General features: G+C 40.3%; 6 protein-coding genes across 15 annotated transcripts; 5 read left to right on the forward strand and 1 right to left on the reverse strand.

Annotated features, from left to right (window-relative positions):
- The first annotated feature begins 1,078 nt into the window (after nt 1-1,078).
- On the forward strand, nt 1,079-42,133 carry atosa (atos homolog A). Its single transcript, XM_082538461.1, has 12 exons — nt 1,079-2,885; nt 29,240-29,424; nt 32,717-32,913; nt 33,992-34,117; nt 34,354-36,235; nt 36,458-36,583; nt 37,138-37,226; nt 39,414-39,504; nt 39,799-39,957; nt 40,078-40,146; nt 40,544-40,743; nt 40,874-42,133. The coding sequence occupies exons 1-12, from the start codon at nt 2,855-2,857 to the stop codon at nt 41,025-41,027; spliced, it is 3,309 nt and encodes a 1,102-aa protein (XP_082394587.1). The 5' UTR covers nt 1,079-2,854; the 3' UTR covers nt 41,028-42,133.
- LOC309708788 (piggyBac transposable element-derived protein 4-like) lies at nt 23,163-26,655 on the reverse strand. 2 transcript variants are annotated; one of them, XM_082537076.1, is made up of 4 exons: nt 26,129-26,655; nt 25,042-25,210; nt 23,912-24,849; nt 23,163-23,822 (listed from the first exon to the last, which is right to left on the reverse strand). In XM_082537076.1, exons 1-4 carry the CDS (start codon nt 26,255-26,257, stop codon nt 23,274-23,276), a joined length of 1,785 nt encoding a protein of 594 aa, XP_082393202.1. In that variant the 5' UTR covers nt 26,258-26,655; the 3' UTR covers nt 23,163-23,273. The 2 variants fall into 2 exon arrangements, with proteins under 2 accessions (XP_082393202.1, XP_082393203.1); XM_082537077.1 differs by having other exon boundaries at nt 25,042-25,233.
- A 2,023-nt stretch (nt 42,134-44,156) lies between the features above and the next one.
- Nucleotides 44,157-49,454, forward strand: arpp19a (cAMP-regulated phosphoprotein 19a). Its single transcript, XM_082534102.1, has 3 exons — nt 44,157-44,389; nt 45,084-45,206; nt 48,009-49,454. The coding sequence occupies exons 1-3, from the start codon at nt 44,333-44,335 to the stop codon at nt 48,177-48,179; spliced, it is 351 nt and encodes a 116-aa protein (XP_082390228.1). The 5' UTR covers nt 44,157-44,332; the 3' UTR covers nt 48,180-49,454.
- Nucleotides 49,455-53,324: 3,870 nt separating this feature from the next.
- On the forward strand, nt 53,325-117,151 carry myo5aa (myosin VAa). Of its 9 annotated transcripts, none has more exons than XM_082526971.1 (42): nt 53,325-53,615; nt 69,626-69,736; nt 72,145-72,316; nt 72,739-72,883; nt 74,412-74,568; nt 77,532-77,675; nt 79,315-79,396; nt 83,934-84,041; nt 84,136-84,242; nt 84,890-85,155; nt 85,330-85,411; nt 85,696-85,836; nt 87,115-87,240; nt 89,109-89,192; nt 93,821-93,976; nt 94,310-94,407; nt 94,581-94,667; nt 95,283-95,391; nt 95,514-95,725; nt 95,810-95,966; nt 96,125-96,364; nt 96,471-96,719; nt 97,754-97,847; nt 97,947-98,095; nt 98,338-98,451; nt 98,670-98,804; nt 99,072-99,107; nt 99,241-99,468; nt 102,683-102,780; nt 102,931-102,987; nt 106,702-106,782; nt 108,301-108,499; nt 109,127-109,192; nt 109,645-109,738; nt 109,834-109,983; nt 110,145-110,299; nt 110,454-110,543; nt 110,865-111,015; nt 111,573-111,855; nt 111,930-112,104; nt 112,196-112,276; nt 113,309-117,151. In XM_082526971.1, the coding sequence occupies exons 1-42, from the start codon at nt 53,586-53,588 to the stop codon at nt 113,459-113,461; spliced, it is 5,652 nt and encodes a 1,883-aa protein (XP_082383097.1). In that variant the 5' UTR covers nt 53,325-53,585; the 3' UTR covers nt 113,462-117,151. The 9 variants fall into 9 exon arrangements, with proteins under 9 accessions (XP_082383097.1, XP_082383103.1, XP_082383104.1 ...); XM_082526970.1 differs by lacking the exon at nt 53,325-53,615 and adding an exon at nt 60,150-60,304; XM_082526973.1 differs by lacking the exons at nt 53,325-53,615; nt 109,127-109,192 and adding an exon at nt 60,150-60,304.
- Nucleotides 117,152-118,247: 1,096 nt separating this feature from the next.
- Nucleotides 118,248-132,674, forward strand: gnb5b (guanine nucleotide binding protein (G protein), beta 5b). Its single transcript, XM_082532318.1, has 13 exons — nt 118,248-118,353; nt 119,102-119,251; nt 122,578-122,689; nt 123,670-123,806; nt 123,976-124,017; nt 124,916-124,992; nt 125,098-125,230; nt 127,942-128,085; nt 128,296-128,387; nt 128,922-128,970; nt 130,605-130,701; nt 130,920-131,086; nt 132,165-132,674. The coding sequence occupies exons 2-13, from the start codon at nt 119,126-119,128 to the stop codon at nt 132,174-132,176; spliced, it is 1,188 nt and encodes a 395-aa protein (XP_082388444.1). The 5' UTR covers nt 118,248-118,353; nt 119,102-119,125; the 3' UTR covers nt 132,177-132,674.
- Nucleotides 132,675-137,120: 4,446 nt separating this feature from the next.
- Nucleotides 137,121-141,694, forward strand: bcl2l10 (BCL2 like 10). The gene is made up of 3 exons (XM_082523230.1): nt 137,121-137,249; nt 138,568-139,026; nt 140,903-141,694. Exons 1-3 carry the CDS (start codon nt 137,136-137,138, stop codon nt 141,023-141,025), a joined length of 696 nt encoding a protein of 231 aa, XP_082379356.1. The 5' UTR covers nt 137,121-137,135; the 3' UTR covers nt 141,026-141,694.
- Nucleotides 141,695-143,790: the final 2,096 nt, after the last annotated feature.

A 143,790-nucleotide genomic window follows, 5' to 3' on the forward strand; every position in this document is an offset into this window, starting at 1 on the left:
GTGAGGTAGTCCAAAATCCAGGTAGTGAGGTGATGGTCCACTCCAGAGTTCTCCAGCTTGTCCTTCAGAACCGAGGGAAGAATAGTGTTGAAGGCACTGGAGAAATCAAAGAACATGATTCTCACAGTGCTTCCAGCGGTCTCCAGGTGAGCGAGGGAACGATGTAGGAGGTGAATGACGGCATCATCCGCGCCAATGCCAGGCTGGTAGGCAAACTGAAGTGGGTCCAGTGATGAGCTTGTTAGGCGCCGAAGCTGAGCCAGGACCAACCGCTCCAGGGTCTTCATCAGGTGGGATGTCAGAGCCACCGGCCTGTAGCTGTTGAGGTCCTTGGGGCGTGAAGTCTTTGGCACTGGTACAACACAGGAGGTTTTCCAGAGCTGTGGGACTCTTCCCAACCTCAGGCTCAGGTTGAAGAGGTGCTCCATCACCCCACACAGTTGGTCCGCGCAGGACCTGACGACCCTCGAGCTGATGCCATCTGGGCCCGCTGCCTTCTTGCCATTAATCCTCCTCAGTTCCCTCCTAACCTGGGTGGTTGAGAGAGACAAGCTGGAGCCTTGTGTTGAGTGTGTATTGGATGCTGTTGTTGGGGGTGGGGGGGAGTGAGCAGGGTGAATAGAGGAGGTGTGAAGTGTCTGAGGTGTCAGAGGTGGAACAGCAGCAGTGGGGGTGGGTGAGTCTGCAGCCGATGTTGTAGACTGTCTCATGGTTGAATCAAATCTGTTGAAGAAATGATTCAGTTCATTTGCCCACCTCACATCCCTCCCAGGCAGAGAGTTCTGCTGTTTGTGGCCTGAGATGGTTCTGAGGCCTCTCCAGACTTCACCAACGTTGTTTTGCTGAAGCTGGTTCTCCATCTTCTGCCTGTAGCTCTCCTTCCCATTCCTTATCAGTCCCCTCAACTCTCTCTGCACCCTTTTCAACTCCTCTTTGTCTTTGGATTTGAAGGCCCTCCTCTTCTGCTTGAGGACAGCTTTAATTTCTGGGGTAATCCAAGGTTTGTTGTTGGAGAAACACCGTACAGTCCTGGTAGGTACGGTGTTATCCACACAGAAATTAATATATATTAAAGTCACCTCTCATTACCAGCATCTGACTGTGGGGAATCTTCAAGTGTCATCCATGCCTTATAAAATGTTTCGCTTTTAACCTTGAAACTCTCAACCTATAGCTTAAACATTTCGAGCTATTTAAACAAAAAAAAATCAAGTTCTATTAACCATCGCCTTTGTTAAAAAACACCGCAGGGGAGTTTCTACGGAGGAAAAAGACGTAGTGAGCCAAGGGTTACTGTTTTCCAGAAACTTCTGAGTGAGTTTAGATGACTGTCATCCAGTTTGTAGCCAACTAACATATAACAGCATCTCCAAAAATAATCTTGGCCGTGTTTAGGTTGAAGCCAGAACAAAATGTCCACAACGGAAAAAAAGACGAACCCTCACGCGCGCACGTGAACGCGCACCGAATTCCTCTGACCAATCAGCATTGGGAGAGAAGCCCATCTCTTGTGCGTCCTCGTCTCCGCTCGGACTTTTTAATCGCTGTTTGTCTTTCGGAAGTGAAAAGGCACGCTGCTGGGCTTGTGTTTTATTTTTAAATCTACATTTTTTAGCCACACATGGCGCGACTTCCTCAGAAGTTTTGGTACCACTTCTAAGTTGGCGGTTGCTATGGCTGCGAGTTCATGCGAGGCTGGTAGAGAGGGAAGTGACGAGAGGCACTGTTGTTGGGACACGTGACTAGAGCTGCACTGATCTGTTTTGACAAGCAGCGGGGAGGGAAGTGAGGCAGACTGTAAGGCATCACGACTAGGAGGACTCACTGTTCCTTTCATCTGCATTTCGCCTGAATAATATCAGTACCGACCTAGTCCTCTAGTTTTAGTAGTCAGCTGGTGTCAGCGCCCTGACAACAACGGTTGCTCCTTAAAAATAGAAAAAAAGCTTGTGGGAAACGTCGCCGTCGTCCCCGAAGCGTTCGGTCGGAGTCGGACTATTTGTTGTCGGTTTGAAAAGTTTTAATGAGGATCACAAAGGAAGTCTGTACAGGTGGCGTTTCTAACGCAAAGTAGATGGCGACGATTCGAGCTTTGTTGACGGGCAGAAAGTGCACTATGTCCGTGTGATTATCGCTGGTTATCGTTTCGCGAGAGGAATGATAACGCTGAAAATGTTCTCGTCTTAGCAGAGAAAAATACCGAGACCGCCCGTCATCGGTATTAGCAGCTGAGCCGTGGCTACCTGTGCTACATTACTGGGGGGTTGGGGATGTTTGCGAGGTCGTCGTCACTAGCACCAGCTTAACAATACAGAAACAGTAGGGGTTATATAGTTGGTTGAGTTTGCTTTCTGAATAGCAGTGCTGAGTTAGCAAATCCCCCGCGTCTTGGTAGTTAGGAGCCAGCCTTACACAAACGGGGACACCGAAATGAACCACGACTTAACTACGGTTCAGGTGGTGGAATTTGAGACTAGCTGCAAGAGTAGCCGGCTTGCTAGTTAAATTATTTGCAGTCAGAACGGCTAGGCGCAACCAAGCAGACTGACAATCCTTACGCTCACTGTAAGTGGCACACGCTATCTGTTATCTTTGTGTTTGACAATACAGCGCGACTGGATGGGAGCAGACAGTAGCATGCTAACAAAGCAATGCTTTGTTGTTGGATAGGGGGCAGTTGGCACCAACACGCAGGCTTCACAGCTGATATTATTGCTTAGGTAACGCAGCAGCTCTCAGTCACAGAGAGGGGTTTAAGGGGGGCAGACGCCCGTTGTGTGTGCTGTCCAGGCTAGGTGTGTTAGGAAAAAAGAAGACTGGGAAGATCTCTGCAGGAGCACCTGAAGGCAACCTGATGACACTGGACAACATGAAGCCCGAGCGAGGTATGTGTGCCACCAGAAAAACACGCATACACAGACATATATTTATAATGTATCTCCCTGGGGTGGTCAGTGTTTGGGTAAGTTGTGCATTTCCGGCTTTTTTTTAATTTCCTCATTTTTTGCATCAGCATATAACCTGCAGCTCTTGTTTTGGTAGTCTCTTGCACTGGGCTGCTGCAAAATATTCTTGACACCCACCCTGTTGTGGAAATAAAGCTCCTGCCTTATGCTCTGCAACCTGTTTACAGCTCACTGTATCTGCAGCAAGAGGTAAAACAGGGACGGAGGGGGACATCCTTGTTTCTTTCAGTGTGATTATGCTAATTATACCATTGCATCAATTTGCAAAGGGTAACTCGGTGCCTAAATCTCTGCCCTCAGACTGTTAACAATAGGTTTTGTGTAAGCTCCTTTATTATGTTAGTTGAATTATTCACTAACTAAATGATTCATTTGGTGACTGAGTGGTTGTTTGTGACCCAGAGTTGTGGTTGCTTGAATTTGTGGAAATTCCAAAATAGCACCATACTTGGGAGCAGTGAAGGCTGACTGTTTTCAGCCAGTTATAGTCTTTGTGTTTACATATGTTGTGAAACTGCAGACAGGCTGCTGACTGGTTTGAGTGGGCTCTTACTTAAGCACGATATGCAGATAATAGGACCCTTACACCGCACAGTAAACATGTGCCCCACAAGGGCATAGGCTTTTAATCCCAGCCTTACCTTTCCTTGCCTGTAGGATCCTTTATATAGAAACACAGAGCCAAACATTTGTGGGATGTGCTTTGCCAGAGTAAAGGGCACACTGGTTGACATAGTACAGTGTAATTATAGCCTAATAATGCAGCACAGCATACTAGGTCAACTAAACAGCCAAAAACAAACCTGCTGGTGCAATTGATTTACAAATAATCTGTATGCGTCTTCCTGCCTTGTGCAGGCCAGTAGATTGAGAGCTGTTGGCCTAAAACACATTTCTACAGTGCGTCTGTTCTTTACCCTTCATGGATTATCGCTGTCATGTTCTAATTATGAAACCCTGTGCCAGTAGAAGCTGCACCACAGCAGCAGCTCACCGTTTGACTGGCAGATACCGTGGTGCTATTGTTATTTTGAACATACTGTGCTGTTCTTGTGGTGGAGATGCCAGATTGCTTATAGGCTAGATGCCTTCTTTTTCTTGCTTCATTTCTCAGAGAAGGGACTGCAGTGGAGAAGAGAGGAGCTGTTTACTCAAGCAGCGTTTTCACACCTGAACTCTGGACACTGTCAGAGTAATTAGGACAGTCACTATCCACAAAGCTGCCCTTTATCACATGAAGGAGACAGCATGAGATAGTCTCTGGACATTTACCTTGGGGATGTTGTCACATGGGCTCAGAGTTTCATCAGGAAAGCTGCTTATTGGGATTGGGATTTATTTTCTTAAATGCACATCAAATGTCTAAAAAATAAAAGTTCAGTGATATAGCCCATATTGGCTTTAAAGATGATCTACTAACAATAAAGAGAGTAGCACAAATTAGTCAACTTGATGAAGGAGCAAGTAATCTACTGTCCAAAATAATGCATGCTAGCACAGGTTTTATGCATTACCTCGGTTACTGTGCATAATACCTGCATTGTTCTGGATTTTATTTTTGTTTTTAACCTGAATACCTTGGGAGGCAGAATCAGACATTAATCTGAAACACATAAATAAGTTCATTTGCGATGTCGCAGAGCTGTGTGTGCATGTGCACTCCTGAGAAAAACCACACAAAGCATTGTGTGAGCTCTGGAGTTCTCATGAAGGACTCATCTCTGCATGGCTGAAAACCTGAAACTCAGTGACAAGCTACAGGGAAGCTTTGGCACCACATTTACATCATTAAGCCATTCACTCATGCCAGTACAAACTCATTCTGATAACATTTCTAAATGATTTACTCTGAGCATCATCTATCACAGCCACATCAGGAGAAAAAATAAGACAGTGTCACAAACCTTATTAAACAACATTTGTGTGGTACATTTAAATAATTTCTTAGCAAAATTTTGCACTGTGAAAGTCAAACTGTTACAAATACACGGGCAATAAGGCAAGCAGGAAAATCAACCATGTCCCTGCTTTCAGTAACAAAATTTATACTGCACCTATTCAGTAAATGCTGACACTAGCTTTTTACTGGTAAAAGAGGGCTTTGCACTGCTGCTGATTGTCAGTAAATCTGACCCCTTGTGTGGGCAAAGACCTTCAGGCTATTGAAGGGCACCAAGGTCAGACTGAGAGTTCCTAGGAGTGCCTTGCTTTGTAAGTCCAAAAGAAAAAACTGAACAAGTCCAGACACATCTATTTCACACTGTCTCAAGTAGGGCTGCTCGATTATGGCAAAAATGGTAATCACGATTATTTTCACTGAAATTGAGATCTCGATTATTTGACGATATTTATTTAACCCTTTAAGACCTACCATTGAACCAAGTCCACCAGAGCTTACCGTATATTATTTTTTTACATGTTGTAGTGCCATTTGTGGGAGCATTTCAAGTTGCTATACATCAATACAACTGTTATAGCCCATATTTTAATAATATGTATGCATTAAGTCCATAGTAACTACATTAATTGCAAAAAAGTGCAATAAGCTACAAAAAAATTGAAAATCGTTTTTGTTTTGTTTTTTACATATATTTCTACTTGGAGAAATTTAAGAGGTTTGTCCCTCAAAACTTTAAATACAAAAAAGTTGCAAACAATAGTTTACAACAACAGGAACTTTATTTTGAGTGTCTTCATAGTTTTATTTTGGAGATACAGCAATTTTTATATACTGCAGGAAAAACAAAAAAACAATCCTATGATGCAAATTTGCAAAGAAAACAGCAGGTGCATCAAAACAAACTATTTCCAGCTGTGCAATTCGAGTTCTAAGCATCCCAGAAACTATTCAGAAAAGTCAAACATGACTTATAAAAACACCAGTATAGGCTTTTAAGGCCTACAAGTAAAAAACGACATTTTCCGCGAATATGGCGTCACTTCTGGTTTTGGACGAACAGCTGATCGGCTCGGCAAAGCGTGTTTCTGGAATATTATGTTTTTGTTCCTGCAAGCGCTTTTTATGCAATTTTTTGCAAAGCTTTATGTGGAAGGAAACCGTGACTGAGGACAAGCTGATGGTATAAGATGTAAGTTTCATATGCAAAAAAAATTATTGCGCTAGCTTACATGGTTCAGGTTCTACAGGGATTTAAAAATAGTTACACAAAACGGAGCGTGCTGCTCTGACCGGCTTTAAAGGGTTAACAATAACAATGTATTGAATAATGACTTTAAAAAATAATATAAAATAGTGTCCAAATACTGATAACAGTGCAAATGTTTGCAATATAAGAAATAAATGAAAAATATAAACATCTATGTTTAGTGAACTTTGCAGTGTTGCTCTGTGGTGCAGCTACTACACCGTAGCAAAGTTTACACACTGTGTCTACTTGATCCACGTCTGACTCCGCGAACCCATAATGTTTCCACACCACTGAAGTTTTTGGGGTTTTTTTACCTCTCTTTTCAACCAACGGCAGTCACTCTCCTCTCCAAATAACTTCTGCTTAGCTTTCCGAGCTTCCCTTGGGTCCTCTTAATTGTTGTGACACGTGTTCGAAATGCAGAGAGGTGCGCTCGATTTGCCACACGGAGCAGCGCGAGAGTAAAGCTTGAGGGAGGTGCTAATAATCGGCTCAGTCATTTTTAATGATCGTTGAAAGCCCAGATCGTAATCGTGATTAAAATTCGATTAATTGAGCAGCCCTAGCCTTAAGTTGTACTGCCTCTGACCTCCTGATCAGCTTGGCGGAAAAAGTCATACCTTCTGGGGAAATGATAAGATGAAAAAGAAGTACTCTGCCACATCTTGCTCCTTGCTTCACCATTAACCCTTTTGAGATAGAATTAGTGGACTTAACAATGGTCAAATTCAACATATCAGACTAGTCTTTGTGCTGAGCAGACCTATCAGATCCCATGTAAGTTGGATGAAAATGCTCCAAATTTTGCGTTTTCTTATCCCTTCATGAGCTTAATGAATTCATACACGCAGGAGTGCATGTTTTAAATTTAAAACCACAAAAGAGCACTAATGTCAGACCCTTTCTCAGGTATCAGTTTATCAGATCTGATATTTAGGGGAAAGAAGCAAAATCAGTCTTGGTCTTCAAAGAGCCCAGCTCCCAGATAATTTGGACATCCAAGAAAAAGAAAAAAAACTTTTCTTAAAGTTCAGCATCTCTTTGGGGCCTTAGTGAAGTGTGTGTTTGTTATTTATGAAAAAAGGAGCACTTATATTCTGCTCCGGGGCCTAACCAGAGTCATCTGACCCCCTTGTTTTTCTGTGAGTTGAGCTATGAGTCAGGACACCATGTGTGTGAGTGTATTTGGGTGTGAGAACAGAGTGAGTGTGGCACAGTATTCAACAGATTGCTGTCTGCCCTAATAAGCGCTGTACCGTTGAACCATGTGGCTCAACTGACAGCTTTTACAGGTGCCATAAAGAACAGCTTTGGAAAACTCCAGAACCATTTACACTAGTCGGGGGGGAAATGGCTTTTTGTATTGTTCCAAACTGTTGCTGCTTAAGTGTGGTAAAGCTGGGTTTTAAAAAGACATAAGTTTTCTTTGTGTAGCAGAGGAAAGCACGATTCAAAACCACTTTGGAATTGTTTATGGTATAAAATCCTCCGTTTTGCTCAGCTGTGGCCTTTTTCACTCTTAGATGAGTGGAGGCTCATTACAAATAAAAGCTGATTTGCATTAGATGTTGACTAGGGATCATATAGATGAGTAATGAGCAAGTTTCCTTATGCCCTCAACCACAGCTCTCATTGTCCACTTTTCAAACAGTATAGTCTGAGATGATCTCAGAGCTAGTCATGTCGGACTTAGTCAGCTGGCAAGCCTCAGTTCTGCATTTGTGCTCTCTATAATGCTACTTGGTGTGTTTGTACACCAGTGCTTCCAGTTGAAAGAGGAGTCGAGTACAAGTCCACCTTCCCCCACCCTCCAGGCTTGTACCACTGCCTGCCTTCTGCCATACGTTCAGCCAGATTACAGCTGCCTCGAGATGTCCCCAACACTTGCCAGCGGATCAGCGTCTACACTCTCACTGATGAGAGACCTAGATAACGCCGAGCGACATGCACTGTTGTCCCGTATAGCACCTGTCTAGTCTCGTGCTGTCTTTGCATCCTCCTCAGCTGTGATTTACCTCCACAGCAGGAGGCTGACACAACAGGTGCTCTCTTCTGTTTTACTCCTCTCACACAGTTGGAGCCATCATTGTCTTTTTTAATTTATTTACTCATTTATCTACCGAGCTTCTGTTCTCAACATGTTTTAGCTTCAGTGAAGTCCAAAGTTATTTGGACAGAGTTTCTGTAATTTTTTTTCTCTAAACACCATCACAATAGATTTGAAATAAAGCAATTATGATGAGATTGTGTGGAGAAGTGTAGATGTCTGGCTTTAATTCAAAGGGTTTAATAAAACGATTAACCATTTAATTTCATTAAATCAAATTCAGTTTTATTTGTATAGCACTGAATCACAGCAATAGTCATCTCACTTTATATAGTAAAGTAAAAAAAAAAATCTGGCCATTTATGCATTATCCCTCCTGATTGTAAGGCACCTGAAAACTAAAAATATGAATATATTCAATACAAAACTACTTTATTGTTTTTTTTATTTTAAGGAATGTTTGTTCTCTTTGTCTGTTTTTTTTTTTTGTTTGTTTGTTTGTTTGTTTTTTAACCTGGGGATATTTCTTCTGTCAAAGTCTTGCAGCTGGAATTAATTTTATCTTCTAAGTGCTTTTCCATATTGCCTTTTCAATACAACAAAACAGCCATTTGCTGACCCAGCTGCAATGAACATGGATATTGGACTGCCCATTGTACACCCAGCTTTAGAGCTGCCTTTCGCAACGAATACCATTCAGCTGTGAGTTACTATCCTGGCCCCTGGTGTAATCAGCCTAAATCAATGCTGTTGTGACAGGTTTCACTGTAAGTAGCCTAGCCTTGCGGTCGTATGGGATTGGGCACCCACTCCTCCCAGACCAGTAATGCTCTTACATAATGCTTGAGCATTTTATTAAGAACACCAAACCTTTATCTGGACTTAAATGCAAGTGTGCTCTTACCTTGTATGTACATTCTGTGTGTGCATATATAGACGTGAAGTTTAAGATTACTACTTTAAAGAGCTTTATCCTCACGCAGACATAAAAGCAGGAACACTTAGCCCAGCCACTTTGTTAACCCGCACTGTTAACACGCTTTTTGGACAATCAAAAATACAGAGTCCACAATTGGCCCTGGACTGGCTGAAGCAGTAAGTAGCAGCATGGGTCATATTTCTACTGCCAGTGAGTGATGTCATTGCTTGTTTGTTCGTCACATCCTCCCGCCCCTGTGGCTCCTCATAGCCAACCAGCAGCCAGCTCTGCAGGAACAGGAAGAGCCATCTGGGCCTGGTGATTTTTCTTGGTGGGGGTGGTGTTGTGGTGATGGTGGTGATGTCTGTGTCTCTTTGTCTCTGTGCATTTAGTTTCTTTGTTTTTAGTTCTATCTGTCACTGATTACTGATCTGTTTAGTTTGTCTCCCTTTTATACTTTTAGGGTTTAAAAAAAAAAGAAAAGAAAACTAGATGAATTCACTAAAATCTAAATTTACCCTTTAGTATAAGCTTTTGAATTGATGGAGACAAGCTAAACAGCATTAATGCAGTAAACAAACCATGTTTCTATGTATAGGAACTTAATCTCCATGAAAAATCAAATCTGGGTGGTGCATCCTTCCTTCCACTTCAAGTTTTAATCCCTGATGTGACATAACAACCTCGCTGTTACACTATAAGCTCTGCGGGATGAGCCCTGTTAGCTTGAAAAGCACAAAAATACAAGGCACTCATGCTTGTTAGAAATATTTAGAGTATCCATTCATTGGTTTCTGAGTTATTTCTGGAACTGAGAAACCAAAATGACAGCTTCTTGTTAATCTCAGCGGTGTTTGGAGACAGTATGTTAAGGGATGTGTGATTATCACTCTTCTGCCAGGTCTGAGAGGAGGGAAAACCTCCTGGCAATTACTTTTCTTTCTGACTTCCTTGCTCCACTGGTTTTCTTTTACTTCTCCTATCTCCCTTTTCTCTCCTCCCCATTTTCTCTCCACTCCTCTGTATCATATCACATATAGACCTCAGCGTTTAACACCCCCACCTCCACTATCTGCTGATAATATTGAGAGAAAAAACATATTGACAGAAATAGGGCTACCTTGACTTACTATTTTATACACAAGAACTAAATACCTGACAGTGTACCATGTATCTTTACAGGCTTCTCAAAGAAGGCATTATGCAAATATTTGTATGTGTAATAATGCAGGGAGTTCAGGAAAAAGTCATCCTATTGACTGGCAGTCAGAGTGACTGTGTCATAAAGCAAATGCAAATTAAATTTGCATTTCATGCTGATATGACCAGAAAGTCAAGAGTGGCCAATGAGTCCAAATCTAAATTTTATCTTTATGAGAGCTTCTGTGTGTAAATTACATTGTTCGTATTCCAGGCATTGCATATAAAAACATTTTCTCGACTGTGTTTCATTTAAAGGTGTGCTGGTCAAGATAATTCCCATTTGTGATACAGTGCAAACCTGGGGCTTGGGTGTCTGCTCACAATCCAATGCCAGTATTGCATTTGATAGCTGTTTTCCTCATAAGAGACAGGGAATCTTTTATATGTTTTAAGGCAAAATCAGGATCAACCTCAACAGCGCTGTTTTATCTTAATGAAATAAAATGAGGAATGAACAGATTTCAAAGTTTGTTCAGAGAATGTATTTATTTGTAAGTAAAATAATAAATGACAGCAGGTCCATGATAAATGCAGTGGAGAAAAAAAGGGTGATATTCGCATAATTGATTAACGCAGTCTGATTAGGCTTCTAACACACATGTACAAAACGTGGAAATGATGGGAAACATCTTATGTGAAATAATGTTTAATCGAATCCCAGCATGAGCTGCAGTGATCCAGTGTCCTTCTTGCCTCTACTTTATGTAACTTCTCTCAGACCAAACATAACAAGTGGAAATGAAAATTAGTAGAACTAGTAGTAGTAAGTTAAAAAAATATGCAAAAATACAAGTGAAATGCCTCCAAACTGCTATGCTGTTAGTTCTCCTGATAGCTCCTGCTGCCACATTGCAAAGTAAACACAAAACAACACAGAGCACTGAATAGTTCAGCCCAACACGTCGTCACCAATACCTGATCCAGCTAAGATCCAATCCAAATCTTATAGCAGTATAAATATTCCATTCTCTAACCAGTGTTTATAAAATCAAAACCTCTACTGTCAGTTGCCATCATTTTTGTTTTGTTTTGTTTTTCGACTGGTTGATGTTTAATATAGCCTCAACAGTCCAGAGTGAATCAGAAGGCTTTTGAATCCTCTTGAAGGGTTTAATTTCTGTTACCAGACACCACATATCTTTGGTTGCAAAGAGTCTTACATAAGCACCACTTTAATCAAGTTCACACACCACACACCTCACTGGCTTCTCTGTTCCCATGCTCACTGTGTGCTGTTGTGGTCAATTACTAAAAGACCAAAGTAGGTGACTCAGAAATGAAATGTCAGATGACACTATTAAGACACAAAATACAAATAAATAAAATAAAATAAATGCATTGTTTTCTGTGACTGTGATTCTGTCGACTTATCAAATTATTAGATGCAACTTTTTTTTTCTTTCTTTTGTAAATTTAATTGGGTTCTTCTCTCTCATGTGACCTCTTCTTTTAGAGTAATGAAATAATGGGTACACATACACAAACACACAGACTCCCGGTGTCTGTTAATGGAGAACACCTTCGGGGCTCTTTGTGGAGGCGTTAAGCACATTGTTTATTAACCACAGTGTTAGGTTGAGTTAATTTGAAACTCATCACAACTACCCCCTCTCCTTAACTCTATTGTCTCATCTCAGTTCTTTCAGGCCAACAACCAGGCTATCTAATGAGTCAGGTGATTCCTTATCACTCCAAACATTGCTTCATCCTCCCAGCAAACCAGCTGACAGTCACTCTTTCCTGCTCAACTGCGTTATTGTTCTTTTCACCTTTGCTCGACAGGCTTTAGTCGTTAGATTTTTTTTTTTCATACAGGTATATGCTTTTAATGAATGCTGTTGAAATTTGCTGTCAGGAGCTGTAACCTTGCCCTTTCCTACCAGATTAATCATTCTGTATAACCCTGCCAGCAGTAAGGCAAAGGTTTAAAGCAACTGTGTCAGCTTTAGCCTTTTGATTCTTTGTCCACAGCAGCTATTTCCAGTCTCCAACCAAATCAGTCTGGCCCACTTTTTACACAGCCTTTGGAGCTACACTGCTCGGGTTGCTTAATTCAGACTCCCCTTTCTAGAAATTGACACTAGCAGCACAGGAGGGGTCAAAGGCCTGTGCATTTGCGTTAGACAGGGTAGCTCTGATTACAGAGAGAGGCTGGGTTGTCCCACTGCCCTAGTGTCCTGTCACTGCCAGCATTCAGCTTGCTGAAATTTAATAGTGGTCTTATGTGGAGTGAATATAACCGTAAAAATTACCAGGATTTTGTTTTGTATTTTAAATTTATCATAAAAATGATAATGTTTTCATCTTCATTCCAGCACATCTAGTATACTATCAGGCTGCGTGTTTGTAGTGTTCGGGAAGTAATGCAAGATAAGAATCCGAGTAGATGTAAAGTAGACTCTATAGTGTACATTTAAAGGCTACGTTAGAGAGGTCTACTTAACTGTTGGCCCCACTGGAGCTTAGCAATTCTCACTTTGACCACTGCCCACCTTGTCCACTATTGCTGTACTTACTCCACTCCAGTTCAGGTTAGATAACAGATATTAGTTAGACAGTGAGGTTGAAAAGAACCACTCTTGCTTGAATAACAGAGGCTTTGTGCCTCACAGCTCCAGTGTGTGCAAATAAGGTCAAATAGGATACTGCAAAGAGTTGAGGTCAAAAAGGGCACCGTGGAAGGGTACACCGGACCTTTAAAGATACTGTTATGGATATTTCAGGTGAAATCGGGGGGTATTTGGAGACCTCCAGGAAGAGGTGATTAATTATTATTACTAAATGTCACAAATGCCTGTCTTTTGTTAAATCTCATGAAATTTTACTGTACTTTTCATTCTGCTTAACTGTTGTTCATTCTGCTGCATTTACACCAGGAAGCTGCCCAGTGTAACCAGTCTTATACAGTTAGCTGCCAAGCAACTCATTTGAATAATAAGGGGTTTAAGTACCTTACTTAAGGACTTCAGTTGCTATAGTTGTCAAAGATGAAGGGAACATACTGCATCTCATTTTTAACCCTGGATGTCTGTACAGGATTTGAATTTACACATTTGTATTCACTGGCTAGCCAAGAGTGTGCAGATTTACAGTTCAGAAAGGCTGTAGAAGCTGAATTTGCCAGTCGGTATAGTTATAGCTGCGTTAATTACTGTGGAGGTTCAGTGAAATCCTGCAGACTCATTACACTCCATCAATTGCAGTTACCTAACCACAATAACCTGCCATTGTTACTGGTTCTTTCATCATCCAGTATTGACCTAATACTGTAAGAAAGCTGAACAGATTTGTGTGTATGAACAGAAGTTTTCTTGGTTTTGAACTCGGTGACATACAGTTTTGTTCTCATTAGCCAAATGAGAAATATCCACCTGTAAGTTGGACATGGAGATGAGGATATGTAAAGTAGTAAAGTCGAATAGTAGCAGTTTAGACAAGATGCATAGCTCTTTATAGCTCTTTTATAAAATAAAAAAGCCTGAAGTTAACCTTTTGCACCTCAGCTCAGATTAGGTTTGTTTGTTTAGTCCTTCGGAGTCCAGTTAAGCTTCACAATGGTGATTTTTTTTTTTTTTCCCATGAGCTCAGAGGTTGTTTATCATGTAACATCAGTAGTATGTTACTCAGCTACTAAACAACAGCTCTTGTTTTATGTCTGACAATAATGGGTGTGATAGAGAGGACAAGGTGGGGTGCCAGTCTGGGTTGTGCATGTGTTTGTGTGTCTGTGTGTCATTTGTCTGTTGGCAGTTGGAGAATAAAAGCTGAGTTCACAAAGAAGGGTTCTCCTCAGCTGTAGTGGGACTAAAGTCCCTTAGCCAATCAGAACTTGTTGCTATGTCTCATGTGAATCTGCCCCTTTGTGTTGTTAGTGGGAGAGGGACACACACACATTACAGAGTCCATAGTTTAAAGGAAAGTGGGAGCATTTTCAGAAAGGCAGAGGAAAATCCCAATATAGTCTTTGTAAAACTAGTAGTTGTCAACAGAGTCCAAGGTTTAGTGGTGAGATACATTGGCAGCCAGCTTATTGATGAAATTTAAAATACCAGGGTCTCTCACTCTGTTAGTAAAAAACTAAAACAACTGAGATTTGTTTTGTTTTTAAAATTGAAGCTGGAGTTCTTTCTTTATGAGAGATCTTTACCATTATTTACAGCCGCTGGCAAAAACATGCCGGTTTCTTGGCAGACTTCACCACTTCCAGTGTTTTGTAATCTTGTAACACAAGGCAGACAAAAGCAGGAAAGGTGAGCTGGCAGTGATGTGTGATTCATGTTTTAAAACGCTATGGAAACACAGCTGACCCTGTTTATTACAAGTGAAGTTAAGCAAAGCAACAGTCCTCTGCTGTTTTACCGCAGAGATGGAGAGTAAAAGCTCTGTCTGTATAGCGATTCACATTAGAGTACCATAAACGCTGAGGATAACATGCACAGCGACCTAGAGAGGGCTCAGCACTCACAAAGCGAGCATGATCACATAAACAGCTTAACTGTCATAACAGAAACTCATAATGTGCAAAGCAAGGCCGTGGCATAGAGCACCTCACTGCACCCTTACAGAGCACAGCTGAAGCGTTAACTGTCACTTGCGAAGACACATATTGGCGCAGATCATTGCTACACAGAGACACTCTTCAATCACCGTGACGGGAATCTTTAACACAATTTTCCTGTTGCCTTGGTAACACGTGTCCCACCCACCTTTCTTCCCTGGTCAGCAGTTATGATCATTGATCACAGTCTTCTTCCATTCCCAGGTCAGTCAGCCAGGAGGAAAATGACTAAGACCATATCTGTTTTTCTTCCGTTTGTGTTGGAAGTTGTTTTTGTTTGTTTTTAATAAGAAAAGCGGAGGTTATTTATTGCTACAGAGCCTGTGTGGTTATTGCTGGTTCTTCTTTTACAGGAAATTTAGCAAGATTGAAGCTTTTAGATTTCTTACATGGGTGCACTGTGTTCGGGAGCACTTTTAAAACTGGCAGATGTTGAGAAATAGATATAGTAAAGCTTCTTATTTTTCACTGGTGAACCTCTTTAAAAATTTTGTCATCTGTATCTGATAAATGTTGTTAATTCAGTTGTCTGAAACCATGTGCATCACAGTGTTGTTTCCTTAGAATTTCCCACGATGTTACAGTTTTTGGTGATACTCTAAGCTTCTTGTTAGCTCGTGATATGTGGTACATGGCATGGGGGTGGTTTTTTGGACCAGCTTGTGAAGTTATACAAGACTGTTCCCTCTATCCAGATGTTTGACTTTTTTTGTTTTTGTTTTTTGGCTTTAACTTGTAACCCGGTCCTGTGGTTGTGTGTTACTGTCCCAGTGTGAGTAATGGTAATTTTAGATGAAAGCTGTAAACCAATATGCTGTCCCAGTCAAAAAGTGATAAAGTTTTTGATCTACAGTAACTAAAATTAAAGGTTATTATTTTGTTTCATGGGCTCGTTGGGATTTAGTGGTAGTACTTTTTGACTGTGTTGTGTTGACTGGCAACAAAGTGTCAAAGTATTTGGGTCAACCAAAACTGTTTTAAATCCAAACTCCTGTTTTTGTTCAGCACAAGTATTTTTTTTTTTATAACCAAATTCACGCATCAGCATTACAGGATATATCATAGTTTCGCAACACTTCACCAATATAATGTCTTTAATGCAGAGGAATAGAAACAGTCATTGGTACTGTGGATTTTTGATGAGTTTTCTGACAGTTTACTGGAGAAAACCTTTTAAAAAAAAAAAAAAGTGCAAGGGTGACATCACCATGTGGAATAAATGCCTGGTCCAAACAGCCTATATTATATGAAAGGTCTCCTTTTTACCTACATCTTGATACCCAGCTCATTTCTAGCTGTGATATTCACTATACTTTTCTAATGTAGTTATTTTTAACGCACAGAAACTTGTGTTATTGCTGTGAAATGGAGAAACAACATTGTTGTTCATATATATATATATATTATAGTTTGGAAGTATTGCATATTGGTCAAACAATATTAAGACCTAAGGCAGTTTTTCCAAATCCTTGGGAGTTTGAGAATACAGAAAGGCCTCGTTCACAGAGGATCTCCGGATTTCCCTTTGCAATTTGTTGCCTGTTCAGCTTGTGTCAGTTTTCTTTTGGCATAAACTAGTAGGTCCCTCTTAATCTCTTACAAAGCTTTAAAGTGGAACATCTGTATGCCATGACAGTTGTGTTCAGTGCTTTGTTCTCATTTTCTAACTCATACATGAATTATTCCTTTACTTGGAGACAGTTGGTCGTTCACATTGTGGAGATCATCTAACTCTAAGACAACACTGACGTTTCTAACATGAGAGCTTCATGACTCATGTAATGAAAAGTCGGAGCTGACTACAAAAACAGACACTTGCTTTGTGACTTCTTGTTTGGGAAGAATAGTGAAGGTCTGTTTTGGTTCTTTTTTGTTTTTTATATTAGATTTCGGGACAGATAGTCGTGATCCTTCAGATGTAAAGCGAAATAGATATAATTAATTTGGTCTTGTAAAAACCACCTGGTCTCCAAATATAATCAGTCACATTGCAGAATTATGGAACAAAAGGGGGGGGGGCAGCCTTGTGAACAATTCCCATAGTGGTAGAAATGCATTCGCAAGAGCTGCTGACATTTCAAAACTGCCACCTGCTTTGCCACCAGTGCATTTGTATACTTTAAGGCTGAAAAGCATGCCTTCATTTTTTTTGAGGTAGTTGCACAGTGGACATCAGGCTGCTTGCATAAGCATAGCTTTGTGGTGGACTTCATGGGAGTCCCTGTAGAAATAGTCCACAAAGTTGTCTGTACTGTGATACTTGTACAGAGTTAGCTCAGCATAACAGTTATAATATGTAGAAATCAAAAGGAACAGAGAACTGCATGGATGTCAGCATTTTAACAAGTAACTTGTGGCTGTTAGAACTTTTCTCACACTTTTGAAATACTGATGATTATTCTTATCTTTTAATAGCACATGACTTCAGGCACTCTCTACTTTAGCAGTTTCTAATATGGGTTTTCATAGCAGACACCATTACAAAGTCATCAAATAGTTGGTTGTGGGAACCTTCACTTTGAAATAAGAGTGAGAAAAAAACAGAAAAGGAGTGCTTACCAAGTTGTGTCTATATTTATCACACTGGGGGCTGCAGTAAAGGCATTTAGCATAGAAGAACTGTCTTGTAAAAATGCAGCTGTGAGTGTGTCTTTATATCTCTATCGGGACTGCAAAATTCTTGATTTCAAAAGAGAGCCTTGGTGTTTTTTACCATTCAAAATCCAGAGGACAGTTGTGTCCAGATAATGAAAATTTTCATTTTGTAATGTCTTTTGAGCATTGTTGGGTTTGTTGAGAAGCAATGATGGTGCTTTGTTAGATGAAGGTTATGCTGTGCACCAGTAGTGCATAATGTCACATGTTGTGGTGCTGCTTCCTTTGGTTGTTGGTGTTGATTGCTCTTGCAAAGATGACAAAGAAGATGTGATGTATGCTGCTTTTTTTAATCTCTCATTTCAATGAAACTGCATTCAGCACAGTAGATTCTCACTCGTATTTTATGAGTGAAACAGAAACGAGTGTTAGATTTGTGTTTATTTATTTATTTTTCCTCTACTGATGCACAGTTAAAAGTCATGTGACACGAAACCAATGTTTTGTTTTATTTTAATCCTTTCAGTAATGCATACTGTACATGATAGAAGTTTAGTTTTTCTGAGAAAAGCTTTGGCTTAAAAATACAACTGCGTATATATTGCAGCCCTTGAGCTTTTGGCACTATCTGCTGTGTCCAGTCCATGCATGATTGAAGGTGAGCTCATTACTGCATCACATTTTTAATTTATATTTCCTGCAGTGATGACTAAGAGGTGTAAGTGCAGCCAAAAAAACCCCAAAAACCCTTTACTTTGAACTGTTCAAGAATCAAGGACATCCACTGCTGTACCCGATCATAATAAGAAATTTTGCGATAGGAAAGACTGAACCTTCTATGTTTGGCTCCATTCAGAAGGAGTTAGATATCATTGTGTGTTAAGCTGACACACCTCAGTGAGCCCAGCAGACTGCTGCTGCACTGAAGCTGCCTGGAAATTGCCTTAATGCAATGCCTCCCGGCTGGCTGGTTATCTGAAGTCTGCAGACCCAAAAAAATCAAATGTCTTACACTTATCAATTTAAAACCTCAAAAGATTTTAAACATCAGGACTAAGACTGGGCATTTGAACTTTTGTAAGTTGCAAATACCCACTTGTGTCTTTGTTTCCTTGATTTGTCTCCAGAAATGGGTCCACTTGTACAGATCTTTGTTCAGAGTTTTATTGCATATTCATCTTGAGAAAATTGTCTCAGCCTGTAAGAGCAGTCAGAGCTGTAGTATCTTGTGTGGATGAAAATCAATTATTACTATGAGATACTTATTATTTTTACAGCATACTTGTGCTCTTAAACAAAGCAAGTGTGTGTTTACTGTTCCTTTTTCTCTTGCTTCTAAGTTTATTCTAATATTAGACGTGGATGTTTTATACAAAGGCAAGTGGAACACCCACTGATAGATCTTTGTTGTTATGTAAATGTTGAATCATGTTTGGGGGGGTTTTCTGGTTTTTTGTTTGTTTTTTCCCTATATTGCAAAATAAGTGTTACACTCACTTAATTTAATTAATTAATTAAAATAAAATTAAGGAAATCCCCACTGTAAAAATTGGACTCTCACAGTGCATAGGGTATATGTTGAAATGTGTTGATGTGCTGTTCTCATCTATAAGAGCTGCTTCATCTCCAGAGTCTTTTATTTATTCTTTTCTGTCCCTGTGAGTATTCTTTGAGAGGAACTCTGCTGAGATAAATGTCACATAATTTGCTTTATTTTTAAGAAATTTTTTCCAAGGTTCAAACATTTGAATGAAATTCACTTGACAGACAGTTAACTGAAAACATGGTTAAAATGACTTCCTGTCTCCCCTTTGAACTAACTGTGTAGGTTTCCGCTTTCCCCTTCAGTCATCTGTCTCCTTCAGTATCTCTACAGACCTTCTGTCTTTCTCTTTGTGAGCTCTGGCTGCTGCCCTGCAGTATGTTATCCCCCCTCTTTTTTGAGTGAGATATATCCTTTCCTTGATAATCAGTACCCCAGCTTTAGGTAGGTGAACTCTGCATTGTTGAATTCCCACTGTAACTTTGATCTGTGACTGATCTTGCACCAGCTTTTGTCTCCAGTTACCTCCATCTCACTTTTGGTAATGCAGCGAATATTTTAGTTAGTTGTTGCTGTTTTTTTTTCTTTTTTCTTTTAAACACAAACGCAAAATAGAGAGAGTAAACCAAACTTCTGTGCATCAGATTTTTGAAGATGCCTCTTTGGTGTGGGAACTGTTTTTCTGGCATTTCATTAAAACTGGATTCTAGAAAAAATTGTTCATTGGTCAGTAATGAAAATAATTATTAGTTAAAGAAAACAGAGCTTTGCATATTTCACAAATCAAAATAATACAAATCTAGCTTAGTTATTTAATCCTCTGTCTAAAACGAACTGTTTTGCTTGCTTCTTTTTTTTAACCCATCTTTCTTCTGATTGGCTGCCCCTCATAGTTGGAACAGTGGGATGGGTGGGGCTTCTGTGCTCAAAGGTGGAGCTGTGTACCTGAGATGACTATGTTAGAGATAGCCCTTCTGATTAACATCATACAGAACAAAGCCTGAATGATTTGAATTGACTGTTAAAAGCATATGCTGACCTAATTTATTTAAAAAAAACCCACCATTGTAACTGTTTATATATCGCAGGTCTCTTTTAACCATGCTACTCTGGAAGAGGCACAAACCGGGTAAAGTAATGGCCGTACAGAGGAGGATGAGAATGGTGGACATATGGGTACTTACTCAGCATTCTAATTAGCTGTGAGTGTATGTGTTTGAATGTTTGTATGTGTAGAGAGCAGAGAAAGAGGCACAACTATGCAGTGATTGTGTGGCCATGGTGCGCGGATTAATGGGTCATCTTATCTAAATGTGTGTCTCTTACATTCTGTCTTTCGCTCCCTCTTTCATGCCATCTGTTTGTGTTTTTAAAAAGCTACTGGGTACACAGTGTAAATGCTCTACTAGACTAAATGCATTTACATTGTATAATTTATAAAGACAGAAACAAGTGTAAGAATCTGTTGCAACACATGCAACAAAAAAAAGGCACACTGAACAGGTTGCTAAGGCACTTTACTGTGACGACAATGTTGGCTATCGAAAATGACCCCTATGCTCTTGTCCTGGAGGCCTTTTTCCATCCCACATGACTCTATACTGATCTTTTGGCTCGAGGAGATGGACACAGCTGAGAGGTGTGTATGTGATTGTGTGCATGTGTGTGTGTGCTGAACCAGGCGATCTGTAGGCGGATTCAGGCTGCTCTTGGTGGCAGGCGGTCATAGGTCTAATAATAAGACGCCCGAATCTTAATCCGACCTGTTACATAATTCACATCACACATGATCAGGAGACAGATGAGAGATCACATGCACATGGAAAAGAGGAAAATAACATTTTCCATCATGTGTACATGTATTACTGTTTGGGTTTGCTTAGTGCAGCATTTATCAGTGAAGTGTCACTGGACCTAAACACACAATTGTTTTCTGTTTGCATTTCTCAAGCACTGTTAGTAGTTGCTTATGGTACTTCTTTCAAACAATTTAAGAGGTCTAATGTAAACTGAAGAACATAATTTACACACATAGATGACCCAAAAACAAATTGAAGGAAGAAAGGAATAATGTATCTCAGACAAACATTAATTTAAAGTGTATGCATACAAACATATCAGCTAATGAGAGACAAAACTGACCGTTTGAAAAGATGGAGAGGCAGGAATTAATCAGTCATGGTCCAGTGGGTAAACGGAAGATGAGGGGAAGGAAAAGGCAGGATTGAACGTTGAACTTGTAGGCTTAATGACAAGTAAACAACTGTTACATAAATTTTAAAGTGACATTAACTATTTGTAGGTATGATTTAAAACATTGTTACATGCCTCTAGCTTTAGGAAATAATTTTAATATATATTTATTAGCTTAAAACGATATATGAAAAAAAAAAGCCCTGAAGTTTTCAGGTTTCTAAAGGTCACATGTGCGTGTGAGAGCTAGTCAACTAGATGTTGAAGCTCTGCTGCCTTCGTTGTCCACAACAATAATACTATTCAGTCAAACTAATTATTCAGATTTTATAAATGGAATTTGGATTAATGCAATGATCAGACACTGCCCAGTCTTTAACCTGCCAACTCTTGTGTATTATGTGCACACACTACTCAGACAGCTCCCTCGCTGTAAGCAAAATTTATTGTGCATCATTTATGTCTTTTGCGTAGGATTTCGAGTATACAACCTACACAGACATGCTTGTGTGCTGTAGTGCAAAAAGCCAGCACATAGTCTGGCATTTCTGATAGTTTAAAAAGTTGGTTTGATAAGTAAAGGGAAAGACAGCCAAGTTTTCCAAGAAAAGGAAGGAGTTATGAAACCATTAAACACGAAGAAGGTAGATGTGAAAAGCACTGAAATAGGCTGCACTGTACAGTTTTCATTGTTTGGGGGTTTTGTTTTGTTTTTGTTTTGTTTTTTTTACACTTGTTTTCACTTCAAATACATTATTTGTCTATGAAGATCTAATTTGGTCTTCTCCACAGCAGGGGCTAAGCTAAAGGACCAACAACAGCGCATCACAAGCAGAAGTAGACTACAGACCTGCTGTTTCACATAATCTTGACACTGCCCATTGTTGACAGTACACAGCTACAACATGTAGACTTAAGTCTGGAAAACTTGGTCTCAGGTCACCACCCAATGATGCTGGCCCCTTAACACTTACACCCCCGGAGAGCAGTCATTTCGGGGTAGTACCTTAGACCCCCGCGGAGTCATCATTTTGCGTTTCTACCTTTAAAAGCCGGAGAGCAGTCAAATGCTGGAAGTGGAAGCTAAATTGGCTAGTCATTCATATGTATATTGGGTCGTTACCTAGGAATTCTGGAGGGAGGGGATTGGGGGAGAAATCAACACACATGAGTCTAGGTCCTTTGTTGCTGACATTTATTGATAAAAACAGTAGTTTCATTTCATGTTATTTCCTTTTTCATTTCAAGCAAGGAAGTGGATGTAGTTAGTAAGTAAGATATTTCAGACATTATTCTGACACAGAGGAGGAGATACTGGAATTATAATTAGTATCTATGCATGCATTTGTGATTTTGTTTGACCTTCCCATTGCTCACAATTTGAATTTGTTCACACTGCAGATGAGTGTCTCAGTCCCCAAACAAGCTCTCTTTTTCGGTGGAGAAGCAGTCTCCTCATCCGCAGTGAGTGTGGAGAAATCAACACACATGAGTCTAGGTCCTTTGTTGCTGACATTTATTGATAAAAACAGTAGTTTCATTTCATGTTATTTCCTTTTTCATTTCAAGCAAGGAAGTGGATGTAGTTAGTAAGTAAGATATTTCAGACATTATTCTGACACAGAGGAGGAGATACTGGAATTATAATTAGTATCTATGCATGCATTTGTGATTTTGTTTGACCTTCCCATTGCTTACAGTACAAAAAACCAACCATTTGTACACATATGTACTAATAATAATAAAAAGTGAGTGCAACACTGCAACCCGTCACCCCGTCGTTCAGTGGTCGTTGATCAGTGGTCCATTGTGGCACCATTCAGAGCACTGGTACAATAGTACCAGCAAGATATGGGAAGACATTGCAAATGTACTTGGATTTTAGGTTGCAAGCCACCCAAAACTTGATCCCAAACTTGTCAGGTTTACTTGCAAACACTTGGAGTGTTTCAGTATGCCATCTTAGGGAGAACTCAACACACATGTAGGTCCTTTGTTGCTGACATTTATTGATGAAAATAGAAAAAAAACCAACCGTTTGTACACATGTTTACAAATAATAACAAAAATTGAGTGAGTACATTACAACATTTTCAGCAATCACTCACAATCCTGGCACTGCCACGGTATCTGTCGCCTGCATTTACCACATGTGTACCTGTAGCAGTGAACACATCGCACAGTGGCCTGATTTTTTTTGCATCTGTGTTTGACCTGACACGTGGCCCTTTTTCCAGGGCTCGGTGTGGAGGGTTGTGTCCGAAGCAACTGTTCTTTTCTTTCCTTCTTCGCAGCTACATGAGAGTGAGCCAATTCGGTTGCAAGGGCTACCAGGAAGTCCACCCGTCTTTCCTTCGTCCCGGTGCATTCTTGATACAGCACATGTGCATTCAGTGCTGCCATGTCAATCATGTTATAAAACACGGCAACTGGCCAGCGCCGTGTTCCTTTGCGGACAGTGTACTCCCGAACCATCTGGTCCATCACATCCACGCCACACTTTGTCTTGTTGTAAAGGGTGACAGTGTTTGGCTTCCTTTTGGTAGTGTTTTCGGTCTGAACCACGCTGTGCATGCTGCTAAGAATATATACTGTCTTCTTCCGTTTGGCCGCATACGCCGTCAGCGTGGCAGCAGAGGTTGAAAACACCTAAGAAATAAGATAAATTGTTAATTCCATAGCCCTTTTACACACAATGAAACACATAAACATAGAACCACAAAAGACCTGCAACATACCTGAGTGGTGAATTCATTGCGATCTGTCTGTCTAGTGGATTGAGGAATTTCCCTGCGAATCTTGTTGACTGTGCCGAGGATGGTGGTTTTCCGTCTAAGAAGTTTTTGCGCAAGTGAAAGCGATGTGAAAAAATTGTCAGTGGTAACATTTCTGCCCTTGTCCAGGAATGGTTCCATCAGCCTCATAACTACATTTTCGGAAAGTCTCTTCCCAGTGGGACGATTGGGGTCCTTGCCAAGATATGGGAAGACATTGCAAATGTACTTGGATTTTAGGTCGCAAGCCACCCAAAACTTGATCCCAAACTTGTCCGGTTTACTGGCAATATACTGCAGGAAACTGCACCGAGTTTTTGATGGGAAAAGCTGTTCATCAACGGTGATATGTAGACCAGGGTTGTAGCACGTGATGCAGTTGGTGACAAATGATCCCCACACACTGGAAATTGCTGCGAACTTATCAGTCTTTGCTCGATCACAGCGGGTGGACTTGTCATCAAAGCGTAGGTGTTGCATGATGTCTTGGAAGCGGTTTCGTGCCATAGTTCCAATTATCTGTGGGTTTCCCAGGTTTGCTGACCAGCAGTCATTTACAGATGGAACCCTGTAAACCCCCCGCAAGATGACAATAGCAATAAATGCCATTAGTTCAGGGAGGTCCATGAACCAACAAACATGCTCCGTTTGCTGTGCATGTTGAATAGTCCATTCTTGAATGCTACGAAGCATGTCAAGAGTGATGAAACACAGGAAGCTCTGAAGGCGACTCAAGATACTTCTCCTGGCCTTAGCCGTTGGCTCTCCATCTGCAGCGTACGGTTCTATAGGGGTGAAAGGGAGACGGGTCCCCACATGTTCTTCACGCCACACTGTGCCATCTTTCGCTGTCTCAGTCCCCAAACAAGCTCTCTTTTTCGGTGGAGAAGCAGTCTCCTCATCTGCAGTGTGAACAAATTCAAATTGTGAGCAATGGGAAGGTCAAACAAAATCACAAATGCATGCATAGATACTAATTATAATTCCAGTATCTCCTCCTCTGTGTCAGAATAATGTCTGAAATATCTTACTTACTAACTACATCCACTTCCTTGCTTGAAATGAAAAAGGAAATAACATGAAATGAAACTAACCGGAAGACTGATCAGACAGCTCTGAGTCCGAATCCGGCTGAACTTCTAGGTCTTCTCCATCCGAGTCACAAGGGTCGACTTCCGCCAGGATCATTTCCAACGCCTGCTGGGTGGTGAGTCTTCTCTGCATTTTCTTTCCTTGGAGAGGAGGTCCGTACACCACAGGATTCTTCAGGGCAATGAAGGGTTAGGCTAAGTGCAGTGAGATTGTATCATATATATACCCTTGATCACAATTGATCAGTGGGGTCAGGTCACACTGATCAGCGGGGTCACACCCCCGTCGTTCAGTGGTCGTTGATCAGTGGTGCCACAATGGACCACAGAACGACGGGGTGACGGGTTTCCTGCAGTATATTGCAAGTAAACCTGACAAGTTTGGGATCAAGTTTTGGGTGGCTTGCAACCTAAAATCCAAGTACATTTGCAATGTCTTCCCATATCTTGCTGGTACTATTGTACCAGTGCTCTGAATGGTGCCACAATGGACCACTGATCAACGACGGGGGTGTGACCACATAACAATGCAACCCGTCACCCCGTCGTTCAGTGGTCGTTGATCAGTGGTGCCACAATGGACCACAGAACGACGGGGTGACGGGTTTCCTGCAGTATATTGCAAGTAAACCTGACAAGTTTGGGATCAAGTTTTGGGTGGCTTGCAACCTAAAATCCAAGTACATTTGCAATGTCTTCCCATATCTTGCTGGTACTATTGTACCAGTGCTCTGAATGGTGCCACAATGGACCACTGATCAACGACCACTGAACGACGGGGTGATGGGTTGCAGTGTTGCACTCACTTTTTATTATTATTAGTACATATGTGTACAAATGGTTGGTTTTTTGTACTGTAAGCAATGGGAAGGTCAAACAAAATCACAAATGCATGCATAGATACTAATTATAATTCCAGTATCTCCTCCTCTGTGTCAGAATAATGTCTGAAATATCTTACTTACTAACTACATCCACTTCCTTGCTTGAAATGAAAAAGGAAATAACATGAAATGAAACTACTGTTTTTATCAATAAATGTCAGCAACAAAGGACCTAGACTCATGTGTGTTGATTTCTCCACACTCACTGCGGATGAGGAGACTGCTTCTCCACCGAAAAAGAGAGCTTGTTTGGGGACTGAGACACTCATCTGCAGTGTGAACAAATTCAAATTGTGAGCAATGGGAAGGTCAAACAAAATCACAAATGCATGCATAGATACTAATTATAATTCCAGTATCTCCTCCTCTGTGTCAGAATAATGTCTGAAATATCTTACTTACTAACTACATCCACTTCCTTGCTTGAAATGAAAAAGGAAATAACATGAAATGAAACTACTGTTTTTATCAATAAATGTCAGCAACAAAGGACCTAGACTCATGTGTGTTGATTTCTCCCCCAATCCCCTCCCTCCAGAATTCCTAGGTAACGACCCAATATACATATGAATGACTAGCCAATTTAGCTTCCACTTCCAGCATTTGACTGCTCTCCGGCTTTTAAAGGTAGAAACGCAAAATGATGACTCCGCGGGGGTCTCAGGTAGAAGCCTTCTTGACTTGACTGCTCTCCGGCTTTTAAAGGTAGAACGGTAGAAGCTGGGAATTCCAGTGTTAAAACACACAGTGTATTTTCTGTAGTGTGAATGCCTTTAAAACATTCACGGTGCAGAGAGCAGGGCTTTTTCCTGCCACATGCTACATGTGAGAAGGGAAAATATACCAACCTGTTTCTCCAGAAACAGGAGAGGGTTGAAAATAATTATTTTTCTTAAGATACTGCATTACTTCCATCAGTCATTGAGTTGAGCTTTCTGGGTGAGAGTTTTTCCCATGTAGAAGGATCAGTCTCTGTACCAGCAAGATGAGAAAAATGCCTTACTCTGACTTTTGTTCTGCTTTTAATCATTTCAAGTAGCAGAAATCGGACACAAATGGGATTCTTTCTGAACACTTCATCTGTCCAAAGGTTTTCTTCGCCTTAGCCTCTTTTGTCTTATTCTGTATCTTGATTATCTCCTAACTTTGATTCAAGTTGTGTCTCTTTGTGTGTGTGTGTGTGTGTGTGTGTGTGTGTGTGTGTGTGTGTGTGTGTGTGTGTAGGCTTCATAGGAATGCTCTATTCAGGCGCAGTCCTTTAATGAATGACAGCTCTCATCTACACATACAGAGCCTGGGCCCCTTAACCAGAGCCTCCACCACTGGTCCTTTGTGTGCATGTTGTGTGTCATGTTGTCCTTGTTTGTTAGCGTTCATGTGTGTTTTTGCAATATGTGCTTTAGGGGTGTATGCGTTCCCGAGTCTAGCTTTCCCTAGAGCGAAGTAATCTGACACCCACTGTGCACATATGAATTGGGAGCTGTGTGTGTGTGTGTGTGTCTGCTTTTGGGGGTTAGCAAACCATTTCTCAGAGGCTGTTTTTTCCCTCTGCTCACTTAAGCGCTGCCCCCCCCCCCCCCCCCCCCCACGCCAATTCATCAGCCCATGCTTCATTTTGTTCCCGAGTGTCACCTTTAGCCCAGATCCCAGTAGTACCAGGAGCCTCTTTGACCAACTGGGAACATCAAACCTTGGTTGGAAATCAGCAAGCCAGAACCCACCATACCCAGTGTGTGCAACCAGCCCTCATGTAAATACGAGAGACGGTGTCCTTGAATGCTGACCTTTGTCATACATTACCCCATTGCTCCTGTCTCTTCTCTCTTGTTCTAGCTCACTGTTGGTCTCCTACTCCCTTTGTTCACACAGTTCTGATTCAGCCCATAAAGAAAAGGAGATTGTCTGTGAATATAGCCTCCCTCTCCATCTCCTTTACCCTGCTTTTATTCAGCCTACAGCTGGCTAACAGACCCCCTCTTCCCCTCCCTCCCTCCTCATGTTTTGTATTGGACTGCGTCTCTCTCCACGTGCAGCACCAGCTCAAAGGCATGTAGGAGGAGTTCCCTGAGTGGAATGTGTGCGACTGGCTGGCTATGATATGCATGCACTCACACATATATACAGCAGCAGCTCATAGCTCACACTTCTGCATAGCCAGCTGAGAGGGACTCTATTCTACCCAGCCCCGCTGTGGTGGGAGGAGGACAGGGTGTGTTTATGTGCTTCTGTACTTGTGTTCTTGTGAGGACCAGCACAGTCATAGTTTCAAAGAAGAGAGAGAGAGTGAGAGCAGTGTTTTCACCTAAATTTGACTTGAGTTTGGTTTGCTGCTGGCTCACTTATTTAGACCTGCAGAGGTTATATGTACAGGCAACTCCTGTGAGTCAGAAGAAAGAAAGCTATGATTCTTTGTGCTGCTGTGCATCAGCTGACCTCCTGCGGGATTCTGGGAGTTTTCTCTGGAGAAGAGCAGGAGATGGAGAACTAAGACAGGCTCTTCAGCTGTTTGCTAAAAATACCCTCCTTAAGGTCTAAGCTCATTTATAACACAAACAGCAGGATTTGTTTAATTTTGTTGTGGCAGGAGACACGCGAGCTAGTTGACTATCATCTTACTGACCCAGCTGCACCTTTTTGTAGTTGAGAATCAAATACATTTAATGAAATCAAATACTTAGCATAAGCTGTAATTTTACTGTGACATCTAGTTCTCCTTTGTGCTCTTGTATAGCTGTTAGTCAGAGGGGAATAGCGCCGTTAAAGGTCCTGCTCTCTCGTGCCAGCCCCACCCACAGCCCCTGGCCAAACTGGTGGAGCATGCACTCTTATGATTTCTCTTGAGTGATTTCCTCGTGTAACTGGTTGATCTTTTGTTTGCAAATGTTTTTCCAATGAATATTAATGATGTCATCGTCAGTGCGGCTGATGTTTATGTGCACGCCACATAGAGAAGAAACAATCAGTGTGGCTTCACCCAACAACTCAGCTGACATGGATGATCTAAATATATTCCTTTGAAGTGGCCAAACTGGAAAACTTGTGTCATTCACTGCATTGCCCCACACCCCTTCTCTAAGCAAGTCTTTTCAGCCCAAGTTAAATGGCCATTTTCAAGCATGCAACACTGAACAGGCAGAACAGGTGGCTTTCTGCCGTGGGTACATTACATTTTGTTTTTGTTTTTTTTAATTGATACTTTTTTCCAGCTGATTTCCCCCCCCCCCCCCCCTTTTTTTTTAAATTATTATTATTTGTTTGTTTGAATGTGCACTGGTCATATAGCTACTGCTGACCCTTTGTTTCTTTGTCTTGTCCAGATGCAACAGAGGAGTTTTTTGAGTACGATGCGGAGGAGTTCCTGGTGTTCCTGACCTTACTCATCACAGAGGGAAGGACACCAGAGTATTCTGTGAAAGGCAGGACTGAGGGGCTACATTGTCCGCCAGCCCAGTCAGCCATGCCTCCTCTTCACAAGCATGAATGCAGCGACAAACTACCCCAGGTAAGATTTATTTCATACATCCAGGCAAGGCATAAAGTTATCTGGTACTGTACCCTACATTTAAAGGCTTGTGTTTTTTAAACTGTTCCACATTAAGAATATGGCTGCATGTACATATTGAAAGGAGCCCTATGTTTTGTATTCGTAAAATAGGCCTAATTTGGTTCGCTGTGGGTCAGCAGTTAGTGGTAGTTACGTGGCCTCGAGGGCTGTTTGATGTCATATCACCTGCACTGATAGCGCTACAGATTTTTACATGATTAAAAATTCCATGTGGAGATATTATTACTATAGTCATGCTATGGACACAATTATCAAACAAGCCCGGGCATGTCTGAGAGCTGTGCGTCACCCTCAGATGATGATTTAGTACCTAAAAAGAGAACTACTTCAACCAACCGCAATGCTTTGCAAAATGTACAAGAAAACTGTTCCCACTAAGCGTGGAAACAACAAACCATTAAGTACAACTGGTGATATGCTACCCAAATGTAAACAAGTGACTCTACTGAGAGCTGCAGTACACGGCAGTTAGAGTCCATCTGACCGGAAATGCAAAGGGTGGATGGAAATTAGTGCTGTGGTTACACGGTCGAAGAGCGTTGCTTTAAACAACTGGTTAAAAAGCTTGACCTACAATATAAAATTCCAGTTAGAAAATCTGTGTTAAAAGTATATATATATATATATATATTTATTTATTTATTTATTTTTTAAGGTCTAAAAAATATACATTATAATTTAATTTAATGTTTCTGAGTGAGTAGAGTGTGACTTCATGCATTTATCTGCAGTTTGGATCAACCTTACATGTAAACATAAGGGGGATCACATTTAATACAATTATATTGCGTTCTTGTCTTTCTGAAATGGTTAACAGGTCGATACAGAGCCAATCTCCATGTTACGTGTAGCCAAATGATAGATCCACCTCAATTTTAACAACCTGCACCATCCATCACTTTAGTAAACATTTTATCAGGAATTGAGGTGTAAAAGGCACAAAACGCTGATAACCTTCTGTGGGATGACCTTCCAGTCCCCCTTCAGGCACAGAATTTTTCCTTGCTTTAAGCAATGTCAATGTACACAGTTACTCATGCAGTCTTTGTTATGTAAACTAAAAGTTGACTTTCCTGAGGCTGGGCGGTATACCAGTTCATCCAGTTTATCTGGTGTACTGCCCTGAATTCCTTTTAAATTTTGTCATACCAATCCACAGCTGACGTTTTGAGCGCTTCAGGTATAGATTGTCGTATCCATTAGTTGCGCATTAATCTTATAGTTTTAACATCTCAACATAATAACCCAAGACAGACAAACAAACAAAGATAAATTGGAAAGTGGAGATGTGCGGGAACTGAGTCTGCTGTCTCAAAAGTTGTGTTTAAAACATAAATAAATAATAATGTTTTTTGCAGTGTTGTGGGTTTAAGCTCAATGACAGAGGAGCACCCAATAATGTAAAGAATGCGGTATGCTGACTTCATTCAAAAACACCAACAATAAAAAGATATACACATAATTTCAAAGCATAACAGGTGACCTGTTAAGAATTAACTGTCAGCTGAATTTATTCTTTTATTTTTGCATTTATAAAAACCAAAACAATAATATTTAAACACATTCAGTTATTGTTGTATGTTGTTAACTCCTGACAGTTGAAAAGTAACGTATTACGTAAGACTAGGTAACAGCCCTTGTGCAATAAAAGCAAAAGAAAACTGCTATCATAAAAAATTACATATTCAGAATGAAGTGTAACATGTTAACAGGATGTTTCAGTGAGTGGTACCTAAGCTGCTCTGATTTGATGGTATACACACTGTACTGATGCATTAGTAAAGATAATGAAGCTCTGTAATAAATTTTTATTTCTACTTTGGCAACAGAGTTGTAACTTTGTAACGAACCGCTGTGTTAGGCTGTTAGCTAATAAATTGAGTCTAGTATATCCCTCTGTCACTGGACTGCCGTGCAGGATAAAAATATCTTCTTCTTTTTTTTTAACTCAGAGGTTAATAGCAATATTTACTCTCTACCTGCTGTGCCCCTAACTTTGGTGTTGACATTCACTAATGAACACTAGGGGTGGGTTTTTATAATCGATTCATCGATTAAAATCGATTCTGGCTTGGATAACGTAAAATCGATTCATTAAAATCCTGAATCGATTTTTTTAATATAAATTTATTTTGCCCGAAATGCCAGAATCTCTGGTGACATCTCACAAAATTTCAAGAACCACCAAACAGTTAAGACAGTAAATGAGAGCAGGAACACGGATTCTGCACATAGACTTAAACACACAGCGCGACCCGCGGATCAGAATCAGTGAGATGTCGCCTTTCTCACCCGACGGCAAGGACACGGTCGGGGCTGAAAGCCGACAGCTTGCTGATTCTGATGTGTCGGCGGGTCCAAGCTTTGTGTTCACGCCCTTTATGCGCCGATTCTAAAGCTGTTAGTTTGATCTCTCTCCAAACAATATTGACCGAACCAGCAGCAAAAGAAGATTCACATAAACATCGTCATGTATTCACTCTGACTTTTACTGTTTTGCTTCCACCGCGATGCACAGCTCTCTCTCTCTCTCTCTCTCTCTCCCTCCCTCTCTCTCTCTCACTCTATCTCTGTACTTCAAGAACAGTTTCGCTTTCTTCATTATTCGCTTGCTTGTTACGCACAAGTCTACTGTTGTTTACAGCGCTGTCAGCCGCTGTTTTTTTCCCTTTTACATTCTTCCGAAAAGAAAACCTAATTTCTGCTGTTCAATACTGAACAAATTTAAACTTTTTAATATTATTCAAAATGCAAAACGCTTAACCATGTCTCTAATAAAACCGCTGTAACTTCAGAGGTAATGTTCATATGTTGATTAATGGTTTTCTTTCGTTTTTGATGTACTGCAGAATATTTTTATAAAATCCCAGGCCAGGAAAATCACCTTCATGTTTTTCTGTGTTTTATCTTCAGCTACTTTGACACAAAGGTATCTGCTGTGACGCTCACACCTTTGATAAAGTCTTGCGTGTGTCAGCTTCCTTTTTATTGATACAAAAATATGTAAATGTACTGATCTGAATTATAATATTTCTGACTGTCAAAATATCCCAGATTTAAATCGAATCGAATCGAATTAAATCGAATTAAATCGAATCGATTCGGGACCTTGTGAATCGGAATTGAATCGATTCTAGAAATCAGTGACGATACCCAGCCCTAATGAACACTAACCGCTCACCTTTGTCCACGGATGTGTGTGTGTGTGTGTGTGTGTGTGCGTGCCTAGTGTCGGCAGGCGAGGCGTACCCGTTCTGAGGTGATCCTACTTTGGAGGAACAACATACCCATTATGATCGAGGTCATGCTCCTTCCAGACTGTTGCTATGGCGATGAGTGCCCCCCAAGTGATCTCATCAGTGACCCGGTCATCAAACAAGATGCTCTGCTGTTGGAGAGATGGACCTTGCAGGCTGTTCCTAGACAGTATGACACACACACACACACACACACACCATTTTAAAGATGGGGAATGCAAGTAAATGTCTATTTTGTTATTTTTCGTAACGTACACTGTCCTCTTTTACTATACAAGAAGCATTATCTCTCTGCTTACTTTAATGTTCGGTTTTGCTGATGAAGAATCATCTTAAGCACAAAGAAGTTGTTGTGCAGGCAGGTTTTTCTAAAAAAAAAAAATAGATTTGACAGTGTTCAAGACACTATTTGCTCAGGCTACTAGAATAGTCAGATTTTTCAAAGAAGAAAAACAACACAAACATAACTTGTTTACTGGCTCTCAGCCCTGTTTGATCTTGTTGAGACTAGCTGAAAAAGCACTTGATTTATGGAATACAAAATTGTTATTACTGTCAGAGCTATTCATGCCTTAATGATAGGGAAATGATATCAATAATCTTGCTACAAACGTTTTTTAACTTGACTGTACAGAGCCTCACGCTTACAGTCTGATGATAAAACTGACATCACTCTGAGCCAAATGGACAACAGCAGAAACTTATAACACGTCTGTAAGGGTCACTGCAGCTGCTAAACTTGAAAGGATGTACATGGTATGTTGGGTCTCTAAGTATAATTAACATGTGCTTGTTTACCAGCAGACTTGTTGCACATGGACCAAACATGGGGCATAACAGTCCTCTTAGTATGACATCATGTGTTTTACAAAACTGCTGCATAAAAACGGCATTTTATTTTATATTTGGGGGACAAGGAAAACCTTCACCAACAACAACAAAAATTTGAAAAATCGTTAGTTAAAAAACAAAAAAAACCCAAAAGGACAGAAAAACAAAGCACAGTTAAAAGCTTTAAAAGAACTAGAAAATAAAACAATGGTCAAAAATCCAAAAAATTAATAATAAAAAATATATATAATTGGTGCGGTACTCAGGGAGTTAATTCGTCTGACATATTGGCCTACTTTCCTTCTCACATGTGTAGGAACAAGGAACACTGTGAAAGATTAAAAAAATACACATCGTTTTCTCATTAACCTGACATACTGGCACACTTCCACCATTTTTTTTCTCTTTTTTTCTAGAAGCGGCGACCGTTTCATTGAAGAGAAGACCCTGCTGTTGGCTGTTCGTTCTTACGTCTTCTTCTCCCAGCTCAGCGCCTGGCTCAGCGCCTCACATGGCATCGTCCCCAGAAACATCCTGTACAGGTCAGATGTAACACTCACTGAAGACTTTAACAGTGATGAGCTGAAGACTGTTCAGTCAAGCTTCCACACTAGTGCTAGTTCCACACTAAAGCGAAAGTTATGTTAGTTGCACATTTATATACACATGTGTAAGGTTTGTGTGCATAGCTAAAATGTTATTACAGCCCAGAACGTTCTTTTAAACTTAACAGTTAACGGGACCCTGTTTATTGAATCAGGATTTTTCCATCCAATAGGATCAGTGCTGCTGATGAAGAGTTGGTGTGGCAGTTTTCCCAACCACCTTCAGAGCACATATTCCCAGTCCCCAATGTTTCCCAGAGTGTTGCACTGCAGGTCCGTGTCCAGTCGCTCCCCAGACAGCCCACCTATCCCACCCTAGCCTGCAGCATCCATACCGGCCTTCCTCCGCTTTACAGTAAGACTCCCAGCCTCAACCCAAACCTTAACAGCCATGGTGGCCTGCCCACCCTCAAAAAGAACCAGGACCCCAGTAAGGACAACCTCCTCAACAACTCTAATACGTACAGCAAGAGCTCCAACTCAATGTCCAGCCTTCTCCTCAATGGTTTACCCATTCCCAATCTCCCCATCAACAACATCCCCATTAACAGCCTTCCTCACACATCTGTGCCACATCCATACAGCAAGAAGAGCCAAGAGCCTGGTGAAAATCACTCGTATCAGAACGGAGAGCTCCCACAGGGCAACGCCCCCCAACGTCAGGGCTCCCCACTCTTCCACAGGCCCTCTCACTCCCCCACGCCATCCCGCTCCCACTCCCCCTCCCCACTTCCTACAAGTAAAGCAGGGAAGTGGCTGTACTCAGCTCTCAATGGTTCATCTGAACCCACACAGGTAGAAGACTATGGTTCTTGTACCAGCAACAACAACGAGAGGTCAAAGAGTGCACTCCCCGAGCCTCTGAGAGCTTTTAAGAATTTTTCCATGGCCGAGCCACCCCGCTGCCCCTCCCCGAGGCCTGCTGCACCTGAGACAAACCCACTGATTGGTTCCCTGCTGCAGGAGAGACAGGAAGTTATTGCCCGTATTGCACAGAGGCTCAACTTTTGTGACCCCACAGCACCCCCACTCCCTCCCGGCCTTTTTGCTTCTGACAACCCTCCCAAAGCCATGTGGGGCAGTAACCATGATGATATAACTGCCAGTAAGACCAAAGAGCTTGAGGTACCGCCCTATGAGTCTGTGGGACATGTGTGGCCCACCCCGTTTAACACACCTGTGACTGACACTTCTTTCGGGAAATGGGAAAGCTCCTCCCCTAAACCTGCAGCCTGCAGGAGGCTAAAAATGACTGAGACAAGAGACAGAGAAGAGGAGAGGAACGGGGAGAAGGAGTCAGACAGAGAGAAGGAGAAAGACAGGGAGAGGGATACAGACAGCTCTCTGATTGCCCAAGCAGTTCAAGACATTACTAGGCTCATCCAGGAGAGACTGTCTGTCCCCTCTCTGTCCCCCCGGCACAGCAGAAGCGGCAGCCCTCTGCACCATACTCACACAACAACAGTGACACACACAGTCCGCACATACTCGCACACCACACACATCCCACATGCCCCACACACTGCCACCAACGGCTACACCAACGGCCACATACCTAGCCACGAACCTCACAGAGGCAGCACGCACACCGCTGCCACACACACGCCTGTTTGCACAGACAAGCCCCGAGTTGATCGGGGTTCCGAATGCCATTCTCCCCGGGCCCAAAATGGTGCTCAGTCTACACTTGAAGAACCCTCATTCAGAGGCCAGTCCCATGCACAGGCTGGTCAGCGTTTACGAACTCCTCCAAAGGAAAAGCTCAGAGTCAGGACACCCAGCAGCCATGAATCCCCCCCTGCCTCCCCCCTCATTGAAAACCGCTCCTGGCAAGCCCAGATTTCGAACTGGACTTGCGACTACGCCAGCCCAAACATGAACTGTAACAGAAGCCACGACCACAGCAAGCCTCAAGCTCAATCCCAGATGCAAATGCAGATGCAAAACTGCAAACCTGCCCAGGCCCCGACCCTCCAGGATGAGAACCAGGCACCCTCAGATTCTGGATGCTCCAGCACATCAAGTCTAGATATGACTCCACCTTCTACTGTTCTCGTAAGACAATTCTTTCTCTAATGAGCATTGTCCAGTATGTGTGATACCCTTTTTAGTCATCAATAATGTATCACACCTGTGCTCATCACAGTTTTATATGTAAGACAAAAAAAAGGTAACAGAGTAACATGCTTTATTCTAAGTTCAGCTGGGGTAGGAAGATGATGTAAGTTCACTTGTCCACTTGCAAGCTGTTTTAATGTATTCTCTCTATACTCCCAGCGTACTCAGAGTCCCTCCCCTCTGCGTCCCTGCAACAGCTGGAAGAAACAGAATCGCCACTCATTAGACGCTACAGCAACCAAGGCCTTCCACCCCTGCACTGGCCTGCCTCTGCTCTCCAGCCCTGTAAGTAACACACAAGCACACACACATTCATGTACAGTAGCTTCATGTCTTCTAACTGAAACAGTTCTCAGCTTCAAAATTGAACATCTGCGGAAAAGACACTTGAGTCAGATGCAGGCTTACCTAATGTTTTAGCTATGCTTTAATAGTCACTGTCAGAGTCCATGCAAGTCTTTGTCATAACACCATGCTCACCACCTCTTGTTGAAGCATTACTCACAGTGCTTCACCAATGAATATACTACAGTACTTTAAATGTTGATGATTAGGATAGCTTTTTTTTTGGGCTGCTGGGCTACTGAGTAGTTTTTCAGCGTTGATGTGCACACGTGGCGATACGTAAGCTAAATGACTCATCAGCATCTCACCAGTCACAAGTTTCATCATCACAGTTTCTTCTGATCACTTTTACACATACTGTAAACACACACACACACACACACACTTAAGTCTCACCAGCAGCAAGCTGACACATGCAGGTCATGACACTCTCTCTATAAAAAATATAAATAAATAAAAATATGTGTTGATGGTGTCCTGTGTGTCTGCTACAGGTTCCTCAGAGGAAAAGTCAAACAGGATACTTTGACCTGGACACCTCTGTGGCTGGCTGTAAGGGTTTGCCTTGGGCCTCTGGGAAAAGGTATACATTTTCTCACCTGGGATCTGTGTTACTATAGTTACTAGTTTCCAACTCGTTTTGTACAAGAAACTAAGTTTTGGGCGCTTTGACTAGTTACAATGCAGTCTTTTGTCTTACAGTTACCTCCCACATTATCTGATGATTACAGTACCATCTGGATCTAGTTACTCATACTTTTCATCATGATTTTTAAAACCTACATGTTTCGCTCACTTTCCAGGCTCACAGCTTTTATTATATGTAACAAATATCGAGAAAAACTTGAAGATGGAGGTATTTTGTTTATTATACAGCTTATATTGTAAAGTACAGAAAATTCAGATCCTAATCACACCTGAACCCTTGGATACAAAAGCCTCAGATAAACAGTTGCATAAATCAGGCTGTGTGAGAAAAGATGAGACCATAGCAGCTTCACAGAGGGCTAAAGCTGGGTCAGCCCCGTTCTGCTGACTTTTCCTCTCACAGTGCCACCTGCTGAAGCTCTGCTGTACTGTGACTGCATCTAGAAATGCACACACGCAGCTCAAAATGGCAGACAGCACTGAACTGGCTTTATATACACAGAGATTCATGGCTCTGCCTACACACAGCAAATGTGGGTGGAAGCTCAGTGCTGCTTTTTTGTACAGCAGATGTTTGAAGAGTTTGGTATTCGGGGGTGAAAGGTCATTTTAGCTGTTTAAAAGAGCTGTTTTGCTCTGGTTGGTAAAAGGCACTATATGATATTATTTGTTTATATTTCGCCAAAAACATATGGTTGATTGAAAGAGTCATATGTAAAGTTTCTATGTTGTGACCTGTGGGCCTGAACACTTTATTTGCACTTCAAATGAATTAGGATTTCAGAGTAACCAACATTTCAAGTTGCCACTCGTGTTTATACACAGATGGAAGCCGGTTTGAGATCATTTTAGCTCACCTGAGACGCATATCTATTAAGGCACACTAGAAATGTGTGCCATGTAAATACCTTTAGGCATTTACATTAGGGCTGCTCGATTATGGCAAAAATGATAATCACGATTATTTTCACTGAAATTGAGATCACGATTATTTGACGATATTTATTTAACCCTTTAAGACCTACTATAGAACCAAGTCCACCAGAGCTTTTTTTTTTTTTTTTTTACATGCTGTAGTGCCATTTGTGGGAGCATTTCAAGTTGCTATACATCAATACAACTGTTATAGCCCATATTTTAATAATATGTATGCATTAAGTCCATAGTAATTACATAAATTGCAAAAAAGTGCAATAAACTACAAAAAAAATTGAAAATCGCTTTTGTTTTGTTTACATATATTTCTACTTGGAGAAATTTAAGAGGTTTATCCCTCGAAACTTTAAATACAATAAAGTTGCAAAAAATAGTTTCCCACCACAGGAAATTTATTTTGAGTGTCTTCATAGTTTTATTTTGGAGATACAGCAATTTTTATATACTGCAGGAAAAACAAAAAACAATCCTATGATGCAAATTTGCAAAGAAAACAGCAGGTGCATCATTTCACTGTGGGAAGTGTTACGAACAGCTGATAGGAACGGCAAAGCGTGTTTCTGGAATATTATGTTTTTGTTCCTGCAAGCGCTTTTTATGCAATTTTTGCAAAGCTATATGTGGAACGAAACCGTGACCGAGGACAAGCTGATGGCATAAGATGTAAGTACAACTCCTCCGGTTTCATATGCAAAACAAATTATTGCGCTAGCTTACACGGTTCAGGTTCTACAGGGATTTAAAAATAGTTACGCAAAACGGAGCGTGCTGCTCTGACCGGCTTTAAAGGGTTAACAATGACTTTAAAAAAATAATATAAAATAGTGTGCAACACCACTGAAGTTTTTTTTTTTTTTTAAACTCTCTTTTCAACCAACAGCAGTCAGTCTCCTCTCCAAATAACTTCTGCTTAGCTTTCCGAGCTTCCCTCGGGTCCTCTTAATCAGCGGTCTCCAACCTTTTTTGCGCCACGGACCGGTTTATGCCCGACAATATTTTCACGGACCGGCCTTTAAGGTGTCGCGGATAAATGAGGGAGGGGCTAATAATCGGCTCAGTCATTTTTAATGATCGTTGAAAGCCCAGATCGTAATTAAAATGATTAAAATTCGATTAATTGAGCAGCCCTAATTTACATAACGCATTTAAAAACGTGTTGATCCAGCATGTGTTTTTTTTACTACAGGGTGTGTCTAAAGAGAGAGGGGTACACTGATGAGTCACAGCAGCTGTTCAGTGCTAGTGCTCCACCTGCCAGTCTGCTGGGAAACTTTGAGGTATAGCACACAAACACAGAATCATCTGTTCTCTTCAGCTATCGTTTTTGACATTAGCTCAAGTCCGATTCTCCTTTTTGGATCCCTAAACTGTCACATTCTCAAAGGGATTTAACCTCGAGCAACCACCATACTGCAGGTTTTACTTTTTTTTTTTAAAGAAAAATGAAAACATAGCTGTGAAACATGGTCTAACAAGTCCTGATTTTAAAACTTTCAAGTGAAAACCAAAACTGTGTCAACCTGTAGAAAAGTAAGAGTGACATTTTTAAAGCTGAACTTATGTCCCATTAGGAGTGTGTGCTGAACTACCGCCTGGAGCCTTTAGGGACAGTGGAGGGTTTCACAGCAGAGGTCGGCGCCAGCGGATCCTTCTGCCCCAGTCACCTTACCTTACCTGCAGATGTGTCATTCTATAGTGTCTCTGATGACAACGCTCCCTCACCATATATGGTAAAATTTCTTTTTCTATAAAGTAATAATAAAGCCCCCTAAGCCTAGAGATAAAACCATATTAGCACATGTGTGTTACTTCTGTTTGCCTGTTTTTGATTGCCATGTGTTTTCTGGCAGGGTGTGATAAACCTGGAGTCCCTGGGAAAAAGGGGCTATCGTGTACCTCCATCAGGAACCATTCAAGTGGTGAGGATTTTCTTTCACAGTTGACAGTAGACATGTTTTCAAAATATAGCTACATCACAGCGTGGCTGATAACAAAGAGCAGATTACAGGAAGTAACAAAAGTGAATGGAGACTCCTTGTGGATGTAGAGGAAACTGCATCATTAAACATACAGGGACCTGTTCAAGGCTGTTTTGTTTCATTTATAGTGCAGAAAGCTCTTATCTCCTTAATACTCGGATTACATTGTTGGGATTGTAGGTATAGAGGAATAGTCATATTATGTATCTTGATCACAGCATGTAAAGTGTAAAAAAATATTTGCTATAGTTAAATGAAAGACAGTGTTAAAACTTATTACAAAGCCTGACTTTAAAATGGTTTTAACCCTGCCATGCTCTCCGGTTAAACCCCTCAGACCTTATTCAACCCTAACAAGACAGTGGTAAAGATGTTTGTTGTGATGTACGACCTACGAGCCATGCCAGCTGGACACCAGACCTTCTTACGCCAGAGGACCTTCTCTGTTCCCGTCCGTCGTGACACAAACAATCAGACCAGCAGGAAACCCCTCGCCCTGGGCCAGGGACGAACCTTGCGCTACCTCATTCACCTGAGGTGAGATGGCTGTTATTTTTGTCTGAACACTCAAAGTGGAGCATATCCAGCAGCACCCATGTTTATACTCCCATTTTCATGCTTTTGGCCTGTCATTTCATGCTTTTCTCCCTCTCCCAACCTCTACCAGGTTCCAGAGCTCTAAGTCTGGGAAGATCTACCTCCATAGGGACATCCGTCTGCTGTTTTCCAGGAAGTCCATGGAGGTGGACAGCGGTGCTGCCTACGAGCTCCAGTCCTTCACAGAGTCCCCTGTTGACCCGCCGTACTCTTCCCGCTGCTGAGGCCTGAAGCCCTCCCTCCTCCACCCGGCAGGCCACTACTGAAACATTAGTCACAACTTGATGCCAGCGACAGACTCAGACCGTTAGTCCATTTGAAAAGAGACGAGGTTTAAGGACCAGAGTCAAAAGCCTCTCATGGTCTGTCTCCACAAACTTATGTTTCATCCCCTGTCATCCAAAACTGGCAAAGGGGGCAGCAAGCTGAGATCCTAGGAGACTCATCAGAAATAAAAGCTTGTTCTCTGTTAAGCTTACAGCTTTGGAGCAGAGTGGCTGAGTCAAAAGTTTCGGTTTTAGGATGTATTTCTAATGTTGTACTCCTGGTCAATATGTGTTTAACAGATTTCATGGGTAACATGCTTACCTTCTATTGTGTGTATCCCCTCCAGCGTCTTGCAGGAGAGTAGACACACATAAAGTTAGACAAAAAATTTATTTGAAAAGAGTCGAGGCGTTAAATCGAAATGTTAATTGGACCTATTGAGTGTGAAATAAGAAATAATTTGTTTCTAATTGAATGTGATGGCCTTTTAATAATAAACGATTCCGATTTTAAATTTTTCAAGATTAGATTGACCCAGCTGAACGTGTACTCAGTTTTCTCTCTGTGATTCCTGAGCTCGGAGCAGAGGTTGTGCATATAGATGAAGAACCCTATGGCAAACTGCGATGCAACATATACCATGGACCACTGAAAGAAAAAAAACAAAACAGCAACAACAAAAAAAAACAGTCGAACGAGCAATCAAGATAGACTTACGTGAAAGCATCACAGCAGAACATCAGAAGTGCACTGTGGATTTTTTTTTCTCAATGTAACTGGAAATGAAACAGAAAATAGAAATATTCTAATACTTTTGTACTGTTACAAAACCACTTTATTGGAAGTGTTGCAATAGAAAGAATAACCTTAGTTTAGTGTTTACACATTCACTTTCAGTTTACTTACCATCGGTTTATTTAATATTTAAATATTTCAGTTATTACTTGTGACGTCTGCCATGCTAAGATGATGTAGTGCAAACTGTATATCATAGTATGTATTTTTGACATTAATATTCAAATCTGAAAAAATATATCTATATATCTTCTAAAGCAATTTGGAATCTGCTGTGTCTCTTTGTGGTTTTAATTCTCACACTATGTTTCCTGTTCTGCCTTTTGATGTGTCTTGATGCTCACCTCCGTCTTTATGTGCAAACAGTAACTGGTTTTCTGCTAAATGCAAGATAAAAGGTGCATAAGAGAACGTGGGAATGGCAAGAATGATGTGTGGGGTGTGATAGCTGATTTTCAGCTGTCACACCCCCACACATTTTTTTTTTTTTTAAACATTGGCCAGTAGTCACTGACTCATCCTGGTGCAAAACAACACTATAAATACATGTGTTGAGATCTGTTACTGACAGCCCTTGTTTTTAGTACATTGTTGATGTTTTTCAAACACAGACAGCATAGCGCACTCTTTGGGATGAGTCACAAGCATTCCTTGTATATTAGGCTGTAATCAGTAAAAGTATATGCACATGAACCATTTTAATCACAATGAGAGTAAAAACGGTATATCTGAGGTGTAAGTGAAAGTTTAAACACAAGTTAAATTGCTTTATGTAATTACAGAAATTTGTTTCGTTTTGTTTTTCTCCGGTTCAAAACAGTGAGTCTTTGTTACCATACACCCCAAATGCATTTCAGATATTTCAGTTATTTTTTTTTATCAGTCTCTCAATTTGTAAAACTGAGAATAGGCTAAACTTAACCAAATTTATAAAATAAATAACTGCGATGTTTTTGAAAATCGTACATTTCTGATGAAAACTAACTTTTTCTTTTCTGAAAAAGTTAAATTTTAGAGAATCCTGATCAACTTTTATACTGTTTCCAGGGCTTTTATTTTGAAAATCAAACCAACTGAATAGTTTCCTATATTGGAGGACTTTATTTAGAAAATTACATAATTTTTCATATTTTTTATTAAGAAACTGGGGGCTTGTATTGTATCTGACACACACCTGTTGGGCACTGTCAGGGTCTAGGCCTGTGGTCTGTTGTCCTTCAGTGTGTGTCTGAGAAAGAGGAAAGGAAATTGTGAATGGCATCTGTGAAAACTTGATGTTAAGAGCAATGTTGCCTATAAGCTGCGTGCGTGCAGCTTATAGGGACATATATAGATATCTATATATCTATCTATAGATAGATATAGAGCCAAATAATAAATGGATTGCACCAAATTCTTTTAATTAACTTGTTGAAAGAATGACTTGACATGACTTCCAGCTTACATAACCACCGGATCCACCATGCAAGGTATTTCCAGGTATTTTGCCTTTAAAATGATAGATTTCTGGAATCTGAGGTATCATAACAAAGATTAAATGACTGGTCGTTTACAGCTTGAAGGATCCTCTTTGTTGTCAATACAATGATTGGAGATGACTAGAAAAGTTTTACTTTTGATACAATAAGATCCTTTTGAAGGGGTAGTGTGAATATCATTGATTTTAAGTAAAAGGGTTTAAGAAGTAATGCAAGTACACTTGTTCAAGTAGACTAGTTTAAACTTGTTTCTTGGCACACTGTGGGGGCCCTTAGCATGATCTGAGCTAAATCCCACATCCAACGTGTTGATTGCTGCTGATCGTGTCATCCCTTTATGGCCAGTGTACTCATATTCTAATGGCGGCTTCCAGCAGCATAACGCATCATGTCACAAAAGCTCAAATCATTTCAAACTGGTTCATTAAACATGTCAATACATTTCTAAAAAATGACAAATGGGTTCTGAAACATTATTCGTTTACGCTGCACGTGCTCATATTTGGCTCTTTTTTTCTTCTTTTTTTTTAAATCAGAAGGAAAAACAAATTACTCTGGGGGTGGGTATAAAAAGAAAACACTTTATTTTGTATAGCTGTATTCCTCTTGGTTTTGTGCAATGAGATGTAGTGAGGAAACGGAAAATAAATCGGCCAGCATTAAGCGGTGCCGAGCTCTCCATCCTCCAGATCTGCGGATTATTTTCTGAGATCTGGATTTGTGACACAGCACATGGACCCAGCAGCTGATCTTTGTGTCATTATGCAACCTAAATCTGAACTCCGTACCCGGTGCGTGTGCATGGCGGGAGCGCGCGTGGTGTCTCCGCATGTGACGTAGTATTGTGTGCGGGAGTGAGCGCTCGGCAGCTCTCGGTTGGGTTCGGTGAGTCAGAGTCGAATCGGGCGAGCAACACGCGAGCGGGGGATTTGTGGAACACTTGTTCGGCTGGTGAGCGGTCTCCTGACAAAAATCACAACTGTTTAAACATGTCGGGGGATAACGAAGAGACTCAGACAGCTGAGGAGACGCCGGTGGAAGAGAAGGTAAACGCGGGCTTTTCCTCACGAGCCCCGGGGACGGTTGCTTCGTGGTAACCTAACACTGTAGCTTAGCTTCTCCTCTTCCTCTATTTCGTTGTTGACATATAAATCACAACTAGCTACCGAGACCCAGGTAGATTAATATTGTTCGTCGGGTATCCTAACGATCTTCTATTACGTAGTAATTCGCGCTTTGTCTTTCAGCTGGAAGTGTTTTGACGCTAGCTGACGTGACATTCAAAGCGTCTATTAGCTTAGCTGCTAAAAAAAATTAGCTTAGCTCATTCAGCACAGTGACAGTTCTCTTTAAACTAGAAGTGCTAAATCAGGGCCTGTCTAATTAACTGTCTTGCCAGCCTGGCTATTGATAGCGTGATTTTTATTTTATTTTTTTAAAACAGAAACGAGTATCCCAACCGGTGGTCCAACCTACACATTACTAGCTAGTAGGATATGCTAATGCTTCTGTCTAGCTTGTTTAGCGGGAGCGGTGAATTTAAACGCTTTTCCATGGAGGACCACCCTTTGCCACCAACGTATTCAGTAAAGTTGTTCAATAAGCAGCCTTCAAACGTCATTAGATAGGTTTTATTCATAGTTTTACGGGCTTAAACGTCTGTGTAAGTGTGGTGCTGTCTGGAGCTATCAGCTGACCGAGAGCTGATTAATCTAATCTTATGCTTCTGTTTGTTTACAGGAGGTTCAGGAAAAGACGATCAGCCCCGAGAAGGCAGAAGAGGCTAAACTGAAAGCAAGATATCCAAATTTGGGAAATAAACCCGGAGGGTCGGATTTACTTCGGAAACGCCTTCAGAAAGGGGTGAGTAATCTCATGTGTTTGTCTTCAAAACATAAAGGGTTCACTTTAGGATTGTCCTTGAAGCTTTTGCTATTTTATATAGGTGCGCTACACGGTCCTGACTAGCAAGTTATTGGTGTTGGACATAGTTAATAGAGAAATATGTCCAGCCCAGTTTATCAGGAAATTAAACTGAGAAACTGACACATATTGGGGGGTTTCTGTTTTATTTTTCTTTGGTTTTTTTAACTTATAAAATGAGTATATTTCCAGAATTGTCTTCCATAGAAAACAGTTCAGTCTCGGTAAAATCAACTTTGATTGTGGATGCAATTTAAGGATTTTCTGCTTCTGTCATGTTGTAAAATCTGGGACAGCAGAGAATCGAAAATAGGTTTAGGTTTAAATAACTTGCGATTGGCACCGTAATAATTACTTGACTTTTTAAAAGTAATCACCTGTCAGTAGAAGACCATCTAATATCTGCTGAAGGGCTTAATAATATATCACAGCATGATTTAACCTGTGTGGTCAGCTTCCAGGAAATTTTCCATTCTCTTTTAGAACATTTTAGTAATCATGTTTGTTGTGATAATAATACACTAACCAAGATTAATTTTCTTTGAATAAATAAATATTTTTCTTGTACTTCTCACAAGAAATTACCTGCTGCAGTAATTTCTTTTTGAAAAACTGATGTTCCCTAAAATTATTATTCGCAAGTGATGCTAGTTTCAGTCATTGTGCAGAAGTACTGTTTATAAGGGTGGGGAAACCTGCAGTCAGCTGAAACTGAAGAAGTCACTTGGATGAGTGATGAAACTTTTCTCCCACTTAAAGCGCTATGTCCAGATGAACAGAATCAACTTTTTGGGATTTCCTTACCTGGGTGACACTAGTTTTTTCTTTTTCTAGTTTTTGCATTTAATTTGCTGATCAAGATTGTTACTGAGTGTATGTGTTCTAATGTTATACTGTGTGTATTTCTCATAGTGGATGTTTTTCTTTCAGTGTTTGCATGGTCCTCTCTGAGGAAAGTTTGTCTTGGCAATTTGGCATTTATATTTCCTGTGTGATACCCTGAGAGACCACAGAAAGCCTCCACCAGTTGTCAATAAGAAAAAAGAAAGACCTGGTTAAAATTCCTTAATAAAATCTCAGGAGTGTACCTTTTTGATCTACAGGGTGGGCCATTTATATAGATACACCGTAATAAAATGGGAATGGTTGGTGATATTAAAGTCCTGTTTGTGGCACATTAGTATATGTGAGGGGGCAAACTCCTCAAGATGGGTGGTGACCATGGTGGCCATTTAGAAGTCGGCCATCTTGGATACAACTTTTGTCTTTTCAATAGGAAGAGGGCCATGTGACACATCAAACTTACTGGTAATGTGACAAGAATAACAATGGTGTGCTTGGTTTCAATGTAACTTTATTCTTTCATGAGTTATTTACAAGTTTCTGACCACTTATAAAATGTGTTCAATTTGCTGCCCATTGTGTTGGATTGTCAATGCAACCCTCTTCTCCCACTCTTCACACACTGATAGCAACACCGCAGGAGAAATGCCAGCACAGGCATCCAATATCCGTAGTTTCAGGTGCTGCACATCTCGTATCTTCACACCATAGACAATTGCCTACAGATGACCCCAAAGATAAAAGTCTAAGGGGGTCAGATCGGGAGACCTTGGGGGCCATTCAACTGGCCCACGACGACCAATCCACTTTCCAGGAAACTGTTCATCTAGGAATGCCTAGCACCCATAATGTCGTGGTGCACCATCTTACTGGAAAAACTCAGGGAACGTGCCAGCTTCAGTGCATAAAGAGGGAAACACATCATCATGTAGCAATTTCAAATATCCAGTGGCCTTGAGGTTTCCATTGATGAAGAATGGACCCACTATCATTGTACCCCATATACTGAGACTTTTCAAAATAAACAATCACGTGAAAGAGCAGATTATTTACAGATGAGAAGTAAAAAAAGAGCCGCCAGGTGCTAAAAAATAAACCTTAGACTCAAACTCATTGAGATGCTGCAGTAGCTGGAGTTGTTAAGGGTGCCATTTGTGAGTAGCTAATATCCGCCGAAGAGATGTTCGACTAATGCCACTCTCCAGCGACATGCGGCGAGTGCTACGCTGTGGGCTGTTGCTGAATGAAGCTAGGACAGCCACTGATGTTTCTTCATTAGTGACAGTTTTCTTGCAACCACATTTTGGCAAATCCAACACTGAACCAGTTTCACGAAACTTAGCAAGCAGTTTGCTAACTGTAGCATGTGAGATTGGTGGTCTCGCAGGGTGTCTTGCATTGAAATCTGCTGCAATGACCCGGTTACTGCGTTCACCAGATATCGACACAATTTCAATCCGCTCCTCACGTGTTAACCTCTTCGACATGTCAATGGCTGTGAACAAAGAGAAACTTGTAAATAACTCATGAAAGAATAAAGTTACGTTGAAACCAAGCACACCATTGTTTTTCTTGTGACATTACCAGTAAGTTTGATGTGTCACATGGCCCTCTTCCTATTGAAAAAACAAAAGTTGTATCTAAGATGGCCGACTTTCAAATGGCCACCATGGTCACCACCCATCTTGAGGAGTTTGCCCCCTCACATATACTAATGTGCCACAAACAGGACTTTAATATCACCAACCATTCCCATTTTATTACGGTGTAAATGGCCCACCCTGTAGATCGCAGTTTGTGGGATTTACTCTGACATTTAAAAAATTAGACATTTTTAAATTGGTGTCTATTTTCATTGGTGCCACTTTTGTTTAATTTGAATCTTCTGTTTTTCTGCAGCAAAAGTACTTTGACTCTGGTGACTACAACATGGCAAAAGCGAAGATAAAGAACAAACAGCTGCCAACAGCTGCACCAGAGAAGACCGAGATCACAGGGGACCACATCCCCACCCCCCAGGACCTGCCCCAGAGGAAACCCTCTCTTGTGGCCAGTAAACTGGCAGGCTGATGTACACGCAGCCTCAGATGGCCCCCTCAGCACCTCCCAGCCCCTAATCCTCTCCACTTAAGTCTCAGAGATTTAATATTACCTCTCCTATGTCTCACTTTATCACTCCACCCTCTCCACACTGGCCTGGGCCCCACCCAACTGGATTCCACACCTCCAGGTCAACCATGTCAAATCCTCTTTTTTGTTTCAACCCACCCTTTGGCTTTTTCTCTACTGCCACCACATCCTTTCCTCTGTTATTGTCCTCCTACATTTCCTTCATGTCTTGTCTTTACCTCCATGTTTGTCCATGTACACTGAAGAAACGGTCTGTGATGCCTCTGAACAATGGATGGACAGCAGATATGACTGTTTACGAGCTGAAGTGAGGGGCGAGCAGCAGAAGCTTGCATCTTGTGAGGTTTGGGCGCGGGGGGGATTTAGTGTGGTGTTCAGTCTGGAGATTATGATTGTGTGTGTGTGTGTGTATGTATCTGATATATATTTGTCTGGCACAGGGGCAGAATGTTTTACATCAGATTTGTATTATTCACTGTATGACCTTACTCTAAATTATGCTGTCAATATGCTTGAATGATTGAATATAGTAATTCAGAGGCCAAGTTCCGTTTTATTAACACTATGATTGTGTCTGCATTAAAGGACCTTGCAGTAAAGGCTGGGGTGTCACTTTGAACTGCATGTGTGATGCTGGGCTCCCGAAGGTGAAGCTTCACATACTGCATTTTTATTCATCAAGGTGCACTGAGCAGATGTTTAAAAGAGATGCTAAAAAGCTTGGGTGCAGCTCAAATGCTGGTAGCAGGTAGTTCCTTCAAGAAGTGTCAGAAATAGATCCTCTTCTTAAAAGAGCAAAATGCAGTGTTTTTAAGTTTACACTGTGTGCTGCTCCATTTTATATGCCGACACAGTCCTCTCCTAAGGATGGAGTCATCATGAATGAATCAGGTTTTAAAGGGTTAGAGGGGATACAGGACCTGAAGGGTAAAATCCTTCAGAGGGACCAGTCTTTATGCTGTATACATTGGTGGACAAAAACAAGGAACAAATAGTGTAAGTTTTGGGGAAATAATCTTGTGTAATCATGACTTCAAGTAGTTTTATCTTTAGCCCTGCATAGTGCTTTTCCAGAAGTTTTTACTGGCCAGATGCAATTTACTTGTGGTGTGATAAATCAAAGCTAGGACATCTGTCCAAGTTGTGCATGTACATGGCTGCCCTGCTGTCACATTGTGCCATTTTGTTTTGTAAATAAAGTAGTTTTGCACAATACTTTTGTGTAATCTTTAAAGACCTACGATGTATTTAAGGTGCTTTCAGATTGCTAATGTTTACATGGTAAATCTAATGTTTACATAGTAAGATTTAAAATAGTTTATTTTCTAGAAGTTAGAATATTTCTGTGTTCCAGGAGCCAGAATTTAAGTACAGCTTTAAATAAGAATAAATATTCAAGCATCCATTTTCTTCTGCTTACCTTGGAATATGGTCACACAAGCAGAGGAGCCTAAATGTTTAGGCACGCCAGATTTGTCCAACTCGCCACTAGGTGGTGATAAGTTGACAGCTCAGTTCCTCTCTTCACTCAAGTGTCCAGAAGATATACTTGCAGATCTGATGATACTGTTACAAAATCCACCCTCGACATGCAACCAGGGTGTCCTGGTGTCATGTGCACTTAGGGGCACCCTTCTGTTCGAACATGGTGTTCGAACAGAACATTAGGCAGACCGTTCCTCCCAGTCACGCCCCACCAGGTCTCAGTGTCGTTTCCCCTGTAAGCATTCAAGTCCACCAGTAGGATGACAAAGTCACTAAATGGAGGACACTCAAGAGCCACACCCCGTCACTCCCAGAAGGCTGTGTTCTCTAAAATATCATTCGGTCCATAGGCACAAACCCAGTCACTGGCACAGGTAAGCAACCCCCTCATCCATGGGCGAAACCCCCCAGGGTGCATACAGCAAGCAATAGGGATACAAGGATACCCACCCTTGCCCACCGCCTCTCATTAAGGGCAATTCCAGGTGGCCTACATGGGTTAAGGCCTAAGTGCTCTCCCTTAAGCTCCCTCCCATTCCTGACTCCAGGGCGAGGCCTAGGTAGCCCTATCCCAGTCAGGGTAAGCTGGTCCCTTGTTCTCTTTTCCATTTCCTCACTCAGGACTAATTTGCCTTGGGAGACCTAACCAGGGCCAAAAACTCCAAACAAAATGGAGCCTGGGCTGTCATTAAAATACAACAGAATGAATACATCAATGGGGTGAAGAATACAAGAACAGCTTGGTAGAACAAAAAGGAGCTAAATACTTAAAACTAATTACAATACAATGTCATGTGAAGATGAATATGAATTATACACTGGTTCAACTCTTCGGTAAGGCAAATATTTAATCAATCACATGGCAGAAACTCATTGCATTTGGGTATTAAGACATGGTAAAGACAGCCTGCTGGATTTCAAACATCGGAATGAGGGGGGGAAAGGTGATTTAATGGACTTATGACAGTTAGATGGTCTCATCTGACTATTTCAGAAAATGCGGATGTAGTGAGATTTTTCCATACAACCATCTCTAGAGTTAACCGAGAATTGTCTGAAAAAAATAAAGAAAATATTCAGTGAACAGCAGTTCTCTGGGTGAAAGTGGCTTGTTGATGCCAGTGATCAGAGGAGAATGGCCAGACTGCTTGGAACTAATAGGAAAGTAACAGAAGCTAAAATAATCACTCATTACAACCAAGGTATGCAGAAGAGCATCTCTGGACACAACATGTCGAATCTTTGAAGCAGATTAGCTACAGCAGCAAAAAAAGTACACCAGGTGCCACTCATGGGTGGTTTTAAACAACACAGCCTACCTGAGTATTGTTGCTGACCATGTCTGTGGATACACACAGTGTACAGCAGGATAACACACATTGTCGCAAAGATCAAATCATCTCAAGCCAGTTTCTTGAGCCTTCAGTTTGTGCCAACTCTGGGGACAAATGTGTAAAATATTATAACAGCCAAGAGAGCATTTGTGGTTTTCATGCATTTATGATGATGATAAGGAGGAAGGAAGCACACACATGCATGCATAAGTGTTAATATTAGTATATTATTAATATTAACACAGTTTTCAATGTGAATTTTAAATATTAGATTCTGATCTAACAGATGTCTAAACTCATCTGTTGTTAAATTTCAGCCCCACTTTTCATATTTGTTGTCATTCCAGTTGTGCCCTGGCAGAATTTGTGATTTTTGGCCATTTTTCAGAGAATATGAATGACAATACAAAAACGTTTCTTTTACTCGTGGTCAGTCGTTGTGTTTGCCCTTTTCAAATCAGAATGACACTGATCAGAAATTTACATACCCTACCAAAAGTTGACATACCCTAGTTCCAGCACCGGATCCCCGCAGAGCTGCATTCCCAGCCCCCTACTGTACACCCTGTACACCTATAACTGCACACCAACCCAACCTAGCAGTGGCTGCACTTCCTCGATGCCCTAAGGAAGAATAAACTGGACCGGATAAACTGGACCTGCTGCTGACCTTCTAGCGCTCCTCAGTGGACAGCGGGCTCTCCGATTGGCTGGGTGTTTGGTACAGGGGCCACTACTAAGAACAGGAAGGCTGTGCAGCGGGTACCCCTCTGAGACCATCACCACATACTCTTATCTCAGAAAAACCAGGGCCATCACAGGTGACCCCTTGTACCCCTCTCACCACCTGTTTGGCCCACTGGCCTCTGGTCAATCAGGTCCCACACCTCCAGACTTACAAATAGCTTCTTCACACGCAGACTCAGACCAAGTCTTTTCTTTGCATTACTTCTAAGCACTTTGCAACCATTTTGTTCTCTGATTTTTTATACACGCACGCACGCACGCACACACACACACACACACACACACACTACAAGTAAACAGATCACAGGTGAGGAGGGTTACCTTTAGTAGTCATTTAAACCTCTTTGTGTCAACTTGTGTGTGTGTGTTATCATGCCAAAACTTCGAGGGTATGTAAACTTTTGATCAGTGTCATTTGGGTAGTTTGTGTCGTTATTTTGATTTAAAAAGGGCAAACACAACCACTGGCCACGAGTGAAAGAAAAGTTTTTGTAATATAATTCCTATTCTTTGAAAAATGGCCAAAAATCACAAATTCTTCCAGGGTATGTAAACTTATGAGCACAACTGTACATCAAACTTAGTATTCACCTCACCCTTACAGGGTGTGCACAGCGGGTTTTATCACATCAACAGAGTGAGTGGCACAACAGCCACCTTGTGTGGTTAGCATTATACATCACAGTCACTGCAGAAAATGTATTTTACTGACAGAGAATGTTTTTTTAATCATCATTATGATCAAAATTATTTTAATAGGGACAATGCAATTTAACAATGACACAATACAGACCTTGACAGTGACGTGCTGTAAAGATACAACTATTTTTAATTTCCAGTCCTTGTCCCCTAGGTGGGTTTTTACATCGACAATTCACAAATAATATATGACTCACTTAGTTAACCAGAATATGTCACCTAAGGTTTTTGCTATATGTATATACAATTATGAAAATGAAACACAAATATATACCATTAAGGAGGCATTGTCACCAAGTGTATGAAAACTCAAAGAGGTGCCTGCATTGCTGGATGCAATAAATGCACTGAACATGAGTAGGTTTTATATCTGCCTAACCAATTGCATCAATGCCATTATATTATATATATCCCTGATGTTGGCTGCTGGGTGTGTGGAGAGATCACTTACTGTTTCCTTACTTGTCTTCTTAGGCACTGATTTTTCTGACTCACGCTAGGGTAGTACACACTACATGTAGATTATTTATCAGTTATCTGTCCTATATAAGTCGTGATTCTGACTGGATATTATTGCCATTGGTCTTGTGAACTATCACAGGTGATTTAACGTGGCTCTGTCCTGTGTTTCATTGTCTGATGAAGAGCTGGTGTGCTCAAAACGTCATACACCACGAGATGCAATAAAAAACATTATTTTAAAAAAGAAACTGGAGTTCTGCATTGTGCAAATTATTCGAGTGTTTCCTTTCCTTTTCTTTCCTGCGTTCCTTTATGTGTAGTATAAAGCCTTGACCATTAGGGGGCGCCGTTTCCCACGCGGCAGCAGTTTTCCTCCGTTTGGCTGAATCATTTTATCCATCATCATACCCAGAATGCAAAGTGAGAGACAGCGAAACCTCGGCAGCCTGGAGCCTGTTGGGTTATCATGGCGATAAGAGGCACGTCTTCCCCCTGAGTCTCCGTGGCAACAAACGCTTTGCTTTCCCGCTACATGAAAACACACGCTGAGCCCCGAGCAGCGCGGAGACCTGCCGGACTTTCAGCCCAGATTGGAGGAAGGACATAGCGAGTGACCGTCATGGCAGCGTCGGAGGAGCTGTACACAAAGGTAACGCGAGTGTGTAGCTTTGTGTAGGTGCCTGCTTTTTGTAGCCGGTCCGCTAAATAAATGTCCGAATCGTGGCTTCACCCTCTAGGAAAAATAGCTTTATAGCGTTTTGTTCGCCCGACGAACAAAACGCTGAAAGTTTGATTTTTGCACCTCGGGGAATGTGCAGGCTCTGTGTCCGCGGCTGCAAATGAATGAAAACGGGGTTGAAACCGCTTAAATCTCGTGTTTAGGTGTTTACATGTAACCTTGGATGAACAGCTGAAATGGGTGCAGCTGACAGATGCAGCACAGAGTCGTTTCCTCGCCTCTTCCTCCTCCCTTCATAGTCCTCCTTTGCGTGCAGAAACATCTTCCAAAAGATTTACTTTGCCATTGGATCTCCAAAGAGAAAAACACATATATTATTTTTTACGTTCATATTTTAATTTTACTCTCTGGAAGCCAGGGGGCTAGGATGATGCAAAGGCGGTGCCAGCCAACATGGAGGCTCTGCTTTTTCGGCTTTAAACCCTGTTATTTAAGCTTTAGCTCAAACCTTTGCATCGACATATTTTAATGTCAGAGATTATTTTGGATTTAGCTTCTTGGCTCAGTTGTATGAGCCCTTTCTTTATGTACTCTTGGCTCATGCACATAAAGACCGCCGCATCCGGACACTTTAGCATCCTTCCCCTCAGCATCCAGGATGCTCAAAGGCCCTGAAGCCTCGGTGTGGCTGTGCAGACCCAAATAGTCCCTGAAGACACCATGATACTGCTGCTGCTAGAAAGAGGCCTGTGTTGCACTTTTAACTCTCAAGGTCATGCTGTTGTTTTGCTTTTACGTGTTGGTGGTTGTAAATGTGAGGCAGAGATGCAAGAAAGTGGTGTGTGTGCTTGTGTGAGGGAGAGGGAGGGGAGATGAGTCACCCATCCCCCTACTTTGACAGCTGGTGTCTTTAGTGTGAATAACGTTTGTGGTACAAAGACGGTGCAATGATTTCAAACCTGGACTAAACTCTTCTTTTAAGTGAATCTCTGGACCTTTTTGCAGTCTCTGTTACCTAAACAAAGCTCCAAGGAGGAGACAGTTTTAAACCTTTGGTCACCAAAAGGACACTGAAGTATCCTCAGGGCTGTTTTTCTAGAATCAGTTAAAAAGGCATGTGTTAATTGCTGCATGTAGAGCTAAAGCACTGATGGGAAATCATCTGGAAAGAATGACACTTCTCTGCATTGATTAGATCCTATTTAATGTCAACTTTTGCTGGTTAGACTTGATCATGTTTGAATTTTGTGCACCTATTGTTCCTTATCGTAGACTTGGATTGTATTAGAGTAGCTTTGCATGATTTAAAATAATCCCCATTGATCTTGTAGTGAGCCTTTGTTCAGCCCTTCAGTTCATCCAGTGTCAGAATTAACTTTTTTAGCTCCCTTCATTTTTTCCTTTAAGCCATCTTTCTTCTAATTGGCTGCCCCTCACAAACAGAAGGTTTGAATGGCAGGTGGGTGGAGCTTCTGTGCTTTTAGCTTAGAGCTATGTGCCTGAATTCGCTTACTGACATCCGACAGAGCAAAGAATAGAAAAAAACTGTCTGAAACCTGAGCTTTGGGCTCATAGAAACAACTTTTAGGAAGAGCACCACCATTCAAAAGTATCAATACATAGAAGAAAATAAGGAAGAGCAAAATACGTCTTTGCAGACATCCTTCAGAATTGTCACAATTTACTGCATTTTCTTGAGATTGTGAATTAACATGATCAGGCTTTTGCAAAAGGGAAAGAGTGTTAAAGGATGTCCACACAGGAAAAGATGAGCAGCGATATGGCGACCAGAAACCAGGAATGTAAATGAATTTTAGCAGCTTGAAATAACCATCGTTGATTCAGAAGGGATGGATCTAAACTTTAAACTCTAATTTTTTTCCATCTTTTAAGTGAGAAACTCAGGAAACCACTTTGAATTTCTGTCATTTAGCACTTTCCTAGAGGTCATGAGGATTTCAGGTTGCTAGAGATTTCTTGAACAATCTCTAGAGTGTGTCTGCGGCTTTAGAGGGCTACCTATAAAGCCTGGAATGTTCCCAATGACAACCAGTGGGCTAAAAGTCATATGCAAAAAGCGAATCACTTTATATCTGGACAGGGATTAAAGATGTCACCTTTCCTTTTCTAATTTTGTTTTTTAAACAATAAAGTGATTAACAGAGAAATTGACTGGCAGATTATTAATTAAGGGTTCTGCTGGGATAGAAAAAAATACACATTAAGATGCATGGATTCTGCTTAAATAGCACTTAGGTGTTCGATTACAACCAGCTACCAATAGATGCTGCTGAGTTTGCTTCCTCTGCCAGCAGGATATGGCTTATAGCCATGCATCGACTGAGCTGCCTGTTTCCATAAAAATCTGTTAAAGCGGTGAAATGGCTTTAAATGCAGGTGAGTGTTTGGTCGTATGTGCTTGCATGGCTGCTGACAAGAGTTCGTTTCAGCTTTGAATGGCACAGTGTATTTTAGGAGGACTCTCTATGTGATTTGCTTTTCCAGCACAGGGGCGGGAAACAGTCTGCCCTCTGTGCACACGAGTCAGCCTTATAGGCGCTTACTGTGCATATGTTATCACAAACATCCACACTCACACACACACACACACCAGCAATCTGTGTTTGTCTCCTGCGTGACCTGACTGCCTGTTTAAAGAGAGGTGACTCAGGGGTGAAGTTCTTTGCTTTAAGACTCTAGTCTGTGTTTTGTTTTGTTTGGGTTTTGTTTGTAACTCGGACCAACAATATAAAACGGATCAAGATCAAAACTAGTAAGAGGGAAAGAGAAGCAAAGAGAGGGCGCTCTCGTGGAGAGGAAAGCAAGCTGGACCTTAAAAAGATGACTCAGAGCTGAAAAGGCCTTTTACCGCACAACTGAAGCTTCAAAAATACACTTGAGTGTCATACAGCTGAGTGTTTGCTGCACTATAACAGGCACATGTGCTGTGTTTTTAAAATAGCTAGACTCAACATTGATTTGTAAAACTAAACTCAGAACTAGGGCTACCCCGCATAGCTTTTTTTTTTTTTTTTTTTTTTTTTTTGAGCTGAGGTGACCAAGAGTGAGCAGTTGAGCAAGAAGGGGGCGTCTGAGAATATCATAAAGAAAGTTAAAAATATCAGCTCTGCTACGATTACTCAGAAAGTTACAAGCAGTGTACCTATACAGCCACTGGACTTTACAGGAGGAGGTGTGGCTCTTTCCCAGCTAAAGCAAGAGTGCCATAGATTTTTTTTTTTGCAAAGTTGCTAAGTTTGCAACAGTGAAGTGAACTGAAGATTGAAGTTCTCTGCTGAGAGCAAGAAGGGTGTCATGCACTTTGAGCTGAGATGCTGGGTAGTTTTCATATTTAAACAAACAAACCAACAAACCAGTGAAGATCAGAATTGAAAAGAAAACGAACGTGTTCCAGCCGCACTGAAACAGCTTCATGATTCGCCGTGTTAGAGAGCTGAACATGGTTAGACTTTTCTTACCATGCATTGTTGCATATAATGCAATAAGAAGCTCAATAAGCAAAATTTAAAAAAAAGCACTCAGTAAGGAACAATCTAAATAAAATACAAAAGAAAGTCATGTAAAAAGGTCAGTGTAATACAACACAAAGTCTTTCTAAGTTGTGTTTATATGGGCTCGTTGAATGATCCAGCGTAAGATCCAGTTTTTCCTTTAATAGTAAAACATAGTAAAGGTTAAGTTGCAAAAACGGAGGAAAAGATAGGCATGCTAATAGTAGGTTAGGTCATTACTGCTATTATTTCTTGGTTGATTATGGTATCTCACACAGGCACTAAAATATGTGATTATACTATGAGGCGGTTACAAAAAGATCTCTCTGTAGCTGATTAGAAAATTATTCCCACATGAGGTTTTCACAACGCTCAAATTAGTCTGCATATTGTATATTAATTACAGCACAGTATTTATTTATGCTTTTGTTCTTTTCTAAGATAATTTTTTTGGATAGTGAAGCAATGACAATATGAAAGTGGGGGAAGACGTACAGCAAAGGGCTGCGGGTTCATAATTCAAGTGTCAGTTAAAATGTAAATGTTTTCTACTGTAGGAACTTGCAGCGAGCTTTAAGGTAGTGTGTCAAACTGCAGGAACTGCCCGTTCTTCAGGGACATATCAGAACACAGTACTTGTTTCGCAGTAGGTATATCTGATCGGCCCTGAAAAGCTGCTGTGTGGGGCTTGACGCTGATTGGTTAAACCTATGCTAAAAGCAAAATGATCAACAATGTAAACAACAAGAATGAACAATAATGTCTCAGTTCCAGCAGTTGGTATAATTTTTTTTCATTTGTCAAAATAGTTGCAGAATTGTTACATTTAAATCACTGTTAAGGATTTATGTCATTTAAAAAGAAAATCAATTTCCCAATTTTTACATTTTTAGATTACTTATTATAGATTTTTAATCTTAACTGTTGAGTCACACTTAATTATATTGTTGTTGTTGAACTCAAGACTTGTAGTGGCTGGTTTTTAAATTTTATATTGATATTTTAATTGTAATTTATCCTTCGAGTCTGAAATATTGTTTACACTGAATGTTTTTGTAAGGGTTTTTGGAAGGCTGGCTTTAAAAAGGATATTTAACATAAATATTCTTCTTATTTCTATTATAATATTTATTATAGGGCACGTCAGACCTACCCAGCATTGCTGCAGTGGAAAGGTACTTAAAAAATGTCATATTTTTATTCTCTGTATTGTTTTTGTGATTGTCCAGCTTGTCTCACCTCTAAAAATTCTCACTGTCTCAATTGACATGGGTCCTAAGCTCAAAGAGCTGCAGGTTGTTTCAGCGAAAATGAGAGCTGTATGATACGAGATAACCTGTTGAGCAAGCTGCACATATGGCCACGTGCTAGTTAGTGAAGTCACACAGTGAGAGTAGTCAGGAGCAGATGATGGAAGGGAAAACACCTGCTGTTACATCACTGGTTGGGGTGTTGCCAGCATGTCTGACCTTTTCAACCCATTGACAGCCGTGCATTGTTGCACTTCTGCCATAACTGAATGATCATTTTGTCTCATTTATTCTGGTATCAAGACGCAGACTACCTAAGAGACCTAAAATGTGGACAAACCTTTTTTGAAAATATTATTTTATGACCTCAAGTCTAAGAATTAATTAATTTAGTGGAAAGAAAACCATTAGTTTGCATATTGTAGCTTGATATGCTGATATCCCTAACCCTTATGGCATTAGCCTGAACTGACCTAAACTTGGTATCAAAGTCTTTATTTCTTACATATGTTTATTACATTTTTGTCAATCTATGGAGAATTATAACTAGCAAACACGCTGCAGATGTTAGTTCGACAGAATATCGGTACCTTCATTTTGCTCTAGCCTGTTTCAGTGGTCTGAACATGGCAAGTCAGTGATTGTACAGGATATTAGAAAAAAAAAAAAGTTCACCTGTTTAAAACACTAATTTCTTGCATAGAGTTGCCTGCAAATAAAAACAACAATAACAACAAAACAAGACAGCGCCACAACCTTTAGTTTTGGCTGCTTTTTTGTGCAGCTGTGTATTAGCCACCATGTTAGCTTGCAGTTTAGTGTGTTTGTCATTATGCACACTTTAGCTGCAAACAGGTGGCCCACAGTTTACTGAGAACCTAAAGTGATATGTTGGACTCCAGTTTAACATTGATGCAGATGACTTTCTGTTTCAGTTATTCACAGTACTGCAATACCATTGTGATACTATAGTGGTAGTATTGTATCGCAGTCTGTCGTGAGTTAGTGTAATTGCCACCCCTATTAAATGTGACATTTTTAATGATACGTTAGCATGCTCGTGTTACGAAACCCAGTTTGATTTAAAAAAACTTCACGAATAGTCAGATCTGTAGGTGTTTTTCCAACTCGTCAGGTGGCAGGTTTTATATTATTCAACGTCATGGGTTTATTTTTTCCCCTTTATCTGTAATTGAGAGCATGTGCATTCAGTTACTGCCATGACCTGGTTAAAGTAATTGCGCAATCATGTTGTACTCGTTCATGCATGAGGTCATTGCAATCCAAACCAAGATACATGGAAGTATTCTATGGCTGAATGTTCGTGAGTAAAATAGCGAGTCCTTTTAATGTGACTGTGTTGATGTATCATCTGATTTTGACCAGAAAGCATAAATAATGACCAGAATTCAATGGTAAAAGAAATAAATAATTACAGAATTTCAATATTGCTTTACGGGAAGATATTACGTTCCTTGAATAGGCTAGCTCCCTTCATGTATCATCCAGGTTCAGTTTTCATCTTTGCAGCTCCCGGCCTGCAGTTGTTTTTCAGAGCGGCTTGTGAGACGGTCCTGTTTACTCGCCGTCTGCCTCGTAGATCATGTGATCAATGAAGGAAGCTGAGATTTTTGTTGACAGACAGCTGGGAAGGCCAGTCGTCTGCCACGAGGCAAGGAAGTTTGGGGAACGTCGTTGAACGCCGCTTGTGTCTGCAGACACAATGGGAAGATTTCATCTGCCAGCGAGCTTTGGAGCTCACTGCTCGATCAGTTAGTGTCTGGTCTTGTGGCGCGTGTGGCTGGAGGCATCCACAAAACCATCAGAGTCACAGCATGAGCTAGAAGCTCGCTCAACAGTCAAAATGAACCGGGAGTTGGAGTATATGTTTCTGAAAGTAAGTTTTTGCTCCTTTTTAAGCTTTAAAGAAATTCCTCCCCTCTTGATTAAATAGTTGTGTCATTATTTTTTAAGGAGATGGATGCTTTTAATGATAAACTGGTGTTTCTCTTTATGTCATATAAAGAACCTTTCTATGCTGTGATTTTGAATTTGGTTTTATTACATTGCCTCTGTAATGGTGGCTGTGGAGCCCCAATCCTGACACGCCCTTTGAAATGGTTATGTCACTGAAATCAGAAGGACAGTAATAACTTCCACTTAGCAACAAATCAGATTTTAGCCTGTGCTGAGTTTTGTTATCAGAGTAACAGCAACATCTTTGTTATGGTTTGACGAAATTGAATCAGTGGAAGTAGCTTGTAGTTTTTCCTGCCTGTTTTGGATGCACATCTGGCTTTGCAGGCTTCAGTACAACTTTGTTGGTTGGATGGACCAGCAATATGTTCTTCTGGATAACTTATCTAGCACTGTCATTGCTATCACATAGATTTATTTGCTTTTTATTGACTATTTTAAATAACAGCTGGAACTGTCTTCCACTTACTCTGTTGGTGTGTTATGGTGTTGTAAATATAAGAGAGGACAATTGTGGGTCCCATTCTCTGCTCTTATATAGTGCAAAGAGGCAAACAACACTACTCCTACACTATGCCAAGAGTCAGCACTGGCCAAACTAATGTGATTAGATGCTGATCAGCGTCACAGCCTCTTAGTAAGAGATCTTGGGCAGTCAGTAGACGATTGGCACGCTAGTTGTGCCAATGGTCTAGTTGGGAGCGCAGACAATCAAGGTTCCTTCCTACCAAGCTCTCCAACAGCGCTGAAATCTCTCTAAATCTTGGCGTCATGCTGTGTCTGCCCAGCTGAGCAGAAAAACAGCAGATTCTCACATGAGTGGTATCATGTGATGAGGTTTCTGCAGTCTCCATTGACTGCTTTACTGAGAATATGTGAGCAAAACACTTTTTCGCATACCGCTGCGGCTGTCTGGAAGGTCGCCTTTGCCAGTCTGTGCTACAAAATATATTAAGGTTTTCATCCATTTCCGCTTGACTTACTTTTATGAGGTGCAGTGTACTTGTCTAAATTCCTTTTGCTCCTCTGTTCGGTCAAAAGAACAACCTTGTCTCAGTCACTAGACCGAGGAATAGATATTTTATTTGAAGACAGTTTAGCTGCGTGTTTGATGTTTCAGGTTGTTCAGCCATAATCCTTCTGAAATGAAAATTATGAGAATCTGAAATATAGTTTTGAAGTTTTTTGCTCTTTTTGTAGCAGGTAGATTACACCCAAAAACCAAATACCCAGAGAAATACAGTCATTTGGAAAATTGTAAATATCACAAAAATCAATAGATTTTCAGTTACATTTGCATGGGAAAAAAGTATAAATCATGAAGGGATTTTTCCTGGCTCCAAATAGGCAGTTAGGGGTGAACCTCTCATGATAAGCATGATTGATCCATAGATAGATAAAGAAGTAGGCTTGTGTTACCTTAGCAAGTCTATGGCTCCTTAATATTTCTGCCTGCAACTGCAGTATGCAGTAAATGTATCACTTTACTGAAGAGGACAAACCCAGCCATGCAGGCTCTCACTTTATGAGAAGGTGAGTTATAAGTGGGGAAAAGAGACTTGCAGTAGGCCAAAAGGTGCCCACTTCTAGAGCGAAAGCTCAGAGCTCTGTATTTGCATCTCTTTAATCTGTTGTTGACTCTGAGCAGAGAGTAAACACTTCTGATGGATGCCCCGCCCCATCGCCACATCCTTGCAACCCCAAAACGTTGCGCTTTACACACTCCCAGCTTCCTGATCTCTGTGACATTGAAAACCTCCAGTACACCTCCAGTTTCTGCATTAGCAGAAATTATTTAATACAGAGAGGCGTTGCAGTCGAATACGGAAGAGTTAAAGCTGAAATGACTTTCAGGACGTCTGCAGGTCTTCTGTGATAACATCAGTTCTGTCATATTCAAAAGGTACCACAATGGCTCCACAGTGTTTGGTGGAAGAGGTTTAATCTTCATCTCAGTAGTTTCTTACTTCTTTCATTTGTTGATTTTTAGATGCTAAGAGCACAAACTTTGGCCGTCATGTAAAGAAGTTGCGGTGTAATTGAGTGAAATACGATTAGCTGGTGTTAAGCCAGAGGTAGCCTAATCAGTTCCTGATCCTTTGTCTCAATTAAACCAGGATTAGCATCAGCTCAACTTGCAACTTCAAGACCTTTCCCTTCTGTTAATTGACCTGCTGACCCCTACTGTGTACTGAAAACCTTAAGTACAGGAAGAAATCATTTTTGAGATTAAAAATGCGTTACACAAACCCAATCCCAAGATTGTGCTATTTGACCCTTAAAAAGAACTAAAATACAGGATTTCTTCTTTTAAATCATTGTCTTCTGAATGTAGCCAATATGAAACAGCTGGAGCATCTGCTATGCTCTCCCCCCCGTATATATAAAGTATATATAGTGTCAGCTAAATTGTTGGTTTATGAGCCAATCATCAATGTTTGGAGCAGGGAAGAGAGCTAAAGCAACATCTTTTAGATGGCAGACGATATAAGAAGCTGCACCAAGACATAGTATGAGATAAATATGTTACTTTCATCCATGAAGTCATGCAAAGCTGCTCTAGTAGTCCATGTGGTATTCAATGAAACCTATACTACAAATCTATTTAAAAACAAAAGTAATTAAAATAAAGTTGACCCTGAGATACTTCCAGAGAAGTGTCCTCTTCCACTTGGGGTAGCAACTCATTCCCATCTTGGAGTGGGCGCTCCACCCTGGGTGGGCTTTGCTCACTCTTAGATATAAGGCCTCAGTCATTTAGGAGGAGCTCAGAGTAGACCCTCCATAGCTCCACTTGTACTAGCTTGATTTATTATTTTCAGAGAGCGCTTAAAATGGGGAAGGTTCATTTTAGAAAAAGGTGTTATGTCTAAAAAAAGTGTTCCCTTCATATTTCATACTTACATTTGTATACATGGAAAATCTTCCTGCATGCCAAGGGTCAGGGGAATAAACCGCCAGTGGAGGTCATTTTGCTGCCTCCAAATTCACGAGAATCTATTTCACGGCAATTTGCTGCTTATTTGATTTTATTTTGATTCACTGACAGTCAAAGAATGACCGCCAGATCAGTGTATGGACGTATTATGCTCAATGGATCTGGAATCGAGCACAATATGTTCCCTTTAAACTGTTTTAATAAACAAGTCAGTGACTCTGTCTTTTCCTGAACTGTAAGAAAATAAACTGGATACGCCAGGATTAGTTTCAAATTAGAACAACAATGAGGGACAAATGGAAGTTAATGCTGCAATGTTTATGTGCTGGTTATACTGTGATATTGATAAGAGATGTTGTTTTCTCTTTAGGAGTGAACACATTTTAAATCGCCACACAGAAAACATTTCATCCTTGCTTTGCTGCGACCAAGCATGTGCTGCATGGACGTGTCTTGCATTCAGCATGTGGGGGGAAAGTAGAGACACTGTAGTCACATGATTGCTGATGTCACACATGCTCTGACGTCTTTGCTCCTTTATTGTCATGCCTCCCCTCATTGTCTGCCACCCCAGAAGACACCAGCCTAGCCTAACCAGCCTCCATCCATCCCTTCCACCATCCACCCGTGTCTCTCTGTCTGTCTTTGAGGCAGACAGTCGCTGCACCCCGACTCATCACATTTTTCTCTCCAGCATTTAGATGCTATTCTTTTCCAGCTTCTTTTTCACTGTGGACGATGATGTCCTTGAAACATGTAGATGTCTGTCAGTTTCTGTGTGTGATTGCGAGTGTGTGAGAGAGACTGCGTGGTTTCAACCTACATCTCTCCTCTATTTCCGAACCCAGGGGAATTTGTTGGACTATAAATATGATTCATTACCTCTGCAGCTGTACTACAGTGCTGTCTTTCCTTTCCCCCTCCATGTATGTCTGCTAATGTGCAAATTGGGAGCATATTTCAGTGTTAACTAATTCAGGATAATCGTGCCTCACACCTAGTGGTGTGTGAAACAAGTGCTCTGTGTGTGTGTGTGTGTGTGTGCTTTTTGTGACAATTACCAGGATCAGAAAGTGTGCAGCTTTGCCTCTGTGAGGTGTGATGATGCTCAGAACTTGCTGTTGCTATTTTTAGTCTCCATCCTCCTCCTCTTCTCCTCCTCCTTCTCGTTCTTTCTGCCTCTTTGTTGCCATGAGGCTGGCTGCTGGGATGGTCTAACACAGGGAGTGATGACATGTTGGAATGAGGAGGAAGATGGTAAAAGCCTATATTCACCTGCTTATAATTCCATCCAATCTGTCTCTCTTAATTCCTTTTAAGTAGCTTTATGTGTATAGAAATCATATATATTAACAACCACTTATGAGTGTTTTGTGTCTTATTTATCTGTGATTGCCATGCCAGTGGAAAATCCCTTCGCTCCTACTTTGAAATTTCAGTTGCTGCGAACCAAATAGACTCTGCAGAGAGTTTCTCATACTGCAGTTGAACAGGCTCCAACTCCACACTCATGGACTGCAGCTGGAAACGGTAGCCTTTGTTTGGGTCATCTGAAGATCCACTTTTACGCTGGAGGATCACTTTAACCAGAAATTTAATCAGGTGAACAACTGGTTTATGTACAGGTACGCCAAACTCACCAAGGCTGCAGAGGAGATGAGGCAGTTTGAGTCTGTTCACTGGATGAGGAACTCACTATAGAGCCAACGTATTGTTGCTCTGTTATTTGTTACCAGAGTATGCAGTGAGATATAGTTTTGCAAGTGACACAGAAAAAAAGAAATGCGTAAATTACATTCTCATTCAAATCCTGCTCATTGAATACAGCTAATTATCAAAGGACAGTGTTGGGTGGATGTTACTGAAAAACTTTGATTCTTATCTGTACCGGGGGCACTGGACTCTGTTTTTCTTGGATTAATATTTTTGATAAGAAAAAAAGACTTCAATAAGAGAAAATACAAAGGTTATGGGTTCAACAAGCCCTTGTTTATTTTCTAGAATAAAACTAGTCCATACTGAAAAACTTTTCATCATTTCCTCCTTTTTTTTAAAATATTCTGTTTGGCTGATAGAAAACTTACATACACTATCCTCCCGAGATCCAGCCTATGCAGTATGCCCTCTTTTTATTCCCACTTTTTATTCCAACAAACTTTCCTCACAAGAAAGTTACAGCTGCCAACTTTAAAGCCACAACCAAACATATCGACCATGAGTTAATGATGGTGGTCGTTATCTGGCACAAAGCAAAATCTCTCTGAAGTTGGAAGGAAAATGGTGGAAAGCTTTTTATGCGTTTACATGAGCTGAGCATGGAGGAACAGTTTCTGCTGTACGGGCTGGTAGAGTAAGGCCAGTTTTCCAGCAGCTATGCCAATAACCTGACCTGTAATATTAAGATCACAATCTTTAACATGATTGTACAGCCTGTGCTGCTTTGAGAAGACTAAACGGAGAGAAAACACCAATATAAACATGAAAAGAACCTAAACCTTCATGAGTAAAAGCTTAAAAAGGACGTTTCATTTAAATCTACCTTCTTTCTTGTTTTAGGAGTTTTGTGCCGCTCAGTCAAACATGCTGTTTGATAAGTTTTTGCCTTGCAGAGTGGTGTTTATACTTGTCTTAGGCAGATGGTTGCCTCTCCGTGAGCCAGAGGTTTCTTTTTATAGTCTTTACCTTGCAGTATAAAGGTTTTGAGGCCACTGTTGTTGTGATTGTGTAAATAAACTGGATCAAAATGTCTGGAGAAAGCTTGGTAGGGGCCATTGGCATGTCGATGAATGTTGCTCTATTTCATGCTTTCATTTAAGAAAACATGCATTTGATCATGTCTGATTTTTTTCCAGTAATGAACATTAAAAGTGGCTCATCTGAAGCGACGTAGCAGAATTTACCAGCAGCCTCTCTAAAAATGATCTCAGCAGCCATCCCAAAAGAATGTCACTTTTACTAAAATTGTTCTGTTCTCTTGTAGAGAGTTATCTATTTATTTAATTTTGAATAAAATTACTGTAAATCCACTGGAATTCAAATAACAAAGTGTCTCTTATGAGAGATAAGGCAGGATGTTTGATGCTGCAGATGATAGCGAGCATCGGTGTCAGACAGTAATGTGGTTGAATCCTGTGGTTTGATCATTTGGGTGGTGTGTGAGAGCTTCTTCCTTTTAGCTGCTGTTTCATGTGTAACTCGGCACAGACGCATAGATGTGCAGTTTCTCCGTCTCTCATTGTCTTCAAACATACTGAATACAACAAACATAACACTTATTGTGTGATACATAAATTAGCTCATATTTGTAGATTTATCAGCTAGTACTGGCTTATCTAAGACATGCTGGTATTGCTATAAAGTAGGTGCTGGTGAGTAATTGCAGTACAGAAATGCAAAAGATATCCAACTTTAAAATGTCACAACACGGGGACTATAAGGCTGTAGAAGGCTACTGTAGAAGTAGCTGTTGTGCATTTTGCAGACTTTAAATGGTCATTTGCAGGCCTTTAAAAATCCAACTTTGGATCCACTGTCACAAAAGCATTTATATACTTCTTTTCTACTAATAGATTGCTGCTGCATATCCAGGCTTGGTGCTGTTTGGAGAACCAGTCCACATGAGAACTGTAATTTCTGAGACTGTAACGAATGTTAAAAATTGATCTGTTCACTTTATTGCGGCTAATTAGTCCCGTTTTTGTTTTTTTTGTTTTTTTTGTATTTTTGTTTTTTTTTCCTCTTTCAAATGGGCTTCTTGTGAAAAACCTTTGGGACTTGTGGGTCACTCTGAGGTAACGCATAACTTCCTCTCTACCATTCAGCAAGCAGCAGCACCCAGACAGAGTTGTGCACTCCCTGTGTGACATTGTGTTGCCTCTGCCTTTCTCTCCAAGTGTAGCACATTGTCAGACAACATTGCCGTCATCAAATTTGACCCTGCTACCCCCTTAGTTGGGCAAAGCTTTAAATATTTCCTATTTATTATCATTATTAACTCAGACATTTAAAAGATGGTATTCAGGACAGCCCTAGTAATTTCCACCTGGGGGATTCTGGGCTGAATCTGCCAATCATTGGTAGGTGCCATTGGTGGTTTAACCTCGTAGGCCACCTATACAAGTTCTAACTTCATCCCAGTAATTTTGTGTCCTGCACTGGTTCCCTTTTATATGGATGCCAAAACCTGGCAGTTTGGGTAACAACACTGCTTCAATGGAAGAGTTGACTTTTAAGAGTTTTAGTTTTTAACCTCTTGGGAACACAACTCTATTCGTTTTAATGTGATAGTATCCTATTTTTACACACCTTAAATATTCCCTATTTACTGTGTTCCATGCATATCTTTTTCTTTTTTTCAAATTTTCTTCATCCTCTAACTTACAAAGATGCTCGCTCATTTCTAAGTGCCATTCTCATTTTTCTTAAGTGCCACACTATACATAGCCTAAATATACAGGTCACAGTGTTTAGTGTTTCTGCACCAAAAGAGAGAGAGATAGGAATAATGTGCATAACCTGAGGACTTGATAGAGCTTCCATCCATCATCTATCCCTTTCTGTGTCTGGGCCATGGGGCAGCATTCTCAGCAGCGATGGCAGGCTCCCTCTCCCTGGCAATCTCATTCTTTTGGTCACTACCCAAGCTTGGGACCATGGGGTATGAGGGGAGGACTTGGATCGACCGATAAACCAATAGTTTTGTTTTCACAGTCAGCTCTGTCTTTACCAAAACTTACCAGTGCACCTGAGGTGGTTTGCAGACAATTGTGACGGGGCTGGAATGAGAATCAGCACTTTTTTACAGGTGAAAAAACCCCTAATTGGTTCACAAGGCTCTAAAATATTAAGACTCAACAGTTTCTCTGCTAAAGCTGCCATTTCACCCCCACCACTCTCATGCACTATGAAGGGAGGGTTCATGAGGATTTGTGTGACTATGAGGTCATGATTCAGATGATCGGTAGTGAAGCAGCAGACAAAATTAACCACTTATTCTCCCGTTATGCTCCTCTACAGTGAGGTCTTTGTCTTTTGCTTCTGTGAAATCGTCATGAGCAGTTTACGTAATGAAGGTTAAAAAAAATCCTTTAGGCCTGAGAGCGTTCCTGAAAGTTCAACAAGGATTTTTATTGTCATGTGCTCATTAGATGCTCTGGAAAAAATTGGCACTTTTAATATTTCTGTATTAAAAGTTATTCCTGTTCATTTTTCCCCTTTTGTAATGTTAAATATGCTGCATGGTTCTCCAGCTGACTCCTGTACAGTTGGGCTTCCTTGCATAAGTGTGGGCATGCGTCACCATTTATAAGCTAGTCTCTTCAGCCATGTGACCGGCAGCGTCCATCACTGTATTCTCACATTTCTGTGATCAGCTGATTGCCTCCGGTCACATGTATGTAAGGCCTGAAACACTTTTCTGGTGATGCCTGTGTGTTTGTGGGTTTGAAGTTCTTATCATGCAAGATCCACTGCTGCTTTCTTTAGTCAGTATAAGCTAGTGTTTGTTCAGTTGTTTGTTTCTATAACTTAACTGACCATTAGGAGCTGAGTTCTCATGACTGTGAAACACAGAACCCAGTGTTTTCTCTGAGGTCACGGATATTAAAAGGATATATTGGATATATTAAAAAGGAGGCGTTTTAGTAAAACTGTCCTGTTGTCCTCCTCCATTTGAATTGAGCAGAAGGAAACCTAAGTGATTTGTGTTGGCATGGAGCATCAGGTGGAGTGGGTTTATCCAGAGATGTGAGAAAAGGGGAGATATGTCACTCAGTGAATCGGGAGTTCAAATTTATGGAAGAATTCTGCAACAGCGAAGATGGTTATATGTGTATAACTTCCAGGGAGGAGAAAAAACCTTATTTTGTAAAAAGGGCAGAAAGCATGGGTTGTTTTTGTTTGTTTGTTTCTTTTTAAATTACACATAGAAATGGCCCATAGGTATGAATGTGAGTGTAAATAGTTGTCTGTCTCTCTGTGTTAGCCCTGTGACAGACAGGCCACCTGTCCAGGGTGTACCCCACCTCTTGCCCTACAATAGCTGGGATAGGCTCCAGCACCCCCCGGCGACCCTGTGATAGATGGATGGATGGATAATTTCATTTAAAAATCATGGCTGGGAAAACGATAGAAATTTGGATGTCCATAGAAACGGTCCTGTGTTTAATACTATAAACGCAGCAGCATCTCTGCAGTTTTTATGCAAGTATTAAAGCACTTTATTGTGTACCTGATGTGAAATAACATGTCTGGTTTCTAACTTTATCTGTTTTTGTTTTTTGTGTGTGTTTTTCTGTGTCTCAGTGTGCTCGGGTTTGGATACCTGATGTAGAGGAGGTGTGGAAGTCTGCTGAGCTCACCAAGGACTACAAAAGTGGAGATGTCTCCCTGCAGCTCATGCTGGAAGATGGAAAGGTGAGGATGATAAGAAGAGGAGCAGGGTGGGGGAAGAAACAGCCTCTTCCTCTTTGTTTTTCCCCCCCTCTTCTTTCTCTTGGTTTTTCTGTCTCTCTGCAGGATTCCTTTATGGAGAGCACTAATGATAAAACCAATAACCACTAATGAGATGTAGCAGAAGCAAAGATGCCCCGTGGAGCATTTTTAATGTATCTCAGTACATTTAATTTGTTGGCTTAGAATAAAAACAGCTACCAGCATGAAGCTATTCCTTACCACGAGGCACTCATTTAAATGAATGCCTGATAGTGGCTGAACCATTTACTATATTGCCCGTAGTGATTTAAGATTTATGCAGTCATATTTAAAAACACAGACTATTAACAAATCGAAAGAAACACCAACATAAAGTGTCTCGAGTGTGTTGAGCCTCTGCTTCCTATCAGAACAGCTTCAACACATCTTAGTATCGATTCTCCAAGTCTGTGGAGATGAAGCATCATTCATCCAAAAGATGCTCCAAAATTTGTTGTTTTTATGATGGGCATGAAGAATAGGATAAAGGTTTTGTTCTGTTTAGCTTCTCAGCTGCTTAATATCGCTAAAACTTCAAACATTTAAAATTTAATTTGTTGAAAAGTGCCAAAGAACAATCAACAGATTTTGGGTGTCAGTAAAGGTCAGATGGAGGGAGGTTCATGAGGTTTTTTCCTTTTTGTTCAAGCTAAATGTCACAAACTACCTATCCCTGGGCTTTACGCTGCCATAAAAGTAGTAACAATCCAGGTTAGCCAAGGTTACTATAGCTGAGTAAAAATAAATTAAAAATGAAAATAGGTGCAAAAACCTCTTTCAGTAAAATGAAATAACTCAATTCAAAACCAGACTTAGAAAAAATATAAAAATAAGATAAATGTATAGAAGACGTCTTCTGTCTGATGAGGCAGATGTTGTTGTTTTTGAGTCACCTACCCTCCGTATACCCTCCAAATTAACTAATTAACAAGACTAAAGTCGACACTAAAACAAAGCATTTTCAAAAAAAACCCCAAAAAATTAAATGAGCAAATCCACTCAAACCGAAACTAATTTTTTTTTTCTTCCAAAAAGCAATTAAAATATGCAAAATGATAAGAATTCTGATTTTGATTAAATTGAATAGTTATACAGCTTTGGTGCAATATGCTCATGTGTGTTAGATGACCTCTGCTGATCATAATAACTCAATTATTCTGTGAAAGATGTAGCTAATCTGTCTCAATCTTGATATTGTTTTCCTGAAGATTTCCTCTTACCGAACCAAATATCCTTATCAGACAAGTATCTGAAATACAGTACATCCATCTCACAAAGATATAAAAGGAGCGAGCAGCAGAAGCTTTCACACAGAAAGAGGGGAGCGAAAATGAAAACAACATTTATACTCTCAAGCTTTGAGCGGTGGGAAATCAGTAGCCTGTCTCATGACATTTCTGAGAACGTGGATATGAAATAGTGTTCAAATACCCTGTTAGCGTGGACCTCTGTTAGTGGTTATATAAATGATCTGATCTCTTCAGAAAGCCCCAGACAGAAAACAGCAGCATGGAAACAGTTTAAAGATAAAATCTCTGAGTGGATTTTATTGCAGGACTTAATTTAGTTTGATGTTAGCAAAGCAGATCTTTTCTCCTTTTAGCAGTGGGTTAAAAAACATGTTCTCTTCTCATCATTTGATCAGTGGGCATAGTGAGTTTAATGGTGACATTGTATTGTATAGAACCACATAATCTACTTGGCTGGTAGTTCCTTATTATGGTTAGAAACAGCACATTTAAGTGCTGTAAATCTTGTAATATAGCTTATATCGCTCGAGTCCCTTCATTTTTTTTTAGTCCTAGTCGAATATTTGTGTCTTCGTTTTTTTAACTGAACCCAGACGTCCAAATGAGGTTGTCTGGACTCAGAGTTTGGATGACAAGCTTTTGACGAGTCATTGGTGAGACAGGGTAGAGCTGACATACCTCCACATCAAAAGAAGCCAGTCGAAGTGGTTCAGGCATCTGACTAGGATTCCTCCCGGGTGAGTTGTTTGGGTCATGTCCAACCGGGAGGAGACCTCTGGGCAGACCCAGGACACACTGGAGGGATGTTGCAGCTCTGCTGGGCTGGAAACATTGCGGTATCCCTCCATAACAGGTGGAAATGGTAGCTGGAGAGAAGTAGGTTTGGGCATCACTGCCCCTGTGACCTGGACCTTGGTGACGAGTAGAAGATGGGTGAATGTTTTTCTGCAAGTTCTAACAAATCTAAAGTCTCATTTTAATATTTTAACCCAGGATTTTGTACCAATCCACCATCTTTTAATAAAACGAATACCTTGTTGTGCCATATTTTGAATAATGTGCTGTTTCTTGATTAAGTCCTGTTCTTGTGGTCGTCCTCAGAACATTGAGCACAAGCTGGACCCTAAGACAAAAAACCTGCCTTACCTGCGAAATCCTGACATTTTGGTGGGCGAGAATGACCTCACAGCGCTCAGCTACCTCCACGAGCCAGCAGTGCTGCACAACCTCAAAGTCCGCTTCATCGACTCGAAGCTTATCTACACTTACTGCGGTAAGCAGGTGCTTCGTCTATCAAAGATGCCAGACTGTATGTTTGCAAGTTTAAAATTACAGCGTTAAGTAATGGTGTCATTGAAGGGATAAATATTGAATTGTCACAGAGTTCCTTTTTAAAGCTGAAAGTAATATAAGCTTTATTTCTCAGCTTATTTTAATCACCTTAATAATGGAAGATTTATTAATTTAAATAAACAAGCTTTGTCTGCCTTCAGCATTTTAGCTACTTTATTCCATTATCCTCACTGATAAACTCAAGACATGTTTGCTATTATTGTAAGACAAATTCAGTTCACATGAGATAAAAAGATAATTAACTATATTAATCATTTATCATCATAACAGCATAATTCCTCTTTATGTGGTCTTGCTGCTGTTCAGCTCATTCTTCCGTTTTTTTTTCTCCTCGCGTCGTAGGAATCGTGCTTGTGGCCATTAACCCGTACGAGACGCTGCCCATCTATGGAACAGATATCATCAACGCCTACAGCGGTCAGAACATGGGCGACATGGACCCACATATCTTCGCTGTAGCAGAGGAAGCTTACAAGCAGATGGCCAGGTTTGTCTGAGCATGTGTGTGTTACCTGAGCAGGCTTGGTTGAAGTCTCCCTGTTGCTCAGCCCTGCCTCTCTCATTAGAGTTTGTAGGTCAAAGCGGAGCCAGAAATAGCCACACGGTGGTCTCACTGACTCTCCCTCTCTTATTTTAATCACATGCGTAGCCCACAAAGACTCTCTGCAGGAGCCAACTAGTAGATCTTTGCACTCTCCTGGTGGGGGCTCATATCATTAACACATTGAATATTGACAGGATGTTGCACTAAGTTTTCTCAGACCACAGGGCAGTGAAGGAGGGCCAGAGGCAGCAGCCACAAACATGTCCACTATCTCATGGTTGCAATCCTCTTTATATTATAATCATTAAATAATCATATGTTTATTGTAAACTAGGGTAAGTCTGTAGGTTAGTATTCTATTCAAGTTCTTATTCAAGTGAAATTTGCACAAAGCTTCAGAGTCCTAACTGATGCAATATGTTTGAGACTGATTGAAGTGAAACTAAATGTATGTAAACTCAAATCAGAGTGAAATTAAACTTCCCTTAAAGCCTGCAAAAAGGATAAACGGTGGCTGGAGGTGGAGTAGGATCTGCAACTGGAACTACAGAAGAAAGGTGATGCCTTAGGAAGTAGCAGTATGTAAGGATTATGTCTCATGCATAGAACAAGGAAAGTGACCTGCAGATACATTAAAGTGTACAGACCTGCGATGCTTGTTCTGTCAGCAGGCTGAAAAAGTATTGATGATGATAGCATGTGACACTTCCTATCTGGCTCCTGAAATTGTGTGTGTCACACTTTTAATTATGAAACTATATTTAATTTGGACTGAAAGCTGTAGCAATTTGCATCCAACTGTTTCCATTCTCTTAATTACACTGGTCTGCAAAAAAGAAATCAGCTGCATGGGATATTTTTGGTAAATTTGATGATTTTTAGGGTGCTGAATCCAAAAATGATCTCCATTTCCCTCCGTCATGTATTTTATTACAATTAACTATGCATAATTTTTCTTATAATTGAACAAAGAAGTAAAAAACCGATTCCTTTGTGATTATGTTTAACACTACATTTACTATTTTTGTCTGTGAAACCTTTTCTTCTTCTCTTCGATGCTCCTCTGAACACACTTTTGCTTCATTTCACTTGATTCTTGCTCTTAGAAATATTAAATTAATGTGAGAAATCATTATTGGATATGTTTTTTTTTGACTCAAGTATAAGATACCCGATTTCAGTTTAAAAAGGGAAATTGTATGCTTAATTAAACTAAAAATATGAGTTTTGCAAGAAAACCTGGAAAAATGGAATTTAAAAAATATTTCCTGGTTTCAGTGAGTAAAAATCTGAAACAGTCAAAAAATCCTGTGCAGTTATTTGGTTGCAGACCTGTGTTATCGTTTCATTTAGTGACATAAAAAAAACATCCATATGATCCCAACACTATATTGTAATCTACAAACTGGACTTTATCAGCATCGTTATGCATGAACTATAAAGGCTGTTTTGTTTCGTTTTTTAATTTCAGGGATGAGAGGAACCAGTCGATTATTGTAAGCGGGGAGTCTGGTGCAGGAAAGACGGTGTCAGCCAAATACGCCATGAGATACTTTGCTACGGTCAGCGGCTCAGCCAGTGAGGCCAATGTGGAGGAGAAAGTCTTGGCTTCCAACCCCATCATGGAGGTGAGGACTCGATCCTGATCGTTCACCTGTTTTCTATTTAATTAAATTCACTTTTGTTTATATAGTGGTGGTTCACAACACCAGTCATTTGACAGCATTTTACCTTGTAAGGTGAGGACTTTGTAATAGTAAGAAAATAAACACCATGATCAGATGATCCTTTGGGAGCAAGCACTTGGAGATGATGGGGAAGAAGAACTACTTAGACTTTGTTAAATAACTTAAACGTGACCTTGTCTAACCTGTATACTTAAAATTACAGATCAAAACACACGTTGTGCTTCGGCACTACAGTCTTACAAAGTTTAAGTTTATCGTTGGAAGCTAGGTTCCTTCCCCTTCATAACAAGAATTTTCCTGTTTAGATTATTCGAATCTTTGTCTCTCCAAAACTTTTTTTTTTCTCAGGGATTAAAATTTTCCTTCAGATTGTTGTTGTCTGTCTGTGTTTCTACTGCAGTGAAGACCTGTGAAGCTTAGGCGAATTAGTCCTGACAGCTGTTTTTACGCACGTAACAGCCAGGTTGTATCTCGGCTGTCTGCGTCTGTCTTTTCTTTTCAGTCTGCATCAGAGCTTCAGGGCAGTGCGATGGCCGCACTTACACACATCAAGCATTGACAGCAGACTGGAAGAAGCCTTCTCTTCATTTAGAAAAAGCACCTTCCCTTGGGTATATGTGGAGATATGAATATGGTGTATTTATTAGTGATTTGTATCTATTTTATATGAATCACAAAAATAGTGTTTTATTTCTCTTATTTACTACTTCTTATATACTGTTCATTCACTTTCTTCCTCGGTCACCCACAGCCGTTTGTTGTCCCATTCTCTTTCACTCTCTTTGAACAGTAAGTTTAAAGCTGCCATCATTTTCCAATTTCAATTTTTACTTTTCATCTGTTTGTAATTTAAATGGTTGTCTTCAGCTTTAAGCCTCACCCAAACGTTTTTCTGGGCTACTTCCCAGAGTAGGTACGTCTTTCTCCCCTGAAAAAAGTCTTAGACAGAAGTCCTGTCAGGGAGGTTTTCACTGTGGTCACGCAAAAAAGAAAAATCCTCTTGTGGAAATTGTGGTGGAAAAGGGCCTCTCCTCTTCCTTGCTTTCATTCTTACTCGTCTTTACACACTATTTTGTTCTGTTTCTTCACCAGACTGTGGCCTCAGGCTGCTCTGTGCTGTGATAACACAGGTTTTATCCTTAAGTGTGCTTGTTTGTGTATTTGTTCCCATGAACTCATAAGTCCAGGAAGGTTGCAGAGCTCTTTTCTGCCCCTTATGCCACTCCTTTAACCCACCCCTTCCCCCACCTTATCCGTTCTTTCCTACCCGTCTGCTAACATCACTCTCCTCGACCACTGCTGCTCTCCCCTTCAGCCAATCAGGAACAGGCTGACAGAATGAATAGAGAGCTTTCTTCTTTTGCTGCGGTGATGTCACTTCAGCCTGGATGCAGAGTAGATTGTTGCATCGATTTCACAGAACCTGTGTGTGTTTGTTTGTGTTCGTGACAGAGGGAGAGTGTTTGAACGAGGTGTTTGTACGTGTTGGCTGATGCAGGCAGAAATTGGAATACCTGCTCTGATAAAAGTCCCTCTGTCTGCAGTGAAAGACTGTGTTTGACCTTAATTCAACAAGAACCCACAATTTAACTACATTTAACGGAGCTGGTTCTTAACTTTGTTTTGTCTCTGGGCAGCTTCAATGGTCTATTTACATCAATATGGCTGATTGAGAGCTTGATGTACTGTTTTGGTTTTAGAGTAAGATGAACATAATACAGAAACTTTGGTCTTTATGTGCAAGTTGTACATCAGCCTTTAGGATGAGAGAACTGACGTCGCCAGCAGTCAGATAGAGCCAGCTTAGCTGTTTCCTATCAGAAGGTAACAAAACCTGCCTGCTGATTAACACCTGGTACAACTCATTGTGGCGTTATGGGGTAAAAAAAGAAAAGCAATATCAGTCAAAAGAAAAGAAGAGTTTAGATGCAAGAGCCTCTAAAAGCCGCCTCTGTGAAAACCTAGAAAATGTGTGTGCTAAATCCCACGCTGAGCCTCCTCCAAAACATGGTTTCCTGGCAGAAACCTCTCAAAGTCACTTCTGTTCATCACAAAAAAAGCTACATGTCCACAACACCACCAATCAGAAGACGCAAATCAGATCATCAACTCTGTAACATTCAGACGGATCAGTTCGCTGACACTGTCACAGTAATGTTGTTTTCCAGCTTCAGACATTACTTTGTACCTTAACTTACTTGACATGACAGCAGTTGCTTTTTTTGGAGTTATATGTGCACAACTGTAGAAAAGTGTCATTTAGCCTTTTAAGCCTAACACTATTTTTTAATGTACATATTTTCACCAGAATGTCATCTAAATGGAGTCATCTGCAGAACTGTGAGGCCAAAATGAAAACCTGAAAGAAGCTGTCAACAAGAGACACATAGGAGATGATGATGATAATAATAATACACCAGTTGTCAGCTTTTTGTGGAAATTGCTAGATAGTACCTCCTTTCCGATGATCACAAATATGTTGCAATACATAATTAATCAGGGATCAACATTCAGCCCTTACTGTACTTACTGGCCTCTTTAGTAATGATGCTGCGCTTAGGAACCATCAAAAGTGGTGGAGGATGCAGTTTTATAACAGGTATACTTTGCATCTAGTACTGGGTTCTCCAGGTTGTAAGATAAATGTGTTTTTTCCTGTTTTAACCACAGTAAAAATGACCGTTCACTCTGCTGTATATTTTCTTTTCTTGTGTTTCCTTGCTGCTCTAATATCTACCCAGTCAAACTCTGAGCACTCTTAACATGATTGGGGTTCTTCCACTATCCAAATGCACAGACTCTTTGCATTTACAGTGCGCGGACCAGTTGTGGTTATCTGCATAGCCTCTCCTAAAGACGCACTTTGTGATGATTGTTGGTTGTGTCTGTCTTCTCTTACCCAGGCCATCGGAAATGCAAAGACCACCAGAAATGACAACAGCAGTCGCTTTGGGAAATACATCGAGATCGGCTTTGACAACCGTTACCGTATCATCGGTGCCAACATGAGAACATATCTGCTGGAGAAATCGCGAGTGGTATTTCAGGTGAGTGCACAAGATAAGCCTATGCTGTGTTTGTTGTTCTGTGTACTGATTCGTTCCCTCATTACGTTTTTTTTCAGCAGTCACAAATTAATGCTCAAAAGTTAACCTTTAGACATTTTCAGTTTCTACTCTGAATTTCCTGAATGTTTTTGAGCATCACTTTTGCTTTGTTCTGCGTGAGCATCTTGTCGTTAGCTTGCTTCCTTAATATTAGGGGTGCTTTGGGGAAAAGCTTGTTGTCGGCCTTTACAGCATTATAATGAAAGCTGTTGCCCTGCTAGAGTTACAGCAACATTCTTCAGGTCATTCATAAGAAAACTGCACTGGCAGTAAAAAAGTCAGGCCCTTCAAAAAAACTCACTGGAAGGATTTTAATAATATCATCACTTGAGTAGTAAAGTCTCAATCATTGATCCTACAGCTTATGTAACATTAACCCTGCTGTAGTGATACAATGGGTAGACTGTGAAATGCTGTTACACAGGAGGATGGTACTCTTTGTAATGCAGTCACTCCTCAGCAGCTTGTGCTACGTAACGTCATTAGTGGGGATCATGAAAAACTTGCCCTGTAAGTACAGAATAGGTATGCAACAATCATTTCCTCCTTCACAAAGACAAAGGAAACCAAGTAAACCCGTCCCTTTACTGCTCATCTGTCACACTGGGTGACAGCACGGCACTCCTTTCCTCCTTTCCTATTCCTTCCATCTCTTTGTCTGGGCTGGCTGACCACTGGGTTTGGAAACTGTGGAGTCCGATCAGATGAGCAGTGACCTTGCGCACAAAAGTCAAATCAGTTTTGTGTGAAGTTGACTTTTGTTGTGTATGTAAGCTTTGTAAGTTTGATGTTCATGGCAAAATCACAGTGCACACAGTGTAAGTGGTCTGAATTAAACTTCCAGACCACTTTTCACAAAATTCAAAATAGCAGCCATACTGGAACCTGTCTCAACATACCCGAGCAGATGATCCTGGACTAGAGATTGGCCAGCTCATTTCAAATAAGGATTTCATTTCATTTTTATGGGCACATTCAGGGAAATACTTCATAATACCTCATAAAAGTTTACTGAATACTGTCTTTAAATATTCTATAAATAGAGTTTTTCTCTTATATAAGCTGTTATCTTTCTTTCTTATATATTTAGTGGGTGTGTTTTCTTACTGGAGAAACCTGTAGGGTGGCATCTAGATGATAAAAGAACAAGGACATTTATTGCCTGGAAAAAGAAACATTTTCTCTCTCTCTATCTCACTCACTCACTTTCCCTCTGTCTCACATGCACACACACACACACACACACACGCGCACACACACACACACACACACACACACACACACAGTTATTATAGACAATGCTACTGAGGAATGAGGATGTTGGCAGAGAAACGTGATTACGTTCCTCACATTTGTCAAACTGTCAAACTGTATAATTGTAAAGCAGTATGTAAAGAAACAAGCAGCTGATTTTTCTTGTCCCATGAATGTTAGCTGTAAAAAAGTAAAAAAAAAAACATATCTGAATGATGATTAACTAATTTAGTGAACATTAATATTAAACCATTTTATTCATTATTAATTAAGAAATATAATATCTTATTGATTAATCAGATATGATCTTTCTGCTTTCTTCCAGGCGGACGAGGAGAGAAATTATCATATCTTCTATCAGCTTTGTGCATCTGCACATCTGCCTGAGTTCAAGGCTCTGAAGCTAAGTAAGTCGGTCAGATACACGTTACACACACACACACACACACACGTATATGTATATACATATATGTACAGTGGGGCAAAAAAGTATTTAGTCAGCCACCGATTGTGCAAGTTCCCCCACCTAAAATGATGACAGAGGTCAGTAATTTGCACCAGAGGTACACTTCAACTGTGAGAGACAGAATGTGAAAAAAAAATCCATGAATCCACATGGTAGGATTTGTAAAGAATTTATTCGTAAATTAGGGTGGAAAATAAGTATTTGGTCAATAACAAAAATACAACTCAATACTTTGTAACATAACCTTTGTTGGCAATAACAGAGGTCAAACGTTTACTATAGGTCTTTACCAGGTTTGCACACACAGTAGCTGGTATTTTGGCCCATTCCTCCATGCAGATCTTCTTGAGAGCAGTGATGTTTTGGGGCTGTCGCCGAGCAACACGGACTTCCAACTCCCGCCACAGATTTTCTATGGGGTTGAGGTCTGGAGACTGGCTAGGCCACTCCAGGACTTTCAAATGCTTCTTACGGAGCCACTCCTTTGTTGCCCGGGCGGTGTGTTTTGGATCATTGTCATGTTGGAAGACCCAGCCTCGTTTCATCTTCAGAGTTCTCACTGATGGAAGGAGGTTTTGGCTCAAAATCTCACGATACATGGCCCCATTCATTCTGTCCTTAACACGGATCAGTCGTCCTGTCCCCTTGGCAGAAAAACAGCCCCATAGCATGATGTTTCCACCCCCATGCTTCACAGTAGGTATGGTGTTCTTGGGATGCAACTCAGTATTCTTCTTCCTCCAAACACGACGAGTTGAGTTTATACCAAAAAGTTCTACTTTGGTTTCATCTGACCACATGACATTCTCCCAATCCTCTGCTGTATCATCCATGTGCTCTCTGGCAAACTTCAGACGGGCCTGGACATGCACTGGCTTCAGCAGCGGAACACGTCTGGCACTGCGGGATTTGATTCCCTGCCGTTGTAGTGTGTTACTGATGGTGACCTTTGTTACTTTGGTCCCAGCTCTCTGCAGGTCATTCACCAGGTCCCCCCGTGTGGTTCTGGGATCTTTGCTCACCGTTCTCATGATCATTTTGACCCCACGGGATGAGATCTTGCGTGGAGCCCCAGATCGAGGGAGATAATCAGTGGCCTTGTATGTCTTCCATTTTCTGATGATTGCTCCCACAGTTGATTTTTTCACACCAAGCTGCTTGCCTATTGTAGATTCACTCTTCCCAGTCTGGTGCAGGTCTACAATACTTTACCTGGCGTCCTTCGAAAGCTCTTTGGTCTTGGCCATGGCGGAGTTTGGAGTCTGACTGTTTGAGGCTGTGGACAGGTGTCTTTTATACAGATGATGAGTTCAAACAGGTGCCATTCATACAGGTAACGAGTGGGGGACAGAAAAGCTTCTCACAGAAGACGTTACACGTCTGTGAGAGCCAGAGATTTTCCTTGTTTGAGGTGACCAAATACTTATTTTCCACCCTGATTTACGAATAAATTCTTTACAAATCCTACCATGTGGATTCATGGATTTTTTTTTCACATTCTGTCTCTCACAGTTGAAGTGTACCTCTGGTGCAAATTACTGACCTCTGTCATCATTTTAAGTGGGGGAACTTGCACAATCGGTGGCTGACTAAATACTTTTTTGCCCCACTGTATACTGACAATGGAATTAAATACAAAAGCTCTAGCTGTAGAAGTGCTAAATTCATTTGCAGCACCTGAACACACATGGCTATTAATGAAATGCTTTAGAGGTTCAGACTTTATAAAAGTTGCCATCATGGTCTCACTCATTTTGAGAGCGCCAAACCAATGACCTGTATGAAAGATGGATGTATACAGGCCAAGAAGTATAGAAAGCTGTTGGTTTGCACTATACATTTTGGAGCCTCAACATCAGCATTTAACAATGTCAGTGTTTTTAAAGCCAGAAGGTTCCTAATTTAGACAAGAGGTTAGAGTGCTAATTTGCGAGCTAATGCTAGCTAGCTTGATTAGCAAGCTCATGAGCTGCATGAACTGCATGCAGTCACATAAATATATGCAAAGTAGTGCCAAGCAATAGAGTATTAAAAAAACAAGAATTTCACCAAAATGGAAACACAAACTTCTTGGATGGTCTGTATCACAAATCAAACCGTATTATTAGACAGACTGTGCCATTAAAAGCCCCAAAAGGCACCAATAGCACAAACAGAGAAGAGAAATCCAGTCCACTGTTCAGCCAGCACAGCTGAGGCCTAGAAGACAGCCAGGGGATACAGGAGTCTTGTGTTGTACATTTGCCAATCAAAGTGGCCACACCTCTTAATTAAATATAAATAACTAAATAAATCGCTCGCTGAAGGGGGAGACTATCCATAGAGACCGCAACTGTTTTCGTACCAGGGTGTAAGCATGTTTTTAAATGCTTTAATGTGGGGCAATTTAATATGGACGTCTGTGGGGATAAACTCACTTTTTAAAGCAGCCTTGAAGTGGAGGAAGCAGAGGAAATGCAGTTTATGGCACTTCAACGCTTCAGTGCTATTTTTTTTTTTTTCCAGCCCCAGAGGTTGTTACTTGTTTAGACCTCATGAAAAAAAACATTAAGTGCCACATAAGAGTGATCTTTTTCTTTTTCACTTCAATTTTAGGTGCAAATAGATTTCACAAGCAGTCCAGACCTCTAATATGAGTCATGCTGGTGGTGGCATCGGACTCCTGTAAATATGTTACAGAACAGAAAACTAGGAGAGGCAAAAAAAACGCTCCCTGTTCTAAGCACCGATCACCAGATGAGCACGTGCCTACACAGCTGGGATTCAACCCCAGACTACTCACTTCCTCCTCTGACCCTTTCAGCACATATACTACATTCTACTCGTAATCTGATGATGCCTAAAAAAGATCTTATGTTAGACAAAGTCATCATTTAAAAACGAGGCAAGAGGAGGCAAGTGCATAATTTACAATATGCTGAAAGGTTATGGGTTTTTTTGTTTTTTGTTTTTTGTTTAAGGCTACGAAAGACCAGCTGTAACTAGAACTAACTTCCTTCCTCATTCGTCTGTTATATTTTTGTGAATGAAACTTACCCACAAATGGACCATAATGGTTAGACTTTCACTTTATGCTGTAAAGTGAAAGCATTTCATTAAAATGACTTAACAGACAGGGGGAATTTCCTTTCCCAAGTGTATTTATTTTTTCGGCTTGTGAGTCACTCTTGCTGTAGACAGTATGCCAGAACGGTGAAATCCATTGGCTCAAGAAGTCACTGACTTTGTAATGAGCAATAAAAATTAGGCTTAGATTGAAATTGCTTCTTGATTTTTATGTGTTTTTAGAGCATTAAAAAAAAAAATGAAACGACAAATGCAAAGCATCCTGCCCAAAGATCTAGATCTCGTTTAGATATATATAGGTTCAGGTTAGTGTAATGGTCTGGCACTAGTATGATTGGACAAGCAGTTGATGAGATGAGTGAAACACACATAGATGGACAGTCAGAGATTTCTCTAAATTATTAGTAAGATATCAGCTTAGATGCATCAGGCAAAGTTCCTGCTGTAGGAACTGAACTGTGACTCATTGATTCTCTGGTTCATCAGGCTCCCTTATAGAGCGCTCCCACTGTGGACCTGCACCTGCTCATCCTAGTCATGGACACACACTCTCTGCTGGCACCGCCATTTACTGCCACTCACTTGGCACTCTTTCTATCTCCTACACACACACACACACACACACACACACACACACACACACACACACACACACACACACACACACACACACACACACACACACACACACACACACGCAGCTGCTGTCTTTTCCTCTCCTGCTAACTTCCTGGCTCAGTTAATGGAGTGGTTGTCACAGTCATGTCACTGACTCTTGTTGCCAGGCAACAGACCATGCCCTAATTCGGTGTTAAGTGTGTATAAAGAAACCGATTGTAAGAAAGTTGGGCTCATACGCAGAAGAAGCGTTCTTGATTTTGTTTATTTCTGAGAACTGAGAGTTTTCCACGTTATCAGTCTCCTGAGCTGACAGTGAACAAACACCCAGCATCACTCTGAGTGAGTCAGTGTCACAGAATAAAAACAGATTATGATCATTTCTACCTAAACTCAGGAAGATATAGTGAATAAGTTGTTAATAACAATGAAACAAAAACAGAAAACTTCAGCTCAGCAGAATATGACGTATTACCTTAAATAGAGACCAGGGCCTTTAGAAAGTAGAAGTAGTAGGGCCTGTAGAAAATCTTCTGAAATCTGACCATGAGATTCGTTTGATGACCACAATTTTGTGTCCTTGTTTTATTTGATCCTTCAGTTCAGCAAACCAGGATTGCAGCTCTGGTTAGTTGCAAGGTTGCACGTTGAGTTCATTCTGGACACAATGTCGCAGCATATGATTGTAATACACACCTTCCTAGTTAGTGGCTGAGGTTTTAGTAGCACACGTGTCCAAGTAGCACAATGTAAGACTCACTGTTCCATGTTTGCCCCTCTGTGTCTCTATTCAGGCAGTGCAAATGACTTCCTGTACACGAGGCAGGGCCGCAGCCCCGTTATTGACGGAGTGGATGACACCAAGGAGCTTTGCACCACACGCAATGCTTTTTCCTTGCTGGGTAACTCACACACCTAAAAAATACACGCAGGTTGAAATCTGTATGGAAAAAATGGAAGTAAAAACCTAGGGATGTGTTTGTGTGTCCTCTGCAGGTATTAATGAGTCCTATCAGATGGGTTTGTTCCAGGTTTTGGCTGCCATTCTTCATCTGGGAAATGTGGAGATTAAGGACAGAGATGCAGACAGCAGCGTTATTCCTGTGAGGATACTCTTCATACTGCATAAAGAAAAGGGGGAGCGTATCACTGGGCTGTTGCATAAATAAGTGTCGTAATTAGGAGGGACTTTCTCAGTTCAGCTCCACTTTAGATCAAAGTGGACTGTATGTGGCCCTTGATGTAAAATGAGTTTTGCATCCCTGATCAAACTTAATGATGTAGGTCATTCCTTAAAGAATGCCTTGAAAACAGAAGAATCCTTCATACTTGTGCTTTAAATCCCCCGGTAGGAACTCTGAACATGGTAATGCCAGCCAGTTTGTTCTGAATTTCAATTTTAGGGGTTTTTCAAAAGCTTGCTTGCTTATACCTGTAGGTACCTTGTATTCACAGTTTGCGTATTCATGAGCCTATCACGTGCTTACAAGCTAAGAAGCTTTAAAATTAGTAAATAGGTAGAGGCAGAAATGAGGCTGCAGCTTTAGTTGTTTGGATTAATTCCACTGGGATCTATTTGTTCTTTTGTTTTAGAATTTTTTAATAAAAGCCACTTTTTTCCCCACTTATTCCTCCCTAAAGATGCATTTAGTGGCCCCACATCATATCCATCTGTGATGTGGAGCCACATCATAGATGGATCACTTTTGTGTTGGATAGTGGAGATAAAAACTTCTTCTTTCTGATGTAGCCCAACAACCGTCACCTGATGGCGTTTTGCGAGCTGGTGGGCGTGACCTACCAGGATATGTCCCAGTGGCTGTGCCACAGGAAGCTGAAGACGGCCACAGAGACGTATATCAAGCCCCTCCCTCGTCTGCAGGCCACGAATGCCCGTGATGCCCTGTCCAAACATATCTACGCCAAGCTCTTCAACTGGATTGTGGAGCACGTCAACAAGGCTCTGGTGACAAATGTTAAACAGCACTCCTTCATCGGAGTCCTCGACATCTACGGGTATGTCTGTGTAGTACTTTCAAAGTATGTCGTAGTTACAAAGGGGTAGCTAATCAGTCTGAGCTTTTTAGCATCATTCTTTCGCTGGATTTGTCTGAGTTTGCTCATCAAATTAAAACACAGCAGTGAAAAAGTGTGTTTCAGGTCATTAACATCACTCTTGTTCTTCACAAGGTTTGAGACATTTGAAATCAACAGCTTTGAGCAGTTCTGTATCAACTACGCTAATGAGAAGCTGCAGCAACAGTTCAACATGGTAAGCAGCAGCAAAAAGCAAACGATCAATAGCTGCCCTCAATCAAAACGTGGCAGTTCACAAACTTCAAAAGCATGTCAGTGGTGGTTCTGAACAAAATATGCAAATTCCATGAAAAACCTCAGTTTAAAAATAGAACTAAATAATGGACAATTTACATGAAAAAAAATCAATGTAAATAATTTATAAAGAGCAGCATAACTCTTGTTAGGCCACTCCTTATATTTAAAGGTTGTAAATACTAATAAAGTTAAATACCTAACTGTGTGTTTCTGTCTGCACAGCATGTGTTCAAACTGGAGCAGGAGGAGTACATGAAGGAGCAGATCCCCTGGACTCTGATCGACTTCTATGACAATCAGCCGTGCATCAACCTCATAGAAGCTAAGATGGGCATCCTGGACCTGTTGGACGAGGAGTGCAGGGTATGTCTTATTTTACCCGACAAATAGTGTATGCAGAACGGGCACAACATTGAAATACTTGGTTGCAGTTTCTTAGGTTCGAGCTAATTCGATTTGTAGAGTTCCTGCTAGTTCTGTGAGAAGTAAATCATGGGAGTTGAATCTGTGGGCTAGGTCTGATGATAATCCCTCCCTTAGCCACTGAACTCTGAACCTAGCAATTCTGTGGTCCCATGCTGGTGCTAGTTTGTACAGGTGTCAGTGTTTTATTTGTAGAAATGCATGGCACTGGTTCTAGATTAGCACTGCGTGGGTGAATACAGGGTAATTGTTGTGTTCCCGAGCAGTTTCTGTGGACTGGCTTGTGCATCATCCTAATACAGCAATGCTGTGGTTGGTGCTACATGTTACTTTAACAGCAGTTTTCCCAGCAGAGCGTTTCATTTTTACAAGGCGATCAATCTTGTTTACTACACCGATTGATTACTTCACCGGTGTATTTCAGATCAGTTATATCACGGTCAGCGATTCTGTTGCTTAGGTTGCATCATTCTTCACGTTTGTCTTCTATTTGAGCAGTTTGCTCTTCATGCAAAAGTTTTTAAGAACCGACTTTCTCCAACTACATATCTTAAAGAAAAAGAAAGGAATTACATTACATAAGTTACTTACATAAACTTTCTCATGAATATAAACAAGCAAAATAAAGTAAACTGAGCCTGTGCTGCATGTTAAGCAGAGGCCTGTGGGTTTCTTCATTCACACCCACATTCTGCTTTCCATTTTTTGACGTCAGCCTGCAGCTTGTCATTGCCTCCCACCACACACAAGGCTAAAGTCACCAATACCTAAAACTGAGAAACCCAAAGCTAAATATTAACCACAGCTCTCTTTTTCTTCTTTCTCACTGTGAAACTAAACAAGAGGCGGACGTGAGGTTGTTTTTAGTTTATGTTCATTCATGTTAGTAAGACTGGAATGAAATATTGAGCGTGTATGAAATAAACAGAATTGAGCTTTGTTTTAGTTAATGCTGTGGCAGCTGTGATATTAAAGGCTCTAGTTTCTTGTCCTGTGTCTGTTGAGCTTATCTCTCTGTCGCTCTCAAACTCTGCAAGGTCATTTTACAGGTTGTTGACATTTGAGGTGGGAACGCATTTCTCACATTATGGCAAGGACGTATGTTTGTCAGTATGCAATGAATGACAAGAAAAAGTTCAATCAAACAACTGAAATAAACATTGTAATTTCTGAAAAGATGAAAATGCATTATTCATGGTTTCTTTTTTTCTGTAACAGATGCCTAAAGGTTCGGATGACTCCTGGGCTCAAAAGCTGTACAACACCCACCTAAAGACTTGTTCCCTGTTTGAGAAGCCTCGCATGTCCAACCGCGCCTTCATCATCCAACATTTTGCAGACAAGGTGGGTCTGTCAGACTGTATGCTTTGTGTTTCCACACTGTTACATATTAGGTTGTTACATTTCTTTTTCTTTTTTCTTTTTTTTTGTATCATAAGTGTTTGTGTACATTTAAAAAGGTTGATTTAAAAGATTTAACAGCATGAGGGAACAGATTAACTGCACGTGTGAGGTATTTGTAGGGTAGGAAGATGGACTATTTAAAAAAATAAATAAATAAAAAATTATCGGTGCTCTAACGTAAATGAGCATTTTAGCAATGACATGTTCGTGTAGTGGTGTAATAATAATTTTTTTTTGTCCTCTGAGATGCTGTGTGACAAAGCATTAATTTTCATTTCTGTTTTTACAGCTTCACTATAAGGTTACTGAGAAAGCGGATTAAAAGACCAAATGATGTTATATTAGGATACCTAGAGCCATATAAGTCTAAGGATTTCCAATATTTATACTTTTTGTATTAGATGAAATGTGCTTTCACTGTAGTTCAGTTTGACTCATTACCAAGAGGAAAAATACATCCTATAGCTTAAGTTCTTACAGGAGTAACTCGGGCTGAACAGATCCAACAAATAAAATAATTTTATAATAATTATTAGATATTATAAAATCTCTTACCATAATTATGACACACAACTCTACATATCAGTGTCACCACATGATCATAGAGCTTGAATAAGTCTGTATAGCTGGAGTTTCTAAAAGAGGTTCTAAAAAAATGGTTACATTTTTAAATCAGGCCAGAATAATTGTGGAACAACGCATTTTCAACAGACCAGACAAAGTCTATTACCATTTAAAAAAAACAACAAAAATTAAAATATTCCTCTCTAAAGCATATACAGAAAAACTTTATGCGTCTCCTAAGACAGATTTAAAAAATTTTCACTAAGCACTAAATGATCTCCGACGACATTACACTTCAAACATACTTTACAAAACATGTGGAACTCTCGCGTCACCAGGAAGAGGTCACCTATGTCGCTCCCAGAATCATAGCAAACCAAAATAAAATGAATAAGTTTGGAGTGCTTCTTCAGTACATTTATGTCTTGCATGATTTTTTTCCTTCTCTCTCCTTCTCTTTTCTTCCCTCTGTAAAGCATTGCCTTGTGTTTGAACAGTGCTATACAAATACATTTGATTTGATAAACTTAGTGCATTGTGTAAGTCAACGAGGAACACAAGACTAATGCTGACAAGTGATTTGAGATGTTGACACGAGTGATTAAACAGTAGACAAAATTACAAACAATGCAAACTATAGGTTTGATTTCTGGCATGTAAAGGACAAATGCACATCATTGTATCCAGATACTCCTCGCTCCCTGTATTATAAAACTCTTAGCTTATGGTAATCATCTGTGTCTTTTAATATCTTTTTTTGAGCTACCCGTTTCTTGTCAGACACACATGTACACTGTTACTCCATGTCATTATTCTCACCGCATTCAAAAACAATAATATATAGAAAAAATCTATTAAAGCAAAAATAATTAAAGGCTGAAAATTTTGAGAATGTCTTTCCATCAGCTTCACCCACTCACATGTACATTTTAATAGCTTTTTTGTTCTATTTCTATTTATTGATGCTAGTGTCATTCATGATGATTAACTGAATAGCTCAGTTTCCCTGTTGAGCGCCACTTAAGCAGTAAAAGACTGTGACTTGTTGACTTGCACTTGACCCATGATGCAGCCTTCCCTGCTTCCCTTACAACCGTTCATTAAAGGTGTCCTCTATGTGTGCTGAGTTTTGTAAACTGGACCATTTTCTCAGTATGTGGGTTGGAAATGCTGTGCACTGCCACATAAAGTGGGGCACCCGCTCGTCCTAAGTGTAACACAAGCTTTGCTGTGTCGTTGGGCAGGTGGAGTACCAGTGTGACGGCTTCCTGGAAAAGAACAAGGACACGGTGAATGAAGAGCAAATCAATGTGATGAAAGCCAGCAAGGTGAGACGCACAAACACCAACAATGAAAATATGTTTTGTTGTATGTAATCAGCCAAATGTAAGCCTTTAAAACACATTGGACTTCAAGAACTGTGAAGCATCCACTGACATGTACGTCTGCTGCTCCTGCAGAGATGTGCCACCTGGTCTCTGTGTGGAAAAAATAGAAAGTTGTTTATTGGCCAAACATGCTGTTCAACTTAAAGTATACGGGGAACAGCGCCCTCTACTGGTGAAGAGGATAGTGACACTAGCAGAGATAAATTCTCAGTTGTGTAGGTTTTTACTTGCATGTGGCACAAAAAAGCTAAATGTGTGCCACACATTTATCCTGAATGCAGGATAGATTCAAGTTTGACACATGAAAGACCTTTCTGCAACTTTATACCTGAGTTAAGGACTTCAGTTAAATGTAAGTATATGTTATAGTAGATCACAAAACCTTATATATGCAGCAGTACTCAGAGACCCAGTTTTTCTACACACATAGCTGCAAGTCCAAGTTAGTTAGATCGCAGCTGAATTAACGTCACGTGTGTGTTTGTGTGTGTGCGTGTTTTGGTCTTGGCTGGAGATCACTGTGTAAAACCCTGTTGGGTTAAAAGGGGCCTAAGCCTTTAAATCCTCTTCGCTGTTTTGGCTACACACACACACACACACACACACGCAGACTTTATTGAAGTGTGTTTGTTTAAAATTCTCACAGTGACCTTCGGCTGTTCCTTTATAGACCTTTTCAGCAAAGCCAGAAGTGGGTAAGGGTTGAAATATAGATATAGTCCGCTCTAACATCTAACAAGACCTTTTCACTCTCACACACAGATGTGTATTCTTATAGTTGCAATGGAAATCAGAGGCATTAAAGCAATTGGGGTTTACCTTTTAATGAGATTTAGTCAAATTAAGGTTCTCTGCCAAGCTTATCCCATCATTCTTAATGTTTCTGTGTGTGCGTGTTTGTTTTTACTGAGCTAATACTTAATATGAATAATAATACATATTTATAATATTGCAATTAACTAAGGATCACACTGTCTAAAAAACAGCCTTCTATCCATCTGTAATATTGTCTGTATCTGCGTCTAAAACCAGCTCTTAAACCAGCCCTCAACAGCCAGTAAAACTGAAGTGATTCATAAACATTTAGCTGCTAGCTGTTTGTGTAGTTTAACGCATTAACAGATAAAGTATCATAAAGACTCTGAAGAATCTGCATTTCTGCTTTAGGTCTCTCATCCAGAAATGCACTCCGGCACACTGAATGCCATCTCCTCTCCAATCTTTCAGAAGATTTCAGGCTCTTCAACTCTTAAGCATAAATTCCTAAATTATTATGGCCTGTGTCTTACTCTCTATTTTTATTGTTTTGTCGGTATTGACAAAGTTTTGATTAAAAAAAATTAATGAATTCAAAAATTGGATGTTGTTCTACAACAAACGGTTGAGAACAGTTGAGAAACGTGTGCGCACAGCATCAGATAAGCAGCGTTTGGGAAAACGTCACTTTTTCTTCTTTCTCACTGTGATGGGGAAGCCAGTTTCACGTTACATTTGTTTGCAATTTTTTTAAAAGGTGTCATCTCTTAAACTTTCATTTTCCAAGCAACCCAAATGAGATGTCTTTGCAGGAATTGGGTCTGAATGCAGCCACCTTTCAACCACAGATGTGTTTTATACTGCATGTCTGCTGGATGTCAATGAAAATGTTTTCGTTTTGTTTGTTTTTTAAATCACGGTTCCTTCCATCCATTTCAGCTTCATTTGTCTTCCTGGTTTTCTTTTCCTTTTCATTTGAATCATAATTGTGTGTGATTGCTTTGGATGGGGGAAGATCGTGATTTAGAAACTGACCTTTAGGATTTTTTGACATTTGGCTTTCCTTTTTAACCTTTCATTGTGGGGTTTTTTTTGTTTTTTTGTAATTGTGTCTCCATATGTTGTCCATGTATGTTTGGTTCTGTCCTCATCATGACAACCTTCACTGCCAGCAGAAGGTAAACACAAGCGTTCTTACAACGCTAGTCTGCCTGTAGCTCTTCATTTAGCTTTAGCTTTTTCCTTTGACTTTCCTCCTTCTTTGTCTCTGTCTGTGAGTTAATACACTCTAACAGCACTGAGGAGATTTGAGTTTTGTGTATGCCTTTGTTTGCTGCATGGAAAGCACTAAAAGGGGGGATTCAACATTGAAAATAAAGGGATGAAGGAAGGAAAGTATTTTTATCTGAGAGCGAGCAGCACGTAAAGCCTTTGTGGATGTGGCTGTCCTGCTTAATGATGCTAGTTAGAAGCAGCATGGCACTGCAGCGACACATAACACAGCATCCTTCTCATATAACCTTCATGTCATATGGAACATGACATGTTTGTGATATTATTTCATGGCATAATGATGCCGTACACTCATATATGGCCACTGCATACTGTCATATATGACAAAACTTAACCTTTTAATTACATTTGTTTGTAAAGCATTGTAACAACTCTGACTGTGACTGAATTTAACAAAACTTATTAACAAATCAACCAATCTTTTCGCTCTTCTACTTAAACTCTCAAACTGCGTTCGAGCTGTTTTGTTTTGGTTGTTTTGTCCGTAGAAGTTTTAATTAATTAACTCACTCTGATGTCTCCACACTGCATTTGTAAATTGAAAACATACAAGTTCAATTCCAAAAAAAGTCATAAATAAAAAGTGAATGTAATCATTTGCAAATCTCATAAACCCATTTTTTAATCAGCCAAAACATATCAAATGTGCCAGTATAAGAAAAAAACAAAGTTTACCACAACGGTCTGTAAGCGTCTGCGAGTCCAGGGTCTTCTTTGGTGTATTTTACACTTAATAATGCTCAAAGTGTTTTCAGTTGGTGAAAGCTCTGCACTGCAGCCAGGCCAGTTCAGCACCAGGACTCTTCTACTACGAAGCCATGCTGTTGTAATAACTGTAATATGTGGTTTAGCATCAGCTTGCAAAAATATGCAAGGCCTTCCCTGAAAAAGATATCATCTGCATGGGAGCATATGTTGCTCTAAAATGTGTATAAACCTTTCAGCACTGATGGTGCCTTTCCACATGTGCAAGATGCTAATTTCACTGGCTGTACCGCACCTTCATATTATCAGGGGGTGCTGAATAAGTAAGATGGCACGTCTCCTTTTTAGTTCGGACCGCAGACCAGTTTTCCACTTTGCCTCAGCCCATTTCAAATTAGCTTCGGCCCAAAGAAGACAGTGGACTTTATGGATCGTGTTCACATACAGCTCCTTCTTTGCATTATGGAGCTTTATGGATATCGCAGACAGATTTCTGGATGTGTTCCCGAGCCCATGCATTGATTTCATGAGAGAATCATGCATGATTTTAATGCAGTGCCGCCATAAGCATCCAGTATTGATATTTCTGGCTTTGTCCCTTGTGATTTCTTCAGATTCTCTGAATTACTTGATATTATGTACTGTAGATGTTGAGATATTCAGTATCTTATGTTGGGGACCATTATTCTGAAATTCTTCCAGAATTTGTAGAAGCATTTTTTTGTAGAGTGGTGAGCCTTTGGCCGCTCTTACTTCTGAGAATCACTGCCTCTCTAAGATGCTCATTTTGTTAAATACCTAACCGCGTTGCTGATCTGATGCCAGTTAACCTGATTGTTATTATCCTCCAGCTGTTTCTTTTTAGCACCACTTTACTTAACGGCCTTTTGCTGCACCGCTTCCAACCTTTTATAGACGTGTTGCTGCCATCAAATTCAAAATGAGCCAATGTTTTTTCACGATATAGTAAAATCTCTCAGATATCTAAACACTTTATGATATGATATGATATGTTCTGTTGTTAGTAAAATATGGGTTTATGAGATTTGCAAACACAGTGTCCAAACATTTTTCGGTTTTACAGTAAGTGCTCATAGTGATGGTTTTCAGTGTCGCAAAAATAGAGCTGCTGTCCTGCTTTGTAAGCCAGTATGCACTGCACGGTAAGTAAGAAAAATCAGAACGCATGGCGGCATAAAAAAAATCATTTGTGATTTGTAGGAGTTGAACTAAAGCCTAATTACTGAAACAAAATGAAATGTCAGTAAGTCAGAATTATCTGCAGTGTGTGATGCCATGCACAAATGTAGGAATGATGCATCATTGCAGGCGCCGTGTTCCTCAGGGGCAGCTGGACCTTCTAAAGTACGTTTGTCTATGGAGGCAAAGGCAGAGGCTGTTTGGTTTGTTTTAAATAGTAGACGTGCGTTTACAATATTGGACACTGCTAAATTAGAATGACCCAAATGCTTATGTTAGATATAAGCCTTTGTTTATGAACTTTAAGTCATCTAAAAAGAAGGATTGCATATTGTGATATATTAAATTAAACATATTGGGGACAGTAAGATTTCAGACGGTAAGATAAGTTCTCACATGTTCAACCTTTATTATCTGTGTTTTTATTTATTTATTTATTTATTATTTCCACTGGGACATTGAAAAGCAGCAGAAAAGCGTGGTATTGTTTATAAAACCACATCACAACCAGTAATCAGAATCCCTGAGCAATATGGCAGCAGCAGAGATGCATCTTATCGTTTAGGATTCATGTCGCTATCAGCTGGTAACTATGAGTGGGCTGTTGTTTTTAGTTTAACCTGCTGGTGGAGCTGTTCCAGGACGAGGAAAAGGCAACCAGCCCCACTGGTCAGGTCCAGGGAACCGGGGGCCGCACCCGTCTCAGCATCAAACCCGACAAGAGCCGGGACACGAGCAGCAAAGAGCACAAGAAGACTGTCGGCTGTCAGGTGCCTGTCTCACTCTTAGCTGGACTTGTGTAACTTAGACACTCTGTGTGGTTTTTATGTGGGTGTCTGTGGGCATTAGGCGTGGACACGTAAGTTTGTGAATGCGATAACTCCAGAACGAGGTGACGTAAGAGTTTCAAGTTGTTATCATAGACGTATCTACTAGGAGACGGAGGCGAAGCACAAGCAGTTGCCAGTATTTTATCTTTCTTATGAGTTTATTTTGGGAAATCTGAAGCCTGTTAATTGTGACTCAATGAACTTTAAAGACTTTCATCTTAATTTTACAAAAGGGATTTAGGTCATGATGATGATGGTGATCCTCTCTTGTAGTTTCGTAACTCTCTACAAAAGCTGATGGACACTTTGAACGCGACCACTCCTCACTACGTACGCTGTATCAAACCCAATGACTTCAAGTTGGCCTTCTCGTGAGTTTCAGCGTTGTTTTATAATCTGCTGTTTTTGTAGGAAGATTTATCTCTTTTTCAAGTTCTCTGTTTATATTTTAGACACCAGTAACACTGCATGTTTATGCAGTGTTTTATTGTACAAAACTGTGTATACGTGATTCACATTGGCTGTGGTTATTCGATATCGGCAGGTTTGATCCCAAACGTGCGGTGCAGCAGCTCAGAGCCTGCGGCGTCCTGGAAACCATCCGGATCTCTGCTGCAGGCTTCCCATCGAGGTACTGATGCACCCCAGCAACACTGTGACTGGCTCACACTGTAAACATCTAATTATTTAATGTGTGTTCATATAGAAGAAATATAACATTTGCATAGCAGAAGGCCAGTGCAAGCAGTTGGATCAGCTGAAGTGATGAGTACTGGATTAACTCACTCAAATAGACATAGACACGGTGAAGAGGCTCAAAAATGCTGTCACTGCTCATCTCACCGTGAGCTTCCCCAGTATGTGCACAGTTCTTACTTTCCCCAGAAAATCCAGGAGACGTGTAGAGGTAATAATAAAGGTTGAAAAGCCAAATCAAAACCAAAACATAGTGTATTAAATACATTTTAAAGTAAAGAGACGACTATACAACGAACAGCAACGTCACACACCCAGCACTACTGAATAAATTGTTTTACATATGAAAATGTAGACAGTTTAGTACCATCTCCCTCAATGTGATGCTCAATGCAAAAAAAAAATTCAAAATAACTTCTTAGATCAAAGAGTCTGCCGTCCAAAACTCCAAATACTTGAATCTTTCCAGCTTTTGGTGTTTAAAGTATTTCAGAGGAAAATTTGATAAATTGAAAGGATCAGATTGTAAGCGTCTGTGTTTGTTTGTCAGATGGACGTATCAGGAGTTCTTCAGCCGTTACCGAGTGCTGATGAAGCAGAAGGACGTCCTCGCTGACAAAAAGTTGACCTGCAAGAACGTTCTGGAGAAATTAGTGCAGGTCAGATAGTTGGTCCCTTGCTTCATTTTACAGTTCTGTGTTATAAAACAACAGATTAAAACAACTTTTAAATCATGACTGAGTTCGTTTCACCTCTGATCACTGCTTCTTTTGTCCCTCAGGATCAGGATAAATATCAGTTTGGCAAGACTAAGATCTTCTTCAGAGCCGGTCAGGTGGCTTACTTGGAGAAACTGAGGGCAGACAAGCTGCGTGCCGCCTGTATCCGCATCCAAAAAACCATCCGCTGCTGGTTGGCACGCAAGAAGTACCTGCGCAAGCGCAGTGCTGCCATTACCATACAAAGGTTCACCAGAGGATACCAGGCCCGCTGGTGAGAACTGTGGCACTTAACATTTTATCCAGCTAAAAACTACAGGTGTGCAGAATTTGAATCCTGACTCTTGCTTCTCCTCAGCCTGGCCAAGTTCTTGCGCCGCACTCAGGCAGCCACTATCATCCAGAAGTACCAGAGGATGTACGTGGAGAGGAAACGCTACAAGCAGAAGCAGGCAGCCGCTCTGGCCATGCAAACCATCCTCAGAGCTTACATGGCCCGGCAGAAGTATCAGGCGGTGAGTCATGAAAACACTCCTGTTTTTAATATTATATTCTGTTATTCTATGTTTGCACAGTTTTCAGTGGACAGAAGGAAGTGTAATTTTTCTAAAATTCACTTTAATGTACTCGTATTTCTTTTCCTCTCTATCACTGCCTTTGTATGTGGCTGTAGCTGTTGCGGGAGCATAAGGCGGTAATCATTCAGAAGCACATTCGTGGCTGGTTGGCCCGGTGCTGGTACAAGCGCTGCCTGGAAGCCATCGTCTACCTGCAGTGCTGCATCCGCAGGATGAGGGCCAAGCGTGAGCTGAAGAAGCTGAAGATTGAGGCTCGCTCAGTCGAACACTTTAAGAAGCTCAACAAAGGCATGGAGAACAAAATCATGCAGCTGCAGAGGAAGATCGACGAGCAGGTAACACGTTGACCTGTCGTGTTATTTATTTATTTATTCATTTATTTATTTATTTTGTTCTCTATGAGGGTTTTTATTTAGCTTAACTTTTATCCTGTACACCCAGAGCAAGGAAAACCGGTTGGTCAACGAGAGGCTAGTCGGCCTGGAGAGTTCCTACACAGTGGAGAGCGAGCGAATGCGCGGCGAGCTGAACCGGTTGCGTGGGGTGGAGGAGGATGCCAAGAACAAAGCCAACCAGGTGTCCTCTCTGCTGGAGGAGTTGGAGAGGCTGAAGAAGGAGCTGAGTGCCACGCAGCAGGAGAAGAAGACCATCGAGGACTGGGCACAAAGTTACAGGGACGAAATGGAGAAAGTAAGACAGGAGCCACTGACGCATCTCTGTCCACCATGAATATTTAGCATCTTCATATTTCTCTTCATTGTCATTCACTTCTTTCTCTTCCTTTATTAATTTCCACATATTTTGGTTGCATACTGAACGCTCGCTTGCTGCGGATGAATTTAATCACATCACTTTTTTTTCGCCGCCTCTCTTTCCCCTCCTCTTTCTCATGTCTCTCAGACTACTTCAAAAATCCACATTATTAGTTTGAAGCTAGAATCAACAGTGACCCCTAATAAGTAAAGTCCCCGGTAGTCTCCAGGAGAAATATATCATGTTTATCACAAAACTGTGTGTTCTTTTTTGCTTGACTACACATATTGGCAATTCAGGAGCCAGAGCGAACCGGGGGGAGAGGGGCACATGGTGGGCTCAGAGGGCGGTATTGCCCCAGGGCAGGTGAGCACAGGAGAGTAGTGATTTAGTGAGACAGCTGGTGTGTGTGTTGTTTTCTCTAGTTTACATTGCTTTGTCTTTCTTTACACTGTTGCCAGTGAAGGCTATTAGACTGAAGACCCAAAGAGTTGTGATAGTTTCGTATTTTTAATTTTCTTTTTGCTCATTAGGCCAAAGTACTGTTAGCGGGTTGAGCTACTGTATCAAAGATACATATTTTTGTTATTGTTTTTACTTATGTTTAGTTTCCCTTAGAGTGAAATCCCTCCAAAAATACTGATGTGCTTTTTGCAGGACATAGATTTAGGTTTAAAGGGATGTAATTGTTGGAAATGTTGCTTTTAGATAGAAAAATAACCCACACCACTGCACACAGTTGAGTTGACTCCCCTGTTGCAAAGAGACATTGGAGAACAGCACAGACCGAGTCAGACTCATTGCAGCGCTATCATAACATCTCTCATTACATTTCATTTCATGAGATTATTCTCACAAATCTAAGAGTCTAGTTTAAAAAAAATCTCAGCAACAAATGTGTCCCACACAGTATGTTCTGTAAGAAAGGTTTAATCATTTGTGATGTAAGGATCACATTTGTGTGTTTTTAGATGGTGGCAGAGCTGAAGCATCAGAACGGGCTGCTGAAGAAAGAGAAGGACGACTTGAATCGGTTGATTCAGGAACAGAGTCAGCAGATGACAGGTACGCATCACCGCATACATTTAAGTTACATCCAACAGCTCAGTTAATTTCATCTTTGCAAAGTTTGAAACGACTTGTTCTTTATGTTTTACCCCTCAGAGAAAATGACTCGTGCGATAGCAGAGGAGACTCAACAGCTGGAGACCGACCTGAACGAGGAGCGTTCTCGCTACCAGAATCTCCTGAGCGAACACCTTCGCCTCGAGGAGAAATACGACGACCTCAAGGAGGAGATGGCTCTTTCTTCGGTGAGCAACACATTTGCTCATGTACTGCGAGCAATGAGCCACATTTCTACACCTTTGTTTAAATGTTAAGCTTCCAGAAAAGGTGAGAACAGCAGAAATACTGACTCTTCATAGACTCTGTGGAAGGCAGATGCTTGGTAGTGTTCAGTGCCTAACTGCACTTTTAATCTGCAAGCGCAGCAGAGTGAGTGCGAGTCAATACTTGTTCAAATTAAAAGGCTTATTTCCTCTTTTGTCTGCAGAACGTCTCGAAGCCTGGCCACAGGAGAACAGATTCTACCCACAGCAGCAACGAATCAGAGTACACGTACAACTCCGAGTACGCCGAGTTGGAAGATGGTACCCGTGGCCGCGAAGTAAGAAAATTAATTGTGATCTGAAGATGGAGTTTCAACCATTAGGGAAACAAATCATTAAAGTTAAAGTGAAGCATAACCCTAACTGGAACACAAGTTAGGAGATGTTTAATATTAGTGTTTGAAAATGTTATTATAGTTGATGTTTATGTGCTTTAAGCATTTGCATTTCAATACGTTTCATGTGGCACATTCGTAATCGTTCTTCTCACATGCAGGATGTGACACGAGGAATCGACACCTCGCTAACTCTCAAGCTGCAGAAACGTGTCACAGAGCTGGAGCAAGACAAGCAGTTGCTGCGCAACGAACTGGAAAACAGAGAGGAGCAGCTGCAGCGGGCTAGTGCCATGGTACCTTCACCCATTTTCACTGCACTCACTGAAAAACAGATGATCTAAAACCAAAAGTTGAAAGGTCTGTTAACATGCAGTTCAGTCAGATAATGGATATTTGAGATGATATAGAATATAATTAGAGCTTGTTCAGGTTCAGGTCTTCCTCAATACTTATAAAATAAATTTGACGGTTATGGTAAAAAAATACAACTCAGACCAAAATCATCTACATGAATAATTATCACTACAGATTAAAAGTATATAAACGTGTTTTCGTTTCAGGCTCGTGGGGCTGAGCTGGAGTACGAGTCCCTGAAGGTAAGTAACATGACCATAGGTGTCCTAACCTCCACTCACTCCTCTGAATGACATCATCAATGCTTCTTATACAGCAAATGAAAACAAAGTCAAATTTTCTGCTCGTATTTCTGACTGTAACTTCATCTTTCAGCGTCAGGAGCTCGAGTCAGAGAACAAGAAGCTGAAACATGACCTGGAGGAGATGAGGAAAAGTCTGCTCGGTAACGCTGCTACAGGCGCCGGTGCTCCGGGCTCGCCAGCTTACAAGGTGCTCCTGGAACAGCTCAACGCCTCCTGTGAGGAACTGGAGGTCCGCAAGGAGGAGGTGCTAATCCTGCGCTCCCAGCTGGTCAGTCAGAAGGAGGCCATGCACCACAAGGTAGCACTTGATATTCTTTATTTTGTTCACATTCAATTAGAGAAAAACAAACGTGTTTGGCATGTTGTCATGTTTTACAAGGTCTCATAACTGTGAAGGTGGATGAAATGCTGCTTTTTTTACATCCACCTTCTCATATTTGTGTGTTTTCATCTCTGTCTGCGTTTGTTGTTGTTGTTAGTAAGCAGATAACAAAAAAATGGGTCAACTCTATTGACCCAAAGAATTTTTTTCTAATTTTAAGTTATAACTCTTGTTGTGTTTAAAACTAAAACTTCATTGAGCTTAGGATCGTAAAACGAGTCTTTATTTATTCGACACGTGAACTCTTTTTGGGGGTAAAATCATTGTTCACACTGCGTATTGACAATGCTTCAACCTGTCCATCGTGCCTAACTGCCCCGTCTCCACCTTCTCTCCTCCATTCATGCTTCCCCACAGGATGAGAAGGTACAGTTGAAAAATGGCATCAACCACGAGTATTTGACATGTTTTTTCATGGTCTGTGCTGTGTATGAAACATCCTCAGGCATCTCAGTGAAACACAGAATTACAGCATTTATTCTGGTTTCCATTTACAGCGAGGACGCTATCAGCAATGAAAAACAACATAAAACAACTGCTTTCCTGATTCAGTTGTGTTTTATTGTCTTTTATTCTGCATTAGTTTAACTTTTTGGAATGAAGAGATGCGACTCGCTGCCATTGTCTGCTTTCACACACTCAGTGAAACACATTAAGTCCCGTTCTCTTGAAGCTGTGTGAACATTTGTAACCTAAATTGAAGACTAAAGTAGAAAGGTCAAAGAAGTTACTGATATTTCCGTGTGGAGCAAGTATGACCGGTTATAAAATGTTGTAATACAAAGTTAAGTAAGTGGGTAAGAATCTGAAAATAAGTGAGAAATCCTTTGCTAAAGATAACTGAATCAGTGTAGCTTAATATTGGATAGACCCTCAATGGCCACTTTATTAGGTACAAAGATGTTTAACTGCTTGTTAATCAAATATCCAACCGACCACATTACAGCAGCTCAGTGCCTTTAGGGGTGTAGACATAGTCAAGACAGCCTGCTTAATTTTAAGCTGATATACACAAATTTACTAGTGAAAATACTTTATACTTTATTTTAATACCTAATAAAGTATAATACTTTATTAATCCCAGAGGAAATTATGTTCAGAAAATTCTGAATTTGGTGCAAAATAACAGGAAAGCATGTACCCATTGTGCCTTGTATCAACAGTTCAGGCTGGTGGTGGTGTGCGAAATATATTCTCTTGACACACTTTAGGCCCTTTAGTACCACTTGAGCATCATTTAAATGTGTGGCCAGTGAATCTGTGATCAGTATAGATGTGCTAAAAAGTAATAGTTTAAGAAGACATAAGTAATAGATTTTAAAATTTCATATTTGGCTACAATTACATGTGTAGAATTAGTGGAGCGTTATATAATATATAAATATTTACCTGAATAGCATGGATATCTGACTGAAGCATAGAGGTTCTGCTTTTAAATGTTAATATGAATTCAGAGTTTAAGCCGCCCTTAACTCTAACTGTTCAATACAACATAATGAGGTGTAAACAGATCTAAATCACTTTAATGTCAGATCAAGTTCAGATTTATGAGGAGACTGGGGCTCATCTGACACCAAGCAGTATTTATTTACAAAATTAAAAGAAAGGAAAAGAACAGATAATTAAAAGAAGTAAAATTAAAGAGTCAAGACATAATAGTCATATTTATAATCAGACACTGTCTTCACCTGTGTATTGTACATTTGTCTTGTCCTTTGTCTTTGTCTGTGTGTGTGTGTGTGTGTGTGTGTGTGTGTGTGTGTGTGTGTGTGTTGTACTTCAGTATGAAAGCTCCCTGCAAGTTGAAATTGTGGTTTTTGAATAATATGAGTTTGTCATGAATAGGGATGGGTATTGATAAGATTTTAACGATTCCGATTCCATTTTCGATTCTGTTTAACGATTCGATTCTCTTATCGATTCTTATTTTTAAAAAAGGAGAACACTAAGGTCGATTAGCTTAGAACTTTGTTTTATATCTTCTCTTTGAACAAGGTAGAAATTTAGGAGTAACATGGCCTTACAAACCCAACAGTGAGATCTTAAGAGATCCAGCCTACGGCTCTTCAATGGGGTGTCACAGGGTCCCCAGGAAAAAAAATTGTAAATGTAAAATAATAAAATAAATATTCTCCTGTAGCAATAACAAAGTATAACATAAATTATTCTGTAGCAATTACACAAGAATATCCAGTAATGTCCCTGCCTACAATTAAACACATTCACTTACCAAAGTGAAATCGAGGGCATCTGCTGTGGCAGCCTTTTACCACAAACTGAGTCACTGCTCGGTGACATTCGTCTATCCTGGCCTGAAAGGAGACGCTACCGGTAGACTGCAGCGAGAGCTGGCAGCATCTGAGCCAACCAGACTCTGTCTGTCTCTCTCATCATGGTCACCTAAATGCACAGTAATGGCAGGTTTTGTAATAAGGCAGATCGCGCTAACATAATATGCACTGTTAGTTGATTATTTACCTGCCGCATTAACGGGAGAGGACGTGCAAACGTTACCGCTGCTGCTGGGTTGAGATTCACGAGTCCGGAGCGGATTTAAAAACACGACATTCATTTAAGGTCATCGCGTGTTTTGTGAGCAAATGCTTTTGCATATTCGTAGTGTTTCCTCCCTTAAATTAAATATCTACTTTGCAAGTATTGCAAGTTGCCCTGTTGTCATCCGTTCTCGTAAAGTATAACCAAACTTTTGAGCATGTGAACCGCTTAGGCGCCGTGTTCCCTGCCAGGTAAATGACACTCCGCAACGTGGTGATGTCATTCGGGGCGACTGGAATCGATAAGGGAATCGTTTGCAAAAATGGCAAACGATTCCAAGGAATTGAAACAGTGGGAACCGGTTCTCAACAAGAACCGGGTTTCGATACCCATCCCTAGTCATGAATACTTGAACAAAATTGATTGAAGGTTGTTTCAGATGGTTTAAAAAAAAAAAAAGGCGATAACCGCAGTACTGTAGATGCAAATATTATATGTACCAGATATACATATATTCTGGCTACCAGTGTCTCATTAGGTGAATGGTTCTTAGTCATGTATCCCAAAAAACATCAAAACTTTTGATCACAAGTGACAAGTATTGTTTCTCTATTGTCTCTTTGCTTATTTCCAGGAGACCATGACGGAGCCTTCAGTGTATAAAGATGACGTGTCCAAACTGAAGGACGACGAAGTCAAGCAAGCTTACGTAGGCCTCAAAGACACCAACAGGTACTTTCTTACAGCCACTTCTCTTCCTCACCTCCATGTCTTTACTCATTGTCCTCCACTGGCTCACATCAACCTTTGTATGCTCTAGTGCCATTATGATACCGTGTATGTGTGAGCGCTGTGTGTGTGAATCCCTGTTTGTCCTGTCAGATCTCCTAGGTTCATGCGTCAGCAGCTGGAAGTCAGTGATCTCCTGAGTAGGCTGAGGTAACCGATGAGACGTGGCCGATGCATCGTGGAGCAGAGCATGCATGGCCACACTGTCGCTGAAATACTGGGTTATAAATGACATGTTACTGCAGCTGATTTCAGTCTGTAGTGCTGATGAAAGCTTGAGCAGCAGAGCGTAACATTTTTTTGGCCCTAAAAGCATGATGAATAACGCGCCTATTTTCATTATCACAGCGTCAAATAATGCCGCCGGCGTGTCTTACCCAACTCATCGTTAGTTTTTCCTAAAACTAATGTGTTCAGTGTCTAAACCAAATCTTCCAGTAAAACTGAAAGGGAAAGATGAAGGAGAAAAGAAAAGTTCACATCATTTTGGTATATTGTGGGCCTGATCTGTAATTTCGTCTTACTGATTGGAAACTAGCTGACTGATTAGGTTCAGTGTTATTTATTTGTGAAGTGTGCCGATTGGATTTGAAAAATATGACGGATAGAAAAATGTTACAGAAATAATTGAACAAAAAAAATCCTTTAATCGATTAAAAATAGTTCCAAAAAAATGTGTGAAATTGAACATTTGAACTTCCTTCTGAGACTCAAAACATTTTGAAAATACTGAAAAAAAATGGATGGATGTTAATTTTATATTGATTTTTTTTGTTTTGAACTTGTTTGGAAAATATAATACTGCTGCATCTGTCTGCCCTTTAGAGTAATAAATAAACAACTAAAGCTCATGAAGACATTTTCATTACGATGAACTATGTTTAGGATGAAAGAACTTTATTAGGATAAACTAATCTAGTCCCCTAATTTTCTGTCTTTAATACTATATGCATATGACTGACTTCTAACGTTTAAAAAAAGAAAGTGAAAAAAGGTTTTAAAAAGTGAAGTAGGACGTGAAGACATTTTCTGGATGATTAACCCTTCAGCTTCCTAAAGCAGGTCTTTGTAACTTCTTGTACATAATGGTGGACAGACGGCAAAAACGGCATATTTGACGTGCAGGAGTGAGAACACGCTGCAAAATAAAGTATTAGATTCTGTTTTGGCCTAACAGAAAGAGGACGTTGTGTATATGTAGCTGTACTTACTGACATCAAGAATATTTATGTGGCTCATGAGGGAAGTGAGAAAATGGTTTGCATGGGTCAAGAGTTCTGTAACTTTAGTGGCTCTACAGTTGTTGTGACTTTATCTCTGTATTCACGGTGCTGTAGTTACTGCAGGACCTGCTTCACTTAACAGCATGAAAGTATCTGAGCAGCGAGGGAGATGGCTTTGAGTTTCGGTTTGACTTTTACGCCCAAAGTGACTAACCGTGCCACAGTTTAGATCCCGATGTAGAGCTTCAGCCTCAGCTTTATAGAAGGAGTTTGGCATGAATGGTGCATGAAATGATTCATTTATGTTTTAATTGTTTTCATTATTACGCTAAAACAGCGATGCACAGCGTACTTGTAAGGAAGCGTGCATTTACACACAACCACAGACTGTATATAAAGGAGGGAGGCAGCAAGGAAGGAGATGCAGAAGAGGTTTGCAAACATTTGACTGCTGATTGCAAAAAAGTTACTGTAGAGAGAAATCTATTGGAAAATGGCCACATGAGCACCCTTCTGATGTTTTTTGGGGTTTTTTGTCTCAACACTTGATTCAAGTCTTATTATTATTCAGACCTCATATGCTGCACATGTTGTATCACTGTGATTTCCCCACTCCACTCTCCAAAAAAACAAATTAATTTACACAATACATTGCACGAAAAAAATACCTGATGTAGCAAATATGACAAAAATTAAAGCTCATGTTTGCAAATTAATATTTAATTTATAATCTTTTTAAAAATTTTGTCACAAAGTTCAACACAGAATTTTCCATTTTCAAAAAATGTAAATTTTCTGGTAATTATTATTTAATGGTTCAGGCTTTAAAGGGTTAATTAGATTTGACCCCTGCTCATCCAATTTCAAAACACGAAGATAGTAAAGTCCAAAACACGTCACAGCAGGGCTTCCATCTTTTATATACAGTCTGTGTGCACAACTAAAATGGAAAAGGGTAAAATGTTACAATCTCTGTATTTTAAAATGTTAAGTCAATTTACTTTTCCTCATAATAATTTTACTGGCTTCAGAACAGTGCAGACATTAGGCCTCATTCACAAATCTGCGCGTGAACATTTCAAACGTTTCGTGCAGAAATCCCAAATTCATCCATATTTTTTTTTCCTGAAAGCTGGTTTACAGCAGCTTCAGACTATCATGAGGGCCTTTCTGTCTCACACATTTTTGCCGAAAGCGTAGCATATTAAGGTGGCTTTATTAAAAAATAAATAATCCAAGCATATTTGGCACAATTAATTTAATAGAGATCATCCTAATTGACAGTTAACATCGCCTCTTTACTAAATGCTACTTCGGCATAATAAATGGCTTTGGGTGATGGATCAGGTGGTGCTCGTCCTTCACCGTTGCCTCCTTTTTCTTCTGGTCTGTTTCCAAGTTTTCACCGCAGCTCTGATGTCGAAACTTTTGCCCGTGTCACCTTTCGCTCCAAGTCTCTGGAGACACAATATTTACTGCCTCGGCTATTGCAGTCCAAGCTTTTCGCTCCTAAGGAAACACTTCAGAAAAGTGTGCCTTCTCTGGCTTCTACCTCAAAGCTCTCACTCCCTTTACTTTTTTGTTTTGTTTTTTTAGCAACCGTGCTTCCCTTTTCACTCTCGACTTCATAGAGAAACGGAGTATGACAGTTTCTAGACGGCAAAAAACAGCCACATGCCATTCAATATAGAATGATTTGGATTTGCACACGGAGGCGGCGGGAGCTAAATTTGAAAGTAATCTTGCAAGTTTAAACATTACTGTGCACAGTAACACGTGCACATTTTATTGAATGAGGCCAAATGTTTGACAGCTGATAAGATCAATGAGATCAGATTATAAATATCTACAGCGACAATGTTGTTTTACAGTAGAGCTTCCCTAAAAGTTCAACTTTGTATCGCTGCATTCATCCCTCTGTTTATGTCCCATTTCTTGACCTTTTCTGTTCCCACTGACTACAAAGTTCGGTCACTGGATCACTCAGTAAATGCAAGAACAAACTCATTCACTCACACACATATAAAATACTGCTAATTCACATCAGTAGGTTTATACCACTGTTACCTGCAGTGGTTGAATAAATGATTAAAGTGGACTTTTTCTTTATTTTCTGTTGTGCACATACTGTTACAGTAATGAGGTCTGCATATGTCCATCTCATCTCTGTCAACCATAATCTCAGGTTTGACACTAAAGGCTCTGTTCCAGATGTTCCTTTGTCTTTTTTACTCTTTGTGATCCCTGTGAAAGTAGTTATCTCTAATTTGGTCATTTCAGGCAGAGAAGCGCCACCTGCTGTTCTAACCTTGTTAATGAGGCGGCAAGATTGATGCAGCTGTTGTAAAAGACAGAAGGGGTTAGAAACGAGCGGAATAGGTGCACTTTAATGTATTACTGAAATGCATTGAGTCAGAAATAGGACTTCACACATCATCAGTACATCAGGTTTTACAGGTTTTCTTCCTTTAACTTTATGACATCACACAAATTAGTATTATTGTTATTTTGTGTTGAAGACCAGATGCAGGATGTTATCACACCTCAGATAAATATTCTTGCTCATGTGGTCCCGCTCACCCGATCACGTTTCTTTGTGCCATTGTAATGTTCATGTTGCTTTGTGTTGTGTGTCGGTCAGATCTGCTGCTCCAGACTTACGTAAGCTGAATGAGGACGGAGAGCTGTGGCTGGTTAATCAGGGCTTGAAGGAGACCATCAGGTTTAACAGTGTTTTTGAGCATGACACGTTTGCCTTTTTTCACGGGAAAGGATGTGACCCGTTGGTTTTCTTCGCTCACGTTTCTCTCTCACACTTCATTTCTCTCACATCAGCCTGTTTATTTTGACTGCCTTCTGATTATTTGTCTTCCTTATTGTTTCTGCCACACACTTCGCAGGGTGCTATAATGTAAAACTTTCTTTAGGTGTTGTGTAATGTACAGTCACTGATGCAAAGCTTTGGTTTGAGTTTCTAGATTTATTTCTGACAGTGAAGCAGGATGTGTCTTCGTACTGTACTAACCATGTTTTATGCAGCTATGAAAGCTTGTTAAATGTCAGGTGACCTTGGAATTTTTCTTCCTTTTATGCTGTGATGCCTTCGGCTTGTGAAGTTAGATGGGCTGAAATTTTTATCCACTCAAGTGTTTCCTCAATAACTGCTTACTATCGTTAAAAAGCTGTGAAAAAACTCTTTAAGTGTTGTTCACAGACATTGACTGAGGTTAATCACTTTCTGCATGCTTTTTATTTTTTACAGTGTTTGCCTTTAAATCTTGAGAGGTCTGGTAGTGTCATGGAGCAGTTATTTTTCTCTGAGGGGGTTGCACTGTGATGTGTGTGCGTGCAGTACTTTAAATACATAATAAAGAGTTCAAACACATCCAGAGGAATATTTTAACAAGTTTTAGAAATAAAACCCAGACTACTATAACCTTAAAAACGGTTTAGGATCAGTGACAAACAGGCGGCTGCACACGAGTTCAATCCCCACCACAGCCGATAGCCCCATATTCCCAAAGCACAGGACACCTCGAAGAATGTGGGCGAATGTCTTCTCCAACCAGTCAACACATGTAGACTGGTTGGACAAACTCTCAAGAAGAAATATCTGCTAATCATCTTCGTACAGATGTATTATAAAATGATTTATGCATGCAGGAAAAACAATTGGATCATAAAACCTAGTAAAAGAATAGAAGTCATTGTATAAACTATAGTACATAAAATGACTGATCCCTAAAAGGCATCAGCAAGAAAGGATTGCATCAGAGAAATTGATGGAAAAACAGAAAAACAATGTCTATCCACCAAGAAAGGCAGTCAAAGTTCTTTTTTAATAAAGCGTATGAAGTGCTCCTGTTGTACTAACTGCTACTGTAGTTTTCATAAAAAGATAGAAATACTGCATGTTGGTTGTTGAATGAAAACTGAACCTCTGTCAGCTCTACCTGCTCCGTTCCTGAGCCTGATCTCTGAGTACTGATTTGGCTCGGTTCAGTTTTCCTCAGAGAAACTTTTACTCTGAAGAGAGGAGGAGAATGAATGAGCGTTGTTCAGAAAGGCCGGACTCTGGGCTGCTGGTAGTGTCTGCACAGCATGCTGCTGCTGTCCTCAATCACCACTTTCTGGTGGAAACTACAGCTTCTCTTTCCCTTCTGCACTGGGCGTCTCACTGCCTTTCTCCCCCTCACAGTATGATGCTGATTTCTGTCTCTTTCTCTCTTACCTCTCTCAGGCTACTGGAGCACCAGCTGCAGACTCAGCGGAGGACTTATGATAATGAGGTGGAGTCGTTGCGCAGCGAGCTGCAGAACGTCAAGGAGGAGAACAACCGGCAGCAGCAGCTCTTAGCCCAGAATCTGCAGCTGCCTCCAGAGGCCAGAATCGAAGCCAGTCTGCAACACGAGATCACCCGGCTCACCAACGAGAACCTGGTACGCTGCAGCTTCCACACATAGATACGGGGAGGAGCTAAACTTTGTCTCACAAATTCAGCATAATTTTTAAATGATAAAAATAAAAACAACACACTTATACACACACCGAAGAATGGATTTTAGGTGTGTGTATACACAAACTTTTCTTGATATATATCCATATAACTACTGACAGCTACAGACAATTTGTATATCTTACACTCATATTAAATCTGCAATCACATTATTTATTATTAACAGGCCAAAAACCCACAGAATAATTTTAATTTGCTGTAAATACATTACCACACACCACTGAGAAAAGGTCACACCCCCAACCAACGCTTCTGAAATAATCATTCCACCCCACGGTTTGAGAAAACTGGGACTACGAAGACTTTGGGGGACAGTCAACAGTGTGGATATTACACTATCCGTAAAGATGGCCACAGCTCATTTGACTAATACGTTACATCACTAATAATAAGACCACGGCTAAAAACTCTTCCAGTGGTAGAAATGTGAATAACAGCATTTCGACTGTGTGATTTGAGTCACTTTCATGGCCATACATACACAAACTAAACCAGCCGCTACAGAGCTGCGTCCCACACGCTCATTTGTGTGGATGGTGTCACCTGACAGGAACTCATGGCAGACGACCCCACGGCATCCCGAGAGGCTCGAGTCGTCATTTTACGGCGGATGGTTGTATGTAGAGACCGCGTGTGTGTTTGCCTGCATGTTTGCACGTTTCTGACTAACTGAGATTGTTCTGAATGAAATGCTGCAGGGTGTCGCTCTAATTCTCTGCAACAGTGTCTTGTAACTCACAGCGGAGCAGCACTGCGCCTTCTTCTTTTTCCTAACAGCCAAAAAATCCTGCAATCTTCCTCTGAAAAAACCCCAAAACAAAAACCAGTACGGCAGCACTAATGTTGATTTATAAATCACACCAAGGAAGTTTTTAAATTCTTTTCTCTTCATCTTCTAACCTTTTGATTTCCGTGTTTGAGCTGATGTCCACTGCAAAGCCACTAACAGAAGAGTAGGATTCCTCCTTGTAGCCACTGGAGGGCGACATTGCAAAGCGGTCTGTGTCTGATGATGCTGTCTGTTAGTCCTCACTGTTCTCTCCTCTGTGTCCCTCGCTGTGTTTTTAGGATCTAATGGAGCAGCTAGAGAAGCAGGACAGAACAATCCGAAAGCTCAAGAAGCAGCTGAAAGTTTACTCCAAGAGGATTGGAGAGATGGGAGGTAAAGCGAGAAAAACCGAAGCCTGAAAATCTCTATTCATATATGCTCGTTTCCACCACATGTCAGCTGACTGTCACATGCCATGCTTCTTCCAGCCGGTCAAACCGAAGGCCAGACATCTCCGGGACAGATGGTGGATGAGCCGATCCACCCTGTCAACATTCCTCGCAGGGAGAAAGACTTCCAGGGAATGCTAGAGTACAAGAAGGAGGATGAAATGAAACTGGTTAAGAACCTCATCCTGGGTAAGAATTTAGAATTAATGATATAGTCCACTATCTAAAGCATTAAAGTAGATGGAAAGGAGTCCTGAAATTACTGAAACTCCCTGGAAACTGAAGCCTCAATTCACGGTTTGCACAAAATAAAATCTACAAATAAACTCACCCCTCCTCCATCTCTCCAGAACTAAAACCTCGTGGTGTAGCAGTGAATCTGATCCCAGGTCTGCCAGCCTACATCCTGTTCATGTGTCTGAGACATGCAGACTACGTCAACGATGACCAGAAGGTCCGCACTCTGCTCACGTCAACCATCAACAGCATTAAAAAGATCTTAAAGGTACGTATGCTTTTAATATTTGAATGAAGTTCACATTTTGCGTTTCCAGCTCCTTTGTTCTTAAATTACATTTTTGGATGTTTTTTTGCGTTAGATAACTAAAAAAGGTTCTGCAGTGAACACAAACTTCTGCTGATGTTTTCTTCTTCATCAGAAACGAGGAGATGATTTTGAGACCGTCTCTTTCTGGCTGGCCAACACCTGCCGCTTCCTGCACTGTTTGAAACAGTACAGCGGAGACGAAGTGAGGCCAACAACAATACACAAAACACAGAAAATGTCCCATTCCAGTACATACAAGGTTTTTCTAGTCAGTTCAATAAGACATCTGGTATCACTGTATTTAGATATTCGGGAAAGAAGGAATCTCTTTTATTATCTTGCTGTTACAGTCCTTTATATACTAATCTGTTAAAAATGACCAAAAGGACAAAAAATATAAAGCTTGACGTAACAAGCTGTTGTTTTGATTGTTTGTTTGTTTTTTGTATTGACCGACTGTGTCGTGGATTAATATTGACATCGTTCACCTTCTCTGACACATTGTTTTCTGTGCTTGTCTCAGCAATTCATGAAACACAACACGTCGAGGCAGAACGAGCACTGTCTGTCCAACTTCGACCTCGCAGAGTACAGACAAGTGATCAGCGACCTGGCCATCCAGATCTACCAGCAGCTGATCAAATGCATGGAGAACATCCTCCAGCCCATGATAGGTTTGTCCCTGTACATGTGATGTGTGTGTGTCACTTGATAAGTAATTTCCTGCTCCTTTGGTTCTTTTATGCAAACAAGCTTTAAGACACCTTTGACAGTTCAATATGGTCCAAAGTACTCACTGTATCTGCTCTTACTGATGTTACAGTTGCGCATCCATGAAAAAGAGGATTTACGAGGTGCAGTTAGGAGTTAGCCATAACTGTAAGCTATCAAAATAAAGAAAAAATGCTAAATTCTAGCTGAGGAATTTCTGAAATAAATCCATGTGATACTATAATTTTACTGCTATAAATGTAATTATAGACGAGGATTTAAAAATAGTAAGATTTTAGATGGTTGGTGAAGTTAGGAAGTTGCCATAAAATGTTCAGGCACCCACAGCTAGCTACAGAGATGTAGTTGGGCTGACATATAGTTTTCACAAGACTCGATGCAAAAGAAGTAAGTACATGCTGAGAGGGTTGAACTTATAATCAGGGTCGGTTGGTCATCATTTAACAAGCGGGTAGAGCACATGTACTTATACACCTCCTGTGTGCGTGTGTTTCCTCAGTCTCTGGCATGTTGGAGCACGAGACCATTCAGGGCGTGTCGGGAGTTAAGCCCACGGGTCTGCGTAAACGGACGTCAAGCATTGCCGACGAGGGCACCTACACCCTGGACTCCATCCTGCGTCAGCTCAGCGCCTTCCACTCCACCATGTGCCAGCACGGCACCGACCCTGAGCTCATCAAGCAGGTGGTGAAGCAGCAGTTTTACATCATCGGCGCTGTCACACTCAACAACCTGCTGCTACGCAAAGACATGTGCTCCTGGAGCAAAGGCATGCAGATCAGGTATGAGGTGTCGCTGCTCAGAGAAGATCTCCAGAGTGAGGCCGGATGCGTTATCTCATCATGCGTGTTTGCAGGTACAATGTGAGTCAGCTGGAGGAGTGGCTCAGAGACAAAGGTCTGATGACCTGCGGAGCCAAAGAGACGCTGGAGCCTCTGATCCAGGCCGCTCAGCTGCTGCAGGTGAAGAAGAAGACTGACGAGGATGCAGAGGCCATCTGCTCCATGTGCCACGCTCTCACCACTGCTCAGGTAAAATATTTTTAAAATTATTATCAGCTAAAGCTTCAGCTAAAACCTTTCTCTTTCTGTGTTTTTAACTTTTCTGTCTTATGTCTTTCAGATCGTAAAAGTCCTGAACCTCTACACCCCCGTCAACGAGTTTGAGGAGAGAGTGTCAGTCGCATTCATACGAACCATACAGGTAATTTCTTTTTTGGCTAAATCAAGTCTATACTGCTTTATCTTCAGTGTTTTGGGGTTATTTTTTTTCTGGTTCCAGGCAAGCTGCAGCTGAGTGAGGCTGGCTCTGCCCGGGTTATCTTCCTGTTAAAAGGAAGTTCTTCCTCAAAGCGGTCACTCGTAGAAAACTGTCTGATTGTTTGGGTTTTGTCACTAATATTGTGAGGTCTTTGAGACACCTGTTGTTGTTAACTAGTGCATGTACCGTAAAGGCAATGAATGTGTGCTGCTTTGAAAAACATCAGCATTTTTCTGGCGTTTCTGGGCATCTGATAAACAGAAACTTCTGTTCTGCTTGAGTAACTGAAACGCCAAGCAACACAGCTGCAGAGATGAATGCATCCAGTGTCAGCGTGCATGTTAAGGTCAGCATTGGATGGGGATGGCTTTTATATTCAGTTTCCTTTGTGCTAATATATGTCATGTGAGAGAAATATGTCAGAAGTAACGTCAAGTTAAAACTACATTCGCAACAATGCTGGTGAGGAAGAGAATGATATGTAGCTACAGCTCCAAAACCACAACTGCTAGCTTTGGCTTTGCCTAAAGCCGTCGCTCTGATGGAAATGAATGCGCTTGTTTATGTGGTGGAGGGGGTGCTGCCAAGATCGACTCACTGTGAAGTGAAGTAAAGTCGATGTACAGTAGCTGGATAGATAATTGCAAAGACGGTGTTTATATAATTTATTTTTAAAGTAACAGGTTACTTTTTAGTGGTAGCTATCTTGTAATAAGAGAGCTGTAAATTTGATAACAAGTACAGTTCCCTGACACTTCCCATAGGCACTATGTTGAGCTCAAGGGTCCTCTCAGATCTGAGTCACTGCACTGATCGGTATTTACGAACTAAAGTTCATGCAATCGATTCTGCACCAAGATAACTTTTCTTACTTGTCGAGTCTTCAAACAGACTGGCTTAATATATTTTCTGTCTACTACCTTTTTTTTTTTTTTTTTAATGCACATGAACTTTTTCCATCATCTCTCTCTCCAGACTCGCTTGCGGGACCGCTGTGAGAGTCCCCAGCTGTTGATGGACACGAAGATGATCTATCCCGTCACCTTCCCGTTTAACCCTTCTTGCCTCGCACTGGAAACCATCCAGATCCCCAGCTCGCTTAACTTGGCCTTCCTCACCCGTGTCTAATGCGAGCCCACCAGAGCACTCTGAGCCCTGCGGCGAATTTGTCTTAGTGGCCACAGTCGGATTTGCAAGTCACCGTCTCCCCGAAAAATTTAAAACACCACAAACACTCGCAAATTTCACTCACGTTAACACGATTTGAAGTCATGTTTAAATAAACGGGTGAAAGGGTTCTGCAGTTTCTCTAGTTTAAACTCAGACATGCACGCACATACATGAAAAATGCAGACACGTCACATCTGTAAAGTACTTTCATCCTCCGAACGTACAGACGCACACTCGCCTTCTCTCTTTCACGAACGCACAGATACGCACACATGTGGTTATTTCCGCTGGTTTAAATCTGGCCGTAAGCCCTGAGAATCATCCGCTGCTTGTACAAAACGCCCGCCTCTTAGAGAAGCCACAGGACCAGATCAATGCCTCCAGTACTCGCCATCGATCCTTCATCTGCGTTTCCAGTAATCGTTAAGATAGTTGTTGTTGTTGTTGTTGTTATTGTCTCGATACACGAGAGCAGGCCCACCAGGTGGAGCTGAAGCCTCAAAACAAGTTATGATTTGTCAGTCTAGCAGTCCGCCCTCATGTTGGGTAAATTCTGAGCTCCTGTGTGAGGGCAGCTGAATGATGAGGTGAAAAAGTCAGCGCTCTCTCCACCCCGTGTCGAGGTGACCACTGAGCAGATTTCACTTTGTACGTTTTATTCTCTGAACACGTCAAGCCAAGACAAAATTCATCATCTGTACTATATTATTTATACATAAATAAATATCTATATAAATATGAATAATATATATCCTGTATTTTATTTATTGCACTTATAGCTACATCCCTTTTTAAGATTAGAAGCTTCCCCCTTGCAGCGAATGTGTCCGAAGTGAAGGATGGGACCACTCTTTCCCACGGCAAACAGCTTCTTAGAGACAGTTTTAGTTGCTTCCTTGGCTATTATGTCAATATCAGGTAAATATGTAGTATCTTTAATGAGTGCCGGCACAGATAATTATTTGTTAGGTCGCGTCTTAAACCTTGAGATATTTTTTTTGTCATGTTTAGCCTGCATGTCTGGCAGATGAAGTGTAGCACAGGTTTTATAGGCGAGGACAGATCGAGAAGGTTTAAGGTTCAAACTCTGCAAAGGGTTTAACCTGCGACAGTCTGCACCGTTTACAGCTGTGACCAAAGCCGAGCGTCACAGGAAACACTGACATGAACACATACTGTATGAGTACCAACCTTACACTCTGCTTACTGTTTTTTTTTTCTTGTCTTCTGGCTCAGAGCCATAAAAATGTTTTACTGTTGTCATTGTGTGATTATTTACTTTGTTCAGTATTGTTATTTTCTTAAGATAATCTAAAGCCATGTATTACTGAGCAGAATAGATGCAAAAGGCTGCAAAAATCTGTTGAGCTTTACATTCCCTCTGCTGCATCCTCTCACAAACACAGCTCTGTTCGACTCCTCTTACATCTCCTACCCGTCCACCTTCACTCAGCATGTCCCAACGTGGACTTTTATTACCAGAAAAACAGAATGTGTTCATTTATTCCTCTTCTCAGTTTCACAGCTGGGTTAAGGGTGACAAAGAAGTTTTGTTTTTTGTCATTTTGTTGTTGGTGCACATGTTCTTTCAGCTCAGATTGTTTGCTTGCATGCACTGCTACTCCTGCTGCCCCCACTTAAACTGCATGGGTTTGGCAAAATCCAAGTGCATGCTTTTGATTTTAAAGAAGAGAAACCCAGGCACAGGTGAAGTGTCGGACGAGTGTCTGGTAATCTGCCCATGTTGGGATTGAAGTAGTTTTCACACATGCATCTGCTGGATTTGTGAGAAGAGTTGCATGAGATATTTAATATATTTAACCTGCCAGCTCACGTTAAAAAAAAGGAGCTAAATGGGTGTATCATGTCCAACCTCCTACATTACCCAGGTGGCATCCTCACCTAAACAAAATCCCCTTTTCCCACTTACGTGGGCAGCAGTACTGGAACCAGTGCTGATGTGAAAACAGTTCCGAGAATAAGCTCACATTTCAGCAGGTGTGAGAAACCGTTATTATGCAGTGTTACCAGCAGATTTTGGGTCATTTCCATGTGAAGAAATCAGGCCAGTCATTGGTCAGTTTCTTGTGATAGCCCCTCCTATATTCACTGACATCACTGGTTGGGGTTGGGCACAAGTGCTTTTTGAGAAAATGTATAAAACCAGTTTAGACTGGGCACAGTGGAAAAGAAGTAAAAGGATGCAGTGACCTGATTCACCAGCCATTATTCAGAGTTTGTGTGTGAAAACAGCTTTTCCTTTGTTCGCTGCCTCGTCTTTTGGCACTTCTAGTTTACTTCTTGTTGTACCGTTAGTATTAGGCTGCCTCTCGCCTTGATGTGAACCTTATTTTGCGCGGTGACCTTACCCTTTCAAAAAACACATTTCACTTTGATGGAATATTTTCTCCTTACACACATGAACTGGATTCTGCAGTTTTGATTTAAATTTTTCAAACCTTTTCAAGGATGTAAAATTTACATTCAGAGGGGGGGAAAAACTATCAAGGTGACGTACGAATGCCAAACTCTAATTTTAAGTGGAGTAATTATGTAAAGCTATTTTGTGTTGCACTTTCCTGGGACCATGTTTTTGTTATATTGGTTGGATTTGTAGTTGGTTTAGTGTATGTTGTGTGCAAAGAGAACATATCTTGTAGTCGTAAGAAAGATGGTTACTGAAGGAGTTAATCAATTATATGAATGTTTAAAAACGTTGAAGTGTATCATGATTTTTAGCTGCACATTGTAGACCAAGCCTTATCTGAATCACTTGCTATCTGAATGACTTACACACATGATCAACGAACATTATGGCATTGTTTTGTTCTGTCAGTGCAGTATTTTTTTTTTCTTTCACTGTAAAATGAATAGAAATGTGTTTTTTATTTTGATTGCGTGTCATTCGGTCCTGCAGTTGGTGTCACAGACATCAAAATGAACTTTTTTTCAACACTGCAGAGGAAATCTGATAAACGATAGATGGGTATGGACTGTAAAAAGAAATCCATCAAACTTCCCCGTTCTTTTCACACAAGTGCAGCCTGTTGACCTTCCTCTAGGTAATGTCCTGACTGACTAACATCTCTTTGTTAACATTATAAGTTGATGTGTGGCACAGGTGTCAGAGATGAAGCTCAGAGTCAGAGGACACTGCAAAGGATTAGCTAGTTTCAGAGTAAAAACAAAAAGCATCTTCATTCATTCAGTGGTTCGTGTTACTTTCTTAGTTGAGCAGAGCTGCTGCAGCATCTTGTTCCCCTGGGCTTCTCTTGGGCTCTCAAACAGGAGAAATATGTCATTCATTCACTCTGCATTTCCATACTAAAGAGAGAATCGGCTGTATGATATGACTCAGACATTATAAATTACCATTGTTCTCATCAGCACTAGCATAAATTGTGCCGTTTTAAAGAAATGTTCAAAACTAACTTAAAAAGAGATACATCCCCTCCCCAGCTCTTGAGGTACTGGTGTGAACATGCTGAAGCCGGTACCAGATGTTTCCTCTCCGATCCCATGTGTACATTTGGAAAAACTGGACTGTTTGTAGTTTCTGGTAGCTGTGCTTAGTGAATGTGTTCACTGTTAAGAAACTTGGAATAAATTGTCAAATCTGTAAAAGTAAAATAAAAGAATTCCGCACTGTTTGGGTTTCCGTGTTTCTTATTTTTGAGAGTTTTGGGTTGTTTTAGGAAAACGTAATCATGAAACAAAATAAGATGTGGAATTTTTGTTTTTTCTTTTGGGGGGTGAAGCAGTCTGATTTCTGAGGTAAAGCACAAAACCTGAAAATTGGAAGGTTTACACACAGTTTCCCTGATTTCATTTAGATGTCATTGCCTTTAATCTGTTGAGGGTACTGTACTTTCTGAGCTTTTGATGAACAAAAATGTTTATTATGCTTAAACTCAAATCAATATTTTGCTGAACAGCAGATTTCATTAGTTACACCTCGCTAGTACCCACTTGGCTTGGTGTTAATTCTCTGTGGCACCGTTTCAACAAGCTGCTGAAAACGTTCCTCAGAGTTTGTTTGATATCGACATGATGGCATCACATCATCACACACAATTTACTGCAGATGTCAGCTGACCCGTGGTGCAAATCGGTTCCCAAAAAGTGCTCTACTGGACTGAGATCTTGTGACTTCGGAGCCCATTTGAGTACACTGAACTCCCTGTCACAGTCTAAAAACACTTTAAATGATTTGAGCTTCATGACACGGTGAGTCAACCTTCTGGAAGCAGTCATCAGAAGGTGTGTTTTCACTCTGAAATAAGTGATCAGACTGTGGGTTTAAATGATGGCCAACTGATACCAGCTGATACTGAGGGCCCCTTCTGCTTCAAAGTTCAACACATTGAACATTCAGACGTGCTCTTCTGCATACCTTAGTTGTAACATGTGGTTGTTTGAGTTACTGTTGCCTTCCTATCAGCTGGAAGCACTCCAGCTATTGTCCTCTGACATTAATGAGACATTTTCACCCACAGAAGTGCTGCTCACTGAAATATTTTCACTTTTTCTGTAAAACCCTCTGCAAATCCGGTTGTGCTTATAACTGGTAAATTGGTGCCATAAAGTAATTGTGCAGCTGGTGGTGATCCAAAAGACTAATGCACTGGGGTTACACAGTAAAAGTAACCTCCCAGGCCTTACAGGTAATGCTGCAGGAGTGTATAAAGCATGGTGGTAAAAGCAGAGCGGAGTTGGGGCTTAAATGCTTCACTAAGAAGCTTACCATTCCCTCTCTGTCCCTCACTGACAATCCTCTTCACTAGAAAACATCCACTTAGATCTCCAGAGACAAGCAGCTGCTCTACAGAGGGGAAAAAGTATTTTGTAAGGTAAGATTTATTGTTATTTGTTGATATGGCAGCTATCTGTGTGGACTGACTGGAAGCTGGTGTTTTAGATGTTTGACTCTGCAGTTTAGATAAAATCATCAAAGACCGTGTTGGGTATTTAAATGTATCCAAATGATTAAGACACTTGATACAAAAGATCATATGAGGACAACTTAAACAGAAAGTTGATATGTGATTACATCACACATCAAAGGACAGTAAGAAGTTCAAATGAAAACTAACTTTTTTGAGTTTGTGTGCAAACTTCTCAATGCAATCTACCAATATGACACTATGCTGTTCTATATATACATTATTTACTCATTATATGAGTTATACTGTCATGGAAAGCCAATGACATGAAATGATAATTCATTATAAATGAGGGAAACTGTTTGAGTTTCAGTTTAAATGTATATAATTGTGTAGGGAAGCGATAAAATGTTGATCCATATTTTGGATGACCATATTTAGTTCAGATTTGGAAGTCCTTTATCATGCACTGCTGTGAACTCGGTGTTGCTGGATGTGTGTGGTTCCCAGAATAGCTTCTCTCCTCAGAGGAGGATCAGGCTGGAGTAGATTACCAGCTGCTTATCTTCTGTACAGCTCCACACACACAAACGCAAAACAAGACAAGTGGTCAGAGCTGAGAAAAGAAACCAGAAGAGCCACAAAGAAAACCCTCCAACATGTAATCCTGATGATTAAAGTCATCTTTATGTGTGTGTCTTGTGGGTTTCTGCAGGTGTGCTGGTGATCCTCTGCAGCCATGTGTGACCAGACTTTCGTGGCGGCCACTTTTGGCCCCTGCGACAGCTGCAGTAAACCGAGTCCTCTGATGAACATCTACATTAAGAACGAGGCCACCAACTACTGCTCCCTCTGTGTGGAAATGGTAATGTTCTCCTTTCATTTTCATCGCTACACCTCCCCTCAAAAATCAAACAAAAGGCAGCATTATGCTAATGAATACCATTGTGAATGATTGCAATGAGTGTGTACTGCTGTTTACCTGAAATACAACAGAGCATGCACCACTTATGATTGTTGTGGCAGTCTCGAATTATTCATTACCATTATATAAAAACAGCCCGAGTCCATGTTCATAACATAATCATTCATTATTGGCTCATGCAATGCATACCAATTAACAAGATGTAGCCTAATTTAAAAGCTGATACTGCATTTATGTAAGTAATCTTATGATTGTGCAACAAATTTATACCTAAGCAGTCAACATTTTCTAACAGAAGGTTGTTGTTTTTAGAGAAAAGGTCTTCGCCCTTCAGGGCCGGCAAATAGCCTTTAAGCTAATCAACCATGTCTATTAAATTTATTAAATTGAACATAAGCATAGATGTCATGTGTAGCCCTTGTGAAAAAAAAGTCCTCTGTCCCTGATTTAAAAGCTTTATACTTGAGCAGCTACCACCTAACAATTCACATGATGAGACGTCTGTTTCTCCAATACTGGCAAAAAATGCCCGGAGTGTTCCTAACTCACCAATCGAGGGATAATATGGACAGCTTGGTATGCTCAACAGTGCTGCAGGATGTTTTTGTCACTAATGCTCGTTGCCTCCAGCATCACTAACATGAATGCTACAACCTTGCATATCTGAAGGCAGATATTCTGCTACTCCCCTTTAAATGTAAAAAAATGTGTGAGTCAAGTATTATCTGCATTTAGGGAACACATAAATATTGTTTAGCTCTGTTTGAGCTTGGTAGCTTGCTCCATTTTATTAATTTAGTTGCCTCATTCTGCAGATGAACTGGAGATTTTTTGTTTGTTAAATATCGAAACAATTTTATTACTTTGAAATTATTCACTTTACAGAGCTAAATGCCAGTGTTTGTAGTTTTGACAGGTGGAAATCAGGTTAGCTCACCTGTCCAAGTTACTGTACTTCCATGCTGGAAAGAAATGCTACTATTCTAATATGTATTTTAATTTTATCACAATATTAAAGCTGTAGTAGCAGATGGGTGTAAACAAATTATTTGCACTTGTCTGTAAAACAATTTCCTTGCTGTTTTTTTAAAAATATATATTTCTTCCTGTGGCTTAGTGTTAGGGTTAGTGGTAAAATCAGGACGTGCTTCTACATGTGAGGTACATCTTTAGTTTGAAGACACTCACACTTTGTGCAGCATCTGTTTAACTAATGACCCATCGCTCATCAGCACCTTTTGACATGTACACACACACACACACACACACACACACACACACACACACACAGGAAGTGGCTCTCAGCTCACTTGACACCAGTGTCCCCTGTGATCATCTCCAAACAAGGACAGAAATACACTTCCTAACATGTACTTTACATAATATTAACATATCTGCTTCAATTAAACAAACAATAGATCTGTAACAAAGGATCAAACTGCCTACTTTGATTCTATTGAGGTTTGATGTAATGATTATGTTAAATAACATTTGAATGGCCAGTGTGGGAAAAATTGTCAATTTTATTTGATATTCACTTGCAGAAAAGGACACACAAACACGTTAATCACTATCAACATGGCACAGTATTGAAACTGCAGCATGTTTAGACATGCTGTATCATCACCTGCTAGGTAATTCATCAAGCTTTATGTGTCCTGCTGCTGTTGTTACATGAATGTATAGGTGCTACCGCTATGGGTTTAAACTTAGTAAAATAAATAAAAACAATGATTAAATTCATTTAAGTGGTAGTGCACAATCATCACCACCACTCATTAAATTCTACTAAAAAAGCTATTAACAGAATGTGAAGAAACAGCTGCTCTGAGCTCAAGTCATAGAAATCTCTTTATTGTGCTGAAGAGACATCAGGCAAAGTTAAACAAGGGCTGGGCTATACTTTCATGTAATACCATTTATTACCTAAAGATGGCGCAGGAAACAAACTGACCAGTAATAATTTTACCCATTTAACCTTTTATTTAAAAGCAGCCTGAAAGATGACGTCTCCAGAGAGAATATGATAAACAAACTAAAAGAAATATAAAACTTTTTTTAGCATCAGTAAGAGCGAAGCGAACCACTGAGCCATGTGTCAGGGTGCAGGGCGGCAATATGGTAAAGGGTTACCTAGGCAACCAGAGCCTGGAATCTCCAGTAGTGGCAAAGTGATGCAAGAAGAGCGACTCACTTCCAGCACTGGTGCTGAGAAGTGTAGAAGAAAAATAAGAGCTGTAACTGTTTTACTCTGTTCTTTGTTTTACTGTGAAAGCTTTGTTTGTCTGCACACAGGTTAACGTAAATGGGAGTGTATAAGCAGTGACCCTTTGCATGTGCCTCAAGGCGAGCAGAGCAGCTCTGGTTTATGCATCTTGCATCTTTGTTTAGGTCAATCTGGCTTCACTCTGTTAGACTCCAGCCAGCATGCATGCGTGAGAATCAAGCTTTAAATATTGAATCATTTCTTTGTTCGTGGCCACTCGTTTGCAGACTGTCTTACCTTCTGTGATGAGTTGGTCCCTCTGCAGACATTTCAGTAAATAACATATAAGACATATAGAGGCTCACAATTTTATTTCTTTCAATTTTCCACCACAAAAAATAACAAATAAAGTATAGCAACATTTTCTAAGATTGTGGTGGTTTTTAATTTTATTTTTTATAAGCAGGCGCTTGGATAGATTTACAATAGCAGTTTATATAGTCACAATTATGTATAATATACTTCGAATTTTTTAGATATGTTAATGTGAATTTAGACAGTCCTTCAATCGGACTGTCTAAATTAACTTTAATGAACATTTTCCAGAAAAAAACTGATGAAAAACTAAAAACTCAAAATAGGATTTAGACCTACCTTTTCAGAATTGTCCCACAAACTTAAACTGAAGATTGTCAGCTTTCTCATATATAATGCCTCATCATTATTTAAACATCTTAATATTTTCTCATATAAATTTTCTTGCATAAATTTTTATGTTAAATAACAACGCGTTTTGAAAGCAGCTGTCATGCCATAACTGGAATATGGGAATAAGACAAAAGGTGGAGACTGAGGAGCTCCCGGTGAACAGCGGTGCAGGGAGCAGAGAGGGGGAGGAGGCTGAGCAGAGCAGCGGAGTGCAGCACGCGCAACAGCATCACAGTCGCGCTCGAGGACTATTTAAACAAACCTCTAACCGCCAACCACCCGCTTCTCCCAATTCTCCCTTGTTTCCCGCTCCCTTCCTCCCTCTGCTCTCCTCTTTTCTCTGCTCTCGAAGATGGCTTGTCAGGGGCTCCAAAAAGGGGAAACCCTGGAGTCACTGAAGAGGGAGAGCGAGACTCTGAAGAAGAAGCTGGAGGAGGAGCGAAACAAGCTGAACGACGTGGAGTGTAAGTGATGAATTAAACAAACAGCAAAACGAGCTTCAAGCACTCTGCTTCTCGTTTTCTAATGAAACATTTTCTTATCTGCTTAAAATATGCAGCTGCCAGCTGTTGGACTTGTCTCTGAAATTTTACATGGGGTGGCAAAGGAGAGGTTTTGTGCAGGGGCGTTTCCAGGATTTGTTATTTTAATTGAGGGGCAAAGGATGGGAACCTTAAAAAAAGAGGGGGGGGGGGGGGGGGGGGATATTTGATCATGAATAAGTCTGGTATAGAAAACACTGGAAATATACGGCTGTTAGTTAAAAGTGCTGGGGAATGAAAAACTTTATTTGGCAGATCAGAATTATTAATGTTTTTTTGTCACTTGAATGTTACAACTGCCTTTATATATAATAATCATAATAATTTAGGGCTACAGTCTATGAAGCTGACATGCAGAGGCAACAGTGCGCCTGCAAGGACAAACTCTTTAGCGTTATGCCCACTAATGCTGTAATTTACTGGCAGAGCTAGCAATGATCTAATAACAAGCCTATTTGAACTACAAAAACATTACATGACAGCAGTTTTGAAAGCCAAGTTTACTAAATATCTATCTGATAAAAGCATCGCCTATCGACAGTGATGTTCACTGGCAGAGTGAGAGCATCAGATCATTGATATTTAATAACAGGCTAATGTGCATTTAAGTGAAATGTACAACAACAGAGCATTAGCAGTTGAGAAATATAAAAAATATCTTTATCTTTTTTTAGATAAAGATTATTTTGATTATGAAATTGTTAGAAAAAACAGCAAAATGCACAGATTTCTACATTCATAAAAACCACTTGTTTTGCTAATGTTTTCACTTCCTTTTCACTGGTAAATTGTGCGTGCGTGCGTGTGTGTGTGTGTGTGCGTGCGTGCGTGCGTGCGTGTGTGTGTGTGTGTGTGTGTGTGTGTGTGTGTGTGTGTGTGTGCGCGTGTGTTTTACACCTCAGTGCACCAGGTGGCAGAGAAGGTTGAGGTGTTGAGTGCTCTCTCCATAAAGACCAGACGTGTACTGAAGGGTCACGGGAACAAGGTGCTGTGTATGGACTGGTGCAAAGACAAGCGACGCATGGTCAGCTCATCACAGGTATGCACCTGCTCACACACACACACATACATCCATACACAAGATGTAGTATCTAAAGATAAATATTGTGTTGTTTCTATGACACAACAGTGTGTCTGTTATTCTGTGTTGGCCTATTTGTTTTTGTGCGTTTATTTTTCCATTAAAAGACTTCATTTCTCTATCCTAGGACGGAAAAGTGATCGTCTGGGATGCATTCACTCTTAATAAGGTGTGTAAACCTTTATGTGGCGTTTTTGTATGTGTAAGAATTCCTTGAACTTTTAGTGCATTTTTTATTATTCTTGCAAAATTACAAAAAAAACTATGAATTTCATGTCTATGAAATTTGGGAACTTGGAAACATCATGTGCTTTTCCTCTCCTTGCAAATTTCTGGAAAGGAAAAGAGGAACATTTTACGTCAGGGGCTTGCAAAATATGACAATCTGCTGCTGTGAATCTTTCACGCTTCAGTCCAAATTCATCTCAAGTTGCAGCAAAAATTACATTACAGGAACCTTGTCCCAAGTTTAAAAATAACAAATTTAATTTTTTGAGTAAATATAACATATAATGCATACTGTTACAGCACCATTAGTGCTCTTGCATTAATGCTAATGCTCATGTTTTCAGTCTACCTTAATAATTTCCCTCAACATAAAAAAAGATCAGAATCAATCTCCGTCTGTTATGTAAGTCTGAGTGATTTTTCTCTTCCTCTGAATGCTCAGATGCATGTTCCATCACCACATGTGCTGGTGTTGAGGGTGTGAGTGGGCCATCCTATATCCTCAAAGAGAGAGAAAGAGGACTTGACACGACTATATGGAAATATGAATTCATATATTATCTATCCATCTGTCCCCCATAATCACTCAGTGTATGTGTCCGGCCTTAAATGATAGCCAGGATTCAGCTTTTCTAGCCGTTATGCCTCGTGACGAGGAGGCATAAGTACACTGAATTTAATCCTCATTAATACACACCACATCCAGATTAAACCACAGCTGTGCACAAGCTGCCTTGCTTGTTTTTATGTTAAAAAAGAAGATATGTGTTTTTTTTAACCATAATAACCATTTTTTTTCTTTGCGTATGTGTGTTTATTACGTTCTCTGTTGCCCACAGGAGCATGGAGTTCCCCTGCCGTGCACGTGGGTGCTGGCGTGTGCTTATGCCCCCTCGGGCTGTGCTATAGCATGCGGGTAGGGGGAAAGATCTTTGTGTTTAATCATGAATGGTTATCGGTGACTACTTTGTCGCTGTAACTGGGGTGAAACCCATTACTGAACATTTGCTTTCTCCCAAAGTGGCCTGGATAACAAGTGCTCAGTCATCCCGTTGTCTCTGGACAAAAATGAGAACTTGGCTGCGAAGAAGAAGTCGGTTGCTATGCACACCAACTATGTGTCAGGCTGCTCCTTCACCAACTCTGACATGCAGGTGAGCGGCGCATCAGCTGGTGGAGCTTTTAGGGGATGTGGTCCTCCAGGCTTCTCAAATAGCCAGTAGAAGTACATGGTAGCATATTCAATGCAGCCAACGAGTGCAACAAGGATTTTTCTTTACTTTGAGCCATGATAGCGAGAAAAGCTTTTGTAGCACTGCTAAATATAAAGAAAAAACATGGCATAATTACCCGATCAAGCTGCTCATCGTATGAATGTTTCCCTTCCACCTCCATCCCTCCTTCATTACATCTAATCAGTCTTGTTTTTTCAAGGAATAGTGACGGTTATCTTCTTCATTTTTCTTTTAAATACTGGCTTCCATATGTTGAAAGTTAGGGGTCTTTTCTGTACAGGTAGGGAGAGGAAGAGAATCAAAAAGGGAACATGAAGGAGACGACCTGAAATATTTGGCATTAATAATTTACTTCACTTTGGCCCTCGGTGAGGCACAGGAACACAGTGGGAGTGGAGGTAAAATGAGGGCAGGGAAGGAGAGGAGAAAGGAGATGGGTGGCAGGGATGAGGAGGGGCCGGAAAGAGACGAGGGGGGGGGAAGGTATGATCCTCTCTCATGGGTGTATTAATAGACACTGAGTGGCTTTTATCTAAAGAAGAGTGGAGCACAGTGACTTGAGGGCAGAACATTTAACACAAAAATACACACATGCATGTCGTCTTCCTGTCTGTCGTCTTTTTTCTCCCTTCAACACACTGTCACGCATGCCAGTCTTTATATTTTTTAAGTTCCCGTATATTTTACTGCAGCAGTGTGTAGGAGACTCAATTGAGCAGCTTTAAAATCCCTTAAAGTCTAGATTACATGCTTTGATCGTGTAGTATTTGTGTATATCCGTGTGTTAGCTCAGGTTTTCAGCTGGTGCTGTTGTGTGGTTTCACTGAGTAATAACGAACCAACCATGGAAGTTTTAAGGTCAGGCTGGTGGTGCGTAAAGTGATGCAAAGGCTCTCCGTCAGATCGCTGAGATTTCCATCTGTGTGTGGGAGTAATTGTGGCTTACTGATAATTATATTCGTGTTGAAACTGGAGTTACCGCTTGGTGCAGGCAGGATGTGTGGTGTTTTTTGTGCCTGGGGTCATCCAGCAGGAGCTCTCTAATCCACCAGCCGGCAGGGACCTCAGATGTCTGCATGTGTCTCTAAGTGCCCGTAATCTGTTTTCATTAGAGGATTTGTTGACATTTTGTCTGCTTCTTTGTATTCAGATACATAGTAAGAGTTTTTGTAACAGAGAGGATGTACTCTTCTTCCCCACGTTGCCTGTTTGTATCATATGCAACTCACTTCATGTATTCTGATGACGGTTTCTCGATATTTTGTTTTGTTTTTAATTTTATTTCATTCATGTATTTATTTTTTTAGGTTTTTATTATTAATGTCCTTTTAATGTTTATGTAAAGCCTTTTGATTTGTCTTGTGCATGAACTGTGCTATAGAAAAAAAACCTGCCTTGACTAATAAATAGGCAAAGGTTCCTCTTTAGGTCAGATTTCCTGGCCAATTAACTGACAACCCCTCAGAGCAATCCATCTATAAAAGCAGAATAAAACGAGCCGAACGCTTAATTTTTAAAAAAGTACTTTATTTGACCATAATTGCGTAATGATTAGGAGCACACTATCTAGTGTATTATCTGTTTCATTTCTACGTAATTGAACTGAGAAATGAAACCAAGCAGCTAAAAATACTTTTAAAGAAGGAGGAAAAAAACCCAGCAAAGATAAAACCACTAATCATATGTCTGTGTGGGTGTTTAGGGTAAAGAAACCTTCACTTCTCTGAATTAATCAAGTGCTAGAGTTAACAGTCATGTGAAAATGGACGCCTCATGATTCAGTAGTTTTTAGAACCACATTTCGCAGCAAAAAAAAAAATCAAAAATAATCAAGGTGCTGCAAGGACAGCACCTTGATTATTTTATTTTTCAGCCATTCTGCTGTAGATTCGCTGGTGTGCTTGGGATCATTGTTCTGTTGTGTATCCCAGTTTCAACCAAAAAAATAGGCTTTCCAAACTATTTTAATATTTCTAAGCTTCCTTTTTGTTTAGTTTCTATGGTCTGGGTTTCACTGGCTTCAAGGTTCTCGATTGGGCAAAGATATTTAAAAACATTTCCCTAAAAATCATTTCTAACCTCAATCAGATATTGGAACGTGCCTTTGTGACGTTTCATGCCATGATTACTTCAATCTGCTTCTCCGAGTTTTTACAGGAACTCCCCAATGCTGTGGAAAGGACTGTATTTATTTCTGACTGCTAACATTTAGTTATATTTCAGTGTTTTATAATATTACACATCAACAATCAGAGCTTTGTGTATAGTTAGAACAGGATGGAAAAAACACACTGACGATGGTGTCATATTTTGGTGTTAAAATTATACTAGCATGTAAAAATACACAATTGTACTACACAATTCACTGAAATATACCTTTGGGTTAAAAAAATTGTTTTGTAAAATGGCAATTGTCTAAATTATTTAGTTCTGCAGTTTGTGCTTTTAGTTGAAGTTTCCATAAAATATGATTGGGTCATAAATGATGCTTATCATTTTAGCTGCTAAAGTAGTTGGGTTGCTTAAGGGTTAAACAAACAGGCATGAGTGATAAAAAGTGTTGTATATATAAAGAAGATGCATGGCCTTGCTCTTATATTCATGTATCTCTGTACATTTGTGTCTGCTAGCTCCTGACCTCCAGTGGCGATGGCACATGTGCATTGTGGGATGTGGAGAGCGGGCAGCTGCTGCAGAGTTTCCACGGTCACACAGCTGATGTCCTGTCCCTGGACCTCGCCCCATCTGAGACTGGAAACACTTTTGTCTCTGGGGTGAGAGCGAAAGAGAGAGAGAGAAATATTCTGTGGATTGGTTTGAGATTTATGTGGTCTTCTTCAGGGGAAACCCTGTAATTCACTTCTTTGTGTTTGGTTTTCATTGAACTATGATGAAGAAACTGGGATTTTACTGGAGAACAACAATATTTTCTTTGTGCGCCTGTGTGTGTCTGTTTATCTGTATGTGTGTGTTTGTGTTGTCAGGGCTGTGATATGAAGGCCAATGTGTGGGACATGCGCTCTGGACAGAACATTCAATCTTTCGAGAGCCACGAGTCTGACATCAACTGCGTGAAGTGGGTCCTACTCTTTTAAAAAGCTTAAGTGAATCACAGTTTCTTGATTTTACAAATGAAAAATGGATCATTTCTTTGACAGACATTAAAAAGCTGTAGCCAAAGGGAGCAAATTGAATAAATCAAAATCCATGAAGAGCAAAACCACATACAGTATGTTCACACATTGAGTGAAGACAGCTGCTGCCTTTTGATGTTGAGAGAAAAACAATTCAACAAAAATAAATATAATAGTTTTAATTTATTTCTGAGACATTATTTTTACATTTTTGTATTTTCTTATAGATATTTTTTGAGTGTGTGAACAAAAGGAGAGTATTGAGAAACCAACACATTTTTCATTTAGAAGACTTGTTTGTGTTCTTGTGTTGGTCATACAGACTGAGCTCTGTGATGCAGATCATGCACCAAAATAATTTACTTACTTCAAAAGAAAAGCTTAAATTAAAAACAGAATCTGTCAATTTCCTCTTCAATGGAAAATACATCATTACCGCATCATTTCTAAACCTGCTTTTGTCTATTTGTGCATAGGTACTACCCCAGTGGAGATGCATTTGCATCTGCCTCTGATGATGCGACGGTGAGTCCTGTCATGTAACCTGCTCATCTGTTTGTTTCGATGAGCTCATGTCACTCTGTGCCATCAGTGATACAATACGATAAATGACTGTCTCAGTTCCTGCGTGGAGCAGTAATATTGAGTCACAGAGCTCCCTCTGATTTATTTTTGGAACATTATTAAGCTTTATTGTGAACTCTGTGATTCGCTTTTTCTTATCAAGGCATTTATAACAACATTAATAGTTTTATTTATTAGAAAGGTGCTTTAAAAGCAACGCTACAGAATAGATACATTAAGAGTACAAAACAAGATAAAACTGAGTATAAGCTTAACCTTAAGGATGACATTAAAATAGAAGTAAAAAAACAGAAACATACCAAATGCAGAAAATCAATACAGAACTATCAATAAGAGACTAAAAGCAATGACAACAAAAGACATTGAGATGTTATTGCACTAAAATATTGTACTTTAGTTTGTTTGTTTTTTTCAGTCTCGACACCATGTAGTACTCAAGCCAGACACCTAGAGTTTTAAAAAGCACATTAGTTATTAATAGCTTTATTACCCATAATAAGGTATTTTTAGGGAAAAAATGTGTAGGTCAGTTTTAAAGTGCATAGTTAACTGTTATTAAATACATTTTTAAAAATGTGGTAATATCATTAAAGTAACAAAAAAAAAACCATACAAATCCTGTAAGGATTGTTTGTGATCTTATTATCAGCACTTATTTAGACTTATTAAGATGTAAAATTGTTATTATCGATTAATTACCTTAGTATAAAGACTTATTGTCATCAGTAAAATTCTTTCTAAAACAAACTGGGACTCAAGCTGGGACTGGGATGAAATGATTCCTCCTTAAACCTGGAAAGCGTGAGAGACTTCATGTTTATGGAAGAAAGCAGGACTGCACTGATACTCTGACCTGTGGTTCAAAGCTTACACCTGGATAAAATTGTACAACTACATTAGGTTTTATATTAGCAGACAAGTGGCTGAGACGAAAGGAAAAAGCCATTGATGGGAGAAATTTTCCTTCAGTGCTTTCTGGCAGAAAAACCTTAAAGCAGGAAGACTTTAAGACGTCAGGCGAGATAATATAAAGTGCAACGAGGTCACAATAAAGAGCAGATTGTCCCAGATTAATGGATCCATTTCCCTTGGGAGACTGGAGTTATTGTCTCTGAACAATAGTCGTTGTTGAGATTGTTTTTTTTAAACTTAGGTGACTCATTTTCCAATTTCGAATTTCCTTTTTTTCATCTTTAAGTTGCATTTTGAGGGAGTTTTTTTTTTTGAGACGAAGAAGGTCCTTTTAACATGTGTTACATTTTTACTAACAGTTGTCCCATGTACATGTACAGACATGTGTAGTCTGTGTCATGAGACATGTTTAGTTTTATGCTACCTCTCAGGTTGGATTTAGGTTAAGTGTTCATTATTTTTCCTGTCTCCCTGTAATTTGATTGGTCACATTAATTAGGGCGTGGCAGAAACAACGGCAACATCAGTTTAGCTCTAAAAGCAACCTCAGCCTCGTTGCTGTGATTTACTCTGATAATCTGCACTGTAGGCCATTTACCGGAATAACCACCTTGGTATGTTTTTACATACTGGTTGTTTCTATGTTTTCTGGTTTTCCAAAGTGCCGTTTCTATGACTTGAGAGCTGACCGTGAAGTGGCAGTCTACCAGAAGGACAGCATCATATTTGGCGCTTCCACCTGTGACTTCTCTCTGAGCGGTGAGGAGTCAGTCAAACACTCTTTAAATTGCTGTAACAAATGTGTTCAGTACGTTTTGGCTCAAGAAAGCTTGAGAACGCTTTGGTTCTCTGTTCTGTCTCAAATTTAGATTCAAAAGGAATTTCACCTTATAATTTGTGAGTGTCTGCTTCCCTGGTTTTCCCACTTCCTTTTCATCTATGTCTCCACCATATCTTTCTCTTTCTTCCACCCTCAGGCCGTCTGCTCTTCGCTGGTTATAATGACTACGCTATCAATGTATGGGATGTTTTGAAGGGGACTCGTGCCACCATATTGTTTGGTCACGAGAACCGTGTTAGCAGAGTGAGAGTGTCACCTGATGGCACAGCGCTCTGTTCAGCTTCCTGGGATAGCACTTTACGGGTGAGCTGGAGTTTCTCAACAGGATCAAATTATATTTTTGTTTTGGGTAAACAGTAGGCTTGTTTTGGAATTTACTGTGGCTTTTTAATTTAAAAATATACTTCATGTTCCGTTAGTGAATGAGTCATTTTATAAATTCACTAGCCACTTTATTAGGCACACCTTGCTAATACTGGATTGGACATTCATTTGCTCTCAGAACTTCTTCAATTCTTTGTGAGATGATTAGAGCTTTGTAACATGGTGTGTTATCCTGCTAGAAGTAACCATCAAAAGATGGGTACACTGTAGTTATAAAGAGATGGACATAGTCAGCAAGAAAACTCAGGTTAAGTTGTGGTGCTTAAATGATATTCAGTTGATAGCGAGGGACACAAAATGTGCCAAGAAAATATCCTAAACACTGTCACACCATCACCAGCAACCTGAACTGTTGAAACGAGTCAGGATGGATCCGTGGTTTCATGTTATTTATGCTAAATTCTGATCGCACCATCTAACAGAAATTAAGACTCATCAAACCAGGCAACATTTTTCCAAGTTTGGTCACCCTTTGTGAATTGTAGCCTCAGTTGCCGGTCCTTAGATGACAGGAGCATTCTCTGTGGTCCTCGGTAGCCCATCTGCTTCAAGGCTCATCATATTTGCACTCAAAGATACTCTTTTTCAAGTTATTATTTGAGTTAGTGTTAACTTCCTATCAGCTGGAAGTAGTCTGACCATTCTCCTCTGACCTATCAACAAGGGATTTTCACCCAGAAAACCGCTGATCACCGGATATTTTCTCTTCTGGACCTTTCTCAGTAAACAATTGATATGATTCTGTGGAAAGTCCCAATAAATCAGCAGTTTCTGAAATACTCAGACTTAAACCATCTTTCTTCCCCATTCAAGTGCTTGGTCAAAGCATGTCTACATGCCTAAATGTTGCTGCCAGGTGATTGGCCGATTAGATATATGTGTTAACAAGTAGTTGAATGGGTATCTAATAAAGTGGCTGGTTAATTTTTTTTTTTTTTTAATGTAGCTACTGACATAAAAATTTATGTTTTTAACTCTGCACTTCTGTCTCATGCAGGTTTGGGCCTAGAGTTTTTATCGTGGTAGTTTCCAACAAAGGTATCTACATTTGATGGCCAATAATCCCAAAGCCCAGCCTGAAATATTAGCACTATTTCAGGTGTGTATTGAAGAAACCTTCAGTCAGCCAAGCCCTCAGATGTCTCTGAATGAAAATATTCAATAATATCTATAAAGTGGATATTTGTTTAAGCAGAAGTTGGTATTCCCAGTCTTTGTTATTGTTACCCTGATGACTGATGCTAAATAAATATGTTATTTTTTAACATAGTGTGAAATATGTATTCCTGTAAAGAGCCAAATAACCTTTAGAAATCATCTGCATGATCAAACTTGTGTGTCATACTGCAAACAATATTACCGATTGTCATGTAAATAATGCCCACTGTCACTTTTCTTAAGAAGCTGTAGTTGCACATGCTGTTAAATGTGTTGTGTATATTGTCTCTACTTTTTTGGTATTTTGCTGTAGCTGATGTCATGATTAAACACAAGAAAAGAAATTTGAATAGAACCTCAGTTTTCTTATTTCAAAATGCATATTTTATTGTGGGGAAAATACAAATTTTCATGTAGGCTACAGCCACTTCTACCCTGGCCCCTACTTGACACACAGGATACTATATATATCCTTTTAATGCACTCATGTCTAACCACACTCTGAAGATGCAAATGCAAAAGCATATAAGGTTGACCTGATATGGCTTAACAAAGCATACAGCAGCATGTAAAGACTTTTGTAAATCCCCTCATTTTAACTGATTGTGCCTCTCAAGCTGCATTCAACTTCAGCCTCCCGGCATTCAGGATGACCTAGATTCGGTTCCAGTGGCTGAAATTTGCATTTCTTCTGTTCTGGGAAGGGGAGAGATGTAAATAAGCAGAGATCTCACAAATCTTTTATTGCAAGGTTATAATTGGTGAAATCACTGAAGCATTTAAATCCCCAAGTATGATTTTTTTGGGAAAGTTAGTAGAGAGAAAATGAGAAGGAAGTAGACAGAAGAAAATGCGGTCTTCTTTGGTTCCATTTAGTGGCACTAGGGGGCGTTTACACTGTATCCCAGCAGAAAGAGGGTAGTGCAGCAATGAAAAGCTCAGTAAAATGTTTTTGTTGGCTTTTTTTTTTTTTTGCTTTTTGTTTCTTCTTTTTTTTTTATATAAATTAATGAATGATTTCATAACAGTTCCTGAAAGAAAAAGATATTGGTTCCCTGTGCTAAAGATCAGGACAGGATTTTGTTTGAATTCTCAAACCTTGTTGGACCATTTCAGTCGGGTACTTGTTATCACAATTATTCCTACTCACATACCATGCCAGATTGCTTTATAGTACACAATCTGTTTGAATGCACTGATTTATATTGTCTGTTTTATTTACCTTATTTTATTTTTTTCCACATACCAGACATTTTATGATTGTCTGACAATCAGTTAACAGGCACTGAGCTTGTTGAATTACGTAACTGATCCACAGTAAACATAAAACTGTCTGGCTCTGCAGAGGATATGGAGATAAAAAAAAGATTCGACACTTGACTTTGTTTGTGAATAAGGTGACCATATATCAAAAAAGTAAATGGGAAGCAAAACGTATGCTAGAGGGGGGGTCAAAGCAGGACATTACTAATGCTGACAGGATGTTTGAAATTTTAACATAGTGCTAAATCTTATCTTTAGTGTCATACAAACTGCAAAAACAGCTGGAAAATAACACAAGCTACTGACTAAAAATGTGAAAGCTGTAGTTTTAGCCTAGCACATCTACCCTTTTTAAACAACTCCATCTAAACTGCAACGCTTTTATATCTGGATTTGACCAAAATAAACACCAAAGAATATAATGAACACAGAACAAAACAAATGTTAACCATCTCACCAAAAAAGATACACTAACTTTAGTTACTTTAACTTTAAGTTACTGGTTTGGTATTGGTATGTGAAAGCCAAATATATATTTTATTTTGAATGTAACATTCCTGACTCCCTTGCTAAGTAAAACAATAAGCACACATGGAAGCTTTTTTATGGTCTTATATGAGAGTCTTTGTAAAGTTGGGTTTCCTTTCTTATTGGAATCCCAGTTAAAACTGTTAAGTTAAATTTTCATCTGGTGGTTTGTTTGTTTTTTTTTATTATCGAGGCATTTCTAGATTCACACATCTCTTCCTGTTTCTGATATTTGATTTTCATGGACTATGACGATGAAGGGTGAACAATGGTTCTCTGTATGGTAGGGAAACAAATGCTGTAATGCAGGAAGCATGTGCAAAGGTCCACGATGACGTAAAGTGTACATAATTTTAGAAGAAAAAAAAAGAACTTTTACGTCAGAACGATAACGTTTAAACAGCATTTTGTAACAGTGACATTATTCCCCTGAAGGAAGCAAACATATTGTTTCCATATAAAATCGCCCTGTGGTAATCTCCTGTGCTTATTAGGAGGGCTCAAATTCTGAGAAATATCAAATGAATCAAAAAGCCCCAAATTTTTATCCATCCCTCCAAGTTTATGCATCAAAGCCTTGCATGGCTTCATTAAATAGCCTAAGAGACAAAGAATAAGCTGATTCTGAGGGCGTCAGGTGGAGACGCTCACTGACTTTTCATGTCATGACCCTCTACTGTTTGTTCAGTCTCTGACCTCAAAGCATTGTTGATGCCGTTCTTACACGTCTCTGTTTTTTCTAAACAAAGGTCAAAGGTCGGCCACCCTATCCACATCATCACTTTATGTATCTAGCGACATGTTTACCACAATGCCACTAAGTCCAGTCAGTACAGCGGGGGGTGGGGTGGGGGGGGGGGGGGTATTTCTGCTGTAGGAAGGGCAGCATCCAACTTTAATAACATAACAGCTGCATCACTGTGTTTCTGTGACATCGACCTTCTCCGAAAGCCACTAACTTTGCATTTCAGATGATTGAACTTATGTCATAGAAAACATGCACTCTGGGGATTAGGTTGCTCTGTTTTACGTGTGTTTTTTTCACTTTCGTTGCTAGCCTGCATTCAGATTGTCATAAATTTATAGTGGGAATCACCCAGGGGGAAACACCAGTGTAGACAGAGAAAGGCCGTGATGTAGGGAAGGTGAAACGGAGATTGAAGGACAAGCATACAACGGGTATTACCATGAAGTGAAAGTCCCTAAAATTAACACTGAGTTTATCATCATAGTGATTATATGCATATCCTCTGTATGTTTCACTTCCTCATGCTGTTCATGGATTTGGAACGAGTAACAGATGTCACTGTTTAGTGGCGAAAAAGAAATGTCCATAAACCGCAAGTTTGCTTTCTGAGCCATGGGAAATGTTAACAATTAACTTAATTAATCCTTGCTATCAAAATTACACCTGTAGATTTACCTGGACTTTTTAAGCCAAAAGACAAACCAAGCTAAGGAAAATGAGTTTTGTGGCCTCTGTGTCATCACAGTTTATGATATCCTGGGATTTTTAATGACAGCATAATGAGGGGGTTTGACTAACAGGCAACATTGACTTTTTTTTTAATGACGGGGACTGCAGCTTCCACGTTTTATGTCAACAAGGGTCCAAAAAGTCCAATGAGACTCGTAACTTCAATTTCATAGGATTTCAGAAATATTATAATATTTTATTTGGTGGAGAGCAGGATTTACCAACTCCTGTTTTCAACCACTTCAGGAGGCAGAGGACTGAGTGATGCAGAAAGGAATTTTCACAGAATTCTTGAAGGAAAGAAAGACTTCCTGCTGTCAGCAGATGAGATGGAGGAGCTCCAGACATTAGAGCAGGAAGGTGAAAGCTCAGAGGACATACCAATTTTTAAAGAGCCTGTGCAGGGATGTCCATTGTTTTTTTTAGACACAATATACGACATCCACCGTCCATTGCATCTAAGAAGCAATGTGTAAGCTATAGGGCGTACACACTGAAGAAAGAACAATATAACATCCTCGACTTCACCAAAAAGTAAAATTGTTAATTTTTTTACTTGCTGATCTCTCTGATAGACATTAAATCCCCTCTGTTAAGTCCCTGCTAGTAAATGATTTAATAATTGAAAGCTACAAGTCAGAAGTCCTGGACTCCCTGAAAATCCATACACTTGATAACCAAATTGCATGTTAAGTATAACAGTTAAAATAAACTATGAATCCACTTTTTTGCTTTTTTTTTTAAAATTTTGTTGACATGTCTTTTACAATTATTAAGTGATATTTTAATCATCAATATACTTTAACAGAAGTCCACAAGTGTTGTGGGATATAACTTGCAGTATATAATTACTGTTCTCTAATGAAACCTATCTAGTTGGGAAACGGAAGAGAAAAAACTTGGAAAAAGGAAGTGACATAAGTCATGTGCTAGTGGCAGTTCTCTGAGGTCAGTTCTCTTTGGCATAGTTTGTAATACTTGGTGTCCAGAAGACATATTAAATTCAGTTTCCTTCCTTTATTTATATAACTACATTTATTTATTTACTTTCAGCTCAACCTTTCTCTGAGAAAACACCAAGACTTACTGATCGCACTGATTTGTAACACTGCTATCTACACACCCTGTTACCATGCACATAAAACAAGTATTATACACTTGTGTAAATTATGATAAATAATGCTAGATTATATATCTATTCATCCATGTTAATTTGTGCTAGCTTGTTTTCAAACGTTGATATAAAACAAGTTTTATCTAAAACTGAGTATTCAGTATGATGGTAACTTCCTTTAAATTAACGGTCAAGATTATATTAAACTATATTTTTAAACTCTACTTTATAAGGTTCTGTAGTATGGCATCTCAAAAAAATGTCACTTTGATGGTTTATTATTTGAGTTTCTTAACGGACAGCAGAAAATGTTAAAACATAGGGTTAATTAAAAAACAAACAAACAACATTTGAAAGCCTAAATTGTCCCCGAATTGTAGAATGTAGAATCTTTCCACAGTCCACACGACGTTCCCAGCACAAAAATCATGTCGAGAGGCGGAGTCACGCATTCTGCATCAGCTGAAGGGAAGACTCAACTGTACCGACGCTCTCCTTCCGCCGTCTGTATGTGCAGAGAGCAGTCTGATATCGCTGGGAGGGTGAGTCTTTGTTTAATATATTTAAGAAAAACGTGTTTATTTTGCTAATTTGTGTCTTGTTAGAGAGCTACAGGAAAATGTCCACACTGGAGTGTCTTTTTTTGGTCGGTTTAAACCGGCTTTTACTGCGTAGACGTGGCTGTCGTAGCTGAGCTCGCTCTCCGTTCGCGAGCGCTCCTTTGTGTCCTCCATTGCTCTGGTGACAGATCAACGATTACTCAGCGAAGCTAAAGCCAACAACCCGGCCGACGGCTAGCTGCTACAGTAAACGGTCACGTAAAGTGACCCCACTCCCAAACTACAATCTGTTTGATCTGCGTGTCCGTTCGTTACTCTTTAAGTGGAGATAGCTGTGCGTCTTCAGCATCGCTGTGGCTTCCGTTAACAGAAAGCTAAAGCTAAACCGCAGCACAGCCTACGGAAATACTCTGCTAACACCACAGTTTCTCTTTGCCTGCGTTTAACGACACCTGACGCGGAAACCGAAGCCGACTCACAGGTCATAGTGTTTGACTTTTACGCATTTTTATGTCGAGAATGGAAAAACCCTTACGTTAGGTTGGCCGGTGTTAATATGAAAACAGCTGCGGGTGCAAAAGCAAAGCTGATGAAACTAGTTTGAAAGACCGTCTGTTGTTAATCACACGATTGAGGTAGCTGGAGGCGAAAGCTAAAGGATTTTGCCTTCATAATTTTATATTTAGGTTTTATACAGAGGCTGTAATCAGTTAAGATGACTCTGGGAGATGTCAGCAGCCAGTATTCATTATTTATATGACATCAGTTCAGAGCTAAAAGGCTTTAAAACCGTTTAGTTACTGTAGTACAGAGAGGGAATACAGTACAAAGAAGACAGTTTGGTAATTTGACCATGTCATCGTGGTTGTTTGAGTCATTTTACCATATTTTTTGGTAGCTTTTATACACATTTTTTTAAAGGGAAAAAATGATCGTGTTTGTTTCCCTTTGCCAGAAGGTGAGTGTTAGCACCTTGTTTTAAATGCCGGGAAAAACCAGTGTCACATTTTCACTTTTCAAATGAAGAAGGTACTTTCAGTTGCTTCCATATTTCTCAAGGGAGTTGCCACAGCATGGCAGATCAGATGCCCTTCCTGATATAACCCTCCCAGTTATCCAGGGTTGGGATAACCGTGAGGCTTTGTAGTTGTTAATTATACAGAACCAAACACACAGTTTAGGAAGCAGTCGGCAGATTTACTGATGATAAAACCAGATCATCAGCATTTGTTCTTCATAGTAGTTCAGTGTCTCGATTGGCAAGTTCCTTAAGCTCGTCTTCTTTTCCCCTCACTTGTAGAAAATGAAATTCTGTGGGCTGTGGAAAGAGACCCTGGTTTTGGCCGAGGACTACCTGTCCTTTTGCTGCACGAGTCCACATCAAGCCCCTCCACCTCCCAGCGAATCAGCCGCTGCCATGAGGCGTCTAGGCTGGGACATCGAAAGACAGCACCAAGCTCGCTTCGACAACCTCGCTCAGACCTTCCTGGTGCAGTGTGGACCGGACCACTGCCTCAGCCTCAGAAAGGTGATGAAGGAGCTGGTTGGAGATGGACACTTGAACTGGGGGAGGGTTGTTTCTCTTTTCGCCTTTACTGGAGTGCTGGCCAGAAAGATCCTGGAGCAGAAGCCGGGGCTGGACCCTCGTCAACAGCAGGAACTGGGACAGGAGCCCATGAGCTGCAGAAGGCTGGCAGAGACCATAGCTGATTACCTGGGAGAAGAGAAGAAAGACTGGCTGTTGGATAATGATGGATGGGTAGGTGTTCCCTGAAACTGAGTCAACACAAAAACTGAAGATATGGGAGGCTTTGATTATGTCAAGAGCAAAACAGTGGATTCAAAGTGGTAGTTGTCTGGGGGATTTTTGTGTTTTGTTTTTCTTTGAATTACTGTCACTGGAAATCACCAGTCTGATAGATTGATCTGTTGTTTAGGTTTATGCCATAAGATACAACCAGGGACAAATCTCTTAGATTCTTTCTTGTTTATTACTTTGTTTGGCATCACAATGAGTGTTGAGACTACTGTGATTCTGGGAATTACAAAGTAATTGTAGACAACATGCTGGGGAATTTATGCTAAAACAACAAGATCTCAATAATGGTGGTAGGTAAAGTTTGTCTCGCCAAGAAATCTAAAAGATTTTAAAGTGGAGAAAAAGAGTAATTAAGGCAACTTAGAAGGATTAGACTTGGAGGAAAATTAAAAAAAAAAAAGAAAAATATAAAACATGTTCCAGTAGCAGAAGGTTAGGGTGATCACAGATGATGACTTAGCAGGGTTAAACCTGCTGGGAGGCTGCTTATTTACTGGAAAAACGTGAACTATAATGCCCTCTGGCTGAGTCCCAAAAGCCTCAACTGAACATCAGATGCTGGCTTTTATGAATGGGCTTACCCAACACACACCCACACACACACACCCCTCCTTTCTTTGGCTGGCAGCTGGTTTCAACAGACACAGCCAGATGGACTTTTTGTAGTAACAGTCAAAGCTTGTGTGTGTGTTGAGTTTGGCTTTAGCTGTATTGAAAGTTAGCGTGGTATGACTAGAAAAACAAGCAGCTGTCGGGCAGCGAGAACACCTGGAGCTGAGAGCAGGTGCACTCGCTGGTCAGAATGTATGTCTTCAGTCTGAAAACACGATGGAGAGATGGAAAAATTCAAATTCCAACATACTACTTCTGTTGTTGTACATTTATTTGAGTTTTATACACAAAGATGTACTGATATCAGCCCAAACAATTAAGATGACTTCTACTGATGGCAGTAGCCAATATTTATCATTGTTTATGCCTAAATTTGTTCATAATTAACATAATAGGAATTTAGGGTCGACATTGATACTTAGGCAAAAACAAATCAGCCAATAGATTAAAAATACATTTATTTTATACATTTTTTTTATGTCCTCTTTGCTCCTGGGGAAACAAACAAACAAAAATGAATCGATTTTGAAGACTTTGGCCTTGGCCAACATTTAGCCAGAACAAAATTGATGCAGCTGGTAAATTTTGTGTCACAAACATCACAAAGCCTCCTGATTCAAGTTGTTCTAGTTTTCACACCTAGTTTTAGTTTTAATGTACCATAACAATCATCATAAAACATTAACAAATGAAATGATGTCGATGGTATTAAAGTTGGATGTCTGACCAGTAAACCAGTGACACGGACGTGCTTTTAAACCCGCATTATGAACATGGAGTTCATTTTGTAAATTTGGGTAATTAAATCCAGGTGTGCTCAATGGTGTGTGGTTTGGCAGACAGATCTGCACCCTGTTTGTTGTGTCTGCTTTAAAAACATAATGATGAAAACACTCAGCTCGAGGCTTCAGTTTAGGTTTGTTTATATAGCGACAAATCACAACAGCAGTTCCTTTGTACTGTCTGGTAAAGACCCAGCAGTATTGCTCATAACAAGACTTAACAAACCAATTGTTTACAGCGTGGTGGCTACCTCCATCTTTTATATACAGTCTTTGTGTGTGTGTGTGTGTGTGTGTGTGTGAGGGGGGGGGGGGGGTACAGAGGTGTAGCTGCTTTCTCTAAAACAGTGCATTGGGGGGGATAACTGGAAGCAGCACTCGTAATAATACTGAACATGTTGTTTCTGTTTGTCTTCTTGTAGGAAGGCTTCTGTAAGTTCTCCCGCAGTGCCAGAGAAGTGAGCCAGGACTCATCCATGAAGAAAGCGCTGTTTGCTGCCGCCGGTGTCGGCCTTGCTGGGCTTACCTTCCTCTTGGTGCGCTAGCTGGCATTCTCCACACTTGATGCATCCACATATTTTAAAATTCGGCACGATTTCGTAAACGTTGGACAACGTCCGCCGACCACTCTGCAAAAAAGGGCCCTCTGTAGTGAAAGAACGTTATTTCACGATGTTACGGTAATGTTTGCACAGTCTCGGAGCCCCTTAAAACTGACATTCGTCGCTTGCCCCTAAAGATTGTAAAACCAATTTGAATGCCTTTGGAAATGTTGCAGTGAGTGAGATCAGTTTACATATCCTGGCTGATTTTTTTTTTTCTTTTTTCTTTTCTTTTTCTTGCAGTGAAGGTAAAAAGCTTCAGATTTTGATTTCATGATCCTCTGCCCCTCTTTTTTTTTATGGTATAGAGGCATTCCAGAGTAAAATGTAAAATTTAATATATTGTATTTATATGAAACCAGTACACTGCAGTCTGCCGTTTGTCCTGAATTCATATGAACTGTATAATTTTTGCAAGATCAGCAACGCTGTTCTGTACTCCCATGCAACGGTGCTAGATAAAACATTTCTTTGTCAACTTACCAAAAAGCAGGGACCATTCTGAATACAAATAGATTACTCCTGGGAAAAAAATAAAATTCCTCCAAATTATATTTTTACATTGTTTCTAATTTATTTTGCTTTTTTAAATAAAAGTGTTTATTAAATGTTGTCATGTTTTATTTTTTTCCTCCCCTGAATGTCTGTGCCGGAGGTCAGGAGCGTGACAGGGAAATGTAAATGACAGTCCCTCCTTTCATGTGCAGACACATTTTCATAAATAAGATATATCCTGCCGTCTCTCCTGTGCTCCTCCACTGGTGGACGCTCAAACTCAAATCCTGTTGTGCTGCACTAAAAAATGTTTTAGTGCAGCACTGAATAAAGAGAAATTAAAAAAACAACAACATTTTAGTAAAGTGACTACTCTCTGTATTGTTAGGAGAAAGAAGTAATAGTAATGACCAGAGGGACAGAAGTTGAATCCAGACAGTATAAATAGTTGATTTCACGATCACGTGTAGATGTATAGGTGTACACCAAGGCCTTCTTTTTACTTCATATATGTCATCAATTAAAATGTATAAGTATCCTAATTCAAAGTTAAGCTATACAAAACGAGAGGCTGCTTAGTTGCCATGTTGTGTTCAAAGTAGATGTTCTGGGTGTGACTGTTGCCACTTAGCAGTGAGAGGCTGCTGCAAAGTGATGCTCTTATCACTCTAAATAAGGAAGGAAATTGTAGGTTTGCATATTATCAACTTAGATCCTTTATTAATGTTTTGCAGGAAATTACATTGCCAGCTTTCATTGCTTCCTCTGTTTACACAACATAATAAGCACATCCACTGTCTTCAAAGCCAGGTTCACAAACACCTGAAGGAATCACTGAACACATGGAGATGATCTGCAATGAGGCTCAAATGTAATTTGACAAAAATAATTCAAATGACATTCATAAGTTAGGTAGATAAGACATCTGGAGATCTTTTCAGGTGTGATATTTGCATCAGGAAGCTATAGCTGTGAAAACCACATGTAATGAAAGAAGCTTTCAGTGCAAAACAAATCATGCAGCGACATCGCAGCAAGTTTAAAGGGTTATCTTATTTTTCAGTTTCACAATAAAGTTTTTTGGACAACACTTATAAGAATTAGCATTACAAAGTGCTTTACAAAAACACCAAAGTGGCAAATAAATAGTTAAATGAAGATTCAGACCTGCAAAAAGGATCAATTATAATATACAAAGCAATTTAAATTTAAACCATAGTAAGTGTGACATCAAGAATAAACAGTGTCACTAAATGATCAAGAACAAATTTTAAATAGCCGAAAAATCTAAAACGCTCAGCAGCAAAACATTAAACCTGTAGCAAATGTTTCAGTAAGGGAAAATTAATTAATTAATTATTTAAATCAAAATAAATGTAAAATAAGTAAAACTATTAAATGTCATTAAATAAAATATTAAAGTAGGACAATAAAAATATACAAATCAATGGGGCAGCTGTGCCTTGAAGGTAAAGCAGGTCATCCTCAGCATCTGCACAAGTGCACAAGATACTAAATGTGGGTGATTGCAGTTTAAAATCGGAAAAGTGCTTTTAGTGCACATGTAGATTACAGAAGTGCGTACAAAAAAGAGACGCATGCATTTTAGCAACTGCCTTGTGATCAAAACCACCCCAAGCCACCAAGTGATTAGTTGAGATTCAGTGCACTCACTGGCCAACCAAGTTAGTCATGGTGTCAAAGACACTGCCATCTTATTTCTGCTCTAGTGTGTCTGGGCCATTACCAAATTAGAAGAAGACGGAAAAAAACCCTAACAGAAAAAAACTGAGTCGACTTTAGTGAGGCGGGACCATTGAGCAGATTCCTGCCTCAGGATCTCAGGATGCACGCTGGTTGGTAAAGGAACAACAGCGTCTCAGTGCTAATAGTAGTTCATGAACTCTGCTTTCTGTGGTAATTTGTGTCAAAACTATATTTCCTGCTACAGCAAGAGAAGCGCCAGGTGAAAAAGGGCAATAATTCCTCATGTACAATGTATAAATTGTGCATGTAGAGAGAACGCTCCCGGTAAGGAAAAAAGACCAGAAAATACCTTTTTTTTTTTAAATCTCCACAAACAGACTGAACGATGCCATCTCACAGTAAAATGCGACTGTGATTAAGACAGCAGAAGATAACAAAACTCTGTTTTAGGAATCAAAAACTCAAAGCTTTGTGATGTTGACACAGAAAGCGGGAAAAAGTTATGC

The sequence above is a fragment of the Aulonocara stuartgranti genome, assembly GCF_965226115.1.
Source record: "Aulonocara stuartgranti genome assembly, chromosome: 1".
Taxonomy (NCBI): domain Eukaryota; kingdom Metazoa; phylum Chordata; class Actinopteri; order Cichliformes; family Cichlidae; genus Aulonocara; species Aulonocara stuartgranti.

Coding starts and splice junctions, on each gene's coding strand:
- myo5aa (XM_082526970.1), top strand. CDS start 60,272: ATGAACCGGGAGTTGGAGTATATGTTTCTGAAA. Junction 72,317..72,738: donor GCTTATCTACACTTACTGCG/GTAAGCAGGTGC, acceptor CTCGCGTCGTAG/GAATCGTGCTTGTGGCCATT. Junction 110,544..110,864: donor AACAGTACAGCGGAGACGAA/GTGAGGCCAACA, acceptor TGCTTGTCTCAG/CAATTCATGAAACACAACAC.
- bcl2l10 (XM_082523230.1), top strand. CDS start 137,136: ATGTCGAGAGGCGGAGTCACGCATTCTGCATCAGCTGAAGGGAAGACT. Junction 137,250..138,567: donor AGTCTGATATCGCTGGGAGG/GTGAGTCTTTGT, acceptor CCTCACTTGTAG/AAAATGAAATTCTGTGGGCT. Junction 139,027..140,902: donor TGTTGGATAATGATGGATGG/GTAGGTGTTCCC, acceptor GTCTTCTTGTAG/GAAGGCTTCTGTAAGTTCTC.
- gnb5b (XM_082532318.1), top strand. CDS start 119,126: ATGTGTGACCAGACTTTCGTGGCGGCCACTTTTGGCCCCTGCGACAGC. Junction 123,807..123,975: donor GCATGGTCAGCTCATCACAG/GTATGCACCTGC, acceptor TCTCTATCCTAG/GACGGAAAAGTGATCGTCTG. Junction 128,388..128,921: donor TCTGACATCAACTGCGTGAA/GTGGGTCCTACT, acceptor ATTTGTGCATAG/GTACTACCCCAGTGGAGATG.
- arpp19a (XM_082534102.1), top strand. CDS start 44,333: ATGTCGGGGGATAACGAAGAGACTCAGACAGCTGAGGAGACGCCGGTG. Junction 44,390..45,083: donor AGACGCCGGTGGAAGAGAAG/GTAAACGCGGGC, acceptor GTTTGTTTACAG/GAGGTTCAGGAAAAGACGAT. Junction 45,207..48,008: donor GGAAACGCCTTCAGAAAGGG/GTGAGTAATCTC, acceptor GTTTTTCTGCAG/CAAAAGTACTTTGACTCTGG.
- LOC309708788 (XM_082537076.1), bottom strand. CDS start 26,257: ATGCATGCATTTGTGATTTTGTTTGACCTTCCCATTGCTCACAATTTG. Junction 25,211..26,128: donor AAGCAGTCTCCTCATCCGCA/GTGAGTGTGGAG, acceptor ATTGCCCTGAAG/AATCCTGTGGTGTACGGACC. Junction 23,823..23,911: donor GCAATGAATTCACCACTCAG/GTATGTTGCAGG, acceptor CTTATTTCTTAG/GTGTTTTCAACCTCTGCTGC.
- atosa (XM_082538461.1), top strand. CDS start 2,855: ATGACACTGGACAACATGAAGCCCGAGCGAG. Junction 2,886..29,239: donor CAACATGAAGCCCGAGCGAG/GTATGTGTGCCA, acceptor TGTCTTGTCCAG/ATGCAACAGAGGAGTTTTTT. Junction 34,118..34,353: donor CCCAGAAACATCCTGTACAG/GTCAGATGTAAC, acceptor TCCATCCAATAG/GATCAGTGCTGCTGATGAAG.